Source organism: Ictidomys tridecemlineatus, chromosome 13, assembly GCF_052094955.1.
Source record: "Ictidomys tridecemlineatus isolate mIctTri1 chromosome 13, mIctTri1.hap1, whole genome shotgun sequence".
Classification (NCBI taxonomy): domain Eukaryota; kingdom Metazoa; phylum Chordata; class Mammalia; order Rodentia; family Sciuridae; genus Ictidomys; species Ictidomys tridecemlineatus.
This window is the reverse complement of record NC_135489.1, coordinates 39,381,084-39,491,693: the sequence shown is the minus strand read 5'-3', so window position 1 is coordinate 39,491,693 and position 110,610 is coordinate 39,381,084. Positions and strand designations below refer to the sequence as shown.

Here is a 110,610-nt window from a genome sequence, read left to right as displayed (position 1 = left end):
TTGCCCATGACCTCAGGAATAGCTTCTCAAAGTCTCTTTCAGCCCCAGCCAGTCTTTGGAAACACAAGTGGAATTGGTTTCTCTGAAACACAGGTGAGGAAAGGTAATGCCAACACCAAGGGCCCAACAATCTCTCTGCAACTGTTAAAGGAAAGGGTTGGACAAAGGGGTTGGAGACTTAAAGTAAAGGGCTAAGATGTTAGGAAAAATTGGAACAGAGGCTCTAACTCACCTGAAGAAGACCTTAAGGAAGCAAAGATACCTGAGGTAAGACAGAGAAAGTGGGAGGGGTAAGAGAATGTTCCAGAGAAATGGAAGAGGAGCAGGATGTGAGGAGCCCTGAAGAGACTTATGATCATTTTTTAGATCAAGGATGCAGGAGTCAAAAAAAAAAAAAATCTCATTCTGTCCAAAATGAGACTCCTAACCAACATAGGAGAAACTGGATTTCATTCTGATAGAAATGGAATATAAGTCCTCAGTAGGTAAAAAGAGTTGCTAAGTACTGTCACAGAGTTGATCACTTTCGGTGAGTTTGTACATTATTAATGAACCTGTTTATAACTTAATTTGAATTTCACTTAATATTCATATAGCACATGGTTTTTGATAGAATTTTCTCTATTTAAGTTTTCTTATGACTTCAACAGTATCTTCAAGTTAACTAATCTAACCTGATTAAGACTATCTTCCAAGTGACAAAAACTATAAAATTGCTGTCCTCTGGTGGTTTGGGCTATGCTGTCTGAAAGAGGATGTTGTTAAGCATGCTGATTACATGTCAACTGCTTTGAACTTCCACATGTAGCTTCTACAAAGTAAAAGCTGTAATAATCTATTTTAGAAATACTGTAAGAAAGCTATTAGAGATACTTGTAATTCATATTCCAAATATCCAGGTCCCAGATGACTGTTAAATAACCAAATGTAGTATTAGAAACTATTTTGGAATTGTCTCTTTTGTTAAGGCAATTACTTGTCTGTAATGAATATATTAATCTAAGTTCTATTATAAAGCAATGCATGTTTATTATTTAGAGAAAAATCTTTACACCGTTATAATGACAACCTAAAAATGTGCTAAAGATAAATGAAACTGCTAATATTTTTCCCGTGTAGGTTATAATTTAAGATGAGTTTGTTGAAAACGTATTTAAAATGTGAATTTCAGTTTCAATGAAGTTAAAATTGGAAGCTTTCCATAATAAAATTAATTTCAATCAGCATGAGACATATCTTTATTTTATTATCCTGTCTCCTAAGCAGTACAGCCAGTTATGCTAAATGAATAATGGACCAAAGTGTGAAATTATCTTCCCTTGTTTTGGTTTTAGTTTGAAAGATAAGAGCAGCAATAAACAAAGGATCAAAAACTAGAAGAGATTTTAGGAGAAAAAAAAATATAGCACAAACCAAGGAATCCAAGGGAATTGTAACATTTTTAGCAGGAAAAAAAAAAGCCTAAGATAATAGGAATTTCTGAGCATGGACTTAATCTTCTGACTTGATCTTACAAAGTGAAAACTGGTCCCTGGCCCACTGACCCAGGCAGCCTTGTGCGTTTCAAGGCCAACAGGTCTAACTCACCTCTCCGTCTTTTCATGGTCAGCCATGTGACAAATGTAGGCCACCTGAAATGCTTTATAAAATACTTCCCAGACAACCATATGATGTCAGAAACAAATTTGCTAGCAAGAAAAGTGAAAGCTATGAAAAGAAACTTAAAATCAAGTAAAAGTTCAGTTTGAATAGTTCTTGTGACACAAAGTCTGCCACGGATTGTTAGCTCATAAGCACTTTTGAAATATGATTTAAGATAAAAAGTTATGGTGTGACTAGAAGCCCTCTGCTAGCTCCTCAGAGCACCACTGAAAACAACCTTGACTTTCTGGTCATTTCAAAAGATTGCTGAAGACTTGGGGATAATGGGAAGCCCAAAGTCATTAGTAACCTATAAGTATTATAGTGCTGCCCAGTGCAGGAGCCATCCCAGAATACTTGTCTACCTCAGTCCTATCTTCCCAGGGCAAGCCCACTCTTCCCAGATCAAATTCTACCCAGACAGGAATGTTCCATATCCCAAGGAGAACCTCAATTCTAGACCCAAATGATCCCTGGTGTCCAGGGGGAAGAGAAGTTTCCCCTTCTCCCTACTTGGTGGTGGGTTTCCTCAAGTACTCCCAGGACTAACTTCTCCCCAGGGCACTAACAGCAGGACTATCCTTTTCAGTCCACAAAGGAGTGGCCTTTCACTAAAACCTTGGCAACAATCACGTAAAGTTTGCCGTGGCCAGGTGCCATGGCACACGCCTGTAATCCCAGCAGCTCGGGAGGCCAAAGCAGGAGGATTTCAAGTTCAAAACCAGCCTGAGCAATTTTAGCAAGACCCTAAGCAACTTGGCAAACCCTGGATTTGATACTTGATACCAAAAAGAGAGCGAGAAGAGAGTTAGTTGAATATGTTCATGCACTTTTCTCAAATTCATAATTATCCAATCGCCAGTAACACTGTGGCAGTTAATCCAATCCAGATAGGGCGTGCCAGGTTCAGAAAGGTTCCCTTCCAGTCAGTTAATTAATGAGTCAAGCACTGTTACAATGGTTTTCTTCTTCCTCCACTTCAGTCTTCAGACTCCCTTACAAATATCCTTTTCTACAAGCAGTCCTTTTAGGGAGGGAGGAGCCTTTTCCCAGTGACTTGTCACTGAGCTGGAAGGAATGGTAATTTCCACACAGCAAACAAAGCCCTGATGCTGTGAGTGATAACTGACAGTAACTGAACAAAAGCAATGAAACAAAGCCCCGATAATGAGTGCATTTTTAGTCCCTCTCATTTGGAGTCATCTCATAAGTCTTCACTTGGGTTTCCTTCAGAGAGAAAGTCTCTTCCTACTAGGTAAGAAAGAGACTTCTAGTTTTCCCCAGATTTTCTCATGTCCCCAGGAGCCCATTGTGTACATCTGTCTGTAAAAAAAGACATTGCTCAAGCATGAAGGTTACAGGTGTTGAGTGGGCTGACGGCCGGATCTCATGTGTCATTTATCCTGGAGTCATTCCCTGAATCACTGTCCCATCAGCCATCTCTTTTCCCAGAAGTTTAGGAGGATCATCCCGCAATACCAGCCTGGGGAAGTGCCACATCTTCTAACTCAGGAGTAGAGAAGTAGCTTTTCCTACAAGTTCCTTATGGGTAACACATTTTTTAAAATATTTAATTGATTTTATTATATCATGGCAATGGAATGCATTACAATTTTTATTAAACATATAGAACACAATTTTTCATATCTCTGTATATAAAGTACTTTCGCACTAATTCATGTCTTCATACATGTACTTTGGATAATGATGTCTATCACATTCCACCATCCTTGCTAAACCCCTGCCCCACCCTTCCCCTTTCAACCCTCTGCCCTATTTAGAGTTTGTCTTTTCCTCCCATGTTCACTCTCCCTACCCCATTATAGGTCAGTCACCTTATATCAGAGAAAACATTTGGCATTTGTTTTTTGGGGATTGGCTAACTTCACTTAGCATTATTTTCTCCAATGCCATCCATTTACCTGCAAATGCCATGATTTTATTCTCTTTTATTGCTGAAAAAAATATTCCATTGTGTATATATACCACATTTTAAAAATCCATTCATCTACTGAGGAGTATCTAGGTTGGTTACATAGTTTAGCTATTGTGAATTGTGCTACTAAGTCCTTTGAGTATGAGAAATGCAAATCAAAACTACTCCAAGATATCATCTCACTTCAGTCAGAATGGCAGCCATTATGAAGACAGATAATAATGAGTGTTGGAAAGGATGTGGGGGAAAAAAGCACACCTACATATTGCTGGTGGGACTGCAAATTGGTGTAGCCAATATGGAAAGCAGTATGGAGATTCCTTGGAAAACAGGGAATGGAACCACCATTTGACCCACCTATCTGTCACCTCGATCTATACCCATTGGGTAATATATTATTAAACTCAACATTCATTCATTTCTTATTTTCTTCACTAACAATTATGTATCAATTAATTTTATTTACCTTAAGATATATTCATCTCAATTTGTCTTTTCTTTTCATCCTGCTGTTTGCTAAGCCCTTATATTACTAGATGAGAAGCTTTCCACCAGTCAGCATTGTAGTGTTCACTGAACAGGCCCCACGCCACATTAATTAGTACTTTTCTTACATTGCTTTCAAGAATCACATTAACATCCACCTTTCCATGTTATAAAAAGTGACATACTACCCTAATAGGCAGGCACTAGTCTAAACTTGTAGATGTCTATATAGGGCTATACCAGATTGCTGTTCTTCTAAAAATACCTAATTCAGAGATTCTTCCTGAACATCAAGAAAACTTAAGAGCTAGCAATCTGCCTATTGGGTATGTAGGTATGTACCAAAATGGCTATTTTGTTCCCTCTTTCTAGCAAGATTTCAGTGTTTTTGACATTCAATAAAACTGGCTGTTTCTCCTAGTTTTCAAGTTCTGTTTAGATGTTGATCAAGGAAAATCCTGGACTTAACTATAATGCTTCACTTGTAAAAGGTGATAAATAATTTTGTTTTTAAAATAAATGATTCCAACATCAGAGAGACACCAGCTAAAAGAGCATCCTTATATCCTTCACAAGATAGCATTAAGTGGTTGTTATGGTTTAGATATGAAGTCTCTCCCAAAAACTCACACGTGAGATAATGCAAGAATGTTCAGAGGTGAAATGATCAGATTATGAGAGCTGTAACCTAATCAGTGAATTAATCCACTTGAATGGATTAACTAGGTGGTAATTGTAAGCAGGCGTGGCTGGAGGAAGTAGGTCATGGTGGCGTGTCTTTGGGGTTTGTATTTTGTTCCAGCGAGCTGAGGTCTCTGCTCCCTGGCTGTCATGAAAGTAGCTTCTTTCCTCCACCACACCCTTTCACCATGATGTTGTGCCTTACGTTGGGCCCAGAACTATAAAGTAGGCAACCATGAACCAAACCTCTGAAACCATGAGCCAAAATAAATTTTTTGTCCTCTAAGTTGTTCTTGTTGGGCATATTGCTTAGTGACAGAACACTGACTAAAACAGTAGTGATCAAATATTATCAGGAAAAATTTCTCAATTCTGTAATGATGAATTATCTGACTTCTACTGCTGATGTTTCAAAGGTCTAAGCAAAGATTGGACTCTTCTCTTTGCCCTGTTCTGATATCCTAGTAGACAAAAAGAAATTCCAAACAGTTGAGCACCCTGGTTATGGTCATGACATCTTTTCTCCTTTATGGTACCCTGTCTGTCTATAATATTCCCAAGATGACTGACACCAATGTCAGCTAACCTCAACTTCTCCTTTCTCATTTAGTACAATGAGAATTGTTCTTTCTCTCACATGAAAGATTTTGGAATGTTATAAACATGGAATGTTATAAACAAGTTCTTAGGACATAATGTAAAACAAAGAACACATTTTATGTACATTCCCTTATATACCATATAAGTTATTATAAATAATAAATTTTTCCCCAAGAATAAGGTGGTCTGAGCCTTGCTCTGCTAGGCCCCATTGACAGTTTTCTAAACCCATCTGTCCACAAATTACGGAAGCATTATTTTACTGAAATTGGCCATGAAAATACCATTATGTCTCCCAAGATTATCCAGGGACCTCTGGCCAGGTCCTTGACTCTCCCTTGACGCTCTTAATTTTGAACAAATAAAATAGTGTTATTTAACTCACAGTAAATCTTTGTATGTGGCCATTGTTGAAGAAAAGGAAAGAGACTATTTGGTCAATCACATCCTATTAGTAAAATAAAGAGACCTGCTCTCTAAAGAATAAAATTTCCAGTCTGCCAGTTCTGGATTCTCTAGCCTCATCTGCTTAGAGCCTCTAATGAAGTATTAAATTGTCTGTTAACTTGTTTGGCATTATTGTCTTGGACTAAGTTCATGGTTTTTTAAATCTCTGGCCCTTCCATCTTGTACAAACAGAGAGCTTTGGAAAATATTTTTTTCTTTTCGATTGATCCAATTATGATAATCTATATACCTGAATGGATCCAAAGTTACCTCAGCCTGTTGGTCAAAGACTGATATTCCTGGATTTTAAAACATTCATTATAATTATATGCAGTAAAATTCATAGACCACAAATGTATAGTTCAATGAGTTTTGACAAATTCATACACCTGTGTCACCGTCATTCAAATCAAGATATAAGACATTTCCTTCACCCTAGTCTATTCCAATTCTTTCCTTTAGGCAACCATTTTTATGCTTCCTATCACTCACGAGTAGTTTTGATTTTTCTAGAATTTCACATAAATGAAATCACACACTATTAGTTAGCTATTGCTGTGTCACTTCTTACCTGATAGACAGCACTTACAAAAGTAATTACTAAACAATATAATAACTTAAAACAAAAACTTTCTATCTCACGGTTTCTTTGTAATCCATTCATGGCTGAATTACCTGTCTCTGTCTTGGGGGCAATCATAAAAAGATGCTATTGAAATGTTTAGCAGGAATTTCCCTCATCTCAAGGCTCAACTGGAATATATAAATGCTGTTTTAAGTCCACTTATATGGCCAGTGGCAAGCCTCAGGTACTTGATAATTATCTAACAGAGACATCAAGGGTCTTTTTAGGGCAGGGAACAACATGGCTACCTAGGTTCTTTGAGAATAAGCAAAAAAAAAAAAATCGAATCCTCAAAATGATCATTTGTATCCCAATATCAAAAGTAACTCCCTAGCACCTCTGCTTGAATTCTAGTGGCTCAAAGCAAGCCACTAGGAGCAATATGCAGCTTAGGAAATGATGCCAATACCAGGAGGCAGAAACCATTTGATTCCATCTTAGAAGCTGAGTGAAACATACTATGGATACATTAGTGTCTGGTTTCTTTCATTTAACATGTTTTAGATTCATCTAATATAGTTGAGTGTATCAGTAGCTTGCCCCTCTTAATATCAAATAATATTGTAGCTTATGAGTTTACTAAAAGATATTTAATTCTTCTCTTTTGTATTGTGTTTTAAGATTTTAGCAGTTATAAAGCTGCTGTGAACCTTCATGTAGAGTCTCTTTGTGGGAGTAAGCTTTCCTTTCTTTTGTGTGAATTTCTACTAATAGGTATATTTCTACAGCATAGGTCACTGTTTAGCTTCATTACTACTACCAGATACTGCTTCATCAGCAGTATTTGAATGTTTCAGTTGATTTACAACTTTACAAACACATTTTAGCAAATATTATAGTTGTAACCATTATAAGTATCTCATTGTGACTGAAATTTGCATTTCCCTGAAGAAGTTATAACTCATTTTATTTTACATTTGTTTTTGCCTGATGACTTAATGATTTTTGAGCAATTTTTTAATGTACTTATTTGGCATTATAAGTACAATTGGGTTGTTTATCTTTTAATTAATGTGTTATGATAGCAATGTTTACTGATTATTAACAAATATTTATATATAATATATTATAAAAATATATTTTATTCAAATACTTATTGAAATAAATTTAAATTTTGTACACTTTGAATAGAATTATCTTTTATTTGTTGAAAACCTAATTCAATTCCTTCCTTCACCTCCTCCTTTTCATAGAAATTAAAGTTTTTCTTCCATAGGTTGGATTTATACCTGGAAGATGAAGCAAAGTTATCTTCTCTCGTGCATTTGTGTCTAAATTTATGGAACAAAGGACCCTTTTAACATTTCTTTCTGGCTTTCTTCCTTTTCCTGTAAGTAGCCTGAGGTGATCCATGAACATGGTTCCCTAATCTCTTGACCCAGAAAACCTCGAAGGATCACCCAAATCAGGAGGTTCAAATCTGCACTTATGCTTTAAGAATATCTGTAAAACAGCCCAGGCTATCAAGAGTATGCCTATCTAAAAAGCCACCAAGTATCTGAGAAATGTCATTGTAAAGAAGAAATGTATGTCATTCCAATGTGACAACGGTGGTGTCAATAGATGCACCCAGACCAAACAATGGGGTTAGACACAGGGTCAGTGGCCCAAAAAGAGTACTGAATTTTTGTTTTACCTGCTTAAGCATGCAGAACAATTACAAACTTAAGAGTTTAGAGATAAGTTCTCTGGTCATTGAATATATTCAAGTGAACAAAGCACCCCAAATGTGCCTTTTTACTGACAGAGCTCATGGACAGATTAACCTATGCATGAGCTCCCCCTTCCACAATGAGGTGATCCTCGCTGAGAATACCTCTTAAGCCAGAAGAGCAGGTTGCACAGGAAAAGAAAAGAAACCAAAAATTGTGGAAAAATTCAATAAACAAAAGTTTATGGCAAGGGAGTAAATTCAGCATGCAATAAATACAAATAAATTTTTTTTTAAATATTTTTTTTTGCCTGCCCAGACAAAATTTATAGTCATGAAGAAAAAAGACCAAAGCTCTGCAAATAAATGGGTGACGTTGGAAGTTTCAGCTGCAAATGAGCCAGAATTGACTAGGATCTGAAACTACCACAAGTGAAGCTACACCTGGGCAGTGACACATGCCTGCAGTCTCAGCTACTCAGGACATTGAAGAGGGCAGCCTAGTGAGATCATCTCAAAAACAAGCAAACAAGTTTAGCTATTGTGAATTGAGCTGCTGTAAGCATTGATGTGGCTGCCTCAAGCAAGATAAACCAATCCTAAAAAACCAAAAGCCGAATGTTTCTTCTGATATGTGAAAGCTAATTAACAATGCAGGGGTAGGGTGCTAGGGAAGAATAGAGTTACTTTAGATTAGGTAGAGGGGAATGAAAGGAGGGGAATGGGTATGAGGGTAGGAAAGGTAGTAGAATGAAACAGACATTATTACCCTATGTAAATATATAACTATATGACTGGTGTGATTCTACATCATGTACAATACGAATAATAAGAAATTATACTCCGTTTTATACGATGTATCAAAGTGCATTCTATTGTCATGTATAATTAATTAAAACAAAAAAAATGTTAAAAAGAAAAGAAAAAGAAGTGAAGTTTCGAATTTAGGAGCTTTTTTCACCACGAAAAATAGTTCTTAACTCTGGTGGCCTGTGGGTGTCTCCTGGACAGATTTTAATAAACACTAACACCAAGTGCCACCTCAGACCAAATACATCAGATTCTCTGGTTTAAGGGATCTACTTTCATATTAGGATACTCTAATATGCAGATCAAGGCTAAGATTCTTGTTCTAGGTAAGTGGTTCCTTGATAAGTGGTATAAGTACCACTAGGATCTTGACTGATTTTTGCACATTTGGAAATATAATGAAAGATAGAAAGCTTTTGAAATAATTGGACCCATGTTGGAAGAATTGATCCCTCTGGAGTTTTCAAAAATGCAGGTTCTTAAATAATCCTTTTGAAAAACTAACTTTATTTTGATTTAAAAGCAGCATCTTCATTCCGTATGCCTTAGCCCTCTGCAGCATTTGTAGAATCTGTCTAGTCTGTGTTTTAAAAGAAAGGCTTAGGTCAACCTTTGTGTATTTCATCTGGTCCTTTCATGGTGGGCACAACAAAATATACTGTAATTTATGTCCCTTTTGCTGCCTGCATTGTTGTTTTCTGCACACCATCATTCTCCCTTGACTTCAGTTAATTTTAATAACAATCTGTATTAAAGAGTATTTCTCAGTGGTAAAGCACCCTTGGGTTCAATCCCTGGTACCAAAAAAGTAAATAAAGAAAGAAAGAATGGCTTTCAGATACATGTAAGCATTGATGTGGCTGCCTCAAGCAAGATAAACCAATCCACTGATTCTTCTAAAGTAGAACCTAAAACAAATGTCAGAGAAACTAGTCTACTGAGAGATTAAACCCAGAGGCAAAGGCAGTGAAGAGGAAAATTAAAAGGTCAATAAAAGGTGTGTTGTGGAACTCATGAATGCAATGGACTTAATCCAGTTGATCACCTTCTAAGAAACAATGTAGAATGCACCTTGAAGTTGCATTTAGAAGAGAAGAAGTATTACTAAGTAATTCCAAGAAAAAAAAAAACAGAACTAAAAAGGAAGAAAGAAAAAAGAACTATAAAGAAAAGAAAGAACTTATTAAAACTCTTTATATATTGTGTCACACAATAGATTCATAAGAATCTATTGAAGGGTTTTCATAAGAATCTATTGAAGGGCATGATCAAATGTATACATTTTTTAAAAAATCATTTACAATTAATGCAAGAAAACAGATTGTAGAGGACAATAAATGGCACATTTATTGGATCTGTGATATAACTTGATATTAGGCCTCATATGACTTGATCATAGATTAGTGATAGAATATGAGAGAAAGAGAAAACTCATGGATACTTAACAAGGGCTTTGCACTAACAACAGAGTGAGTGGAATGAATAAATGGGGGAACAGAGGGAGAGGAAGTAGTTTGGGTTAAGACTTAAAAGGATTTTATTGGACCTGTGAAGTTTGAGATGCCTGTTATACATCCAAGTTGAGATTATGATTTAAAATTTATGAACTGAAAGAAAAGATCTAGGAAATGAGTGAAGAAAGAGTGAATGAAGACAGAGTCTTCAGGTACTTCAACTCCAGAAACCATGAGAAAAAGAGGAACGGGCTTCCTCTAGACTAAGATAAGGTGGCCAGCAATTAAGCATGGTATCTCAAAAGCCAGGGAGACTTATTCTCAACCAGAAGAACATACTTAACAGTGGCACAGGATTTTGAGAAATCAAGAAAGATTATAACTAAGAACTGATTATTGATTTGACATGAAAAAGTCAATGGTGACAAAAGAAAAGTAAGATGGATTGAAGTGGCGGGGATGGAAAGAAGGTTTCAGAGAGCCAAAGACAACCAGGTGAGGTGATGAGGAATGAGACAGGCAACAGGTCATGGCTCCCTGTATCTGTCACACTGATTCTTCTAAAGTAGAACCTAAAACAAATATCAGAGAAACTAGTCTACTGAGAGATTAAACCCAGAGGCAAAGGCAGTGAACAGGAAAATGAAAAGGTCAATAAAAGGTGTGTTGTGGAACTCATGAATGCAATGGACTTAATCCAGTTGATCACCTTCTAAGAAACAATGTAGAATGCACCTTGGAGTTGCATTTAGAAGAGAAGAAGTATTACTAAGTAATTCCAAGCTATCATAATAATATGGGCTTAAAATAACACACATTAATACCTACATATCAGAAGTCTGGGCCAGGCCTGACCTGGCCTGGCTGTGTCCTTGTGCTCAAGGCTCATCAGGCTGCCCATCAGAGTCATCTAAAGTCTCAACTGGAAAGGATCCACTTTAGATGATTGCAGTCGGGTACAGTTGGTGGTGAGAAGATGAAGGAGTTTTCTTCTGCTTCTGATTTGTAATTGAAATTGAAATATGACATGAAGGGAGAAAAGTGGATTAGAGATTTAAAGACAGACAAAGTGTAAAATAGAAAATTTACTAGGTCAGTGTTTGGAATTGTTGACTGCAATCCACTATAAGAAATATTTCTGGGGCTGTGAGCTTGTATAGTAGGTAAAAGGCCCTGGGTTCAATCCCCAGCACCACAAACAAAAGACAAATAAATAAAAATGTCCAATTTCATGCATTGGAAATCAATTTATATATATATATATATATAACCTTGAACAATAGTTTCATAAATAGTTACTATTCCTATTTAATATATTTTATTTCTATTCATTATCTTCCAATTCAGTGATAATATAGGTTGACAGCTCTCAAACTAATGTTGTATCCCAGTATTGTCAAATTTTAGTTGCTTCTTTCATATTTGCTTGTTGATATTACAGTTAACATCAAGCTCAGAAGTTTTTTGTGCTGATGGGAGCTCAGAAGATCAGGATGTTGAAAGGACTGTGGACAGTAAAGTCTGAACTCTTGAGGTTTCAGAGGAGAAGTAGGACTCTCCTGGAATTTGGACTAGAGGCTATTCATGTTTTGTTCCAGCTAAGAGGTGCCTACATTTTGCCCGTACAAGAGATCATGATGACATGGTCCAGAAATGGTAGTTTTTCTTAAGTGTGGGGAAGGTTTTAACATACCAAGCCCCCATTTGTTGTTGTTGTTGTTGTTCCAACTACTTTTGAAAAAGGCTTATCAAATCAATAATCTAAAACAGATTAAAATTTTAGGCATCAGTAGAGCATCTGATATGAATTAATTGTTACCACTAAGTTCTGAATTTTACTTTTTACTCCTGGATATTTAGACAAAGTAAATGATTTAGTTTTAGAGTTACATCGCTCTCATAGTTTGATACAAGGGAATATGGAAGTTTATCTCTAGTGTTAAGATTTGTCTTGGCCTTGTATTTGCAGGCTAAGAGGACTAGCATAACACAATAACACAATGAATCTAGTTTTCAATAGGATATTTCATAAGTTTTGGAACAGTGGTGTTGTGTGATGTTCCAATACTGAACATTTTAAATACAGAGGGCTAAGCATCCAATCTCTGTTCTGGGTCAAGCAATATAGCTTCTTAGTGTGGGCTGTCCTTCCCTCCTACAGCATCCCTTAGCACAGAGATCCCCTGGATTACCTCAGGAGGAAGGACCTGCCTGGGAGCCACTTAGTCCCTCATTTCTGGGTAGGGCCAACTTTTTTAAGGCTTGGTTCTTCTTATTCTCTTTAAAGGAAAAAGAGTAAGTTGACTAAATCCCATGGTAAAATATAGCAATTTTCAAGTTCCCATCAAAATGCTAAGAGTTGAGCAAGAAATTTTGTCCAAACTTTAAGAGACTTTAAAAATGCTAAAAATATCATTAGCAGTTTCTAAAGGGACTCAGGCTACCAAAACAAAGGAAACTTCTTAAGCAATTGAGTGCAGGTGACTATCCATATAAACAATACAGTAGAAGCATCAGAAAAGTTCTCCATTCAACACAGAAGCCAATTTGAATGTGTCCCTTAGAGGCCGGTTATCAGGGTCCACTTAGCATCTTCACATGGGTACAGAATTAACCCCAAATCAATCTATAATGTATATGAAGTGTCCTCCTGGTATAGGGTTGAGACCTTCTGGGAAACTGAGGCAGCATGAAGGCCTCCACTTCACCCTATTCATGAAATCATGCCAGAAAGATTTCAGACATATTGGCTGAGTAACTAGCATACGATTATTAGAAGGGAAAGGCAGAAAGGGATCATCCTTCCTGCCTTACAGTTTTATTGGGGATTCCAGGAAGTTTCCTGAATCCTGCCCAAGACCACCTCTTGACTTTTGACTGGAACATCATAGACTACTTCCAAGAGAGGATGGTGTGGTGTTCAGAATTGGTGTTTTTAAGGACATTGAGTCAACTTTTTTTTTCCTAATTTTCTATTGTCCCCATAATGGGTTTTATTATGGTTCAGATATTAGATGTTCCCCAAAAGCTTATATGTGAGACAGTGCAAGAAGGTTTAGAGGAGAAATGATTGGGTTATGTGAGCCTTAACACAAATAGTGAGTTAATCCCATGATAGAATGAACTGAGTGGAAACTAAGGGCAGGTAGGGTATGGCTGGAGGAGGTGGGCCATTCTGGACATGCCTTTGAGGTATATATTTTGTATCTGGCACTTGGAGTCTCTCTTTCTGCTTTCTGGTCATTATGTTAGCCACTTCCCTCTGCTACACTCTTCTACCATCATGTTCTGCCTCACCTTGACCCTAAGAAATGGAGCCAGCCTTCTATGGACTGAGACCTCTGAAACCATGAGCCCCTAAATAAGCTTTTTCTCCTCTAAAATTATTCTTCTCAGTTCTTTTAATCACAGTTATAGAAAAGCTTGACTAAATCAGGTTTGTTATGTGATTTTTGCCTTAATTTCCTGCCTCCTTAAAGCCCCCATCAACTTTTCCTTGTGAAGGTCTTGATGTTTTTGCTTTCAAGGTGATTTGGGGTTGTGACAAAGGAGGGTCCTGAAGGCTTGGGTACAAGACATGGTCTGTAAATGGTAGGTTTTTTTTTTTTTTTTAATTAAGGGTGGGGAAGATTGTAACATACCAAGGCCCCATCTTTTCTGTTTTTTTTTCTTTCCACATCTTTTTATTATAGTTGCACATAATCATGGTATTTGATGTTACATATTCATAAATGCATACAATAAAAAAAACATAATTTGGACAATATCACTTCCCCCTGTTATGGTTTAGATATTAGGTGTCCCCTTAAAGCTCATGAGTGAGATATTTTGTCTCAAGTTCCATCCATATTTTTACAAAGGACATAATTTTATTTTTTCTTTATGGATGAATAAAACTCCATTATATAGATAGACACAGTTTTCTACATCCTTTCATGTGTTGACAGTCGCCTAGGCTGGTTCCATAGTGTGGCTATTGTGAATTGATCTGCCAAACCCCTCTGCTGTATGGTTATCTGTCAGATAAGGGGCCTGTGGTTTTCAGTCACCCTTCATTATCTTTTCCCTGCTCACCAATTCATGTCTATCTACATAGCTGCCCAAAAGCTTATGTTGAGAAAATGGAGAGGATGTTCAAAGGTAAAATAATTAGATCATGAGAGCTTTAACCTAATCTGTGGATTAATTCTTTTGATAAATTAAAAATTTGAATGGATTAATGTGTGGTAACTGCATAGGGTGTTGCTTTTCTTCTTCTTTTTTTTCTACTTAAGTCTGAAAGGTTTGGGCAGGGTTTAAATTATTACTGTTTTTCTTGGAAGAAACAGTGCCTAATTATAGTTGTAGAAAATGAAGCTGTATCTGCAGGTTAAATCCTGTTTTCTAGGAAGCTATCCAAATTCTTTCATCATTCTAGAATTTATTGTTTGGAGCCTTGTGAGGAATCAATGAGCCATATAAAGAGTTTTAGGGATATTTTTCCTACAGAAAACTGTTTTTCTACATGGATTCTCCTAAGATTTTTCTATATGTTATGTAATGAAGAAGAATTCAAATTAACTGATGATTTTGGAAACTGTGTGAGATAAGAGATCCACTACGATAATTTTAAATGATCCTTATTTTTCATTTTCTATCCTTCCCTCTTTTCTGTTCTTTTTCTCTGGTTTTTGGAAAAGAAAACTTTCAACCAGCAAAGTGAGAAAGAGTACAAGATGACCCACACTTCCTCACTAAGAGGCAGTACCTATTGCTTTTGCTCCCTGTTTTCATTCCACACCCATCAAACCTGTGAATGAATGATAATGATACCCTTCGAATAATTTTTCCCTAAAATATTTCCATTTTCTTTCTGTTGCTGGATCACAGAGGGTTTCAGAACATTTTGCAATGAGGGTGGCATAGTAATCCCCCTGTTTCTACGCTCAAGAAGACATCTAGTAAGTATATGTTTTTAACACAGTTAGGCATGGATTTGCAATTTTTAAAAAAAAAAATTATATTAAACTGAGACCAGCCCTTAAACTGGAGTAAGTAGGAGATCCACGCTGGACTCCCTGGCCCAGGACCACCCCTGCCAACCTCTGCCAGAGCCAAGGCCAAAGTTAGCTTCAGGACTGCCCTACCAATGGACAAACCCAAGCTGGAGCCCAAGACTAGCCCACCTCCATCTTAGGACACTGCAGCCATCGCCATAGCCCTCCCCACACAGTAGCCTCCACCTTGGGACAACAGATAGGACCTGGAGACAGCTGCATCTTTAAATAGGAATCTCAACCTTTCAACATCACCTCTGAAAGTGGTTGGAGCCATACTGGGACACCCCATCTGTTATCTTGAGTTATCTCCGCTATTGCCACCACACATCTTTAGTTGCATTAGCATTTATCATGGGATACCAATTGGGGAATAGAAGCCCAACACCAAGGTGAGGTATAGGTAATCTGGAGATATATTACAAGATTATAAGAAACTGTAATACCTCAGATCTGCATTGCAAGAAAGGGAGACACATAGAAAACATGAAAAAAAAGGTGTGGGGGGGGAAGTGCCCCAAACAAACCAAGATACTACAGTAATAGAATCCATAGACTGTACAGTTGATGAAATGTCAGAGAAGGAGTTCAGAATCTACGTAATTAAAATGATCTATGAATTAAAGAATGACCTAAGTGAGAAAATATAGGCAAAAATTGATCACTCCAACAAAGAGATAAGGGAGCAAATACAGGTAACAAAAGATTACTTCAAGAAAGAGATAGAGATTCTGGGGAAAAAAATCAGAAATCCTTGAAATGAAGGAAACAATAAACCAAATTAAAAAAAAAAACTCAATAGAAAGCAGACAAGATCACTTGAAAGACAAAATATTCAATCTTGAAAATAAAGTTGACCATACATTGAAGATGGTAAGATATCATGAACAGAACAAACTAACACCAAAAGTAATAGAAAACAGGAAATATTTTTTTAAAGGGCAGAAATCAATGAAATTGAAACAAAAGAAAAAAATTAACTACACAAAAAATAAATGAAATTGACAAATTTAGCCACCCTAATCAAAAGAAGTAGAGAGAAAACTCAAATTACTAAAATTTGCAATGAAAAAGGAAATACCATGACAGACACTATTGAAATACAGAAGACAATTAGAAATTATTTTGAAAATTTATACTCCAGTAAAATAGGAAATCTTGAAGACACTGACAAATTTTTTTTTTAGTATGTGATCAACCGAAACAGTCAAGAGGACATACACAATTTAAACAGATTAAATTCAAGCAAGGAAATAGAAGACACCATCAAAAGCTTACCAACCAACAAAAATCTGGGACCAGACAGATTTCACAGCTGAGTTCTATAAGACCTACAAAAAAGAATTTATACCAATACTCCTCAAATTATTCCATGAAATAGAAAAGGAGGGAACACTTCAAAACTCATTCTATGAAGCTAGTATCATCGTGATACCAAAACCAGGCAAAGACAGATCAAGAAAAGAAAACTTCAGGCTGATAGATATCCTTGATGAACATCGATGCAAAAAAATTCTCAATAAAATTCTGGCAAATCATATACAATAAGATATTTTTAAAAAACAGTGCATCATGACCAAATGGGGTTCATTCCAGGGATGCAAGATTGGTTCAACATACAGAAATCAATAAATGTAATTCATCACATCAATAGACATAAAGATAAGAATCATATGATTATATCAATTGATGCAGAGAAAGCATTTGGCAAAATACAGCATCCCTTCATGTTCAAAAAAGTAGAAAAACTAGGGATAGTAGGAACATACCTCAACATTGTAAAAGCTATCTATGCGAAATCCAAGGTCAGCATCATTTTAAATGGAGAAAATTGGAAGTATTCCCTCTAAAAACTGGAAAAGGACAGGGATGCCCTCTTACATCACTTCTATTCAACATATCCTTGAAACTCTAGCCAGAGCAATTGTACAGACAAAAGAAATTAAAGGGATACAAATAGGAAAAGAAAAACTGAAACTATCATTATTTGGTGACAACATCATTCTATACTTAGAGGATCCAGAAAACTTCTAGAATTAATTAATGAATTCAGTAAAGTAGCAGGATATAAAAATCAATAGCCATAAATCAAATGCATTTCTATACATCAGTGATGAATCCTCTGAAAGACAAATTAGGAAAACTACCTCATTCCCAATAGCCTAAAAAAAAAAAAAAAAAACCCTTGGGAATAAATTTAACAAAAGAGGTTAAAGGCCTCTACAATGAAAACTATAGAACATTAAATAAAGAAATTAAAGAAGACCTTAGAAGATGGAAAGATCTCCCATGCTCTTTGATAGGAAAAATTAATATTGTCAAAATGCCCATACTACCCAAAGGACTATAAACATTCAATGCAATTCCAATTAAAATCTCATCAGCATTCCTTATAGAGATAGAAAACGCAATCATGAGATTCATCTGGAAAAATAAGAGACCCAGAAGAGCCAAAGAAACCCTTAGCAAGAAGAATGAAGCAGATGCATCACAATACCAGACCTAATCTATACTACAAAGCTATGGTAACAAAAACAGCATGGTATTGGCACCAAAATAGACATGTAGACTAATGGTACTGAATAGAAGACACAAAGACAAACCCACATAAATACAGTTATCTCATACTAGACAAAGAAGCCAAAAACATACATTGGAGAAAAGATAATCTCTTAAACAAATGGTGTCTCGAGAATTGAATGTCCATATGCAGCAAAATGGAACTAAACCCCTATCTCTCACCATACAAAAAAACTCAACTCAGAGTGGATCAAGTAACTAGGTATTAGACCAGAGACTCTGCACCTAATAGAGGTAAAAGTAGGCTTTATCTTTATCACATTGGATTAGGCTCGTACTTCCTTAACAAGACTCCTAAGCACAAGAAATAGAACCAAGAATCAATAAATGGAATGGATTCAAACTAGAAAGCTTCTTTTCACAAAAGAAACAATCAATGAGGTAATGAGAGAGCCTACATTTTGGCAGCAAATTTTTGCCACACCCATGTCAGATAGAGCACTAATCTCCAGGATATATAAAGAACTGAAAAACTGAACATCAAAAAAACAAACAACCCAATGGGCTAAGGAGCTGAATGGACGGACCCTTCTCAGATATACAATTGATCAACAAATATATGAAAAAATGTTCAACAACTCTAATAATTAGGGAAATGCGAATCAAAACTACTCTAAGATTTCATCTCACGGCAGTCAGGATAGCAGTTTTTAAGAATACAAACAACAATAAGTGTTATTGAGGATGTGGGGGGAAAGGTACACGTATACTTTGCTGGTGGGACTGCAAATTGGTGCAACCAATCTGGAAAGCAGTATTAGATTCCTTAGAAAACTTGGTCAAAACACCATTTTGACTCAGCTATTCCACTCCTTGTTCTACACCCAAAGGACTTAAAATCAGCACACTATGGTTACACAGCCACATCAATGTGTATAGCAGCTCAATTCACAATAGCTAAACTGTGGAAGCAACCTAGATGCTCTTCAACAGATGAGTAGATAAAGAAACTGCGATTTATATACATAATGGAATATTGCTCAGCATTAAAAGAGAATAAAATTATGGCATTTGCAGGTAAATGAATGGGGTTGGAAAATATCATGCTAGGCAAAGTAAGCCAATTCCAAATACCAAAAGCCAGATGTTCTTTGATAAGTTGATGCTGATCTCTAACGGGGGATGGGGGTCATGGAAAAAATGCAGGAACTTTGATTGGCAAAAGAGAGGGAGGAGAGGGAAGGGGTTATGGGAGCAGGAAAGATGGTGGAATGAGATAGACATCATTATCCTAAGTACATGTATGACTGCACATATGGTGTGACACTACATCGTGTACAATCAGAGAAATGAAAAGTAGAGCTGCAATTGTATACAATGAAGCAAAAATGCATTTTGCTCTCATATATACCTAATTAAATAAAGAAATTAAAAATAAACAAATAAATAAATATTTTTAAAAACTGGAGTAAGTAGGCTTTTGAATTCCACTGAAGTTCAATTGACAATCCTTTCACCCCAGTTTTATACCATGGAGAGGACCTTTGGATAGAAAAGGAATTATAACAAGAAAAGTTGCCAGCTAACTTCATATGCTATAGTATTATTAAGGTGGTAAAGATAATGACCAGAGATGAATGTCCAGAGGTTCTTCTTCCTGGTTTCCACTTAGCTCTACTGAACTCTAATTTAAATGAAGTAAGCTAAATCACATTCTCTGCAGTAATTCCCAAATTCCCTACATATTCCAGAAAGTCACTTGACATTTTCTTTTTAAGCCCCAGTTCTGCGCTCTTCATCTTCCTTCATTAGCTCAGGTTAGTGGATGGTACATTTTCTCTATGTACTGTTCTCTGTGTTGCATCACCCCAGATGTGAAACATAACCTCTGTTTCCTAATTTCCACATAAAATCCTAAGTGCATGAGGCATCTAGTGAGTTGGATACTTATTAAAGTTTGGGAAGATGAAAAGGAAAGATTGCCCACACTGGACACTCTGGTATTGGCTGCAGAGTTACACTATAGTAAAGGACAGTAAATTATCCAAAGGAAAAATCCTCCCTAAATCTTCCCTAAGAACAAGCTTCAAAGGGAAACAGTTGATTCCATAAAAAACAATCTGCCTCCAGAACCACATTCAGCACTAATAATAATGTGTGAGAGAGTAAAAGATCCCATCCCAAATACATTTTTTGGCACATAAGAGGTGGTTTATTCAGAGGGTCTGTAGACCTCTGTAGGCAGAGGAATCGCCTGAAAAGCTGTCCTTTTGTGAAAGAAATCTGCATGTATCTACACTAGAAGTGGTTTTTCTATCTGATATCTACCTCCACCCTTTTATACCTGGGAAAGAATTTTCCATAGGAAAAAGAGATGGGAATCTGACTTCTGGTCCTGGCAGAGATTATCACAGGTGGGTCTTACTTGAGAGATTCATCTATATAATAACACAATCCTTGCCCACTGTGCACGTCCTTCCCCCAACCTTGGATCAGTAGCCTGTGCCTCCTTTCCTCTCCCCAAAGTATCCAAGCCCCTATCCTTTTTTAAACTTTGTATATTGTTCCATCATTTTAACCCTCTTTGAACTTCATCCTCCTGTGTTTAATAAAATCCATATACTCTTTTACTTGTTATCTATTATTCATTTCTTTTTTAAAAAATGATTTTTATTGGTGGTTTATGATTATACATAATAGTGGTACCCATGGAAGGTCTAGTTGGGGGTCTAGGTTCTTAGCCGCCTGAACAAAGAATTGAGTAAGACACACAAAGCAGAAGCCAGATGATAGATTTACTGAAAGTGAAGGTACACTCCCTAAGGTAGAGTGGTACAGGACTAAGAAGGGTGGCTCCAAGGCCCTGGTGTCTGATCACGTCTTGCCTTATATGCTGAGCTGTGCCTCATTCCCCTTCCTCTGGACCTGATTGAAGAAGACCTTGCTGATTAATGATTCCCATTAGTTACTTTATTTTTGCAAAATTAAAATGTAGAATTTGTGGCAGATATTGCCATTGTAATGTGACTTACCATAAACAGGGACATGATGACTCCTCTCTCCATTGAACTCAGGCATGTATTTTGTACCCTGCCTCCACCATCTTGACATCCTAAACTACTATCTCAATAATGGGGTTCAATATGCCGTGTTTGTACATGCACTTAAATATATACCAGATTCACCACTGTGATCTATTTGTACATGGGTCACAGGAGAAGTGTCTCAGAAGAAGCATTCAAGGAGGAGTTCTCTGATAGAAGGGGAACTTGACCCAGGACCATCAGGGTTCTTGGCATACTTGATAGAAAAGAATTTCAGTACATGACCATCAGAGGCATACACAGAGATTTATTTAGAAAAGTAGATACATGTTCAATGGAGAATGTAGGCCATCTCAAGAGTAAAATATGTGGTTTGGGGGTTATCAGGTCTTCTTGTAAAGAAAACTTCTTTAGAGGTGGTATGGAAAGTATGTAGAAATGGGATCGGTCTGGTGAAATCAAGACCGGTTCTGGTGGTCTGATGAGTCTCTGGCTCCTCAGGGTGATATGGTCTTCATTATCTGATCAATAGCATTGGAAAAATCCCTTAAATTAGAGATTCCTCAAAGCATCATATCTCTATTTGCTCAATCTATTCATTGGGGTCATTAATTAACAGTGAACAAGTAGATTTGCAGTTTTCCCAAGAATTTGGGGAGTATCAGGTCTATAAGAAAGACTGACTTAAGGAGTGATTGCCCTGAAAAATTATAGGAAACTTCAGAATTAAAATATTATTTACTTGTCCTTCCTTCATATTTCCTTTCTACCTATTTCTTATTTTCTTTATGCTACCTCACATGCACACAGCATAATTTGATAGATTTCATTCTCTGATACTTCTGCATGCCCTCCCCTCTTCTGTCCTTCTTGATCCCCTTCCTCTATTGGTCCCTGTCAGTTTATTTAACAGACTAAAATTATCCCTGTCAGTTTATTTAATAGACTAAAATTATCAGAACTTCAGAGAAAAAAAAAGGTAAATTTAAAACTTTCCTACAAATCTGGAAGTCCTAATGTCAGGCATAACTCTGTTTAAAATCTTTTTAAAGATCTTAAACCTAGAAACTATTTCCATAACTCTCTTTCCTGAATGATGGAGAAGCCCACAATATACCTATCTCCCAACTGAGGGAAACTCTTAGTTAATTCCTAAGGAATTTCTTACTGGTTTAAGCTGTGAAGGGATTCCCATTTCCCTTGCGGGGAGGAGGGGGAGTGGGGTGGGGGGGCACAATTGTGTAGGCACGTGCACACACACTTAACATTTGTAAGAACATTCCATTAATTAAGAAGACTTCTGGGGCTGGAGCTGGAGCTCAGTGGCAGAGCACTTGCCCAACATACTTGAGGCAATGGGTTCGATCCTCGGCACCACATAAAAATAAACAAATAAAATAAAGGCATTCTGTCCATCTACAAATTTAAAAAATATATATATATATATTTTTTTTTTAAAAAAAGCCTTCTGTGGAGCCTGGCATTGTGGTGCATGCTTGTAATCCTAGCAGCTCAGGAGCCTGAGGCAGGAGGATCGCAAGTTCAAAGCCAGCCTCATCAATTTAGAGAGAGCAACTTAGCAATACCTCAAAATAAAAAATAAAAAGATTTGGGATGTGGTTCAGTGGTGGTTAAGTGCCCCTGGGTTCATTCTCTGGTTAAAAAAAAAAAACAACAACAACAACAAAAAAAAACTTCTATGGCACTTATTAATAGCACAACTCTGTGAATGTTTTATCAGTTCTTAAGACTACATATTTCTTTAGAGCAGAAGCCTTATCTTAATTATCTTGTATATAGTGGATACTGAATAAATTTTAATGCCCAACATTTACATAAAATTATGTTTCCGCTGCTGTGTTGAGTGTTTTATTTGTATGAACTTCCTTAATCCTCAGTTTTCTCTGAGATAGGAGTTACTCTGTTTGCAGATGACGAGGCCAGAGGCCAAGGAGCTTGAGTTCTCCCAGGTAGTTGGCAACAGAGCCTAGGTTGGACCTTAAGGATCTGACTCCGGGTACTCCAGAGTTCAGGCTCTGGCCCAGATCACCTTGTTATATTGTTTAAGGACTAATGGAGACTGGCGTATTATTCATTGGACAAAGATTTAAAGAAATAATGAGTAGCTTAGCTTGCAACAAAATGAACAATGTAATTGGTTTAAGGTTACATTTATTATGCAGATACTCTTTGAAGTATTTCTTTTGACATTTCTAATAAATTATTGCTGAATCTAAGCTGTTGGTGAAAAGTTAAAGATGCCAAACCCTAAATGTGTTAAAGTAAAATTTTAAGATTAAAAAAAAATGAGTGTACTTGAATATAATGTGAGAGAATGCAATATTTTCTTTTTTTTTTCTTGCTTCAGTTCAATCATTCCCTGTGAATGTGTTTAGTGTAAGCTTCATATACTAATATGGAAGGGTTTTTCTTTACAAATCTGTGAGACTTGAAAAACCTTAAATCCCGAACTTTTTCTTATTCCATATTTCATTTATATTAACCTCTTCCTCAACTTTATAAATAATATATGTTCATTATAAAAATAAAACACAGAAACACATAAAAGATATATTTCCATGACCTCGAGATAATCACTCAATATTTTATTATATTACACATGGCCTTATGTTTATTTAAGTTTGGGATTGCACTGACCCAATAATTTATTCTCTTTTTATTAATACTATGCTTTGACTTTTCCATTCCGTTCAAAATAAAATAACTGCATGCTATTCAATCATCATCATCCTGGTACCAAAAATAATAACTGTGATTTATTAATCTTTTGATAAATCAAACACTAAGCCAGGGTTTTTTATTGTGCATTTGCTTCAAAAGTTTATTCAGTGAGAACAAACTGTGACACTGATCTGTATCTGACTACAAAGTCAGTGGCCATGATAATTATATCCATTGTCCTCAGTTGTGGTCATTGTCTCACAATAACATATTATAAATCATTTAATTATTTCTCTGCCATGGGACATTTAGTTCAATTCTTCACATATTTAATGTCCCTGAGACAAACATCCTTGCAGGTGTGTAGAATCCTTCATTCTTCCCTTACTTCTTGAGATCAGTCTTTTCCCTTGTTTGAATGGTAATTTTGCATCAGAGTTTTGTATATCAAGACCCTCAGACACTTTCAGCTCTGGCTTTCCTAGCCTCTAATTTCCTCAGGTTCTTGATTCCTAGAAATTTTCCAGTTGACCTCTTGCCCATGGAAATATATTTTAAGCAGAAAAGACTTGGTTCTGCCCCTAACCACCTCCCTGTTCATAGGCCCCTCTCTGAGACCTGACTATACAGAAATCATTCAATGGAGATCATTTGTCACCTTATCCCACATGGCCTCCACAGGATGGCATAGCACAACTGAACAGCTGTCACCTCCTGGCCAGTCACCAATTTCATCTGGAGTTGACCTTTCTAGTCCTATTGTCTCCGAAGATTTGATATTCCCACTTGGACTTTGGAATATATGCAACACAATGTGCGTGCATCTTATTGACTAAGAGCAGCAATGTGGTAAAGTTAGTTCCTTTTTATTATGATTATTATGTGGCCTGGTTATGTTCCAAGATTATGCCTCCAGTTCTCTCCCATATGGTAAATAGAAGCCATGAGGGAAAATATACTTTCTGAAATACTTAATTTATTGAGGTTGTGGGATTTTATTAATAAGTGTGTATAAACTCTTACATTTCTAACGTTATGCTTAACGTATCTTATATATGAAGAAGCTTCTAACAGCAAACTTAAAACACTTTCTTTATAAACCCTCAAATAATCACATAAACCAATGGACTAAATCCCTATCAATGGTACTCATGCTTCAGAGTGTGCAAACATGATCTAGAAAATATTAAAAAGTGAAGAATTCCATTCCTCCCCCACCAGTCTGTTGTCTCTGGTTTTGATCCAATATGGAATCTTTATTTTAATAAACGCCTCAAGTGATCCTGATACAGATAATTGTGAACTGCACTCTAAAATAAAATTTAAGCAAAAGCAATTTAAGTTGCTCCTAAGACATAAAGAGGCAGGGAGAGACCTCAGACCCCCAAATCTCAGAAACCCAAACCAGTGGAGAGAAAATTATTAACAGAAATTATTATTGTTATTAAATTGTAATAACAAGAATGCGTAGAAATGATACCCCGCTAAAGGGCAGAAACCAGGCACATAGTTGTCTGCTGTGTATGAAACGGAAAGCTTCCCAGCATTATCTGGACAGGTCTGTCCCTCATGTGGTAAGAGAACAGGAAGGTGGGGCCCATTGAAGCCTTTCTCTCTGGGCACACAGGAGTTCTGAGATGCCCTGCCACAGTGTCCTCCCAGTCTAACTCAGAGGAACCTCTTAAATCTGTTTGCCCCTTCCCTGCTTTCTGGCTTCACAAGACAATTCTTGAGTTGAGGACAGCACCAAAATAATTAATGGCGAGGCTGGGGTTGTAGCTCAGTGGTAGAGCGCTCTCCTATCATGTGTGAGACACTGGGTTCACTCCTCAGCATCACATAAAAATAAATAAAGGTATTTTGTCCATCCACAACTAAAAAAAAATATTTTAAAAAATAATAATTAATATAGCTTTGGCAAAGTCAAGAATCATTTCTTAAATCTCCCATGCTGTGTTCCAAAAGATGACACACAAGATATGGGCCCAATCTTCCTGTTCTTTTACCATATGAGGGACAGTCCTGTCCAGCTAATACTGGGAAGGTTTCTGTTTCATTCTTAAGTTTTTTTTTTTTCTCACAAGTGCTTCTTTAGTTAAAAAAATAAATACATAAAATAATCACTATAGCGTGAGAATATGAAGGAACAGTTGCAAAAGTATTTTCACATTGGCCAATGAGGGGGAAAAAAAGGCAATGTTGAGATCTAATCTTGGTCTGGTACCTAATACATTCATTCACTCATTCATCCAACAAATCTGTGGAGTGTCCACTCCTCTGTGTGCTGGCATACAGTGAAGAAGACAGACAAGAGCGCTTGGTGGTTATATTTTACTGTGGTGCAGCTGGTTACAAGCAGGATTGTGCAATTATTGGTGGTAGGACTCTTTCAGCTGACCCAAACCACAATGCTGGGGCAGTATCTCTGCTGTCTGCCACCCACACTATGCACCAGAGGGAAAGTGTTCCAGAACCTCAGGACTTTGCTTTCTTGTACAAAGTTGTAAATGCAAATCTTCAACTCAGTATCTCTGCATTAGAGAAAGAATTCAATGCAGAATCTTATAAGCATTATGTCTACAATGGAACATTAATGCCAAGGGAAAGTAAGGTAGGAACCACCAAAAATCCTAGTTTTTCATCTTCAATTGTTTTTTTTTCATTGTGAATTGGTCAATCCAATTTTATTTCATCAAAATGTATTAACAGGCCAGGAGCAATGGTGCACACCTGTGAACCCCTAGGGAGGCTGAGGTAGCACACTTTCAAGTTCACAGGCAGGCTCAGCAACTTAGGGAGACCTTCAGCAATTTAGCAAGACCCTGTTTCAAAACAAAAAATAAAAAGAACTGGGGATACCTGGCCCAGTGGTAAAACGCCCTAAGGTTCAATCTCCAATACTTGAAAAAATATTGGTGGGAAAAAAATATTGCCAGATAGCATTGTAAGGATATGCATCTTTATTTTTTTTCAACCTCAGTGAGCTTCCTATATGAGGAAAGACACGCACACACACTTATACATATAAGCTTGTAAGTGAAAACTCTATCAATGAATCTTCTCTAGACATACAAATTCTTTTTACAGGAGATGTATTTGATTGAACTAGATCTTCAAAAAGTCATATTTTTTCAAAGGAAGAAATAAACAATGAGTGAGCTAGAACATTGCAGATGTAGGATCCAACATGAGCAAGATGGAGAGTATGTATGGAGGTGCTAACCACGTATTGTGGTCCAGTTAAGCTACCTGGACTACTGCCTACCCCCTACCACCGGAAACTGTGTGAATGTGCCTGTAACCAGTTGTACCACAGGTAGCTGTGTATGGGGTACAAGGAGATGGGGGTTTGAATGTGATTTTTGTTTCCAATTCATTCTCCAAAGCAAAACTAGCCTGTAGGCAGTAGAACGCCATGATTATGTCTGTTCTTTGGGGGCAGTTGTATGAAGAAAAGAGGGAAGAAATTGAAGGCAGAAAAACCAGAGGAGCTGAGACATGTGGAGGGTTTGGATGGGGTACTGGTGGGAGCATAATGAAGAGAGGAATGGGAAATACATGAGATAGGATACAGGTCATCAATAGGAACACCTGGCTTGGGAAGAGTGGGGCACAAGTTCACACACTACAGTATTAGTTGTTTGGCACCATCTGGAATTTTTTTCACATGTGTTGAATACTTACTATGTGCCAAGCATCATATAACATGTTTTGCAGGCATTGGTCCACTCCTTGCTCAATCCACCATGTCAAGACCTGCATTAGAATATGCGGGTGGAGAGAGAAGCTGATTCATCTTGTGTCATAAAAGCACAGGCTTTATGGTGCATATTAGGAAGAGCATGCATGACTGCACTGGGAAAGCATTAAGTGACTGTCATAGAAATGAATTTTTTAAGGAATAAAATTGTGTTGAAAATTCGCAAAAACATTGTTGCAGTTTTGGACAACAAATCCGATGAGTTATGCAAAGAAGAGATAGAGATCAAAGATTCAAGTCTAAGTAATTAGGAGCACATGATTCAGATGGGAAACTCAGAAGAACCTGATCTGGTGTGTAGAGTAACGTATTTGTTTTTTACTTAATGAGCTTGAAATCCTAGAGGATTAACAAGAACCTCACAGAAGAGCTGAATTAGAGCTGTAAGTCTTCATAGATATCATGTGTCATGTAACTTCTTAGGACTTCTTTTACTGAAAGAGGGTCTAAGCACATAGAAGAAAAAGTATTTTTACACTCAGGATGTCGACCAGAGCAAAATAAGTTGTCCAGACTTCCACCAGTTTTCCAGGAAAAGGGATAGAGATGAAGACTAAGGAGGAAGCCTGTAATCAAAGTCAGATTTTGCATGAGGGAATCAGGATCCAAGTTAAAAAAAACAGTAAGTAAACTTATCTTAAGATAAGGATTTTTTTTTTCCAAAAAAGCAGGAAATAATTATAGGGAGAAACCAAATAGAACTGTATTGATCTAATAACGCTTTCCTCCTGTAAAGAAGCACCACCTATTACTTTGGGGAATCCTAAGATTTGGCCTCCTTGAGGCAAAATAAGGCTGATCAAAAATTGCATCACACTGACTCCTGATTTATGAATAAGATGTAGCTTTCTCAATACCAAGAATGAGAGACCTAGAAGCTATTATGAACCATGAAGTTGCCAAAGGCCATCACAGGTCAAATGCTGGTTGGGCTTCTGGGAAAGGTGAAGCCAAGTGACAAGGCAAGCAAACAGCTGTAAAGCAGAGGGGGTACTAAAGACACATTGACAGCAACTCTGCACCAATTCCTATGAATTAACTCTTTTAATACTGACAGGAATCCATTCAAGTAGTCGTTTCCACCCAGCTCAATACAAGTGAGGAAACTAGGCAAAAAAGGTATAATGACTTCTCAAATTCTATCAAGAGTGTGTTGCAGACTTGTATCAGGGAATCTTACCCTGGAGTCTTTGCCCTTAGGGTTATTATGGCAACCACCAGAGAGACACAGACTTTCAACAAGTGATTGCTAATGTTTAGCAAGACAGCTAGGAAAGCAGCTAAGGAATCTTAAATGTGTAATTTTTTTTTTATAGGGCTCCAGAATTAGCACCCAGTTTAAGAAGAGGTTTTGTTTTCCATCCAAGTTCAACTTTGTAATTTCATAGTATCACAAACTAGGTCATCTTACATGGATGCGTCTCAGCAATCTTTGCAATATATGTTCTGAACAGCTGAGACCCAATCTAAGACCCAGTCATCAAGCGATCATTATGAAGAGACATATTCTTGATTGACATGTTGTAAGATTTAAAAAAAAAAAATCTCCCCACTATCCTATTTTAATTGATTTTTTTGTTAACATGAATTGGTTGTACATTTGACTTATTTAAAATCATTTATCATGTGCCTTTTTAGGTGGACCACTCTATATGACTTTCATGCTTAAAAACCATTTTTTATTCAAGTGTCTTACAACCATCATAGGAAAGGAGTTCTAGTATATTCCCCACTTTAAAATGATAGAAATACACACAAGAAAAAAGTACGCAATTTAATTAGGACCCCAGCTTCACAGTTCTTATAATGGCATGAACATAAATGTGTTGAGACAAATAGAACAGTGCTCCAAAGATCTCTCTGAATCAAACTTGAAGTTCTAAAAATGTATAACAGGAGTCTATAAAAAGGACTCAATTTCTCTATATCAGAAAAGCATGGCCCTTTAAATTCATATCAGACCCAAAGTATTCACACTCATTTTTAAAAACTGCATAACTAGTAATACACAAGATTTTTAAACATAATTTATTAAAAATAATTCTGGGAAATTGTATTTTTGACTGAGTAGTAATGAAACTTTTGAAAAGATAGATGGTTACTGAATAACTATCCAATGCTAATTTTGAAAAATAATTGTTATAAGCCAACCTTGTACATTCAAGGCAGGCACATTATTAACAATATTAAATATTAGAAATATATTTAGAATGTCCATGCATTTGCACACATAAAGAATTCAATGAAGTAAGCCATAAATCTGAAATTTGCTTGGCTATTAAGTTTAATTTTGTCTTATTGTTTTAAAATTTAAGCTATCTGGTTCATTTGTATATTTGCTAAAAACTGTAACTGTGTAATATAAAAAAAAAACCTTTACAAACAGATAGGACTAACCATCTTATCTTTTAAAAAAATGCAAAAATTGTCATCCTAGAGAACTTTCAAGATCCCTGTATTTTGAAGCTTATTTCAAACAATCAACACTATTTGGCATTTATAAACCGTATCCTTGCTTTAAAGATATGAACTATAATTGTGCTACCGCACACTAAATATCCTCATCCCAATCTAATTACACCAGTCCTTTTGTTAACATAGAATGTTGCATCTAAAACATCAAAACATAGTTCTATAGTTTCAATGGCAAAATTCTTTGTTGAGGAGGTAATGAAGCAATCACCAAGATATTCAAAACAATAAAGTTAACACATTGATTTTCAGAAAAAAAAAGAATACATATGCTTACATAAAACAAAAAGAATTCACTTTATACAAAAGGAAAAAGAGAGACAACTTTGCAAAATATCTGGATTCTCTAACCTAAGTAGAAGTTTTTGAAAAAAAATAGAAGAGAGAGAGAGAAAGACAGACAGACAGACACCACTGGGCATTTCAAAGACAAAAAACTGCAAGAGCAAAAACATTCTGAAAGCACTTTTGAAACAAATTTCACTAACAGAGTCAGTAACAGGGAAATTATAGACTCAGTATAAGATTCTACATGGAATAAAATCTAAAAGTGAGCTCCACCAAAATGGAATTGCAATAACAATATCTAGTTAGAAATCTCCCTGCCCATTACGAAGAAAGGTCGTGCTACAAAATAAAGCAAGATAAAGTGTATACACTTTAGAATGTTTAGAAAAACAACAGTTTCCAAGCACCACACAAATAACTAAGTAATTAATTAACCAGAGATAATATTCTCTACATTCTTCTATTAGGTTATATTTCAAGTGGTCTTTAAATACAGATTTGAACTAATTAAATTTTATTGCATTATGAATTGGCTGTTGTCATTATACCCAAATGTAAACAATAATGCAAGTTTCCTGTTTGTAAATAAATGTACTTGGGAGCATGTAATCAAAAACTACATGGAAGTCCAAACAATTGTGTACTTATTTGGTTTCCCGTAAATATGCATTTGGCCGAAGAGATTGTGCAAAATAAACAGAGAAAAGTTCCAAACATAACATCTTCTGTTTTGAAAAATCCTCGTTTGTAACTAAAAGGAAGAGGAACACAAATTAAAAGATGATAAGCCACTGGCTTTGGTTGACTTATGAGACCATGTTCATCTCTTTATGCATGCTTCTGCCAGTGTCCTAAATTTGGGCTCCAAATGATCCAAAAATTCAAGCCCATCTTCATCTTGTCGTTCACTGCAACAGCCCACAGAACCAGCTGACGATCCTTTTCCTTCATAGTTATACGTAAGGACATAGTCTTGAGCGTGCTTGTGACTGTCATCCTGATTACACTGATGCACTTTCTGTCAAGGGGAAAAACACAACACATTTTATTATTAATATTTTAAACACCAAAACGTACTAACATAAAAATAATTGCTTTGATTTACCTTTTATTGTTTAATTTTTAATCAGAGTGTGTCCTCTAATGGATTCCTACATATAAAAAATGCACATGATTGGTCCGTATGATCAAGAATCACACTATCAATTCAGTATATAGCAAGTTTCTATTTGTCACACACAAGGCAGCAAGTAACTAGTGTTCATTTTAGGTAATCAGACATTTCCCCTTTCAAATATGATGGTGAAAAGTGAAAATGCATCTATTAAACTGAACCCACATGGATATGAGCTCAGATATCCACAGACAGGCATAGTGATGAAGCACATGGGTATTGTCTTGTACTACACTTCTGGATTCTAAGACATGAGTTATCAGATGTGAAATGGTAGCACAAATCTTGAGAGAATAATTTAAATATCGTCACATCTGATTTCATGAAGAATAATAAAACCCAAACAACATCTGAGGAAAAGCAAATAACTACTCAAATCGGAACATAACTAAATCAGAATTAAGAAGAAACGACTTCCAATGAGCAGATTCATAATGAAATAAAAACAGAGATAGAAATAAACATAAAATCTTTATCATTATAAAGTTTAAGGGAAATTAAAATAGATTTGTAGAACACCTAGGGAAACTCACATCTCCAAGTCGGGGCTGAGTGAAACTGTGCCACTCGGAGTAAGTGTATCTGCAGTTGTCCACCTCCACGTGTCCTCCCCTGCAGGAATCCAGCGTGTGATGATGCCCAACCCCCCGGCAGGAGTCCAGGGTCTGGTGTCCTTTCACCATTTCGATGGTCTCCTGCCCTCCATTTTTGACTCCGGATCCCACGGTGCCACAAATTCCCTGACCAGAAGCACCCACAGCTTGGGTTGTGAAGCCATTTGTGGAATACTGAAATGAAAACAATTTGCGTTGGGGAAATTACAGAAAAGAATAATAATAACAACAACAACACACACACACACACACACAAAAAAAAAAAGACAAAGAAAAATCAACATCATTACTGAAATTTGCCTTGATTTGTTTTGTGTCCTAGAAAGTAGGAAGCTCTCTGGGGACAGAAACTAAGCCTGTTTTGTCAAACCTGAGCACCTGATTATGACAACCCCAATATTAAATTTAGGGTTTTGTCATAAGAAACAGGTTGCAGCTGTCAGGGGCACCTGGACAAATTGGAAAGCTTGATGTATAATTCCTTCTTTAAAAGCTTCTTATGATATTGCACAACTTCAGTTGTTACCTCCTTCCTGCATCTCACACCCCAAAGCATCACTACGGTCTCATATACATTTGCTTTCATAGTTAAATTATGAAATGTTACTTTCATAGGTAAATCCATTCCCTTTTATCTGACAAGGCAGAAACAGAAATAATAATCAGCTTTTTTGTTCAGCAATTCAGTTCACTTCAACTGAATAACAAGAATAATGTTGCTGTAAGAATCTTAGCTGTAATAATATATTCTTGCAATCCACATAAATGCAAATAATAAACCAAGCAGGGAAGATACCAAGAACATCAAAGCTCTGGCCACTAATGTAATTTAAGTTTTATTTCTTTCAATCCCTCCTTAAATACCTCAGGCTTTTATTTTCCAAATTTTTTCTGCTCTGATCATTAATTATGCTTTTTATAAGGAATTTACTTGCTCCTCTTCCACATATGGGGCTAGAAAAAAGTCAGAGAAATGTTTGTCACTTGCTAGCACTGCTCTTTTGGACATTCAACCTCAGGCTCTTCTCTAACCCACATTACAGCCAGAAAAAAAATCCATTAAACTTCTTCCCACGATGATCAAAGCTTGTAGCGATTTTATTGCTGTTGCCAGAAAAAAAATTTAAAACAATTATCCTGGCGATCTGTGACTAATTAAATGCAACATGTTTACAGCAGAAGCAGCAATTTAAATAGATGCAGAAAACTAGGCCTAACACTGAAACCATGAAACATCTGAAGTAGAAAGTACTAATGACATGCTAAAGGATTTTTACTATAAACTCACACTACATGGCCAAATCAAAATACCATGTGTCCTCAGAGGAATCAGTCACTTTTATCTGTTCCATGAGGGAGATAACATTTTATGGTAAATGACCTGATCTCAAAAGAACTTTGCTCAGAAAAGATCATTCTAGAAAGAATCTACCTTATACACTAATTCATCCTTTGTATTTATTTAAGACAAATGACTTACCACTTTGTCATCTCCAGGAGCTTCAGTGTTCGACACAATGAGGTTCTGCTGGGCTAAATCATCAGGCAGTTCTTTTGGTTGTTTGTTTATCACAGAAGTCCCACAGACTAATGTAAATAGTATACCTAGAGGAAGAAAGAAAGAACTCTATTTAAGTCTATCATAAGATAATGTGAAAGTATGAATTTACAATGATTCATATGCAAAATAAATCATAACTTTCTAGAGCATATAAGTGAGACTGCTTATGTCAAAGCAGTATACAAAAGTTTGCTCTAAATACATGTGGCAAGTGCATGCCACATGCTGTTATGTCTACACTGAAAGTTATGTCTATATTAATTGAGGAGACACCAGAGCTACACATAAGTGCACTTAAAATATGCACTACAAATATTTATGTGTTAAATAGAAACTAAGCTATATGCAAACGATCAGCTATAGGTGAGAGTGCTGGTTATAAGAATGTGTCTTGGAAGTTACCTTAGAGACTGTTATTGAAATTCAAGAAAGGACTTACAAAATAGCAATGCTATGCCCAACAATATTGCCAGGATGGCCCACGTTCCAAGTTTTACTTCTCCGTTGCCAGTCCTTCCACTTGTGCGAAAGGTGCAGTCATTTTCAGTAATGCAGTTACATAAAACAACATTCAGTGAAGTGACTGCAGAGAAGCCAAGTCTATCTGTAACCTGAATTGGTACTACATAGGACCCAAATGGAGGATCGTTCTGATAAGAAAGACTTGCCGCTGTATCTGAGGAAGAAATAAAACCAAACATTATAGAACATCACTGATTTGTCCTGGGCAAAAATAACTATTTATCAGACAGTTATCATATTTCCCTACAAATGGATATTCAATGGGATAGCACAACTGCTAGCAGACTGTAAATGGGAATGGTCTGAATAGTTCTAACCTACAGCCATTGCATATTGCATATAAAAGTTGGTCTTGAAATAAGATATTTTACCTGTTCAAAAACAAATCCTTTTATCATAACTAAGGGGCATAAGAGGTTGGTTTTTATCATATCAGTAAAATATTCAATTAAAACAGTCAGTGTATATTTCTTTTTCACTGACTTTATCAGAAAGGAATGATCTGAAATTCTGGGTATCTCCCTTTATTTTTTCTCATATACTGTGCCGAGTAAACACACACACTTGTGATTTATTATCAGAGACAGATCCTAACAACTTAGAACACACCTGACTTTGAACATATTAGTAGGTCATAGGTCACACTGCAGGAACTGCATCTCCTAAAGGACACGGGGTCCACCTGCACAGATTTTTGTTTTGACCTTTCTTTTCTTTTCTTTTCTTTTTTTTTTTGTTAGATCAAAGGTAGAAAGAGATCTAGACCACAAGCCCAATTTTGGATTCAGAACCAAAGACATGATACTAAATATGGTTGTCACATGCCAAAGGACAATCCCTCTCTCACTTAAATGCCCAATCTGACAATTCTGATTCTTTTTTTTTTTTTTTTTTTGGTGCGGTGTTTGAGGCTCTCCATGTAAATTGGATGTTTAGGTGAGAAAATTATCAAGATTTTAAGATAAACCATGATTAACTTGTCAAGTTTATTATACAAGGAATAATAAAAATAATAAGACAAACAAAACCAAAACTCATGATTCACAGTGTGCTACGGTCTATTTCATTCATGATCTCATTTACTTTCTGAAATAATCCCACTTTACACATGAGTAAATTGATACTCAAACAGAATAAACAATATGTTCAGATTTACAGAACTAATAAATGGTGAGGCCAGCATTTGACCATATGACTTCAAAGTTTTTTCTTGGTGTTTCTTAACTTGTTGTTTCCCTGGTTTGGGATGAACTCACAGACCAGTAACTCTAAAATAATAAAATTTGAGGGCTTGGAGTGTAGCTAAGGGTATAGAACCTGCCCGGCATGTGCAAAGCATTGAGTTCAATACTCTGAACTACAAAACAAAACAAAATCCACAAAGTTTTGCACAAACATACTTCTGCCAATGTATGGAGATGTGTGTGTGTGTGTGTGTGTGTGTGTTTGTGTGTGTGCTCGCGCATAGATAGATTAATGGATCTATCTATCTATCTATCTATGTATCTATATATACATATATACATCACTGATAACCATATATATATATATATATATATATATATATATATATATATATATATTTATTTATTTATTTTGGGGACAGGGTACTGTGGATTGAATCCAGGGGTGTTTTACCACTGCTACATCCCAGCCCTTTCTATTTGTTTATTTTTAGATGATATGCTAAGTTGCTGAAGTTCTCACTAAGTTGCCGAGGCTGGTTTCGAACTTGTGATCCTTCTGCCTCAGCCTCCTGAATCTTTACAATCACCGGTATGCGACACTGCACCCAGCAAGTAGGGATATATATTTTTAAAATCATCATTTCCTATCAACATTATTTAAAACAATGATGTTATGACACCCAATGAGTAGAAAAGTCAAAAATCTAAGAATAAGGTCAATTCTTCTTAGGAAAGAATACACACAAAATGGAATATTGTTTTAAAGCCATCTTGTAGGTTCACAAGACAGGCTTCAAGCCACAGTCAGTAGCTTACTTATTTTTACAAGTCCTTCTTTTCCTTTCCCCATCCCATTCTACTTTACATTTTTCTCACCTTTCTTTTCTAATTTGTCCTAACAGGAATGTGACAGTCAGTCACTGAAAAGGTGGGATTTAACGATGGTCAAGGATATTTTAAAGCAAACTTCACTGAATTTACAGAGGTTCTTGAGTCATAAAAACTGGCAGAGCATGACATTGAAGCCAGAATTAGACAAGCAGATAGGCAAGGGTCAGATCCAGAGAATGGAGGGACTGAACTGTTACTTCCTTCAGAGCTCTTCCTCCACCCTTATCAAGATAACCTGCCCCTGCTCCAACCTGTTGCTAAGGTAACCTCTCCCAGGGATCATCCCTCCTACAGGGAGTAGTTAATGAGTCCCCTTCCTGCCCAGATCACTTCACCTTGGCCCCTCCAGCCCATCTGCTTCTCACCTAGTCACCTAGTCACCTATGCAGGAAGGAGAGAGATAAGGGGAAGGGAGCAGGAGAACAAAGGAAGCCTAGGACATATAAAAAGGCCAAACGCTCTCACTTCTGTGGATACCAGGATACCACCTATGGCCCTGTTCTCCCTCCCAGAAGAAATCTATGTTACCCTTTTTAAAATAAAACCCTCTTTTATATGCTTGCCTTAGCGTGCCTCTCTAATATTATACTTCCACATGTGAGGGAGCAGGACTCGTCCTTGATAACCAGCAGTACCAACATCATGGTCCACAGGCAGGGCAAGCAGGAGATGGGGAATTGCTGATGTAGGGAATGACGGGAAGGTGAAAATGTCACCTTCCCTTTCACCATTCTTGTCACCAAAGACCATTATGGGCTGAAGTCTAAAGGAAAGACTGGGAACCAAGTTGAGGAAGGATCCCAAGAAAAACAACAGACACAAAATGGTCAGGAGTCAACACAGGGGTAGACAGGAGTGATGGCATGGTGGACACTGTCTCGGTACCAGATCCCCATGCAATGAAGGACTGCCATCCGTGTCTTCTGTGAGTATCCCTTTTACTCCAACTCATATCCCTTTGAGCTGCCTCCTCCACTGATGGAGCCATGACAGAGAACGGGGAATCGACATGGAACCAGTGTGAAAGGACCTGAACTCAGACTCCTCATGGGATGAGCTCAGCTGTTACTGGTCTGCGCTGCACCTCCATTTCTCCTTTTCCCAGTCCTTCCTTTCACAGCTGATTTCAAGCAAATTTCTTAACACATAGCCTGCTTGAGTGACTGCCTCAGACTCCACTTCCTAGAGGACGAATATGCAAAAGAGAGGGATTCCCTTATATTGTAGGATATGATTGTCATGTAAAGAATCTATGTGGATGGGTTCTTAGAGTGGGAAATGCAAACTCATGAAACTTTGCCTAAAGAAACTCTGGCATAGAATTACAGGCAGACACTAGAGAGGCCTAGTGCCAGCCCAAACTGAGAACTGCGTTATTCTGTTTCATCAAGAAACATCTAGATGACATTGAAAAGAAAAGGGCAACGTTTCGAAACACATACCATTAATTTTCATCAGTCTCCACATTTTCCGTACTTCTGAATCGGAACTCCTAAAACTAAAATCAAACGGTGGGCCATTTATGGGTTCATCAGGATCAACAGCAACAATCTCCGCTGAGGACATAGTAGGTTTGCAGATTACTACTGTCTGCTTAGGTATGTACGGGCCATTATCATTCACATCTTCAAGTATAATCCCCAGTATCCCTGTACAAGTTCTCCCATCTGGGAAAATCAAAGTAAAAATACATTTTTAATGTTTGAAGTTTTTGCCAAAAAATAATACACTGAAAATTTTTAAATACTTGTTGAGTACCTATAATGTTTAAGTTACTGTCACAAACACAGCCACAAGCTAAGTCCTCAGGGAACGATAAAAGAATACTATGGCCAGGTGTAGTATTACAGGAGGCCTTTAATCCCAGCAGCTTGGGAGGCTAAGGCAGGAGGATCACAAGTTCAAAGTAAACCTCAGCAATTTAGCTTAAGCCCTAAGCAACTTAGCAAGACACTGTCTCTAACTAAAAATATAAAATGGGCTAGGGATCTGGCTCAGTGGTTGAGCCCCCTTAAGTTCAATGCCCGGTACTCAAAAAAAAAAAAAAAAAAAAAAAAAAGGAAGAATAAGAATAAGAATACTATATTCAAGTGGATTGCAGAGAATAACTACTATATTAGGTATATTCACCCAATTCAAGAATTCACTACAATAAATATAGAAATCTTTATAGAGGTGAGTTTTGATTGGTTTTTAAGAGGAGAAAGGAAAAGAGTATGAACAATAGTACTTCTGGGATGTTTGAAAGCATGGGGAAATTCAAGGAGGTTGCAAAGCATGTTGAATACATCCCTGACCTGGAGAAAATAAAGGAAGAAGCAGAGAGCAGGGAGCAGGAAATTGAGAGTGGAGAAAAGGGCTGGGGATCTTTGAAAACCATACTAGAGAGTATAGATTTCAATATCCATTTTTACAAGAAGCGCTTAAGGTTTTCCAAAAAAAGTTAATGATAGAAGATAAATATTTTGGAAAATAAAACAAAAATAGTATATGAAAATGCTCTAAGAATGGAAAATCACTTGCAAACTGAAATAATCACCATGGGTGTAGTTTAAGTAATTAATCTATATATTTGGCAAAAACTTACTGAGTAAGTACTCTGTACAAGGCACTACACCGACAAATCTGGAAGAGTCAAAGACAAAGCAGACAGAAATAAATCTGGGACACAAATTAGTAATGACGTTATTAGGTATGAAGTTGAAGAGCATGGGTCAGGAGTCCTGTCTCTCAATCAGTTATTCCTTCTAATTATTAAAGATGCCTTGAACACTGAGACGAAGAAGAGGAAGAAGAAAACCTGAGGCTCTGTCTCATAGGGAACTATCAACATAGGAAAGCCAGAGGACCAGGCAGATCCCAGAAGTCATAACCAGCGACTGGACCTGCAGTAGTTCCAGTGCCATTGTGGGCCAGGAATACTTGGGACTCCAGATTCAAAACTGGTCATGAACCATGGGCCAGAAAAAAAGCAGGTACAAGCAACTACAAGACTGCTAACTGAGATGGGTTACAGTAGAAGAGGAAAGAAAAAAAATAGAAGCAGAAAGCAAACCAAATACCTCCCATTTAATATGAGCCTGCCAATTAAAATTCCCAAAGGAGCAATGTTAAAATCCAACAAAATCACTGTTAGATTAATTCTATGTAAGACTTCTTTGAAGCAGGTATAGTTAGAATCTTCCAAGATTTAAAGAAAATGCATTAATTATTTAAAAAAGGAAATTACAGCTCAAATTCCAGTAGAAATAAAATAGCAACATTCATCTAATGGGAATTCTAGAAAAAAAAAAAAAGGATAGCAGAAGAACAATATTTAAGGAGACTAGTCACTGAGTATATTCCAGAATTCATTCAGAGAGAATTGGAATATCTAAATCATCTTCCAAAATCATGGCTGAATCCTAATTTTGCAAGTGAGAGCATAATAACGTATTTATTATAGTTAGCATATTTATCTTACAAAAGATCAAAGTTCAAATGTATGTACGGTAAAAGTGTATTTTGTGCACTAAATGAGTCTTATATATAATCACTCTACTCATATTCCTCTCAACTTTATAGGATGCACAGAACATAAATTTACATTTTATATGATTTTATGGATTCATAGTGTTGTCTAATTTTATAACTATATCATTTACTGTGAGGATGATTTATCTTTGTATAATGTGTTTAATCACAATTCTAGCCCCTCAGTATACTGTTAAATTCCTGTAAAAGTTATAATTGCTTTCCAGAAGTGTGCCATGTGGCAATAAGTATGTTCTCCCTGTAATAAACTTTCCCAATAAAATGAAGATTTTAAGGGAAATGAGTAGATAAATTGAAGCTAGTTTTACCAAAGTCATTTTCTCAATTTTTCCTAATTAATATTAATATATTACAGTTTCAAGTATGTCTGTAACTAAATTGCTTTATAATTACATTTAACCCTGGAAATGCTATTAGAAAACAGACATGAGTTAATAAATTATAGCAAATCTCTCAATTACTTTATATGTCATTTTGGGAAAAAATTAAAAGTGTCTAGAGTCACTTTTGAAAATGGAAGTATATTGCCAAAGATGTATGTAGCAGGCTTAAAAACACATTTCTTACTTTGATCTGACGCAAGGATGGTAACGTTATATACACCGCTTGGGATGGCCTCTGCCTCTCTGTCAAGGCTTCGGAAAACTGTGATTATTCCTGAATCTTCATTAATGGTGACCCACCCTTTTGGATCACTTATTTTTCTATACCTATTTAACAACAATGAATTAAAGTCATAAAAAGTATTATAAGTGAAATGACAATAAGTAAATTATAATTCTTTAAAACACAATAAATTTGGAGTGAACAATAGAACAATGATAAATACCTTATTCCAGTGCTACTTTTTGTATCTGGGTCATATGCTTTGTATCCACTGCTTCTTGTCCCCGCTGGTGCATTTTCTTTGATTCGAACAGTCTGGACTGGAGGGTTGCACTCAGGGCCCTCGTCCTGATTTTTCACATTAACAGTAACCGTTGCTGTACTCATGGCGGATTTTGAGCTAGTCTCTCTAGAATATGGAGCTTCATTAACTACTCCAATTTGTAGGGTCACCTGTTGTGTTTCTTCATAATTCAGTGGCTGGCAATTTAAATGTGTTGAAAATCAGATCAAGATATTTAAGAGTTGGCAATGTTGACAAGTACCGATAACTTGTTAAATTTGGAAATATGTAAGTACTATATTGGAAACAGTCATGAGAATACGAAACATTTATCTAAAATCATGGTGGTGGTAAAGAGAGGGGAATTCTTCAGCTCATTCAGATTTGAGTGCAATTGACACAAACTAAACAAAAAACTCTTCCTCAACTACAAATTTAACACTCACAGGCAGTATAACAGGCCTTGGAAATGATTTCAGGAAGAATTTACTAAAATCGATGTTAACAAATAAGAATCCTCCATTAGTGGTTTCATATCATAACAAATGTTCATTTACTATACCATTCCCTTTCTGAGGACAGCTTGTCTTACACTCTTGAGATGAATAAAAATTACTTGGACTTGGTTTGTGTAGAAAAACTGAGCCAAACTTTGTAAAATGTATTTAGGAGGGGAGACACAAGATATAGAAAGTTTAAGAACATGACCCTTTCTTTTTCTATCTTTCTGCCCTCCACCCCCTTTCTTAAAAACTGGAAGTACCAAGTTTGATAGAAGATTTTATTGTATTTGACCTGATTTGTACTTGTAATGAAAATTAATAAAGAATTTTTTTTCAGGTTTTAGACTTCACAAAAATACATTTTCTTAGGAGTAGGGCAAGGGGTGGGTAAGACAGAGACAGGATTCAAAAATATTTTTCTTTGCTGTTTTGAAAAATAGAAGTTAACTCACAAAGCACAGCTAATTTTCATCACTGCAAGGAAAAAAATTGCCCTTTTTGGTCCATACTAATTGAGAATAAGTACAAACAGAAAGTTCTATAGATCCACAAGAGAATCGTGTTCTAGTTATTAAAAATACAGCAGAAATGTGTATGACTTTGCCCAAGGTCAAAATAGCTCAGTTTGTTTTATGTGCTATCTCTGGCTCCTGAATTAGCACTGAGTTCTCTTCAGATATAAAAAATGATATTAGAAAGAAGTCTTAGAATGGTTTGAATGGTTTAGGATTCCCATACTGAAACTGGAAGTTATGAATATATTGTATGCTGGATATATATGAACAAACCTACAGACAGCTTCTCTATGGGTCTGACTAGGAGTAACTCATTTGGAAAGTTTACTAAGTGGTGATTTCTTAATCCAGCTACAAGAAAGAACAGTCTAGAAGAGCTTGACTCTGTTCAATTAGCCTCAAAGCTATGCTAGCTTTTGAATTGTTGAGAGATATTGGTGACAAGACGGATATTATATCAAATTAATTGAATACATATAAATGGTTTTTTTAAACTATGACTTTATAAAGATCACCACAACTCAATATATGTGTGTATGTGTATGTGTGTGTGTGTGTGTGTGTGTGTGTGTGTGTGTAGGCATTTACATTTACCTCTGTATGTATGTTATTCCTGCATCTACATAATTTCTTTGTTCCTATTAAGCCCCAATAAGCTGTTCCATAATATTATAAATTACAAACAACTGATTTACTAATTTATTATTACCTTAACTACACACAGAACTCCTTCATTGGTTTTGGGATCCGTTGCAATTTTAAAATTTCCATTTTCATTGCCCTTTAAAATGGTATAATTAGCTCTCCAATTAGGAGTATTAATTAAATCCTTATCCTCAACTGTAACACGTAAGATTTCCACATCAATTGTATTTTCTTCCACTGATGCCACATACTAAAAATAATAAAAAGAAACAAAATATTTCATTAGTTAGCCCTCAGAAAAATAAACCACCATATGAAGAAAGCTATGTTCTTCCAATTTCTTGAGAGTGTTTTTGGAGGTTCTACCAGAAAGCACAGCAACTCCTATACTCTTGACCCAAGACTGGTCCTCCTCTATCTCCTCTATCAGGAAAGGTCACCCTCTTCAACTAAGTGCACAGCAACTTCAGGAGGGATGCACCTGGTCAGGGAGGAAGGCGACATCTGCCTAAGCAGTCAGATCAGTCAATCAGTGGGTGACAGATGTCATAGGCAGATCACCTTCACATCCTGTTCTTCCAATTTCTAAAGAACTATGTTGACAACACCAAACTAGTATGTCATTGTGGTACTTTATTTGAAATCATGAGGCACAGATGGAGATGTGCATATTTAACAACACTGTTACATATTTTTCTTATATAAATACCATATACTTACAGAAGTACGGGTAAATGTTGGCAAGTTGTCATTCACATCTCCAATATTAATGATACAAGTTGCAGTTGTGTGCAAGCCAAAATATTGACCATCCATGTCTTGTACTTTTATTTTCAACTGGTATTTATCAATTAACTGAAAACAAAGAAAGAACTTAATTACTGGGTGAAAACAGCAACCTTATAAATGAAATCTTTGTTTATACTCTAAAATTTTCTGTTCGTTAATAACCTGAGGTACATTTAAATCTAATGGTACACATGTAATTAAGAAAAACTTGAAGGAACTTCAGTTTGTGTAGTGGGGAGGGAGGGTTGGGGCTGTGGGAATGGGAAATGGTAGAATGAGACAGACATTATTACCCTGTATACATATATGATTACACTACTGGAGTGATGTTGCACCATGTACAGCTAGAGGAATGAGAAGTTGTGTATTATATGTCAAAAATGCATTCTACTGTCAAATATACCTAATTAGAACAAATTAAAAAAGGAATCTTCTTCACTCTAGTAATTTTCAATTTGTGAAAATTGAGTAATCTCATCTACTTTAATAGGAAATAAATTGCTTTTATCATTCTGCAGCAGAAAAAAAGAAGGTCTATAGTTAAAAGTACATTTAAAATTGTTTGGCAATTAATCAAAATCTTGCTCTTCTATCCAAGTAGATTCTTACATTAAAAATATAGAGAGCAGTGACTTTTACAATAGTTCCGCAATAAACAAAATGAAATGTCCTCTTGTGAGAAAAGATAAGATTTTAGGGATTTACTTTACATTTTTTAAAAAAGATCATTCAATGAGTATGAAGGTAAAGGTCTGGGGCAATGTAACACGGAACACAGAATACAGCTTTTAGGGTTTTTCATCAGATGTTACAAAAGGCTCATTTATTTCCTTAAAGATATGTGCTTCTCCTCATAATGGTTCCATTTATCATGAGTAACTGAGATACAGAAGGAATAAAATAGCAAGATTATAATAGCTTCTGCACTGGACTGGACTTGAGGAGACTTGGGTTCCATTCTCAACCCCAAAACACAACATGTGCAATCTTGGGCACTAGGATATATATCTTTGCCTAGTTTTTTACCATAAATTGATTATAATGATTATTTTCCTACCTAATGTATATCTTTTTCCAAGACAAAGTAATTTGTGAAAATCTATCCACCTAAAATGTTCACCCTTCTTTTACAAAGCCACCTTCTTCCCATAATTTGACACATGTAATTTTCTTGATTTACTCCTCCCTCATAAACTATGTATAGACTTAAAAAAATAAAGGCCTATTTCGACTGAAAAGTTTATAAGCCTTGTGCTACTATGCTTTCAAGAAGAATTATATATTTTCTTTGCAGTGAACTTAGAAATGTTGGAAATAATCAATTGGCTGATAAAGAAATGAAGTTTTAGCCAGGTGGGGTGGCACATGCCTGTAACCTAGCAACTCAGGAGATAAAGGCAGGAAGATTTGAATTTAAGGTCAACCTCAGCAACTTGGTGAGACCTTACCTCATAATAAAAAAGAAAAAAGGGCTGAGGATGTAGCTCAGTAACAAAGCACCCTGGGTTCAATCACCAGTGAAAGAAAGAAAGAAAAGAAAGAAAAGAAAGAAAGAAAGAAAGAAAGAAAGAAAGAAAGAAAGAAAGAAAGAAAGAAAGGAAGAAAGGAAGAAAGGAAAGGAAGAAAGGAAGAAAGGAAGAAAGGAAGAAAGGAAGAAAGGAAGAAAGGAAGAAAGGAAGAAAGGAAGAAAGGAAGAAAGAAAGAAAGAAAGAAAGAAAGAAAGAAAGAAAGAGTTTGGTTATCCTAAATACTCGTGATATATTCAGATGGCAGGGAAATTCTGGTGCATTAAAGTTATAGACAACAGATGAAACTGGAATCCTGAAGTCAAAAAGTCATTATAGAGCACTACTGGGTGAACTCAGTGGTAAAAAAAAATGCTTTCAAATGATTCTACAAGAAGCATCTATTTAAGGTAAAAGTACTTGTGTGATTGTTTGACTTGCAAGCTGAACCAGCCATTGTGATTTTTAAAAATTGTTTTGGGATTTTTTTTTCCGCACCGAATATTATTTTTTTCATGTGGTTATTTAGAGTATTTGGAAGATACGTTGTCAAATCACTTAACAAATAATTATTTTTTGTAAAGGATAAATTAGAGTTTTCAAGCAAAAGTAAGATCCTGGGAAAACTTCTATCAACCATTGAGATAATAATGGAAATCAAGAAGTTATTTCTTTAATATTGTTTAATGAAATACATGAACATTTGGAATATCTATATAATTCTAAACCAATGTTTTCCAAATGACCAATGACAGTAAATATTATACAACAGTGAAGTATCCACTCATAGTACGAGACAGATTAATGGACTTTATTGGAACAAAGTAAAAAAGTTCATTGATGAGACTTCAAAGTCTGCATTGCCAAAAATGTTTAGGTAAGAACCATTTATTAAGTTTTGATTTAATACTACAGAACAGACACAATTATCTTCAACTGCTATTGAAATGCTCCTCTTTTCTCACTTCATATAATATCAAATGTTCTTTGTACACTTCTGCTACAACTACCTATTTATTATGACAGAAAGCAGGAGATTGAGAATCCACTTGTTTTATATTAAGCCAAATAGTAAAGATATTTATTGTTTTGGAAAATTTACTTATTTTTATGCAAATTTTACCTGTGTTAATATGTAGTACTTTTGTTGTTATTTTAAGTGAGTAAGTTAACACATATTTTAAACTATCCTTGGCTTTTAATATTAATGGATTAAAAAGCAATAAATACAACCCACATAAATATAAGGTCTTCAGGATCTTCAACAATACTTAAGAATGTAAAGGGGCCATAGACCAAAAATTTTGAAGATTACTGCTCTAATTCACAAGGGGATAAGGAAATGGAGAGGAAATGAATCTATAGGAAGTTTCAAGAATCAAAAAAATACCAGATAATCACATATTACTATGTTTTGAGATTAAGGAATATAAATTAGCACACAAGACAAATTACTATAAAAATTCAGAAGCATAATGTGGTGGAGAAGTAATAGTTGAATAAGTAAATGTATAATTAAAGTAGGGTAGTTACAGTGGAAACTATGAAAGTAAAATAGTCAACATACTTTGGAAAGTGATTTGATTGAGAGGGTACAAGTAGAAATCAAATAGAACTTTGAAAATATGACTCCCAGGTAACAATAGAAAATTATGAATAGGTGATTCATTAATATTATTTTAACTAAAAAATATGGGAAAGCAAGGATGTTTAGAAGATGAGTTAAATTTTAGACACATCAAAGAACATGTGAAACATCAAAATAAGGATATCTAGCAGTCAATTTGACATGGCAACCTAAAGTTAGAGAAATGAAGTTTTCTTTTTCCATCTATGTAAGAAGAAGAACATTGATTAGACCCCTGAAGAGGGCATGAGATAAGAGGAATATCTCTCTCATAGATAACAAATTTCTGCATGTTACCAAACGGTTCACTTTTAATATCTGACACTCCCTATTTTGTTTAATGCTGTAAGTATTTTTTTATTTGAAATTTTGGTTCATGAAACATTAAATTCATAGGATTAAAAATTAAGATTAAAAATTAGCACTCTGGAAGATTAAAACTTATTTTAAATAACAATTTTCCTAAAAGTGGAGGGATAGATCAATGGTAGAGCTCTTTCCTGGCTGCATGAGGCCCTGGCTTCAATTCTAATAATAATAATAATAATAATAATAATAATAATAACAACAACAACAACAACAACAATATTTTTTCTAATTTTTTTTCACATCATGCTTTTAAAAAACACATTTAGGGCTGGGGTTGTGGCTCAGTGGTAGAGCATTCACCTCACACATGTGAGGCACTGGGTTCGATCCTCAGCACCACTAAAAAATAAATAGAAAAAAATAAAATGTATAAAAAAAGAGAATATATCTTTTAAAAAAACCCACACACTTAGAGATGGTATACAGAGATAACCAGATACAGGTAGAATGTCCTTTTCTGAAATAGTTGGGATGAGAAGTGTTTTGTTTTTTAGATTTTTTTAGATTTTTGGAATATCTGCATACACATGATTTGACAACTTGGTGATAGGACCCACATTAACCTAAAATTCATTTGTATTTCATTTATACATAGCTTGTGCCTGTGGGTTTTTGTTTTTTTTTTTTTTTTGGTTGTTGTTGTTTGTTTGCTTTGTTGTTGTTGAGTTTGTATGTTTGAGGGCACTGGGGATTGACCCCAGGGGCATCTACCACAGAGCTACCTCTCCAATCCTTTTTTTTTTTCATTATTTTATTTTTAGACAAAGTCTCATAAGTTGCTGAGCCTGACCTCAAAATTTGAAAGCCTCCTGCCACAGCCTCCCAAATCTCTGGGATTTTAGGTTGTGTGCCACTATAACCTGCTTACTCTGCACATATTACTATGTCTCTGTTTTGATGGTGATCTATCCCATGAGATCAGGTATAGAATTTTCTTTTCTTTTTTTTTTTTTTATTGGTTGTTCAAAACATTCCCACTCATGATCTCATATCATTTCTCAAAACAGTGTGAATATTTCAGATGTCAGATCTTCAGATTAGGGAAAATTAACCTGTACTATGAAATAGCCACATTACAATCAAAGTAGTACTTGTTAATAATTCTGTTACCTCTCTGTCAAGCTGAGATGACAATGTGGTGATCACCCCTGTAGATGGATGCATAGAGAAGAGTGTGGGTGAGGATGGGAGCTGTTCCAGGATGGAGTACCTCAGGCGTGTGTGCAACGTGTCAGGCTCATCTTTGTCAGTTGCAGACACCTGTCCCACGATGGAACCTAATTGTGAATAAAACAACCTATTTAATTGTCAAAGTTTTCATATAATCAAATTCTTACTGACTTCACTCTTCGCATAACTCAAAAAAAATTTGTTTTCTCTGATATGCAAATGCTAATTCACAATAAGAGGGGGTGGCTAGGGAAAAATAGAGGTACTTTGGATTAGGCAGATGGGAGTGAAGCAGGGGAGGGGGTATGGAAGTAGAAAAGATTATAGAATGAATTGGACATTATTACCCTATGTACATGTATGATTGCATGGTCAGTGTGATTCTACAACATGTACAACCAGAAGAATGAGAAGTTATACTCCATTTATGTATGTATATCTAAATGCATTCTACTGTCATGTGTAACTAATTAGAACAAATGTAAAAAAAAAACCAGCATTGCTACATTGTAGAGTTTGGTAATTAAATCTATTGTACTTCACGTATGAATTTATAAGTGTTGATATAACACCTTGCGATCTTTGCATTTCTAAACTAAAATATTCTAATTATGCCCTAGCCTTTTTTTATTTGCAAGCCTATATTCAACCACATGAGCCAGTTTTCTTTGAAAATTGATGGTGCAGTTGGGTCTTTCTAAAGAAAGGCTCATTCTGATTTCCAGATAAAATGGACTGTTATTGCAAGATTGAGAAAACATTTGTATTATTCTCAATGACTTTCATAACCACCCCCAGAATATCATCACTCACTTAACCATTATAGAACACCAGTAGACACCTTTAGGACTATGTCCAATTACTCAATGACTCATTTTTTGGAGTATGCTCTCTTACAAGCATTTATTTGCCCTACTATAAAAAAAAGGCAAAAAAACGTTTATTAACTCCTGTTTCTGAGGCACTGTGATTTCCATTCCATTTATGTTATGCTTCATTTAATCTTCACAGTAATCTGGCATACTGAAACCTCATTTTATAGATCAGGAAATTAAGGCTTGTCAAAACTAGGAAGCTTGAGCAAGGACAAGTAATGAAAGGTAAAGTAAAATCCCACTCAGTGTTCCAACCATCACTATATACTGCTTTCTAGTGGCCATAGTGAAACTCAGTTCATGAGCTGAAATGCATTAAAATTGTCTTCTATCATCAAAGTGGATACTCACCAACTTTGCAGCTTTCAAGAATCATAAAAGTGTATGTTGTTTCTGTAAAAATCGGGGCATTATCATTTTCATCCTCTACTTTGATTATCAGAGGCAATGGATATTCTGGTGTATAACCATCTGGAGTTGTTGCAAAGGCAGTTAGCTGTGAATTGAGTGAAAATAATACATTTTGTGTGTATAGTGCTAGAGATCATATGCATTGCATATGCTAAATGCATGCTTTACCACTGAGCTATACCCTCAGTTCCTCAAATTATTCTCTAAAATAAAGTATGGCTTCAACTTGCTTGGACTTTAATTTGGAGATTGTTCAGAACTGCAATGTTTGTCTCACCACTTGTTACTGATTTTGAATGTGGACATAACTTTAAGGCCAAAAGAGGTTGCTAATTCCTTGGTGAAGTTGAGCACTTGATGCTTAAATTTATCTAATATAGTAACATAGATCATTTTAATTTCCTCACCATTGCTATATGTTGTTCATAAGTATAACTTTCTTGTTATTATTTTCAAAAAAGGCTTGAGGATTTTGTTTTGTTTGAAGGTTTTGGGTGCAAGGATTTTAATACAACTTTCTGGGTCTTTCTTAACTTAGATCATCAGGACTATAAATTCTCCAGGTGGATTTAACTATATATTATCTTATTTTCTACTAATTCAAACCCTATGCATATCAATGTTTATACTTAGATTAGTATTTCCCTAATCATTTTTTAATTTAAAAAGCAAGATTCAGAAACAGAACACATGAATGGCTATAAATTATGTATGGAACATATTCCATTCTTGTGATTCCATAATATGAATTTCAATTCTAATTTTTTTCATAATAGATATCATAGACATAGAGTATCACAAATACTTAGAAGGTCATATCATAGAAATCTTAAACCTAAACACTTAATCCAAAATTTATCTGTCTGGTAGGTTAATTTGATTTTCTGATGAATAGTAATTCATGTTAAATAATAAAAACTGAGTTAAGCAAGAGGACCAGGTCCTATTGGGAAATAAAACAAGCATGAGGTCAAGTTCTCACACGTGAACTCACATTGCACCACAGGAAAGAGATGCAGGGACTGGAGAAGACTGAATGAAGCACATTAAGCACTGGCCACAGTCCTTACTTGATCCCATGGATCCTATTGCAAAGGTTCTCAGGTATATGTCACTTCTGAGCCTCATTTACCTCCCATGTTACCTCTGTACTATAAAGAGGTTCACGAATCTTTTCTACCAACTCAAGACCTGTTCTCAAAATGATACTTATTTTTTTTCTTTTGAAAGAAAAACAACAAAAATCAAAAACAAAGAGTAAAACCATAATCCCGGGAACAATCTTATAGGATTGTCATGAAAATTCTTATGTTTCAAGTCAATGCTGTGCTATCAGATAAAGCCAGAGTATTAATAACAAATTCACAAATCAGAAAAGGGTAAATGAATTAGAGATGTGAGAAACAATGGCCAAGCTTAATAACCATTAATATAACACACAAACTTTAAGTTTTACCTCAAAAGATTCATATTGCTCACGATCTACATCTTTAGTACAATACAGGTTTCCAGTATCCCTGTCCACATAAAATAAATTTAGAGGTTCTTGGTCAACTCCAGGCCCTTTAATGGAATAGTATATGGTGTAGTTTTGGGCTACGTCAGATTGGACCTAGAGAGTAGATATAATTATGAGATAAGTTTTTATTTCAGCACAACTTTTACCTGTATATTTGTACAATCACATTCTCAATTTTATCACAATAAATATTACCCTCTTTAATTTATGATTATACATATAAAAGCCTCATGATTGAGAAATTTTAAGAAAAAGCCAAGAGCAAAATGATGTAGTAGAATCTTGGTTTCCAAGAATAACTAATAAATATATTAATGCTAAATGGTATGTATGTGAATCAACATTTAGAAGTTTTTCCTGTATTAGAAAACAAAATATTCTGAGCATGAAAAGTTACTTGGCTATTTTAAAAAGAAAAATTTATTTTTATTATAAGTGACAAAATAAGAAAGTGGGTTTAAAGTATACTATTTCCTTGCTGAGTTTTAGTATTTGTTATTATCTTCCTTATTATAAGAGCTAAGTGAAAAAAAATATGTGAAGGAGAATAAAAATGGAATAATATCCAGGCAAGGGTAATATTTGGTCCTTGATTCATAAAAAATTTCTTCCAAGCTATTTTCATTTTCTCTTTGAGATCTTGACTGTCATTATCTCAGGATGACTAACACAATTATTTCCTAACAAATTTTTCTCCACTTTAATTTGTTCTCCTCTGAGCTGCATTCAGTTTGTTGGTGGGATATAAAGGAAGAATCTCCCTCACCATTTCAGAAATTAAAGGAAAAGAAAGCCAAGTCATAGATTGAGTGATAGTGGCCACTAATAGTGGAAGAGGGAAGAAGATTGACTGGGGTGTCCACTAAATGTTAAAAAGAAAAAGAGAAAATGTGCATTTGGTGGGATTTAAGAAATGGACTTGATAATGGAAAGGCAGATGTGTCTTCCTCTTTTGTGGCATTTGCAATTTCATTCTTTATTATAGAAGACACCTGGAAATTTTTCTAGGCTGTGCCAAAGATCTGTGATTCCTCTGTTGATTAAAAAAAGAAATCATTAAAGAAATGTGCTTGAAAGTGCTAGATGGGTTTTATAGTTCGAGAGTTAGCCTCTGCATAACTCAAGCCACAAAAAAAGTGTATAACAGTATAAAGAAACACATTTGTATCCATATGCTGAACATGTATACATATCCCCATGCAATCAAATATTCATATGATATCACTTTTTTTCATCATACTTTGAAAACTTTTATTTTAGAAAAATTTTAAGCACATATACAAAAGTAGATTAATGATCTCCAGTACTTCAGTGGTTATCAACTCACAGCTAATCTTGTATTTACAGCCCTGCTCTCCTAATGCTTTAAAGCAAATCACAGGCATTTTGGGGGAGTGGGGGGTAACTAGGGATTGAATCCAGGGGCACTCTACCCCTTAGCTATATCCCCATCCCTTTTTCATTTTTTTATTTGTTAAGGTCTTGCTAAGTTGCCCAGGTTGGCTTAGAACTTGCAATCTTTCTGCTTCAGCCTCCTGGATAGCTGGGATTTCAAGTGTGCACACTGAACTTGGCTAGCATGGGCATTTTTATAACTGCAAATGCTCTTGTAGAGAACTTCAAAAGTTGAGAACTATGTTTTTTAATGATATCACTTTTATATGACTTTTTTTTTTTTTTTGCATAGCTGGGAACTGAACCCAGGGTCTTGTGTATGCTAGGGAAGTGCTCTGCCACAGAGGTACATCCTATACCCTGACACAATTATTTCTAAATAACTGCATGATCAATGTCAAATTTTGATGTTAATATGGAAACAATGGATTTTACAGCAGAGGGAAAATATACTGTACCTGTTGAAGAAAAAGTGGGAAAGGACCCAAGGAATTCTCCATCATGGAACAAGGAATAGGAGCCCATCTTCTCTTGCCACGTCTTAGAACTTTTTCTTTAGAATGTCTTCTCTTTTGTACCTCAATTTAGAAGATAGAAATACATCAACAAATAAAGTCAATGACCACTTTAGTCTCAAACATTAGAAGTCAGACACATCTTCTCTCATGAGATTAGCTGGGGAGGTATAAGACAGTAGTGCTTGAAAACCAAATGGAATATCAACACTGCATAAAGAGAATAAGAAAAAAAAAACAAATAGCTGCATAGCTGTGATGACAATAATCCTTTTTGAGAGAATAACTTGGTGGAAATGTGGAAGAAAGAGAGATGGAATTGGACACCTAGAAGCAAAACTAAAAAGAAAATGACTGTTGCCACATTGCCATGCCAAAACACAGGAGGAGGCATATGCAAAGAAAAGAAGTGAGTATGTGCCCTTCCAAATTTAGCATAAGCATCTTCCACTCACCAGCAACTAAGCAGAGCCAGGGGGCCAACAAAGAGATCTGTGTCAGAATGAGGAGAGAAATATGGTGACACCTCTCAATTACTGCAGTAAGGAACGATCAATGCTGAATCAAAGACACCTTGATTTCTGGTGTCACAAGATAATAAGCATGCATGTGGTCCATCCTCCTAAAACAGCCATCTATTTAAGACTACAAGTTATGCTAAGATGCATGAGAAAAAAAGAAACATTTTTCTTTACTAGAGACAAAATTTCAAATTTTGCTTTTGGAAATCTTTATTATAGAAAAGATCAGCAAATATTTCTTTGTGTCCAATCTCAAATTCTCATGCTGTAGCTTATCCCAATTTCTCCTTTCATGTCCTAAATGAGAAGGAATACAACCTTTAACAAACTGCCTTATACAGCCCTTTTTCACTTACACACTGTTGTTTCATTGTTTTCATTATTCAAACCAAACCATTCCATATCTTTTCTGATTCCACTTCTACCCTGTCAATATTATAAAACCTAAAGACGAGACATCATTATACTTTGTTCATATTATTTTCATATACCTGTGTTTCTTTCTCTAAAAGGACAGATATTTCCTTCTCCTCTTGGCTGTCTGTGTTAAAAAGCAATATGGTAAAACTCCTTGTTTCTGAGGACAGGAGAACAGCATTGGTTGTATAGACTGAACCATCTTCTAAAATTTGGAAATCAGGATCACTTGAGTGAATGATATTTGCAGATTTAAAGCACTCCTCCAGGTTAACTGTATAAAATAAACATAGCAATCATTTTTAAGGTGAAACACAATGATATATAGTTTTAACAGTAATGCATGCTTGTGTAGGAAGCCACTTAAATTACACTCCCACTAGTATATTTAGCATTTTTAAAACGACATATGAGGCTGGGTGCCATGGCATACACCTGTTACCAGTGGCTCAGGAGGCTGAGACAGGAGGATTGCAAGTTCAAAGCCAGCCTCAGTAATAAGCAACTCAGTGAGACACCGTCTCTAAATAAAATACAAAATAGGGCTGTGGATGTGGCTGAGTGGCCCAGTGCCACTGAATTCAATCACTGGTACCTGCCCCCCAAAACAGGATATATGAAACTATGTGGGTTACACTGTGCATAAACACAAACATCACTTCTAATGCTTATTTTATTTATTTATTTATTTATTGGTACTAGGGATTGAACCCAGGGATGCTTAACCAATGAGCCACATCCCCAGCCCTTTGTATATTTTATTTACAGACAGGGTCTCACTGAGTTGCTTAGGGTCTCTCTAAGTTGCTGAGGCTGGCTTTGAACTTGTGATTCTCCCGCCTCAACCTCCAGAGACGCTGAGATTACAGGTGAGTGCCACTGCACCTGGCTTACTTTTTACATTCTTATTTTTAAATGTCTGTCCTGAAAAAATGTTTGAATATTTAAGCCAACAGTGAAAAAAATGTTTTTAATAACTGAAATTAGCTATAGAGGAATACATAAGAGTACCTGAAGTATGTCTAACACAATCTAATTGGTTAAAAGCAGTGGTTCTTAAATTAAAATATCACAGAACTCATATAACATCTATTGTGAAATACTCATCAAATTCTGTGTTCCCACTAGTTTGATCTTTCCTTATATAACTGAGTTATATAAAAAGCTTAAGCAATAAAAAACAGTACATGGAAATAAAATATAATAAGATGTCAAAATATTTTATGATGAAAATCCAAAAACAATATCTTTAAATTCAAGAAATAGTTTCAATATATTTCTCAATTTCTTAGAAGCATATTTAGCCTATACCATATCTTTCATCTAATATTAAAATTATTTTATTACTCAAGCTAAAGCTTTTTTATCTTCAAATAATTACACATTTTTAAAACAAAGACTAATATTCTTTCACTGACATGATACAAGGATTAAAAATGATAAAGGACTATTAGTTTTAACTATTCCCTAATACAGTTATAGTTTTAAAAATTACACTAGCTTTTAACAGATCACACAAATTAGGGTAATTACATACTTTTAGTAGTATCTTACCTCTGCCAACAAATTTTTCAGCATCTAATTTGGAAGGAACATGTAGTATCACCTGTTTGCAGGCGTCACAGGCAAATGATAAGATCTATTAAAAAAAACAAATCCAGATTATGCCTTAAAAAAATCCTTTTAATGAGTGCATTGTTTATATAAATTTTATTTATATTTTAAGTAATATACACTTAAATATATAGATAAAATATTAGATATGTAAATATATGTATTATTGAATAAAATTTATATAATTTTGAATCAGTTTATATAATTAGCAAAATAAAACTAAAAACACGCTAGAGTAACAAATCAGAAGAAAATTTTATCAAACGGGTGAATGAAACAATAAAAGTTTATCTCCCTCCTTCACAAAGCACATAAACTCAAGAGAATTATGTACATTCTTAAGCTTTGTTTCCTATTCTATAAAATTTATTTACTTGTAACAGCACTGAATAACTTAGTGGGTTTAGTAAGGATTCAACAACCTATGTGAGAGAGTACTTAAAACTAAAGCAGTTTTAAAGACAGCACAGGGATATAAATAGGAATGAGGAGTAAAAATGAATTTAATGAGCCAGCAAATTGTTGCAGTAAATTTTTAATGGACTATGAGCTATGATACCAAACCCATTATCTCCAAAATCTCCAATACGAAAATATGGTGCTTTTAAAGAAAACTCCAGGGAGTGATCTGGTGAGTATTTATGTGTAATTACTTCACACAAACAATGCAACTTTTCGATATGGGAACTTACTGTGAAGATGCATTTTCTCATAAGTCAAAGTTAATTTAAGGTTATTTTAGAAAATAGTTTTACTTAATAATTTTTAATGATTTATGATGAACCCATCCCAGTACAACATATATTTGAATATGTAGAAATTTAATTCTGTTCTCTCTGAAACTTGACAATGGCTGCTTCTGAAATATTTACATTCTTTTTTCCTCAGTTTTGCAAAGGCATTTGACCAAAGCCAAAACCAACACAGCTAACTGGCATTTACACTGTGTTATCTACAAAATTCATAAATATAAGCTATTACCATCTAAGTTTGGAAGGAAATTTTTATTTGCAATACATACTAAGGAACCTGTAATCGTGCAATTTACATAACATATAAAGGATCAGATAAGAGATTGTGTTTTACTTGGAAATTAAAGATGGACACAATGAAGAGATTGTATTTGAATTGAAAATTAAAAAATGAGAAGAATTTCCACTGGCAGCAAGTTGAGAGCTAGTAGGAGCAGGATCAGATGATTCCAAGGATTCTAGTTCAAGGTGATTGACAGAACACATGCTTATTCGTTCAACCAACATTTATTGGTTGGTAACTAGGTGTTCAACAGAGTCAAAGGCTATAGGTAGTGAACAAAGCAAAGTTCTTTTCCTCGTAAAGATTATATTGTAATAAGAGGCAAAAAAATAAATATACAAATCTCACATAATCCCAAGGCAAAGAAAGATAAAGGTTATGAGGAAAATAAATCAAAGAAAGAAGATGACAAAGAGAAGACCAGAAGCCTAAATGAAGTGAGGAAACAAATCAGTTCCTACATTGGGGAAGTCTTCCAGGTGGGGCTAAACACCAGAACAAAGGCCTTAGAAGAGGACTTCCCCAGAGCTCATGGTAGCCCTGCAGAGCCAAGAAAAGAATGGGGAAGAATGAGGAGATAAAGCAAATGGACAGTCAGGGTATATCATGTACAGTCTAAAAGGCCAGGGTAAGAAACAGATTTTGTTTTAATGCAAAAAGAAGCCACAGCAGGTTTAGAACATGGGGAGTGGTAAATACATCTGCTAAGTTTGTGGAGAACGGATCATGAATAAGAGAAAGTGGAAGCCAACAGGCCAATTAGGAGGACACAACAGGACTCTAAGAGGGACAACAGTGAAGTGGATGAAGGCAATCATGGTGGAGAAAGTGAAAAAAATGGCTGGATTCAGACAATTTGGGGAGGGAGGTGTAGTGGCATCCTGGCATCCATTCATTCATATGCTCAACAAATATTTATATACATCATTCATGGGATTCCCTGATATGTACTTCCCATGTCAGGGAAGTACAGGACACTGTGAAAAAGCGAGAGAGTTGGGGATAACCTGGGCTGAGAGCCAGATTAAATTACCTGAAAAGTGGCAATAAGTTAGCCAAGGCAAGAGCAGAGCTTAAATTCAAAATACAGAAACAGCATAATATAAAGTCCCAAAGATATGACACAGACCTGAGAAAGAAACCTAGAATGGCTGATATGTATAATACAAAGAGGAAGAGGTTTAAAATGAATTCAGGATTTAGGTGAGGAATAGTTTCTAAATGATGTCAACCAATTATATGAATTTTTCTCCCTAAAGATAATAAGAAATCTGTGAGCTCGATGGCACATGCCTGTAACTGCAGCAGCTTAGGAGGCTGAGACAGGAGAATTCTAAGTTCAAGGCCAGCCTCAGCAATTTAGTGAGGTCCTCAGCCACTTAGTGAGACCCTATCTTAAAAAAAAAAAAAAAAGATTAAGGATGTAGTTCAGTCGTAAAGTGAACCTGGGTTAAATCCCCAATACCAAAAAATAAAAAATAAAATAGAATAATAATGAGAAGAAACCGAAGATTTGTTCAAGCAAATAAATTGCATTTGCGTTTTTATATTTGAATATAAGTCTAAGCAATGTACAAAATGGATGGAGGGAACAACTTTCATTTCTAATGCAGGCAAAGTGAGGCAAAACTCCAAACCAAAACTAACCAGAAATGCTGGATAACATATTTTTAAAAAATAATAAGGAATTGCTAGGCAAAAAACTGAAGATAAAGCTAGAATACAGAGCAATAAGAGGAACCCAGAAACAAATTCCAATCTGCAAAGATTCTATTCTAATTTGCTGACTTCTACAGAGAAGGAATGAAATCAAAGCAGAGAAATCACCAACAATCAAAGAAAAGACCATTGCCACAGTAGTCTGGGCTTCCCAAATACTAACCCCTCATTCTAAAGCTGAGCTGAAAGAAAATTAAACCTTGTGTGGATTTCTGATCCACATTCACAGCACTTGCTTGGTCTAGAATCCTGGAGCCATGAATTGGGCCTGGCATATGGTCACCACCTAGTGACCTAAAGGTACTTGACCAAATTCAATATCATTCTTATCTTTTAAAAAGCCTCAAAATCTAGGAATCAATGAGTACTTCTGCAATGTGATTTTTATATATTATAACCAATGGGAATAGCGCCAGAAGCAACTCTGCTAAACTTACAAGCAAAATAGATTTTCCAAGCTCATCATATATAGTTCACATTACATTGAAGGTATATTAGGCAAGAACATATGAATTGCAAAGGAAGAGGGGAAATGAAATGTCTTCATTTACTATCACTTAACCTGGAAATGAACCAATAAGTTACCATAAAGAATAACAGAATTCAGTCAAGGCAACAGAAATAACTATTAAAATATAGACAACTTTACTCTTCGTACCCATAAATAAAACCAGTTAGATGACATGATAAGACATTTTCAAAAGCAATAAAATGATGTTAGAATGCCAAGTAATGAATTTAACAAGAAACTTGCAAAACCCATTTGAAGAACACCTAAAAAAGTATTTCTTCAGGTCATAAAAGTAGAATTGCACAAAAAGAAAGAAGTATCATTATCTCAGATTGGAAAAATCAACAACATAATACATCAGTTCTCACTAAGTTAAATCATAAATTTTATGATCCAAATAAAACCCAAAGCCTCAACAGAATATTTCCTGAAATTAAAGAAGTTAATTCAAAATGTCATAGGCTTTCCTATTTCTAAAATTAGACAAAAAAAATTATGAAAAAGAGGAGCCACAAAAGAACATTAGCTCAAACATATATTAAGAGATTCTATAAAGTCTCAATAATTAAAATAATGCAGTTATCAGTAGAATAGGCAGATATTAGAGGCATGAATTGAAAAAGATACAACAATCCCTATTTGCATTTGATATGACTGAATACAGTCATTTGAAAAAAAATTTTGATGTCCTGGCCTGGTTCACGTTGATTTTTTCTTCTTTTTTTTTTTTTGGGGGGGGGTGGGCAGTACCAGGTATTGAAGTCAGAGGCACTTAACCACTGGGCCACATCCCAGCCCTATTTTGTATTTTATTTAGAGACAAAGTCTCACTGAGTTGCTTAGTACCTCCCTTTTGCTGATACTGGCTTTGAACTCACGATCCTCATGCCTCCAGTCTCCTAAACTGCTGGGATTACAGGTGTGCAACATACCATCTGGCTAATTTTTTCTTCTTAATTTATACAAACACTTTATACCAGACTAGCCTTTTAAAACATGGTTTGCAAATACTTTGTTCAATTTATCAACTACATTTTAACTTTAAAAAAAAGGTTTATGGTGTTTCTTCTTTGTTTAGTTTGTATTTTTTGCTATGGAAACTGTGTTTATGTGTATGTGTGTGTGTTTTATATAAATGATTTTCCCAATTTTAAAAACAGCTTTTGAAGTAAGTCATAAATGGGCCTACTTGTTTGTTTGTTTACTTATTTATTTCAGGACTGGGGGTTGGATCCTGGAGCATGCTCTCACTAAGCTACATTTGCAACCCTTTTTATTCTCATTTTGAGGCAGGATCTCGCAAAGTGGTTAAGGCTGCTCTTAACTTGGATTCCGGCAGGGGACCCAGGTGGATTATCCTGACACAGCCTCCGAAATAACCAGAATTACAGACATGCACCATCATGTCCAACTTGACTCCAAATTTATAAGAATTCATTGTGTTTGCTTATATAACTCACATGCTATCATATTTTACATTTAAAAAGTTCATCTATTTAGTTTTCTATAGTGTTATGCATAAAGCATGAGTTCTACTTTATCTTTTAGCCAATTTCTAATGAGTTCAGGTGGTGTTGTTCTTATTTAATAACATCATACATATTAGTGACATGCCATGTATTATAAAAAAGCTTTTCATCTAGTCATACACAACTTTATTGTGTATGAACATAGTATCTGCCACAATTATAGAGTAATTTATACTTTTTTTTCCTACCAATTCCATTTTGGTATTCTATTGTTATACTTTCCCACAGTGAAATAACTTACCAGGCTTATTCACTGTGACATTATTTGTAATAGTAAAAACTAGCAGCAGAAGTGATAAATACAAGTAAACAGATCAATGAGATACCTTTGAATGCAGAGTTATCGAGAGGGGAGGAAAGCAGTAAAGAAGAAAAAATAAACAGCTTCCAGTCTTCTACTTGAGGAGAAAGGCATATAGGAGTGCCATACATTGAAACATAGGACACTAAAAGAGAAGCAACATTGTCTGGGAAGACAATGAATGCTGCATCACACCTAGTAGGTAGACATAAAGGCCTATTGTTCAGTGGTGACATTTTAACTAGCAATTTAGGATTTGTTGATATCCTAAATATCATCCTTGTGATATTTTAAGCAACACAAGTGAATGAAATGGTCTAGGTAAGGGTGTCAATTTCAAGGAATAGGACTTAAAATAAGGCCAGAAGAAAAAAATCACCATTTAAGATTGGAGGAAAAAGCAGTCAAACTCATGGAAGCAGAAAATAGGAAGGCGTTTGCCAGGTGCCATGGTGTGGAGAAAATAGGGAGTTGCTTATTAGGTATAAAGTTTCTGTTATATAAGATGAAAAACTTCTAGAGATCTGCTGAACAAGATTGGGCTTATAGTGAAAACTGCACCATTAGCACACTTAAAACATTGCTAAGAGGGTAGATCTCATGTCATGTCTCTTTAAACACACACACACACACACACACACACACACACACTAGTGGAGAAAAAGAAACCAGGTACCCTCAGATTCTGAGTGATCAGAAAGGTCAGAAAAGGGAGGTGGGGGTGAATTTCAAGAATATATATGTAATCTACAAAGTGGCATTGTACAAAGAATGGAAAGTGTCTCTTATTTGGGCCAGGGACATCCCTGATAGCCTGTGAGATCTCTGAGAGGCTTCATTAGGTGTTCAAGTGGTTAAGATATGTAGGAGGTGAATAAATATTAGAAGTGAGGAGAAGCTGATTTATGGAATGGTGAAGGATTACTAGATTGCATGGGAAGGACACAATGCAAAGGGTGCCCCACCCCTTAATGTCATTCTTACTTAATATCTCACACTTAGTCTGCACACATTTCTCACAACCACACCAACCACCTGAGGCTGGCAGGACTTTGAACAGATATGCACTACAACATGGAACAACACTTGAAAGTACAATGAGGAGTTCAGGCAGGGCCAGATTTCTCTTTGCCTCACTCTTGGCCTATCAAACTCTGAAACTAAAGGAGATCTTGGAAGGGAGGGTGGATTCAATTTCAGTTCATTCCCTCAAACTGTGCTTTCTTCTCTAAAGGATCTAAGATGACACACAGAAAGCTTTAAGTGCAGATATCTGCAAAGCAACGCTATTTACTGTGGTACCTGAAGCATACCTTTTCCTTTCCTTTAAATAATAATGACCAGTGGTTTAAAAGGAAATGACAACTTAATTAAGAACCAAACCAAAAATCATCTCTTTGTCATCAGCAATATATTTTGTGACCGTTATTTATTCTTAGTTTCTTCAACTATAAAGTGTTAACTGCTATGTGCTAAATTATTAATAATGCCCTGGGGATTTTGGTTAGGGGTTTAAAGTCCAAAAACGTTCTAATTAATAGTAAAACCTACAATTTAAAAATTTATAAATCCTTTGTGAAATCAGCGTAGTGAAGAGGAGGTTATTCGAATATTTCTGCCCCTCAATTCCACCACTCCCAGAAGGAATCGCTCTTCCGTTGTTCTCTGAGGTCCTCCCCATGTCTTTAAAAGTTGACTTGCGCCCAAGCTGAAGGCTCAACACGAAAGGGCAGTATTGAGCACCTTTTCGCACCTTGCCGAATTAAACTTTTTTTCATTTTCTGGCAGGAAACCCAGGAAAAGCCCCGTCTGGGGCACCTTTGATTCCAAATTTCCTCAAGAGCTCCTTCCCCACTTAGGATTTCTGCGAGTTCAGACTTTCCCGCGAAATCTGGTCTTTTCTGCCTGAGAGGGGGGAACTGTCCTGTCCAAAATAAGGCCATCTGCTTTGACTGCCAGCTCTGGGAAGGAGTGAAGTCGACGTTGTTGTACGTGTGGAGGGAAAAAAAAAAAGTTGGAGCAAGGGAACGATAAGTGGGTGGGATCCAGACGCCTCTGAGAACCAGAGATCAGTACCAGGATGACCTTTTCCCCCAATGATGTGGGGGACGGAAGCCTCCTACGCTAACAATGGAAACTATTCAAAGGGTCACCTAGTGTCCGCCTAGGTGCCTGTCTTCAGGAGCAGAGTGGAACCTCTCCTTTTCCCTAAGATCCCCCACATAGATCTAAACGCACACCAAGATCAATCCCCTCCCCCCCCTCAAAAGACCAGGAGTCCCCCCTTCCACCCAAGGACACTATTTCAGTCGGGTCCGCCCAGCGGCTGCCCTGTCCCTGGCCTGAAGCCGGCACGGAGGCCGAGGGGATGCGCACTCCCCCGACTTGGGAGAGGCGCGGAGAAGCGACCTTGGCGCACCCGGCTCCCCGGCGAGCACCCAGAGGCTACGCTTTTGGAAGGGCGTTCGCAGCTCACGCCTCCCTCTCGATCTGCTCGCGCTGATTACATCTACCCCCGACGCCCTTCCCTCCCCTAGGGATCCGGGCGCCCAGGTCGCGCTCCTCTTCCTGTCTGCCCTCCCCCCACCCCCTACTCCATGTTTAGCAACCACCACTAGGTCCCTTAAATCCAGCTTCGCTGGCCAACCTCAGCTCCCCAAGTTTTCTCCCTTTTCCCCAGGGGATCGAACCGCCCTCCCCGAGCCGGTGGCCTCGGCGGCACTCACAGAGAAGGTCAGCAGGAGCTGCCGACAGAGGGCTCCGATCCTGGAGCGTGTGGGTCCAGCTGCCGCCATGGAGAGGATAGGTCCGGTCGCCGGCCAAGGCACCCGAGGGCCGGGGTAGGAGAGCTCTGCCGGGGGAAGCGGCTGCAGGCTGGGCCCGCGCAGGAGTGCGAGGCGAAGCGGTGCTTTTCTTAGTTTTTCTGAAGCGCCTGCCTCTCTCCCAAGGGGCTTTTCCTGTGGCCGAGGGTGGGGCTACAAAGACACCGATCAGCCCCTCCTTGCTATTTTCTTAAGTCTTCATTTCTTTAAGAACTCAACAGGTGGGAACTCCCTTGGGCCGCCACCCTTTTACCTGTGCTAGGTGTTTCTCACCAGCGGACGCCACCTATATGCCCCATCTCCCCCTCCCCCGCCCGGGTGTCCGCCCGGCTGGATTAGCGCTGGCCCTGCCCAGCAGAAGCCCTGACTGTACAAAGACTCACTCCCCAGCTTGCTGGCCGCTCAGGCCCCGCCCAGCCCACTGCCCTCTCGGATCAACGAGGTCCCTGCCCTGGGGGCAATTAGACCCAAGAAAACTGCCCAGAGCTGGAGAGTTTGCATTATTTGTCACTGCTGCCTATCACCCACCTATTACAGGGTTGACTCCAGGGAGAATTGTGTACTCATTTTTACTGGAATAAAATGCCTATGGACATCTGATTGAGGTTCAGACAGGACTCTATTTGGACACACCATTCTTCAGGGTCTCTTGTTTTAAAAAGTTCCTGGTATGACAGTGATAGGAAAAAATTGCCGTAACTTAGGGACCTAAGTAAGTAAAATTAAGGAATCTGGACTACAGGAAAATAATGAAACCAAAGATGAAATACTATGGGAAACGCATCCGCGGAGATCCTAGACCTGAAGTCCTAGGCGTTAGCTAAATGTAGCCTGCGTATTTCCTCCAAGAATCTCCCCTGTCACAAATAAAGCCAAGCCAAGTCTATCCCACCAAGTTTCAAATTTTCTAATTTCAGAAACCAGAAACTTTTTTATATTGGACTCCTTTCCTATATTGGACTCCTGAACATTGTCTCTCTCTTTACTGCCATCTAAAACTGTTCACTGTGAGAAGTGAAAAAGAATGGGGTAATTGAAATTTTGAATTGAAGTGCACTTAAACTGGATGAATTATTGCAGTGCATAACCAGGAAGATTAAAGTATACACGCTGTGCACTTTCAGCTCCTCAGAAAGCAATGACATGGCATTCTGACTCATCCTCCTGAACCTCTTTTCAATTACTGACTTAAACCAGGTAAGTCTGACCACAAAGGAGAAACTTCTAACATTTTGTTTGGCTTAAATCTCCTCAGGGTTATTTGGAAGAAATTTGTTGGTAAAGCCAATCATGTCACTCACATCATTCCAATTCTTGAACATGATGACCATGGTAACACTATTATGCACAGAGTCAAACATTCTGTACTATTGAGCACACATTCAGATTCAAAATTAATGTCCAACAGTGCCTGGGTTGCCTTGTATGTCTTCTTTCCATGATATGTTTATTAGCCAATGCCACATAATGAACTAGACAATTGTCTCCACATCTATAAAATTGTCATTGAGCCTTTGCTAGTAAAATCAGCCTGGCTCATGAGCATGAGACTGGAATTGCCATCCATCCATTTCCATATTTTTAAATCCTTGTGTTATTGCAGGTATGACTTCATAAATACCCCTCATCCTGTTAATGACTTAATGATGATATCATGGTCTCTAGCGTGAAGCTTTTCAGAAGCAAGAAGCAAACTAGTTTCAGGTTCCAGAAATCTACTCAGACTGTCATCATAGCCTTTGACAATAGGATGTTTCCAAACTCCTGCCTGTCCCTCAGCCTTAAGGATGGCTCATGTTTTTCCTCATTCCAAAGAAGGCAGAGGACAATTTGACAAGAAGTCATCATAGATATTTATTGTCATCTTTCATCCTAGGTAACTGACTGGGCAATTAAAATGGTGGTTTTGTTTGTTTCATGATAAAATTTTTAAAACAAAAGAATGAAATATAAATTACTCTAAATAACAAGCTCTCAACTTATTGACTGTATTTTGATTACACTGTATAGCCACTGAAATGTATTCCTCTATTAAATAGGTTTGAAGCATCTGACATAAGTTTAAAGAGACAATGAAACATGCATAGATGTGATTCTTTTTAGGAATGTCCTTTGGCTATGAATGTAATTCCACTGATATGAACAGGTTTTCCATTGCACTAAAATAAAAGATGCATCAGACCAAACCAAGGAGCAACTTCCTGTATGTCTTGAGCTGCTCCAGTAACCTCTCAGGTTTGATTCATTAAAAGATTTCCAAAATATTCCTAGATGCTATCTGTGGTACTTTCCACATGCAAAAGTAATCTACTGAGAATGCTTATGACAGGTTTATAGAGAAGTTTGGCTGTTTTTATTTCATAGACATCACAGAAAGTCAGAACCGCAGGGTCCTTAAAGAGGTGAAAAGTCTATAGTCCAAAGCGTATGGACCAAGTCTATCCCACCAAGTTTCATAATTTTCTACTTTCAGAAACCAGTAACTTAATATATTAAGGACAACATAAAAATCCCACTTACCACTGATGTACACATATGGGCTGCTCTTACTGAGCCACATGATTTCTGGCAGTCCTTGCCCTCTGCCAGACCCTCTGTAAGAGGGACTCACATGGAAAGATGTGGTCTTTAGAGGAAGTCTGTCTCTGGGGGAACTCAAAAGCAAGAGAGACACAAGTCTAAGGGGGAAAAGAAACAAGATTAAAGGACGTTGTATTTAAAGGTGGAAGTAGAGTTAAAACAGGCACAATTATTCACCTCCAAGAATTGTCACAAGGATTAAATTATATGTTGCATAAAATATACTCAGAACAAAACCTGGAGCATTCTAAGTGCTCTCTAAGTCAATCACTACAGGCGTCTCACTTCCCTGCACTGTGTACTTCCATGCATCTGTGACCCTCCATCACCCACCCTAACTCCTCCTTGTGACCCTGTGTTTTCAGTACCTCTCCACCAGTGGCTCTCTGTCTTGGTCTCCTACTGAACTTTAGTGTTAAGTCATTCATCACTCCCAAGTCCTTCAACTCCCTTCCCTTAACACTGATTCCAGACCTTATGTGGCAAAGTTGACTTAACTACAGATCTCTAAGAAGAGATTTTGCAATTAGTGTCATTTTTTTTATGACACCAGTTGGTTTGTACCAATTCTTAAAAAGGAATCCTTTCCAATGTGAGAAAAATATTTAAATGTTTGCATTTTCCAATAAGTGAAATGTTTTCTAATGCTGTGCATATTTCTTCAAAACTTGATTTTCAAAATTGACCTCAATGAAATATAGCATATGCAGGTCTGACAGTGTTGCTCTGTAATGGAGTGCATGCTTAGCATGAGGAGGCCCTGTATTTAATACCAGCGCAAGAAGAAAAGGAGAAGACGGAGAAAGAAAAGACAGAAACATAGTGTACTAATCAAATGAATTTTTGATCATATTTCAAAGTATATAAAATAAATGAATAGTAAAGTAAGAAATAAACTATAAATCAATCCTTACAATTAATATTTTATTAATTAGATGCTGAGTAAAATCAAACTATTGACAAGTTCAATAAGAGTTATCAAAATCACAGTAAAGAGTAGAGAAATTACTTCTGTTTTTTTTTTCTTTTAGCACAGTAGGGAAATTATTGATTTTATATTTTGGATATGAGTTGTGTCCCCCCAAAACCTCTATGATAATGCAGGAATGTTTGGAGGTCAGTCCGGCCCAGTTTAAATAGAGTGACTGGTTAGTAACTGTAGGCACGTGGGATGTGGCTGGAGAAGGTGGGCTGCTGTGGATGTGCCTTAGAAACATTCATCTCCCTTTTGGCCCCTTTCTCTCTCTCTCTCTCTCTCTCTCTCTCTCTCTCTCTCTCTCTCTCTCTCTCTCTCTCCTTCTTGGCTGCTGTGAATGGAGCAGCACTCCCCCACTATGCTCTTCCACCATGATGTGCTGCCTCACTTTGGGCCCTGAGCAATGGACTCAGTCAACCATGTTCTAAATCTCTGGAATTTGAGCCAAAATAAATTTTGCCTCCTCTAAGTTGTTCTTGTCAAGCATTTTGGTCACAGCTATGCAAAGATGACTAACACAATTGCTTGAAACTTTTCAAACTATCTAGAAAGGAAGAGTATTATTATTCCCAATACCTAACACTGATTTAATGCTTGATGAGAAGGAAACGCTTATTACTCTAATTTGTTTATTTCACATTGTAGATGTAAACTGAGTTATCATAATATACCCCATAAAAATACAAATATTACATCTCAATTTTTTAAGACAATCAATAAATGAATGAATTCTGAGGTAATTGAATTGAATAAGAGTGGAGAAAGTTCACAATGTCTGATCTGCCATGAATAGATGTAGTTGATATGTTCACATGCTGCTTGCCTAGAGTGCTATGAAAGAATATGTCCCTAAAATTATGAAAAGTTCACCGATTTTTACAAATTAACTAGTCTAACAGATATTTATTGAGCATCTATTATGTCTTGGTCTTTGTTCTGGACACTGACAATGATATGGTAAACAAGGCAGAATGGCACCTGACCCAGGGCAGCACTTAAGAATGATAAAATAGCTAGTCAGGACAACAGTATTCTCTACCTGAGATTTAGATCATGTTGATTTCTTTGGGAAAAAGCAATTAATAAACAGCATTCTATAAAGATGAGCAATTACCAATATGAAAAGTTTTTGTTCCTATCTCTTTGTGGATCATGACTTGTTACTCTCTTCTTAAATGGGTTTAAAGATGAGAAACACACTGGACAGGGAACATATTCTAGAACATTTATGTTCTTGGCAATTGAACTGCAACATCTTCCTGTTTTCTTCTTTCCTTGCAGCTGTTTTCTTCTCTGGTTGACTGTGTCATTTTGGCCTCTAGTCCCCTAACTTGCAAATATCTCTGTGTCTCTAATACTGCCACTCACATATGTATTGTTTCACACCCTTGCACTCATGAAGCTCCTTCTCCCATAAGTGCTGTGCATGTACTCTTTCCTCTGCCTAGAATCTTCTTCCACCTCTCTGGCCCAATTCACTCCCATTCACCTTATAAATATCAGTTATTTTCTTCTCTGGTCAAACTCATTAAATGTTTGATTCTCATTTAAAGAACTTGTCACAGGCACAATGTTAAATTTCTTTGTGTAATTACTTGATTAATAGCTTTTTCTTTCTCACCAAATACTACATTTTTCACTACTGTAGTACTCTGTCTTTTGGGGGTCCACCCATGTCTCCCTTGCACTATCCCAGTACACAGCAGACAATAAGTATTTGTTCAAGGAGTATGCAAATGAAAAACGATTACAGGGCTAATGAACAGCCCAGGTAGTAAACATTTTTTGGAATGTCATTCTTTGCTTTTCATTTTCTACTTTCAATGTTTGTTGACATTTTAGAGTGATGCCCAAGGTCACATTTAGCAGGGTAAGAATTCTTTAATCTGATACCAAACATAATAGACATGTAGTAGAATGTATTTGATACAATGGGAGATGGGCCAAATAGAATTTCCATTGTTGTTTTTTGCACACTAATATGATAATACATTTTAACTCATAACTCAAAAAGAAAGAAGAAAGAAACTAGTGCATAAATAGGAATTAATGTCTGATTAAAGTGGTTGCAGATACCACAAAGAAACAGGGAGATGATTACATGGTAGAACTGAAAAGCAGACATTCTCAGAGAAAAATAAAACTGCTTCCTACCTAACACCGAAGTGGCCTCCACATGGGTTAATCTTTACTGTAGTGACAAAGACATACAGTTAACAGAAGACAACATAGGAAAATATCTATATCACCCAGGGGTAGAAAAAGATTTTTGGAATAAAATCCAAGCAGCATATATTATAAAGAAATTTTTAAAAGATGCAGTTGACTATGTTTAAGTCATGCTTTCTATTTAACAAAGGATACCATTTAGCAAAGGCAGATTTTAGATTGAGAGAACATATTTGTTATAACTAAAACAGAGAAGAGAAAATGTTTAAAACATACAAAAAACTGGTACATTGTTTTAGAATTACAAATTTGACCAACTATTCAGGAGATAACGTAGTTGTACTGGTTCAAGATAATACCTTATCATATCCTATAATCCAGCATTTTCTTTCTTTCTTATAAAACCCAAAGAAATTCCTGTTGACATCTACAAAGGGTTGTTTATGGTATAGGGAGGTGGGAGCAACCTGGTGGCCATCTTTGGGGAGTAAATAGATAAAATCTGATGGCAGATCCACCCTATGAGTCACTGGGAACTGATAGCCTACATGTGGCAGTATGAATGAATCTTTAAAACATACAATCTAGTGAAATAATTAAAATAGAATGTACAAATACAAATTTAAATACACAAAAAATTAGTTCCACAAAACAAAAGCATATCTTATAAAAATAAAACTAAAAGGCATATTTTAAACACATCTGACAGATCCTTATTTCTCTTCAAAATAATCTTTAGGATGGGTGCAGTGGCACATGTCTGTAATCCCAGCATCTTGGGAAGTTGAGGCAGAAGGATCAAGAGTTCAAAACCAAACTCAGCAACTTAGTGAGGCCCTAAGTAATTCAGCAAGACCCTATCTTTAAACAAGAAAAAAAATATATATAATAGGGATGGATTATAGGATATGATAAAGTATTATCTTGTTTCAATCCCTGGTACATCTCCCTCAAAAAAAGTAATCCTTCTAGCATATTGTTTTAATTTTCATAACAAAACTGAGCAGAGGAAAAAAAAAAGATGTTTGGAGTATCCCTACAGGAAGAAGTATTCACACTACCAGTCACTTAGTTAAATAAAAGGTGGCTGATGTCCTAAATGAGCTCCCAGTACTGGGAATGAATTACATGAATGCCTAAATAACAAAGGGGGATGCTTTTAATACATTCTTTATTTCCAACTTGTGAAATATCCACAAATATCTCAAGTTCAAAATATTCCAAGCTGAAGTGATTACCTTCCACAGCCAAACTGTTTTGCTTCTCTCCTCATTGTGGTTAGTGGTTTCATGATCCTCTCATGTAATCAAGAAGGAAACTAGGGAGTTATCCCAGGCATCCTCTCCACCTCCCCCTCACATCCTGTTAATCTTCAGATTCCCATCTTGATTGTCTCCCAGCTCCATAACACCTCCAACCAATTCTGCATAAAGTTTGTTTTCAATCAGTGTCTTTAGGATCCCATGTGATTCTTGTTAGCTCGCTTGTTTTGTTCTACTTTAGATTTTTTAGCTTGTTTTCTTTTTATTTTCTTTTTTTTGGGGGGGGGGTACTGGAGATTGAAATCAGGGGCACTCGGACCATTGAGTCACATCGCCAGCCCTATTTTTGTATTTTATTTAGAGAAAGGGTCTCACTGAGTAGCTTGACTGAGGCTGGCTTTGAATTCATGATCCTTCTGCCTCAGCTTTCCGAGCCAAGCCACTGGAATTACAGGTGTGCACTACTACACCCAGCTAGAGTCTTTACTTCTACTTCAACTAGAATACCTACTTCTCCCCTGCATAGGGCATCACTGACTTTTCCATGTTGGAAAAAGCACTCGATTCTTCCATGAACACACACAACTTTGGCATGTACTTCTGTTATCACAGCTGACCAAAGTGTTGCAATTATTTGATTTATAAATCTGTCTCTTCCACAGTACATTAATTTTCTATTTTCATTTGCTTGAATAATTGCAGAATTCCAGATTAATTATATGTTTGGATAATTGGTGGATGATGTCATTGGAAACAATGGTAGGGACAGCAAGAAAATGCTAGTCTGTAAAGGAGTTAAATAATTTAAAAATATTGAGTGGGATTTCTGTGGACAATAAAAATGGAAGTAATCAGTAAGCAATATGAATATGGAATTCAGAAGAAACATTTGATTTGTGCACATACAAATTTGATTGTAAATGTTTTTTTCAGATAACTAATTACAGCAATCTATTTAATTTTAAAATTTTTAATTTTATTTTCAATTGATAAATAATAACTACTTATAGTTATTAAGGTACATGTGATGTTATAATATGTGTATACATTGTGGAATGATTAAATCAGGATATGTATATTGCCTCATATACTTATAATTTCTTTATGGTATTAACTCATTGGTTATATCAGGGAGAGGATTACTCACTGATAGTTTTATATTGAAGGTATAAAATATGTTTTGATATGTATATTTTTAGTGAAATGATTACACAGTCAAGTAAATTAACATATCCATTATCTTCCATTGTTACATTTTTGGTATATGGTGAGAACACCCAAAATCTAATGTATTGGCAAAATTCCAACATACGATACAATATTAAGCATGGCGCTGTAAATTAGATCTCTAGAGTTATTCATCCTGTAGAGCTGTAGGTCGTACCCTTTGACCTTTTCTCTCCTTTACTCGATCCCTGCCCCAGGTATCTTCTACTCTCTGTTTCTATGTGTTCAACTTTTCTTTAGATTCCACATGTAAGTGAGATTTTACACTATTTTTCTTTCTACCTCTAGCTTATTTCACTTAGTAATGTCTTACAAGTTCATACCTACAAATGGCAATATGTCCTCATTTTTAAAGACTGAACAATATTCCATTTTATTTTTTTTTCTATTCATCCATCATTAGCTAACTAGATTATTACCATATTTTGGCTATTCTGAAAAATGCTGCAAATATATGAGCATGCAGATATCTTTCATTTCCTTTGGGTGCTAGGATGCCTAGGGGTTGCTTAGTTGCATGACAGTTCAATTTTTGATTTTCTGACGAACATCACAATTTTGTACAATGACTATAAAATTCTCAGGGAGAGTTTTGTGAATGGAAGAATGATTGTGTTTTGCTTTTCTTCTTCCCGCAGTAATTTGTTAGCTGAAGACCAAATTCACATAGTACAAAGGTATGAATTGTATGAAATATTTAACACAAATTCATAAGAAATGAATTTCAGTTATGATTAAGAAGCTGTAAGCATCTTCTTCTATTGTATTATGGATCTGAGAAGGCCAGTCTCAAGAAATGTTCAGGTGGCAATCATTAGTTAGAATTGTATTTAAATCCTGGCTCAGGGAAAATCTACCAATCTGATTTTAAGGAAATTAGCATCTCTCAGTTTTGGTTGTCTTATTGGTAAATAGGAATAATAAATTAAGACCTAAATTTCAAAGTGGATCATTAACTTTTTAAAAGAGAAAACACTTGGGAAATATTTCTGTAATGCTTTCCCATAATAGCTGCCCTTTCAATTTCTTCAACAAACATACACTAACAAACGTATAGCATGCACTGTCCTGGGCCCTTTTCTCATGAAATTTGCACTCTAAGTCAGAAGGGGAGAGAAAATAATATAAAAAGAACATGATAAAGAAGTGCATTATAGTATATGCCAAATGGCAACATAATTCATTTTATGCTGGAAATTCACATAGTGAGAGTAGTCACCAATATCAGTCCCCTAGGGTCTAGAAAAATAATAAAAATGACAGGCTGGGTGAAAAGAGCAGTTTTTTTCTTTTCTTTTTCTTTCTTTTTTTGGTGTTTTATTTTGTTATGTTTTGTTTTTGTTTCTGTTTTTTGGTTAGTTTTTGTTGTTGTTGTTTGTTTTATGATTGCACTTTTGATAAAGGTGATAATACAGAAAGTATGCCCCCCTTTTAAAATTTCCTTCAGAAAACCATCATACAAATGTCATAATAATGTAGCAAATAGTCCTTTCTCTGTGATATGAATGGCAAGATGCAAAGTCCACTGTCTAAATGGAGGTATTTGTTACCTCCAGTCAATTGGTGTGTCCTTCTGGAATATGGACTGTTACCAGGTCTTCTAATGTTTCAAAAGAAGCCAAAATTTTGCATTTGGGTGAAATGTTCTCATTTTTATTGAACTGATTTCTTCCCGGTTTTTTAAATTGTAAAAGGCCTGCCCCAAGATAATCCTTTAAAAAAACTCAAGCCATATCTGGCCTGGTAGTCAGGTTTTAATTTCTGAAAAATACTGAGATTTTATTTATGTAACTTTCAAATAGGTATTTGTTCTGCTATATTTAATAAAACTTGGCAAGTGAAACATCATGCTTCTCCACTCTAAGTATACAGTCCCTTACCTATTATATAAGGAATGAACATTTTGCAACAAATTATATTGACCTGGGACAGTGTTACATTGGTAAAGAAGATTTGTATCTCTCCCCTTGAATTACCCGATAGCCTTAGTTACAGTGTGGTATACTCATCTGAAAACCCACATTTCTCATTTGGCCTTTGCAGACAGAGCTGAGCAAGTGACTAAGTGCTCCCAAGGATGTTGTTAGACAAGGACGCAAGAAAAGACCACTGACTCCAATTAAAATCAAATTAAAGCAAGCTTATTATTTTGACTGGCCGGGCTGCCTCTCCCAACAAAAACCAAGGGAACAAGACAGCCCCGCATCTTTATTGCAGCCCAACTTTACAGCCCAGAAAATTACACAAAGTGGGGTTACAGATAACAAAAAAAAAAAAAAAAGGCTAGTTTACATTTTAGCTGGCCCCAACATCAGAATTTATGAAGGCATCAGAGTCTCAGAGAAGGTCGTTATCTGGCCAGGGAAGGCCAAGATTTAGGAGGCGTCTCTAAAGTTTCAGAGAGGGCTGCTATCTGGTCAGAGAGCCAGAGTTCAAGGCATGGGCAGGCATTCCAAGCAAGATCAGAATTTGCTGTAATTTATAGTAAAGCCGAAATTATCTTTTCATGGCTTTGTGGTGAGATGGCTCCCAATTTAAAGAGAAAATCAGGCTGGGTCTATCAATGTGTGGCAACCAGAAGTTGTTGTGGGGGAGCTTCTGGAAAAATTCTATAAGAACAAGAGATCCCCTTTCTCTCTCTTTTTGCTTTAGACACACATGTGATGGCAGGAGTTGAATTAATCATTTTGTGACTGTGAAACAACTGGTACAAAAGATATTTGGGCAGAAAAAGAGAAGAATCCTAGGACATTGGATAGCATTAAGAATATCTGCATGAGCCCTAAATGCAACTTGTTTTACATTAGAGAAAAATAAACTTGCATCCTGTCTAAGCCACTGTTATTTCTGTTACCAGCAGCTTCATGGAAGTCCTGGCCAGTTCATTAAAAAATAAAATAAAATGTCTTTTTATATAGCTTCTGATGTGGAGCAGAATTCCAACTTGGTGAGTTAGAGTATGAAATCACCATTTGTCACACAACAAAATCATAAAATGGTATCATTTGTCACAAGCTGAAACTGCCACAATTTCTATTTGTTAAACTCACCTTTACTCATTCTGTTCTATATGAGCAAGCATTAAAAAAAAGTATCAAGTAAAAGAAACAGAGCCTTGGACCATTGGGAACCCAGAAAGCAGTGCCAATTAAAAAATGTATATACTTAATATGTTTTCACTTATACTTTTAGTTTAATGCAACAGTTAAATATTAAATTCCATTTTTATTCACACTCAAAAAACAATAATGCTGGAGCTCAGTAGTAAAGGGTGCGTTCAGCACCCATAGGGTCCTGGGTTAGATCTTGGCATTGCAAGAGAAGAAAAAGAGTACTAAAAACAAAATATAACAAGACCCTGTCAAACGACAGGTATGAGGGAAATTAATACAACATTATCCCTGCATCATCATTAATTATAAGGTTGTGATGGTGCATGCCAATAATCCCAGCTACTTAAAATCTGAGACAGGAGGATCACAGATTTGAGGCCAGCCTCTGCAACTTAGAATGTATCTCAAAATAAAAATTAAAAGATCTGGGAATGTAGTTCAGTGGTAGAGCACTTTCCTAGCATGCACGAGGTCCTTGTTCAATTCCAACCCTCTCCCCCCCACCTCACACATACAACCACAATTTGGTAAACCAACAGATAAAATACTTCTCAGAGTTGAAGGGTCAAAGTAAATGAGATTAAATGACTTAATAAATATCACACAGCAGGTTTGTAAATAAATACGAGTTTCCCAGCTCCTAGATCTGTGACTTCTTACAAAGTAAGGCTTTTCTGACTTTAGAGGATGGAAGAGTACTTCCAAGGGACCCATCATTACACTGTGCGATTTCCATGAAATAATTAATATCCTTTTTTAAATATTTGTATTTTAGTTTTAGGTGGACACAATATCTTTATTTTACATTTATGTGGTGCTGAGGATCCAACCCAGTGCCTCGTGCATGCTAGGCAAGCACTTTACGACTGAGCCACAACCCCAGCCCTTAGTATCTCTTTTTTGCATTGCTTTGAGGCTGTTTAAAAGAACACTGAAAGATATTGACCATATAGTTTTTTTAACTCTTAATTTTTAAAAATTGAGTTTTTACAGCATTTTAGCTTCATTGAATGATGACTTGGGTAAAATTTATCTCGATACGATCTTTGTTTCCTCCCTATGTCAAATTAGACTCAGTTATAAATTATAGAAAACCTGTAATTTTCTGACCTAAACACACAGAAGTTAATTCACTCACATGAGCAAACAAAGGCAGGGAAGTCCTAGGTTTCCAGTGTGAAGATCAGAAAATGACCACCCAGGCACTGAGAATCACATCTGTGTTTCAAATATTATGAAATACAATTGGAGAAGCAGGAAAATTAATCATCAATTTCCTTACAGACTCAGAAGTCTCATCTATAACATTTTCACTTCTTATTGGTCAGAATTTAAAACATGGTCACATTTAGTTCAAGGGGTTGGGAAATAATGGTCTCTCAGCTAGGCACAGAGCCACTCTTAATGAAATAAAATGGATATAAACCTGTCAATCTTTTTTTGCATGATTTCCAGGTCAAAAAAAATAATCTTGATAGAATATATTTGCTTAATATAAATAACTGGTTCTGACAACATCTTAGCCACACCTGTGATATTAGAAGTCAGCTACACCCACAAATTTAAAGTTTTTAGAGCATGCATGGGGATAAATTGGTTTAGTAAGCAAAGATTACATCAAGGCACCTACTTGTCAAAATGATCTCAGGACTTTTTACTCAACTATCAGGGATATTTACATTGGTTTTTAAACATAATTTGGTAAATTTGTTGGATAGGGTTGACCAAAAATAATATGATTTCTTAATTATAGGTTATCAAAATAAATTTACTCTGTAAAGTGGAAATGAATACATGATTTTCTTAAATTTGATTTATTTTTTGTCATTGTAGACCCTCCAATATGTGGTCCCAGTAATTAAGTGTAAATCAGTGTCCAGGGCGGTGAGGATATACAGAGGGAGGAGTTACTGCCTTATGAGAGGTGAGACTCCTCAGGTCCTGAATTTGGGTCTAACTGAACCAGGACAAACTTGCTTCCCTGTAGGTTGGTCATGAACCTGCTGCCGTAGGCTGCCTGCGTTGTTCCTTCTAATTGACTAACTATGATGTTCACCTACTAGTTTTTGGTGCTTTTCATCTCACTTAACTATTCATGCAGTGCTTATCAAAGTTGCCAATGCATGCATACCTCCTGGAGATCATGTTAAAATGCAGATTCTGATCCCACAGGAGGAAGTGGGTCTCAAGAATTCACTACCCTGAGTGCTGCTGGGCTGCATAGCACACTAGAAACCTAAGAGCTAGTGCTAAGGAGAAAGATGTCACAAGGACAGGCATTCTCAGACTTGATCGGACATCAGAAACCCCCTGGGATCTGGTTAAAACAGCCTGGAGCTTCCTCTGCAGTATACATGGGCAAGGGATCCAGGAATTTGAATTTCTAACATACCAACGAAGTGTAGGGAGGATGCTGATCCTATTGGTCCAAGAATCACATCTGGAATCAGTGATTTAGAATTTTAGTATAGGGGTTGAGAGTTTTTGAGGGTTTTTGAGGGTTTTTTTTTTAGAGTTCAGGTTTAGATCAGTGTTGTAGCTCAAGGGTAGAAAGTGAGGTCTGGAATTGAATCCCCAACAGAAATTTAATTTTTTTTCCTTAACTATGGTACTCCTAGAAGAGAAATATGGTAGGTCTAGAATAGCTGCACATCCTTGTAGGATACCTACCATGGATAAAATGTCCTAATGGATTTCCATTATAGAGGAGACTGAAAGTTTATCCCCCCTTTAGTTACCCTTTAATTCCTAATTATATATTTTCAGGAAGGCAAAAGCAAATAAAGGAAATCTTTTCATTTCCACTTTGGATGAGTGTTTGTTATTTTGTTTGTAAATTTTTTCTTGAACTTCACTGGTTGAAATAACTCTCCATCTATCTTAAGTGTGAATTCTAGATAAAAGCTCATGTTTCTAAAATGAAGTCTTAACTTTTCATTTTAGTATTAATAATTGTCATTTAAAAATTCCTAAAACATGGACAAAAAAAATCCACAACTACAGATCTCGATTGCACATTGACAATTATATAAGAGTTTTTTTTTTTAAATCCTGTATATTCTCAGGTAAAATGCAAATCAAAGGAGGGCCACATTTGTTTTTTTGTTTGTTTGGTTGGTTTTTTTTTTTTGGTTTTCCACCAAAGTTAGGGAATAAGCAATATCTAATTCTGTAAATTCATTGATTAAAGGGTATTTTATTTCCATCAATCAAAAGCTTACCTTAAGAAATAAAAACTTTAAAAATCATTTTTTTCATAAAATATACATTTTGAATGTACTTCACACATTTGTTTTCATAGAACTTTTATACTTAGTCTCTGTTTATATATTTGAAAGCAGTTATTATCATATTGTTGGTACTAAAGATTTGAGGTAAGTATAATTTTTTATCTTTTATGCAAACAATATCTATTCCAAGAGTTTTAAAGCCCTATAAAATATTCAAGGGCATTATACCCATCCTTAGTAATGCTATCTCCTGCTATGCTTCTTTTTCCTTTTCCATATCCAAGCAAAAAGACAAAGGCAGTGTACGATTAAATTTATTTGGTCAGACACTTTCAGATTTATTAGCGATAAAAGAGGCTAGATCAATGCAGCAATGTAGTTAAGATTTTCAATGGATAAAAACTTTCATAACCAACACATTTTCAAAAAAGATCAAGAACATCCTCAACTCGAAAACACCTAGTTTGAACATTTTCCCAATAGCACAACATATGGCATTTTCTATAAATAAACATATACATAGGTATCAGGTTTTATGAAATGCTTTTAATAAACTCAGGAGGAATTAAAAGTTCAAAGTTAGGAAGTGTTTAATGAAACTCTAAAAAATTACATGGATCAATTTTCATCTACGTGGGGTTCTCATGGAATTTTTTACATGAAATTGTTTGAAATCTGAATCAAGATGAGAAAATTTGAATTGTTTTTTCCCTTACTATAGACTTAAGTATGACTATTAGCTTGTGAATTAACAATTAGCTGACAACTTATATGAAATATAGCATTTTATTAACAAACTAATTTATTAGCAGTCTGGTGGAGTTTCACAAATTTCACCAATCATACAATTTATACTTACTTTGTGCATAAACAGAAAATGATTTTGAATTGCTGAAATAAATCAAACAACAGTTATAGGTTCTCTGTGATATTATTATTATTATTATTATTATCATTATTATTATTATTATTTTGTACCCAATAATAATAATATTATTATTATTATTTTGTACTTAAACCCAGGGAAACTTTACCACTGAGCTATATCCCTAGTTCTTTTTATTTTTTTATTTTGAAACAGGGTCTCACTAAGTTGCTGAGTCTGGCCTCAAACTTATGATCCTCTTGCCTTAGCCTCCCTAGTCACTGGGATTACAGATATGCACCACTGTACGTGGCTGTGAGACACATTTTAATAATACTTATAAAATCCAAACTACTTAATACAAAATTCATTTCCCACATTTTAAAAATATTTTTATAATACTTCTAAAGTGCCTTTGCTTGCTAACTGAGAAATCTAACTATGGACATTAATTGTACTTTTATGTTGAGTTATAAATTTCATTTTTCATACTTAAACAAGCATAAGAGAAATATGAAGACAAACAAACACATATAAATTTACATTCAGCAAACAATTTATAATTTCTCAGAGTATATTCTATACCTACATCTAATAATATAATTGACAATATTATGATATGTCTAAATTTATAATGCTATACTTAAAATTTTTTAAATGCATGTTATTTTCAGAGTAACATGTACGTAAGTCATGAAATGAAAATTACATTACACCCTCAAATTGTCTTATAATGGTTATAAAAATCACACATTATGGATATCTTATAAAAGCAAATCTAACTTATTAAGACTACATTTTGTTCCAATATCCAATTTTCTATCAAAAAGCACCTTTTCTAAGAAACTGAGAATAAGAGACCATTCACAATATTTAAAACAGTTATCACTCATTTTCAATAGTTAATAAATTTTTTAAAAAAATAGTTTTGTTTGAATGAAAAATTGCCCCATGATATATATTACTATTGTTTATAGATTCAGAATTTGCCACAAATGACTAATAAAATATTATTTAAATATGTAGTTTCCTCTAAATCAATAAAACATGATATTCTATTAATATGTTATGCCTTCAAAATAACTTATTTACTTATGTGTTTGTTCATTTATCTACCACTCAACAAATTTTTTGTCAATGTTGCTCTAATAGATTATGCAAACCAAACACTATTTCTAATTTTCTAGTTTTTAAAATAATTACCAATGCAGAATGAGCATTAAGTTCCAATATGAATGCCAACTCAATTTTTGGCATGTTCAAAGTGCTAAGCCCTGTCAATCAGGGCTACAGCCTAATGCTTTCAGGGCTTGTACAAATAATTGAAGATGTGAGGTGGTTGCTGCAGAGATGGTGGGTCTGTGTCAAACTACATCACAAGTCTTGCCAAGGCATTCGTACAGGTTTTCTTTAAGCCAAGAGTCTATCTGGTGGACAAATGGAACATATTTATGAGTTGAAGTCAACCCATGGGCATTAGGTTAGACAGTCTTTCATAGAAATCCTCTCCTATCCTCCTTGGCAAATCTCTGCAACTCAAGTTGCTGTGAGTTGTCCTGTTCTATGTCTTTCCAACAATCCTAGAATCTGTAGGAACCTTATGACACCTCAGTATGAACTAGATCCAAACCCTAAGCCCTGAAGGCTCCCAAAGAAGCAGTGCTAGAAACACCACCTCTGAGGGGTTGAAAGTATGGAGAAAGGAGCTTTTATACCCAACAGAAGACTGCACCTGAGAACATTTAAAAATCCTTCTTAAACCAGTCAGGTAGAAAGAAAGCAATTCTCTGGCACTAGAGAAAATATTTATAAAAACATAATTCTCCCCAAGATGTTAAAGAAAGTATTTAATTTGTACAGCTAAAAAAAAAAAGTCATTTCTGATTAGCCTCCACAATACCCAACTTTCCCACATAGTCTTTCATAGCACACAAAGTAGCCTAAGTTTTCAAATACCATGGAAGATGCCAGAATGCACACCGTGCAGTCCCAAAGGGGCCGTATATACATGCATGTAAAAGAAAATAAACAATGAAAACTTTATGTCTAGAGGATATGAAAATTCTATCAGACAAGGAGAATTTAGGGGAGCCTCATAGTTACAGTACCTTTGTCTATGAGACTTGAAGTTTGTCTCCAATAAACAAAATAATTAGCAGATGCTGCTATCAGTTTACATTCAATAAACTCTTACAAATGTATCAGTAGATGTTACTCCATAAAAAAAAAAAACCATTTATTTCTGTACACACGTCTTTGCCAATGTCCTAAATTTGGGTTCCAGGTGATCTAGAAACTCCAGCCCTTCTTCTTCCAGCCGATCGCTGCAGCACCCTACCGAGCCAGCCATAGAGCCTTTGCCTTCATAATTGTAAGAACGAACGTAATCTTCAGAATGTTTGTGTTCCTCATCTTGTCCGCACAGGTACACCTTCTGTTTTGAGAAAGAGCACATTTTATTATTATTTTTTTAAAAACACCTAAACATATTAGCAGAAAAATGATGTCTTTGATTTACCTTTTACTGTTTAATTTTTAATCAGAGTGTGTCCTCTAATGGATTCCTACATATAAAAAATGCACATGATTGGTCTGTATTCTATTCATTTTTAAAATATAGCAAATAAATAAATGCTCCCAGTGAACACATTTGTAAAATTAAGGCTTTATATACATCACATGACTTAAAATTTCCTATTTGAAAATAAATGCGTGTAGTAGACATTTACCTCTGTAGCCTTTTCACATATATGAGGAAAACCAATATAGGCTAGGATTCTTAGAATACACTATTGTAGTATAATAATGTCATATATTGTACTGGCTAATATCAACCTGTACTGACTAATCTGAACACAAAACAATCAAAGTAATGAAATAAAACCCAGAATACAAGTTCAAAAATCTACCCAGTTTATTTTGATAGCCAGGACTTCATAACTACATGCAGAACTCAAATACACTGACAATTATTGATAACTCATGATCTGTTGTTTATAACACATATTTTACTCCAGATTTTTTTTCTGGTACTTTTTAGGAAAGAAGGTTTCAGTCTTAAATATATCTACGTATGTCACTCCTAGATAAAGTCTTGTAAACTGTATTTTTAAAATTTTCAGAACTTTTTGCTTTGAGGTTTGGACCTGACATCCATCTATATGACAATTCCTTCAACATTAGGAAAGTGATATGTTGCAGGTGTATGAGGAGTAAAATTGGGGGGAAATACTGGGTCATAAATGATGTCTAACTTTCATGTCACGTGAACTTGAAGACACTGGGACTTACTTCGCCAAGACGAGGTTGGGTGAAACTCTGCCAGTCCGTGTACGCATATCTGCCGGTGTCTACACCTCCCTGCCCTACTCCCTTGCTGGACTCCAAGGTGTGATGGCCTTTGTTGGAATCCAAAGTGTAGCCTCCTTTGACCATCTCAAAACTTTGCTGTGTTTTGATTCCCTGGCCACCAAGAGTACCAACAGACATGCTTGTGTCACAAATGTTGGATGTCTGTGTGGGGATCCTAATATTCGCTTCCTAAAAAATAAAAATGAGAGTTATAAGATGAATCCAACTGAAACTCACAGTTCACTTTCATTTCGAATTTTTCACCACAGACATAGCTCTTACTTTCTGTGCCCCAGTGGTCCCAAATCAGGATTACAGCAATAGCCACATCATAGGTGTTAGGGTGTAAATGGAGTCCCTAAAACCTCACATGGAGAGGTCCTTACCTCCAGGACCTAGAATGTGACCTTAGATAGAAATAGAGTCATTGTAGATGCAATTGCTTAAGTTAAGATGAAGTTATACCAGATTAGGTGAGTCCTTAATCTGATATGGCCAATGTCCTTAGAAAAAGGGAGGTTTGGGTATAGGCACATGTCCAGGGAGAATGTCATGTTAACATTTGTGCTGCCATAAGCCAAGGAATTATAAGAAGCTAGACAGATAGCTGAACAGGTCCTTCCCTAGGGCCTTGAGACGGAACATGGCCCTACCAACACCTGTGTCTCTGATTTGTAGCCTCCAAAACAGTGAGACAAGTTTCTATTGTTTAAGTCACTCAATTTGCTATGCAGTCCTTTGAAACTAATTCAACAGACTTTTGAAGTTTAAATGAATGAAAACACGGCACTTGGAACTCTGCTTGGCATCGTGCTCCATGAACATTACTGGTTATTATTGTTGCCATTATTACGAATCATCACACTGCGTCACTGGGTCACCACACAATTCAAAGGGAAGTTAAATCTGATTTACCGTCACTTCTTCTCCAGGTCCTTCAGTATTTGATACAATTAAATTTTGCTGTGCTACATCTTCTGGAAAACATTTCTTTACTGTCCTCTTGGTAGTAACACAGAAACATGCAAACATAATACCTAAAAAAAAAAGGAAAAGATTGAAGTAAAATAGTATTTTTTTTTCAATTTGGTATACACTAAATAATTTGATGATCAGACTGCTTTGAAGTTTATTTGCACAACTTTTAAAAATGTATTCCACAAATTGAGGTCACTTCTGGTCATAAAATTTAAAGCAGAATATTTGTAAAATGCACTCACCTATAACAATCTCTGTCTTAGAGTAATAATATCTCTTTTCCTAGGTCCAAAATTATGTATCTCTTACATTCTCTATATTTTAAAAAATGACTTCATTTGAGCTTTAAGATAGTATTATTGGTCTTTGAAGTGATAGAGAACACATTTAACAGACTTAGAACAACAAAACAAAAAATTTAGACATAAATATAAACAAGACAATAACATAAAACCAGTGTCTGGTTTTGAAAGTGTATATTAACTAATCTAGTGTTATGAGGAACATCCAGTTTATCCTGAAACTCAAATTCAAATGAATTAGGACACAGTAAAGGCTATGGGATAAGTTTGTAGATGCAATTGTTCTTTGTAGTTGAGAGACAGAAGCTGAAGTCTGAGAAAGGTTGCCATTAGTTTTGTGTCTTCAAACAATTATTTGTAATGGTTAGACCTGTGGTTCAGTGGCAGAGCACTTGGTTAGCATGCATGAGGCCCTGGGTTCATTCTCCAGTACTTAAAAAAAAAAAATTGTAGAATGCAAAATCTAAGTTTCCTTTGCTTGCATTATGTCCCCTTAGTGATTCAACATATAATCATTTTTTTCACTCATTGGGAACTTCTTATGATATGTACTAAATCACTTTATTACTAGGATGAAACACAAATATCTAGAATTTTAGAACTACCTTATCTTCTTGTATTTATGTATTCTCTATGTAAACGTGACTACTGCTTGGAAGACTATATTTTATATGGGAGGGAATCTTAGTAATTTTATCCAACTTCTACATTTTACATATGAAAAAAATGAGTTCAAAGAAGAAGAAACGTGAAACATTATTGAAGAACTGAGGCTCCTGCCTTTGGAATTTACTTTAAAAATTTCAATCTACTCTTATTGATATGTTTTTCTTTTGACTTAGAGCACATGTATCAAAGGTTATACAGGTAATTAATTTGAAGAATGGTCATATTATTTTTTTCTAAATGACCATGATCTGGATTAAGTATCCTCCTCCAAAGGCTGTGCATTAAATTCTTGGCCCTCCAGCTCATAGAGCCATTAGGAGATTGGAATCTTTAAGATGTGGGGCCCAGAGGGAGGAAATCCAATAATTGGGAGTGACCTTGAAGGGGATATGAGGACTCTGGCCTCTTCCTGTCTTCTTTACTTCGTGGCTACCACTAGGCAAGCAGCTTTGTTCCAGCACATGTTCCACAGCACAGGCCCCAAAGCAACAGAGCCCGTTGACCATGGACTAAAACCTCTGAAACTATGAGCCAAAATAAACCTTTCTTCATTATAAATTGTTACCTTTGGTGATTTTGTTATAGTAATGGAAAATCAACAGAAACATTAGGTAAAACATGGATTAACAAATTCTATATGATAATACTTACACAATAATAATGCAGAACCCAACACCATGGCAAGAATAGCCCATTTTCCAAGTATAACATTTCCTGGTTTAATATCTCTCTCATCTTTAACAGCCATTCTACAGTCAGATGGAGTTGTGCAGTCACATATTCTCACTGACAACACATGTTTTGCAGACAAACCATGTCTGTCTTGGATTTGGATAGGCACAGAATAATAGTTGTAATCAAGATTTTGCTTTGCACGAAGAACACCTTGTTTACCTAGGGAGGAAAAGGTAGAAATAATATATATTGATATGACCTTTCCATAGCAATATTATTCCTACTTGGTATCCTTGGGAATGGAGGTGGGTATATTTGAAATAAAACTCTAATGTTTCTTCCTTATCTGTTTATTTTTTAAATGGTGTATTATCATTATATATAAAAGTAGAATTTACTGTGATATGTTCATAGATACACATGATATAGTTTGGCTAATTTCATTCTGCTCTCCTCCTCTTTCTCAAGCTTTCTCCCTCCCCCTCATTCTTCAGCTTCTCCACTGTTCTTAATTGTGCATTTTTCTTTCTTAAAAATTATTTTGATTTTACAGTAAACCAGGAAATCAAATTTCATTTTATTTTGTGCTCATATTAGATTAACCCAAACTTAATATGTTATTCAAGTAATCATTTAAAATGTATTCATAAATTTTCTTAGGAGATTTACAATAAGAACTTAAGCATAACATAAATATATATATATATTTAAAGCAAAGTATTCTCCTTTTTTAGGATCTACAAGATAATCTCCTAAAATTAACATGTTTATTATGAGAAACTAAAGTGAAAATCAAGACGACCTGCCATCTCAAACCACTACTGGGTACAAAATTTAGCACAATTCTTTACCATTCTTTGATTCTATAGTCCAAAGTTTGTTGGCAGAATTATCCAGAAAGAATTGAAAAGGTGGACCATTGTCAGGCCCATCGTCATCTTGCGGTTCCAGAAGAGCATAATCTTTATCATGCTTACAAATTGTCACATCTTTTTCAATTTTTGGTGGATGATCATTAAAATCTTCCAAAAGAACTACAAGTGTTCCAGTGCAAGATCGGCCAACTAGGAGAGATTTTAAAAATAAGTTATGAAAACTTAAGAAATATATTTATTTTCAACAATTTATGTCATATACAGTTGACATCTGCTTTCATTTATCTTCCCAAATCTCAGACACTATTAATGTAAACTAGTGACACTCTTCTTAGAAGACCGGTGGCTGGATCAGATGATCTTTTCAGGTGCTTTTTTAAAACTAAAAGGTGTGAGATTCCAATGTCATTACAGAAACACCTGTTGAAAATAAAATTGATTTCGTACATTGTTTTATAAAAAAAATATATATATATTCACCCTTAGAATACAAATACTTTACATTTTGTCATAAATTACCTTCTCAGCATCTTCTCCTTTTCTACATTTATTCTTTGCTCAAAATTTATAAAACTTCACATTAAAACCTCTAGGTGCTTTATTTCCTCTCTGCTTTGGTACTTTCTGAGGCTTCTACCAGGAGTATTTTTCTCCTCTTCCTGGTAAACCCTATTATGGTTATTAGTATTATTGTCTGTGCTGGGGCTTTGAACCCAGGGCTTCATGCACACAAAGCATGTGCTACCTTTGAGCTATATCTGCAGTCCAACCCAGTTATCTTTAAGAATCTACTAAAATGTCACTGCTTCATGAAACCTGTGACTTCTACAGACAACGATGTCACAACCCCCTGTTTTTCTCAGAACACTTTGCTCCTGCCTTGAATGACACACTAAATATTAATCATGTAACACAGTGAGTCACCTTATCTTGAGAGCCCAGTATTTCTTGGCTCACTGTAGCTTGAATGTTACCACATCAGACATAGTTTTTTATTTATTTATTTATTTTTATTTTTTATTGTTGGTCGTTCAAAACATTACATAGTTCTTAATATATCATAGTTTTTATACTTTGAAAAAAAATTAATTGAATAATTCAGAAAAATGAGTGTGTACTTTCACCCTAATTCAATCAATAATATTGTTAATAGAAACTCTCACTCAACTGCTGATTACCACCATTACTGTCCTAGTGTTTCACACATAAATCTTAAGAAATATGTCTAATTAAAATATTTTCTATACTGGGTGCTTTGGCACATGCCTGTAATCCCAGTGGCTTGGGAGGCTAAAGCAGGAGGATCATGAATTTAAAGCCAGCCTCAGCAACTTAGCAAGGCCCTAAACAACTTAGCAAGACTGTGTCTCAAAATAAAAAGTAAAAAGGGCTGGGGATTGTGGTTTAGGAGTTCAATCCTTAGTACAAGAAAAAAAAATATATACACACACACACACACACACACACACACATATACACACACATATATTCTGGAAGCTCACTGCATATATAAATATAATTTGAGTTTGAAAGACAGTAAAGTTTAAAAACATGCTCAAATTCTATCATTTGTGAAAAGATTACAAACTTCCATAAATAGTATGAGTTTGGAATTAAAACAAAAAATTATCAAATTTCTCATACTTTTTACATTGAATGCTGGTCTAAATATTGAAACATGTTGAATTTGCTATAAGTATAAAGTCTACCATAAATCATATCAAATATAATCCATTTTTTTCTTAGTTTGAAATGACATTTAAGTTATATCATGTTGTATATTTCAAGGAAATCTTTTTTTCTGTTAAATAATGACAAAATTTATTTAGTCAATGACTTTAAACTTATAAAAGCTACAAAATAACTACTATATATATCATATACTATATGTATAAATATATATTAAACTAATCTTGCTGAAACAAGTTTCAAAATATCCAAAAATAAAAGAGAGATATACTATTAGGGAAAAATACCTACAATGGCATATAAATATTTTAAGGCTACCAGAAAATTATAAATAAATCTGAATATGAGTAAGAACTTCAAAATCAGCAAACTAACCAAAAAAAAAAAATGAGTATTGTAAAAAAGGAGCTTTTCTAAAGTTAAAGAAATGTAGAAACAGACATTGCACATGAGTTGATGTGTACTGATTTACCTTTTACACTTAATAAAACAGCCTTTCTCTTTATGGAGAAATAAAGAGCACAGTTTAAAAAGCTAATAAAAATATGGCAAACCATAGGAAAACAAATCAAGATTCACTTAATCCTGTATTCAAGTAACATTTATTACATGACATCATTTGCTATCATGGTCTGTTTTAAACATGCTGGTGAAAACAGAATAAAAGATGCTTGGAATTGTTTAAATGGATGTCTACAAAAGTCAAAAACAAAGCAATCAAAGTGCCTTATCCCTAGGAAATAGACCAAAAGTAAGTAACTGACAATTGTCAAATATCATGAAAAGGTAAATAACTACATTTGTCTAGCTTGAAAGGACAGAATTAAATGACAACTATCAGTGAGAAGGGAACATCACAGAGTCAGAGCTGCTAAGTACATGTGGACTAGGTAAAATTCAAACTGATAATGCTTCAATAAGAAGGTCTCTGGAAGCCATAGTTCTCCAGTGCTACTTAAATGTTTTCAGTAACTGGAAGCTCACTGCATCATGAGCCAGCCTGGGAAGCATATATAGAGTGTTTTAATTAATTGTTAGAAAGATTTCAGGTTCTTCCTTCTTAATCTATCACCCCAGATGTGGACAACTATAAAAATTATACATAATCCCATTAAATGATAATATAATATAGAATGGTAATGTGACAATTATAATATAATTATATTGTTAATTCATATAATATATATGAGCTCTAGATGATTTCCAACCTATTTTAATAGGTTGTGTCAAGTTCATTGAAATATTTACAGAATTGAAGCTACAACATGCCTCCTATTAATTTCCACATCACAACCCCTCTACATTTTCTATTTTAAGAAAATTATCTTTACAGAATCCCAAAATGCATTGTAAATTTTTGAACTCAATTTCCTATATTGGAACCAGTTGGTGTACCAAATGCAAAAAATGCCCCTGAAATTGTGTAGCTTTTGGTATTGAACTTCATAATGTAGTCCTGGAGATTCAAAGGGCTCTCAAACAATGAGCAATGAGACATTTTGGTATCTGCTTTGAATAACCTATGCCATATTCTATGCTAGATGCTAGATGAAAGAATGTTTATAAAAAGGGCGGTGGAGAAGTCTTTATTAATAATGGAGCTCATCATTATTATAATTTAGAGAAAGAATATACATGGAAACAATGAAAGTACCTTGTTCAGAGTAAAGACACATCATATGTGATAATTAGCATATTAGTCTCACTGCAGGAATGTGAAAAGGTATTAAGAACAGACCAAATATTAGTGGGCATGATCATAGAAGTTGTTATTGCCATTCACTTTAAGACTTTAATAGACCTGAATTTAAAGTAGGAGGGCAACAGTATTCTAGGTGGAAAGAATATAAAACAGTGTTTTCTAGATTGATAAGCAGGGAAATCAGCCTAACAAAGAGGATGCACACAAGAAATACAAGAACATGAACTTGATTCTAAGAAAGCTATAAGAATAACTAAGTTATCATCCAGAAATATTTGCGAGCTTCAAAACAAAATCCTTGCTATATATATAAGCATATGTTTATATATTATATTTATATAATACATATCTTATATAATGTTTATATGTTCATATGTAAATATAGATAGATAGACAGATAGGTTAAAGTTCAAAGGAGCAAAATCCTTCATAGTGCCACATGATTTTTCTATTACCTAGGTTAACTATGACCCTGGGAGGTAGATTAATGTAAACTTTTAATTTCCTTGTACAATGTTCAGTGTGGTTATAAACCATACTTTTTAGCTCTAAAGAGCAAAGTTAATTTTTTATACTTTATTCTGCATAATTTTTTCCTATGATTCCTACTTTCCATGGCAACTTGACTGGTACTTAGAACCTGATAGAAGAACAAGTGAGTAAATAGGACTCCCTATTTGTCATTATTGTGTTCCTGAACCACTTAGATTTCATTTTTACTCACAAAAGAAGAGTAAATAATCCAAAATTATAGAGTAATAGTAAATTAACAACATTTATTAGGGAATATTTTCCCCATTCTTCAGCAGGTCTTTTCCCCAAAAAATTGCATTTAAAAATTATATTAAGAATATGTGTATTATTCCATCTCACTCCAGTGAGAATGTCAATCATCAATAATCAACAATAAATGTTGGAGAAGATATGAGGGTTCACTCATACATTGCTGGTGGGACTGCAAATTGGTGCAACTACTCTAGAAAGCAGTATGGAGATTCCTCAGAAAACTTGGAATGGAACCACTATTTGACCCAGTTATCCCATTCCTAGATTTATACCCAAAGGACTTAGAGTCAGCATACTACAGTGATGCAGCCACATCAGTGTTTTATAGCAGCTCAATTCACAATAGCTAAACTATAGAACCAACCTAGGTGCCCTTCAACAGTTGAATGGATAAAGAAATTGTGGTATATACACACTATGGAATATTACTCAGTCTTAAAAAGGAATGAAATTATGGTATTTGCCAGTAAATGAATGGAACTGGAGAACATCATGCTAAGCAAAATAAGCCAATTCTAAAGAATCAAAGGCTGAATGTTTTCTTCAATATGCAAATACTAATTCACAATGAGCAGGCAGGGCTAGGGAAGAACAGAGGTACTTTAGATTAGAAAGATGGGAGTGAAGGGCGTGGGGGGTATGGGGGTAGGAATGATAATATAATGAATTAGACATTATTACTTTATGTGTATATATGATTAAACAATAAGTGTAACTCTACTTCATGTGTAACCAGAAGAATAATAAGCCACACTCCATTTATGTATGATGTGTCAAAATGCACTCTGCTGTCATGTATAACTAATTAGAAAAAATTTAAAACATAAAAAATTCAAAAAGAGTATGTGAATGAGAAGTATCAAGAGGAAAGAAAGATCATATGTAGGTGATTCATTCATCATATTCACATTTAGGGTTTCTTTCAAAGGCAATTTCAGATTTTTGAAGCCCAAATGTTTTAGCTCACAAAAATTGTTCTTTAGCTTGGTCAGTGCACTAATTAGAGTGTGCAACGTGGTATTTCTACACCAAGGGTCAAAGGACTGAAATAAGGATAGATGGGGCAGATTTATGTCTGAGTCAGCTCCCCTTCTCCATATAAACTGCAAGCACCTAGCATCCCTGTTAGTTTAAACCTTTTATGTCTCTCTTAGTAGATACGGCTTTTGTTTTATGTCAACAAGAAAAAAAAAGTAGGGTATAATAGCTGAGAAAACAGCATATTTTATGTGGAAACCTTCTTGGGTCAGGAAGATAGTCAAAAGAATTGGCTATGTTAGAAAAGCTGAAGTTCATTATTATTTGTGAAATTTTTTCCTCTAATGAGTAAATATATAATTGCCATGATGAAGTAAATTAGCATAACTTCTATTTATATTTTTGGCACTTTTAATATTTATTTTGTGTATTTCTATGATATATACAATATATTAGCATAGTAGTATATGTATACAAATAAAACATTAGCAAACACTTTGCAACATATTTACAAACATAATGAAATTGATTTATTGGTATAAGTTCAAAAAGGGTTAAAGATCATTACAGTATTTGAAGGATGCTCTTTACAGACTAGCTCTTAGAATTAACCTTAGAGATTACAAACCATAGCTTTTTATCCCTTCTTTAGGAAAGAGGATAAATGATTTGTTCTCCATTAAGAAAAAGCTCAGAACAAACCTATCTGGAACTTAACTGTTGTTTTAGGAGGGTTGAAACTATTTAGCATGTTCAAATCATAATAATCTAAACCTGCATTTCTGGAAAAAAAAAATAGAGTTCCTTGAATAGGCCACTGTTTCCTCAGAACTTAGACTGATCATTTATTCCCTTGTAGCTCTGCATAACTGATGCTTGGGAGCCTGAACTGGGTAGACTCCAATCATAACACAAACATTGCTTTTTTTTGCAGTATGCCTATGATTACATTAATGCAAACATGGCTTGCATTAACTTTCGATCCAGAAATGAACAGATTCCACCCAAAGTTTACTTAGAAACATACCCTACTTTTATATTTATTTCTAGAAAATGGCACTCACCTGCATCTCTTGCCACCACTGAAACATTGTACTGGTTGTTTTTTACAAATTTCGATTCTCTATCTAGGACTTTCACAGTCCTCAAATCTCCAGTGTTTTCATTGATTTCAAACCAGTTATCTTCATCTCCCAACTTCTGATACCTAATTTTCAGAAATCAATATATAAAGGATGATACTCAATAGCAGACACAATCTTACAGTTTGTCATTTTGAAAAATACATAGAACTTTCCTAAATTTGCAATCCATTTACATCCCACCAGACTAGCACCATGGTGCATTCCTGTCATCCCTACAACTCAGGAGACTGACACAAGGAAGATCCCAAGTTCCAGGCCAGCCAAGGCAAATTAGACTGTGTCTCAAAATAAAATAAAAACGGCTGGAGATGTAGCTCAGCAGCACAGTGCCCGTGGGTTCCATCCCCCAGTACCAGAAAAGAATTTTAGATTTCAATGAAAATGAAGGAGCTTTTTGAAAGGTACCTTACCTTAAGCCTTCACCACTGCGTGTTTCTGGGTCCAGTGCTTTGTATCCAAGGAGTTTCTTACCAGCTGGAAGGCCATCTTTACTCTGTATAATTTTCACTGGTGGCTCGCATTCAGGGCCCTCATCACTGTCTTTGATTTTCACAGTCACAGTGGTAGTACACATTGAGGGAGGAGTTTGCGAGTTTGCCGCTTTAGTGAATTCTGCTTCATTAAGTACACCGATTTGCAAAACCACTTGGCGATTGAGTTCATAGTTCAATGGCTGTTCAATAAACATAACTTTAATCAGTCAGTATATACATAAAGTGGACTTATGATTTTGATTCCAAGTTTTAACATAAAGAGAATAATCATTTTCACATTTAAAATGTTACCAAAAGTTGTTGCTAATACAAAAACTAATAATTAGCTTTGCAAAATAATAAATGCTGTCCAACACAAAATTGTTGTTTTTGACTCAACCAATGTTTCTTCTTACTTTTCTTTTAGAAGACCCTACCTGAAATATGACTAGAAATGCAGAAGAAATGTTTGAAAAAAATCAGATTATGTCATTACCTATCATATGAAATAATAATGATACATGAAATTCTTCCAGGCTAATGTATAAAATAATTTGATGAGATTTGGCTACCATGCAGCTGCATCTAGGTCAAAAGATGTCATTGTATTACTTAGCAGCATCTTTTTAAACTACATGAAATTTAGGTCTGTTTAGATTATAATCAAAGTGCTCAATTCTAACCTAAAGAATCAGAAACACTCTTGAAATAAAAGTTAAATGATAAAAAAAAAGAAAAAGAGAAATCTAGAAGAACCAAAAAAAAGAGAAAGAAAATGTAATATAATAATTAAAGGCCATTTTGTGGGAATCTTATCAGGAAAACAATTTCTACATAAAGATTCTGGGAATATCTGTTGTCTTTTAGAAATTTATGATGGAAAATAATTATGCAAGAGGTTGGTGAGGCTATGGATAGAAGGGCTCAGAAAGGAACCAGATGAGTAACTAAGATTACTTCTAAGGCAAATATCTGATACAATATCCAATATTTCTCTGCCTTGATTTTCCTCATAGGTAGAGCAATGAGTTTTATGCCTGACATGACTTTCCTCTAAGAAAATAAATAAGGGTAAAATAATAATAGGAAAGATTTCAGTACCACACTGCAATATTCGAGTCATATACATAAGGAAATATTAATTATTTTTATCAGCACACAAGCTTAAGTTTGAATGCCTTAAAATATGGTTATTTTATTAATTTACCTTGACAACACACAAGATTCCCTCATTTGTATTTGGATCTGTGCTAATTTTGAAGTTTCCATTCTCATTTCCCTGTAGGATTGTGTACACAGCCTTTGAGTGAGGCGTGTTGGCCAAATCTAGGTCATGTACTTTCATCCGTAAAACCACCACGTCGATTCTATTTTCTTCTACTTCTGTAAAATACTGAAAAGCAAGCCTTTTTAAATTAGAAATCTATAGCTTTTACAATATGGTCTTATACTCTAAAATTCATATTTAAAGAAAAAGAGATATGGAATGTATACCCATATGTTGGGAAATAACTTACAAGTTTAATTCATAGCTTACTTATTTTCTCCTACATATCAGATATGCATATATCTGTTATATTTATGCATAAATATCATCTATATCTGTTTTTATATTTATGTCTATATATCTTACATTGTTTACTGGGAAAGTTTGCTCAAAAGTGATAGTCTGTGTTAAGTAGTGAGTCCAGCAGAAGAGATAAAGCTAAACCATTTTTCATCTTAGAACTTGAAATGTAAAGACTCTTCTATTTCTTCACCTTATAAAAAATTTAAATCCAAGCAATCTGATCCTGGAGCTTAGCAACCAAGAAAATGTTGAACACATGAGCCACTTCAAGGGTGGAAAAGCTCTTGGGTAGCCACAAGCATGGTTATTTCCATAGCCTTCAGAAATGACTGGTACTTCAATTGTTTTACAAAAATCATATTTTTCTCTCTATTATTTGTAAGTGGAAACTATTTAAGTAAAAAATGCATTATCTCCCAGAGCTATCAAGTTCCATATTTGTCATTTTTTTGAAAACGTAAATGCATCCAGATAAATGAATACAGAGATACACTCACAGAAGTTTCCGTGAAATATGGTGGATTGTCATTTTGATCCTCAAGTGAAATGGTAATTGTTCCTGTATTAAATAAACCAAAAGGTTGACCTCCCATGTCTCGCACTTCCATTACTAACTTGTAAGTATCACATTTCTGAAAAAAAAAAAAAGGAAAATGGTACATTGATGAACACTTCTATTTCCTCTAATTTATAATTGTCAGAACTACTCTTTCTGCTGTGATTATTTTACAAATATTTTGCAAATATTCATGTTCAAATTATACACTCTCACACACTTATTTATTTATTTTGATACTAATAATTGAACCCAGGACCTTGCACATACTAAGCATGTGTTTTACCATTGAGGTATTACCTTAACCTCTAATACAGTTTTTAAAAGGACACCATAATATAAATACAGAACAAGAGACTGGCCAATTCATACAATGGGAAGCTGATGTTTCTAATATAACATTGCAAAATCTAAAGATACTTTATTCATAATTGCCAAAACGTCAGAGAAACTAAGATGCCCTTTAGTGGGTAAATGGATAAGTAAACATATATTCAGACAATGGAATATTATTAAGTGCTAAAAGATCTGGGTTATCAAGTCATGAAAAGATATGGAAGAAACTTGTATGCAAATTATCAGGAAAGTGAAGCCAATCTGAAAAGGCCAAATACTGTATGACTCCAACTATATGACATTCTGCAAAAGGAAAAATTATGGATTCAGTAAAAAGGATCAGTAGATTTCAAGAGAGAGGAAAAGGAAAAGAGGAACAGGAGGAGTACAAAAGGGCAGTGAGATCACGCTATATGATGAATGCCTGTCCCTACAGATTGTCCCAACCCATAGAATGTACAGCACCAAGAGTGAATCTAATGGAAATAATGTATTTTAGGTAATAATGATGTGCTGGTCTAGGTTCATTGATTATAACAATGTATCTCTGTGGTGCAAGATGTTAATAGGGCAGAAGGCTATGTGTCAGGGCAGGGGATACCTGGGAACCATTTGTATTTCTATTTAATTTGCCTGTGAATCTAAAGCTGCTTTAACAAATCAAGTTTTTTAAACTTTTAAAAACTACATCTATTGGAAGTCAAATGAAATTACTTTTCGTAAAACCAAAATAGAATAAACAAAACAATTTTAGCACCACCGCATCACATTAGGTAAATAAAAGCAAGTGAGACCTTGTCTAACACCTTGTGCTTTCCCATTGTCTTTGTAGAGCAAAGGGAAGTCTCCAGAGAAGCCCTAACCCTAGTCCACAGAAGAAAACTAAAGAAGGGGCCACAAGGGCCATATTGCAAATTGTCTTGGGAGTTAATTGTCAGTTTACATGTAGTTTAGTGATGGAAAAGTTGATCAATTTCTTACCTCTCTATCCAGCAGAGGTGTAGTTGTAGTGATGACACCTGTATCTGGATGTATGGAGAAATGCTTTGGATGATCAGGGATTTGTTGTAGAATTTTGAATTTCAGACGAGTATGAAGGGTTCCAGGTTCATCATTGTCTATGGCAGTCACTTGTCCCACTGAAGTTCCTGTTAGATAAATCAGAAAAGTTAAACCCTTTTGTTTATAATATAATCAAATTATAAACAAAAGGATTTTTTAAACAAAAATAAAATTATAAAAAAAACACAAGGCATTGCTATAGTAAACTGTCTAGGAAAGAAATAAAAGCACAAAATGATGAGTTTTACAGATAATGTGAGGAATGTATACATGTTCTACAAGACTTCTCCAAGCCCCATATCTTGAACTCCAATTAAGTGGCTACTGTGATTAACAGGATTTGTATTCTACATATACCAGAACAGGTCCTACCCTACCTTTGGTCACGGAGCTTACACTTGGTAACCATAGTTCTAAAATTCTTTCTAACAAATTATCCCAGTTCATGGACTATTTTTGAACAAGACCTTCTTTGAATACTCTGTTTTATATCCCTATTTAATAATGCTAATGAAAGAAAAAGTACAACTTTGCATGTAACAAATGTTTTTATATTTTAATAAACAGAGTTTCTGAGTTATTAATATATGCAAGTGATTATTAATATAAGAAAGAAATAAACATTATGCATTAGTCTGAGTAACTTTTAGACAAACTTCACAGCCCAGACATGGCTATGAAATGCTGTTTCAGCAAGCCACTGATTGTGAAAGACTAATATACATACATATGTGCCTGGTCACAGAATGGAGGAGGCCATAAGAAATCAGCATTTCTTGCTGATTCTTAAAATAAACTAGACTATGTTATTATGTTCTTTGGAAGGCTAGGTTATAATCTTGGCTTCATATAACATGAAACAAATTACTTTTTTTTTTCAATTTGGAAAATATGCCAAGAAAAGCAACACATATGTTGTTATAAATCTGGGATTTGAAAATCATAGGATTTTTATGCTATGATATATTTTTGGGTCCTTGAAAATATGTTGAAACTCTATAGAGCTTCCACTTATATATTGTTTTATAAAACACTTGTGATCACATATACATGGCAAAAACTGAGAATATAAATATTTGTCTGTTGCACATTCAGATCCAAGATAGAAACTTCACATATTATTTAGCAGTCTTCTAAATGTGCATAGCAAAGTGAACCTCACAAGGTTTGCCTTTGAAAACTGTGTGATCTTATAAAACTAGAAAGTTGTACATCGTTTATTCTTGAAAGTCAAGTGTTTTTTAGTATTCTATCATTTTTAAAACATTAGTAAGAAATTCAATTGAAGTTGAAGTCTAGTGTTTTCCTAGAATTTCCATCCTACTAGGCACAGGTTACAAGTTTAGGATGAAATAAAGGTTAATATCCAACAGTTAATTAATAAAGAAAATCAACACTGAACTGCAACGTTTCAATAAAATGTGGTATATATAATGTGTAAAAGTCTACCTCTTTGTATTTCAAATATCAGTTAAAAAATATTCCTTGGCACCATAAAATGGAGTTTTGTTATATATGTTTTGTTATGTCACTTTACTTTGTTACTCTTCCTGAATTGGAAAGGAAAGTTGAATTTTTCCTACATCCAGCCTTTCAAATATCCTCAGGTGAATCATAATTTAAAAAACAAACAATGAATCTATAAAATAATAACTTCTCATTTTGCTGGAAGACAAGTGGTTTGGGGCCCATTCTTAACTTCTGTTTCATAGTCAGGATGGATTCCTAGCTAGTCCCTTAGGAAACTAAGCCACCTCTCTCCACAACAGAATTTCTAAGCATACATATCTAGACCAGACTCCATTTCAACCACAGCCAACCCTACAAAGAACTGAGTCAAGAAAATATTGTCAGAATTATAAAGTCATGATATAAAAGGGAATGCATATGGAATAAAAGGGAACGCATATGGAATTCTATTTACAAACTTGCTCAGAACAGTTTGAGCTTTAATAGGGATGTCATATAACATTAATATCCAAGGAAGAATACGTATAGTCAAAAACACAAAAGAACCTCTAAATGTAATGATAAAATCAAACATTTTATCTTATAATACCAAATGTCAATTAATCTCCTTATACCCTTATAAAATATGAACTTACCAGATCGGCAATTTTCAGGCACGCTAAAAACTGTCATTTTGGTTTCAAAATATGGGGCATTATCATTATCATCTTCAACTTTGAATAACAAGGGGAGCGGATAATCTGGTGCATAGCCATCTGCAGTTGTTGCATAGCCATATACCTAAAAGGAAGAAGAACGCCTCTGGCTTGTTCTCAAATGACAACATGAAAGTAAGCCTAGCAGTAGGGCAAAATATGTCATTCAAAAAATAATCCACAAGGGTTTCTCTAACTAATAAATGATTCAATGGAAAGATAACACCCAGGCACGGTGCATGCCTGCCATATGGCTTCAATCCCTTTTAGGTGTGTGTGGGTTTTTTTTTTTTTCTCCTTTTCTCATTAGTCTCCCACCAAGTACTATGCGTGCCAAGCACCATGGGTTCTACAGGTGTTCTCTGAAATAAAGGCATGCTGTTCTATTTGTTAGAATGTATGTAGATTTCTTATTCAGATATTCTAATAACAAGTATTTTTTTAAGTTTATAAACTTTCAAAGTAAAAAAAGTTAGAGAGAGAGAGAGAGAGAGAGAGAGAGAGAGAGAGAGAAAATCACAACTATCTCTGGGTGATATCTCTACCGGTTGTCATTTTTCTATCATAAACGTGCATTTTTCCTAATAAAAATGCTAATAAATGCATACATGTATCACAAACTCCATCTCAAAGTGATATATCTTGACCTCAACCGTGAGGATTTAATGTTTTTTTTCACATTCAAATTATTTTTTGCAGTTTTCCTATGTGATTTGTGTGAAGTAAGCATTCAATAAATCATAGTTGTATTAAACAGATTTCCTTCACTGACAGGACCAGCTAAAGCTGCCCCAAAGTCAACCATATTAACGTCAATTCTTTACTACAGTGTTTCTTGATTTTCTTACTGTAAACATTTATAAAATGAACTAGGATTCAAATCCAAGATATCAAACTCTTCTTTTTCTCAAATTAGTTTTATTAATCAGTCATCAAGTTCTCGAGAGTGTTGCATTTTGTGCCTCTATCATCCATCTTCTCTTTTAAAATGATTCCATAGCAGAATAGATAATTAAATGTATATTGCAACATACAGAATAGATAGCTCTTTATTTCTTTACAGACTGGCTTCTAATGCCATATCTTCACTTCTTATGAATATGCTATAAAGTTAGCATGGAATTAATATGTTCTTTATCAATTATTTATTTTGCTGATGGAAATAAAAATCAAAATGGTTGTTAATGGAGTTGGGGATATAGCTTAATGGTAGAGCCCAAAGCCCTGAGTTCAATCTTCTGTACCAAAAACTAAAAATAAAAAATGAATTAGAAAAGAGCTTAGATAAATACTTTTTAATCAATTGTTTTATATTATTAGGAGTAAAATGTGTTTAATCTAGGAAATTTGGGAGGCAACATAAAATTATAAAGAAATTATATCACTGTACTTAATTATGAAATACACTAAATGAAATTTATATTGTTTTAAAATGTGCAATACCTTATAGAATGCTTTAGTGGACATTCTAGGATAGGGTCCAGTCTCCTTTGTGTGAATTACAAGGTCTTTAACTCTCCTATGGTCTGAGCTCTCCAACTTTGCATTTCACATTCTTCCCTAGTGACAAACTCCAACCAGAGTTTGTTGTATTGTTGATTTCTTCCTAACCAGTAAATCTTTCTATGGGGTTGTAGCTTCCTGGAACATTTAGTTCTCCACTCCCCCTCCCTATATTGTTACCTTCTTTCAGAGTTGCCTATTTGTGACCACCAACTCTCAGTAGTCTGCTAAGATCTCACTCTCTGGACTACCCACGTATGAGGTAAGTTTCTTTTACATAATGTCATTTAGCAAAAAACTTCTTTATACTCTCTTACAATTCAAGATAATAAGAGGTAAATCAAAATCATTCATCATCCTCTCAAAATACCACTGGGGATGTCTGCTATACATCAGATTAGGCATCAGAATGCTGAAGAGACGTGTAAATTTGAAGTTAAAAAAAAAAGGATTAAATTTTCAGAAGAGATAGAATTTTTTTGGATAGGATGAGATAGAAGACTGGTAAAGTTTTTCATGGCTTACTAAGGAAATAAAATGGTACCCAAAGATTTTTCATTACTGAAAAACAGTGAGAGAGAGAAAAGAAAAGATGCACAATGCTATGCCATGGTTTGAGGCAGCAAATGGAGTTAAAATGTATTTAAGATCACCTTGACTCCAGCCCAGGACAATTAAGTTAGAATTTCTGGGCATGAACCCAAGCATCATTTTTTTTTTCTTTTAAAAAAAATTCTTATGTGATTTACTGCTTACAACAATAATTGAGAATAATTAAGGTATTTTGTTGTATGGAAATTTGAACTCAATACAATTTGTTGTCACTTCTCTAGAATTCTACAGAACCAAGTCTGTCCTTTAAAATGCTATCATTATATTTTCTGTACCTTCCCTCGCCTTTATGTCTCTTATCTACTGACTCACTTTAGCAATGGCACTAATAAAAATTTGAAGTTTATGTTGAACATTAGTAACATTGCAAATATTAAATTAAGTATTTGATTTTTTTTAATTTGTAAAAATGCAACACCAAGAATATAACTCAACCAAAACTAAAGATATAGTTCTGAATAAATATTTCAGTAATCCTACCAAAAACTGATCATACTGCTCACGGTCAATGCTTCGAGTACAATAGATATCCCCAGTATCTTTCTCTATGTAGAACAAATTGAAGGGCTCTTTGTCCACTCCTGGTCCACTTATTGAGTAAAAGATGGTGTAATTCTGGGCAGCATCAGATTGGATCTATAACAACAAGTGACAATTTAGGAACAGATCAAATATATTGTGATGAATACCTTCAACCTAACTTATGAGTTTATTTTGTATCACTCTCTTGCTTACTCACCTATTATTATTACTTTTATTATCTACTAACCATTTCCCATGTTTTTCAACTTCTCATTTGCATTCTGAAATGTGCAAAGCCACAGATTCTGTCACTTATTTCACATTAAATTATTTTAATATATGCAGAGCAACAAAATTTATGGAGTAATATGCCTTTGTAATTCCTATGCACTTGTTCTTATTTCTTTATAAAATATAGTACAGAGATTTTGAATTATTTGGAATTGAAAATTACATGATTAAAAATATTGTCAAAGTAATTCAACTTTGCACAATTAATTATTTAAAAACCTCAAAATTCCAAAACTGTCTATCCTTGCATCTCAGCTATGTGGAAGTGAGACAACTTTACTTAGTAAACAGAAAGTAATGATGTTTTGGAGGATAAGTGTTCAAGCAAAAGTTGAATTATGCAAACTCTCTAGGCATATCCTCTATACATAAGCACTAAAGTACTAGATGAATTTAGATGCAAAATATGGACATAATAAATTCAAAATGTAAAACCTGATTCTCACTATTTAAATACAATTTCTGGAAGAAAGTAATAAAATATATTGGGTCACTTCTATGTGATCCTAGTTCTGATGAACAGATGATTCTATTGCTATCAATAGTTTAAAAGTTCTGACTCAATATACCGGGAAACATTCAAATGGAAAGTTTTAACAACAAAAAATCGTTTATACATATGAAACCAAATAAGATGAAACATACCTGCTGAACGTGTTGTGGAAATGGACCTAATGAGTTCTCCATCAGCGAACAAGGAATAGGAGCCCATCTCCTCTTACTGCGCTTGAGAACTCTGTCTTTGGTATGTCTTTTCTTAGATACCTATGTTTAATGAGAAACAAAGAAGTACAGCATTGTTTCTCATTCTTAGGAATACAATTTTCATATATACATTGGCATGGAGAAAATAAGTAAGGTCTATACCTTATGATGGATAATAACAATTAACAATATGATGGATAATCTCCAAAGAATTTTTGTTTTTCAATAATAACACACACACACACACACACACACACACACACACAAACCTTAGACTCAGCATAGTCTCTCATTCCACCTGTTTCCTGATTTAACCAGTCAACAACCAGAAATTTATAGGCATACCCTTTATACATAAATGCTAAAATCTAACACAGTATTTTGGATGAATAAGAAATTTATAGTGCATTGGGAAAATGTCACCTTGAGATACTGTAGACATCCCTAAAAATAGATGATCCTTTAACAAATAAAAAGAATTGATTTTAGTTCATGAAGAATGGTAAAACCCAAATTTGATCTTTTTTTTTTTTGTACCAGGGATTGAATTTAGGAGTACAGACCACTTAGCCACATCCCCAGCCCTATTTCCTATTTTGTATTTTATTTGAGTTGCTTAGCACCTCGTTTTTGCTGAGGCTGGCTTTGAACTTGCAATCCTCCTGCCTCAGCCTCTTGAGCTGCTGGAATTACAGGCATGCACCAACACACCGGGCTCCAAATTTTACCAATCTTACAATGTGAACATTTTTATACCTACATAGAGATATACAACAGTGTTTGCTCAAAGTACATTTTATTTTATGTAATGTCGTGATTCTTTGCAATTTAGATTAAAAAATATTCGTAAGGCTTGATCATATTTTAAACTCAGTGAAGAGAAGCTCTTGTAATTAAAATGAATTTAGCTGGGAAATACTCTTTTAAATTGATCACTTCTTTTTCTTTTTCTTTTTTTTTAGGTCACTTATTAATGAATGATTTTATAAGACCAAAATCGTTGTGTTGAGTTGGCTAAAATGAGATGTGAATTTCCACAGCTTTCTCCATCCTCACTCCCAGACTAATCACTTCTCTTCACTGCAAGAAAATGAGGCTCCATCCAAGACACTCATACCAATCTTCTGGCCTGATCACACCTCCAACTCCCTGAAGAAAGGAACCCTGTGGGATTGTCCACTAAGATGGGTGTAAGTTTGAGACCATCTCTTTTCCTCTTGCAAGAGACAAATATCCAACCCACAGTTGGTTGGGAAGGAGCCACACAGAGTGAGTGCCTCATCTCCAGGCTGCTTCACCCCACCTCCAGCTTGAGATGGGCCCCTCCTTTGTCCTTGTTCTTCAGGTGGATATCTCTTAGAGCCACACCTCAAAGCACTCACGAAAACCTTTGATCCCCTGACTTTGCTACAGATTCATTCATTGCTATACACCTGTGTAAACAGCTGTAGAACTCCTTAACAGTCTAGTCTTTGTAGATATTAATTATAAATGGAAAAAGAAAAAAATAATTACTCAAGGAAAGTAATTTTAATCTGAAAGGAAGTGTAGGAAACGAAGGACTCTCCTAAGGACCTTAGTATATGAAGCTATTTAAATCCTTATCTAGTATACCTTTTCTTCTCTTGCCAACAGTACGACTTCTATCTCCTTTTGTTCCTGCTTCTGACTGTCTGAGAGTAAAATGGAAAATGTCTTCCCTTCAGAAGACAAAAGGAGGTCATGTGTTGTGTATATTGAGCCATCTTCCAGAATTCTAAAGGCAGGGTCACTGGACAGGATTTGGCTAGACGACTTGAGACACTCCTCCAGATTCACTGCAGAGAAGAAATTTCACAGCAATTTGTCAGGTGAAGCAGGAATAGAACAAGTTTTACAGGAATGACAACTGAGAGTTAATGCATGAGAATCAGAAAGGGTGGTGACAGGCAAGCACCTGCTATTCTAAAATGGAGGAGCCAAAAGAATTAAATAATTAAACTAGTGGAAGCAGATTTCCCATTACTTTTCCTCATGAATTAAAAGGGGAACAATTTTCCTGGTGACATTGAATCTGGTCTATTTCTTCCACTTTACCTCCTACTGACACGTTTGTACATACATGTGGAGATGGCCCTTGACTTTATAAAGGTGCAATAGCAATACACCTTTAATGGAAACTGTACTTGAATTGTGAATTTTAATTTCTTTTGTTTTCTCAGCTAGCCATATGGGGTAGCACCTTCTCTCGTGATGCTGGGCAGGTGTTCTGAGCAATAGCTCTTAGTGATCCATGTGAGCAGGAAAATCAATGGCTGATCTACAGCAGATATTGCTAAGATATAATGTTTGGCAGTTTAAGTGTATTAAATGCATTTTCCAGTTCTGAAATTTTCCGTTTACAATAGGGCTATGATCCCATTTTAAGTCAAGCAGCTGTGGATGATAGACAATAGATATAGATAGATCTAGTGCATACACATTCACAAATTTGTTATCTTATATCACAGATATTATAACTATGTGATGTCAGTAGATTTTGCAATAAGTCTTTGACAGTTAAAACTATCTTGCAACAAGTTTATTGTTAAGCAATATTTCTCACTAATATTGCCAATAATCTTTTTATAATACCTTTTTGAGATTAAAGAAACTCAGCACTTAATATGTATTGATGACTACAGTGGTAAGATCCCCTGAAATTTTGTTTGACTTTCACAAGCTAGTTTGTGAAGTAGGTCATATATATTCTTGGTAGATACTTGTTCATTGTTATCAACCTCAAGTCCAAATTTTATTTTTTCAACATTTAAATTAGGAAGTATTCATTTCATGTCTAATCACTTGGCATTGACAGCAGATTAGCTGATATGAATTAAAATGTGCTTCTGGTTTTGGTGTCTTGATTTGTTTGGAGTAATAAACTCTCTGATGTTTGCTAATTTTTTTGGCAAGAAAAACATACCAGTAACTGTTATTTTAATTATTTTTAACCACTACAAAAAAACAAGTAGTCTATCTTTTATTGTATGGCCAATTTTAATGCCAAGTAGCTACTATGTGGCTTTTATCCCAAACTTCATAAAAACAGCCTGAAGCGAAATGTAGCAAGTTACAACTGTTAAATTCTCAGTATGGTTTTCTTACCTTTGCCTACAAGTGTTTCAGCCTGAAGATGAGAAGGAACTTGAAGAGAAATTTTCTGACAAGCATCACAAAATAATATCAGAACCTCAAAAGAAAGAAAGAAAACCTAAGAATTGCATTTTGAAATACATTTGTACATTGCAGTTTTGTCTTATAAAAATATTTTCAATTTTGAAAGCAAATTAACCTTCTAATCCCTTCTTTTTTCATAATCATTTTAAAAATAACCAACAAAGAATGACTTTAGAGTCATCATAGTCATTGAATATCAATGGAAAATTAAGTGAACAGTTCATCTGATTCATATTGTATAAATGCAAGAAAATGTGTTATAATCCATTGACCTTGTATGGAGTTTGTTGCCAATAACACCATACCTAAATGTTCTGATTATCTAGCCTGAATAACTTATTTAACTCTAGAATTCAGTAATTACATTATCTATACTGACTCTCAAATCATCATTTCCACTATTTGAGGGTATATTTTCTGTTTTCAAACTTTTTCAGACTATCGTGGCAAAAACTTCCAAGACTAAATGATCTCAAGTCATACAACTAGTCTAAAAAGGACTATCTTTCAAAATATAAAGACTTCCCTGCAACTGGGTAAAGATTTCAAATTAAATTCAAGACACAGTTATTGTTTTAAAATCTAGGTATTTCAAATAAGACATATTATCTGAAAAATAAAAGTTATCCCTTTGAAGGTTTCAATAAGTCCAAAATATATTTTTCTTCTTTTCTTGGCACTTTAATTTTTCTTCTATCAAAATGATTGTATTTTGATTATTTAAATAGACAGTAGATCAGTTAGATTTACCAGAACCATATAGGTCATTTATATGATGAGATTTTCTCCAAAGACGTATTTCTAGAGTTAATGGACACATTATTTGTGTAGATGAAAGAATAGAGAGATTAATATTAAAAGATATGCATTTCCTTTCCAACTCAACTCAAGTCTATGGAATATATTGCAGCAGCCTATTCAAAATAGACTGTAATTTTACAAATCTTTTTTTTAGCCAGACAATATGAAAAGCTGGAATTTTAAAAGCCATACATGTTTAAATTTGTATAACCACTTATTTAAAAAGGAGAAATTTTTACCTATTTGACTTTTTTATGTAAAGTAATGTGCTAAATTCTATCCAAAGAACTTTCCAAAGTTAAGGCCTTGTATTAGTAGTAATCTAAAAGTGGTCTAAATATATAAGGTGAAAAGAGCATAATTTACATGCATATATACATACATAGATATACATATATATACACATAACTGCATATACTTGTACATATACTATAAATCTGTGTGTGTCTGTGTCTGTCATACGATGCATCCCATTATTTTTCCCATCCTTATCTTCTTTACTTCCGGTCCTAATGCCCCACCTCAGTTATTTCCCCTCTGCAGGTAGAGTCAACAGAGGTTTCCCATCATTAGTGGTCTTCTAGCCTTCGAGTTGAGTCAGTGACTAAGTAATTTGGAGGAGTTGTGGTCAGATACCTTTTTTGTCATCATGGGAATCAAAGATAAATGGGCACAGAATAAATCAAAAGATAAGAAGCAGGAAACAGGCCAAAAACCAAAAGCCAAAAGAAAAGTGTGTGAAATCCCTTGGAAATACATCACTACATTTTAGTTAATACTAACTTAAGATGGCCTCTGAGTCTCCCCGAGCCATTACAGGATAGGAAGTTCACCATCAACCCTGCATCATATATAATTTATATGCAAAAATATTTGTCCCCATACAGCAAAACCTTCAAATTCTGAAAATATAAATGAAAATAAAATGTCTCCAAAATAATGAAAAAGAAAATTCTCAGTTCAGAAATTCTGGATAAGAGATATAGAAAAACTCCTCCCTTCCCATCCAAAAAAAAAAAAAATAGAATCCCCTGCAATTGCAAACTATGAAAAATTCAAGCAGAAAGAAGGCTAATGGTATTTTTAATAACTGTCACATTTTGCTTTTTATGTTTCCTAATTAAACTGCCTGTTAACTATGAGTTCTGCCTTTCTCTTCGCTCTTCCTGTGTAAAGTAAGAAAGACCTGGAAAATTCATACCTTCACCCCAAATCCTTTTCCCATTCTTGCAACTCAGTAGAAGGAAGCATGTTAAATACATGAGATTATTTAAGGACAAAAGTAAAACTCAGAAACTTCTGGGCCAAATGCCTAAGGATTGAATGTATTCCACTACTTCTTAGGAAAATATCACAACAAGACAGAACAAGAGATTCCCTTGAAAAACTTTAATATCCTGGCAGCAGGCACTGGAACCGTAAGCTAAACACACCCCATCCTGGACCACAAGTCTCTCCACTCTTCTCTGAATTTTTCTTCACTCTACTTTTGTTTGCCCAGTCTGTCTTCCCTGCCTTCCATCCCCACCTCTCCTCTCTTTCAAGCCCAAACTAGAGGCAGGAAGCGGGTAGTGACATGCTTGAGTCCCTAATCCTCGGGTTGTTACTCACCAGAAGAGAGAAAAGGAGCTGCTTACAGAAGATGCTCCCTGGGGCAGCGGAGGCCACAGCCATCAGAAGTGGTCCCAATGGCCAGGGACGGTGACCAGACAATGGAGTAGCCTGAGATGCACAGGGCAGCTAAGCAGATGCTGGCACTTGTCAAGATGTTCTGCAGCCACCTTGACAGTGCTAAGCTGGAGTTGGAAGAGAGACAGGAGGCAAGTGATAGATGTCAGGAGAAGCCGCAGGAGAATTGTTTTCCCCCTGTCCTCTGGTCAGTCTTCCTCCTTCCAAGCCAATGACCTCTGAATGTAAAGAGGTTTTCCTACAAGTGGGGAGAGTAAGGTACAAACACCCCAAACCTAGTCACTAGCTCCTCCTCATAGCAGCTTTCAAAATTTCTCCTGCCACTTAACACATAGGCAGAAGCAAGAGGGAACACCCTGCATCCTCAGCCCTCCTCCCTTTACCCCCAGGTTGATGCTGTGAAGTCCTCCCCAGTTATTACCCACTCCCACGGGCTCCCCTCCTTCTTGGCCTTATTAACCTGCCTTGCCCTTGGGTAAAAACGTAAATTGTGCACAAACTCCGTGCACAGAAGTGATGCCTCCTCGGCTGGCTATTGGCAAATCAGAGGGCATGAGCATGTGCAATCACATTCATCTGGTCTTATCTCGCCATCGAAGCATTTAGGTGTAGTCTGTCACATAGAGCACTGTGGCTGTGCAAGAGATCTGGCATTCCAGTCTACAGCAGCAGCTTCGCAGGTACACTGTCTGCTCCCTATTATTTTCTGTCTACGGGGGTTTACTCCTCTAGACATCACAAGGAACTCCCCCAGAGTGTCTCAACCTCATAAAAGTAAAATAATAAAGAAGTAGCTAGGATATGATTTTCTTATTGTTTGCTTTTTGTTACACACGAAGCCATATTTTTTGTTCTTATCTTTTTTCTTCTAGGATAACTACAATTGGTGAGAGCAAATCTCATTAGAATCACTCCGTTCACCTCTAATTACTTGTGCATTACAAGTTGTATCCCAGATCTCCTAGCCTAATGGTACAAGAATGCCATCATGTTTAGATTTTTCTGAACACCAATGACTTGTAATGACTTTAACATCACTTTTTTTTTTCTGTCACAGTTCAGTGAGCTCAATCATATCAGTGGTACTCAAGGGCAGAAATGGAGTTAAGGGAGGAGGTTAAATATTTTCAAATGTTAATGGATAACTTTTAGCTATAGAGAGAAAACTAAAATCTGTATTTACTGAACTACTGATATGAATCGGGAGCCATAGCAGGCATTTCAGTGAATCTTCCCAACAGTCCAGGGAGGGCTCCTTTTAGGAGATGATGGAACTATAGGATTGCAAAACATGTCCTTTGTCCATGAGCATAAAGTGGAGAAGTGGACATCTGAACCTAAATCTCAGTCACTGAATTGCTACTATTATTTTTGTCAGTATGTTTACTTGTAGACACTATTTAAAGATATGCAAAGATGTTTATTCATTGAACAAATACTTAAGGGTCTCTATACTAGGCTCTGTCCTTTGCTAGAGGAACACCATGCTCAGATCAAAAAGGAGGTTGGAAAGCTTCTGATGTTAAAAAACAGTGCACTTTCTCAAGGGGGATGTGAAAAAGATCTTATAGCAAATGTTAAATATCCTAGCAATTAAGAGGAAAATTAATGGTAATTAAAGTCTTAAAGACTCAAGTAGAAGAGTTTATTTTAATATATGAATATTGCACAGTATGTTTTCCACCACAGACTTATGGCCATGAAAAAGAAAGATGTAAATATAAAGAGCCACATGACACTTGTATTTCTTTAATGGTTAGCTTAAAGTTGATCAAGAAAGCATACCTTTCTATGGATTTTATGTGTTTTTTAGGAGATAGTAGCAAATTTCATAAGAATTGTTTTTGCATGGCCAACTTATAGAAAGGGCTGGTTATAAATAAATTCAAGACTTTAAAACAATCATTTGCAGGTAGGAGTATCGTCTGTCAGGTGACCCAATTTATTCTAAAAGACTAGACTGGTCAGAATGCTGCACTTTATAAATAAAGCCGCAACAAGGCACTTTGAATTCAATACACATGACCAAAGATAATAGAAACTACAGGGGTGAAAACAGAGGTGCAATCTTAGTATTGAGAAGAGTGATGAACAATGGAAAAAAGTCTTAGCTGTGACAAAAACTTCTTAGGTCCCATGAGCTTCCTGCAGCAGAAAGTCCCTTCAATTCCAAGGAACTCATAGACTTTATCTGGGTAAAGGCTTATTGAAAATTAGAAGTAAAGTATGAGCCTTGATAATTACTATAAATTATTTCTTGAGGCTGTTTGCATAGAATACTGATTAATTTTGCATAAAAGGACCACTCCCAAGTATTATCAAAACTGCTGGAAACCCTATGAAAAGAAAAGTTAGCACATATTGCAAGGAATTTAGAACTCTCTCTAATCAGCACATATACTCAATTCAAACTGGCTTTAAGAGAAACAAAGCAAAATTGCTTAGGTTGAAGAGATCTGTTGAGTCATGTAGCTGGAAAGTCCAGGGATATCCAAGACTCAGGAACAGGCTCTTCCCATCGCTTCACTCTGCTCCTCTTTGTGTTGTTTCATTGTCACTGATTTTCCAGTGTATAGGCAAAGACGGCCACCAGGCACTCCAAGGTTGCATCCTATTTGTTTACCGATTCGTTGTTGAAAGAGCATGGCTCGTTCCCAATAATTTGAGCAGAGCTTCTGAATCTTAAGGATCAGCTTAAAGGTCAGAGGTGATTCAGACCACAGGGGTCAAAGTGGCAGAGAAGCCATTACTCAAGGATGACAATGGGTTACAGACAGAAAAAAGTAGAAATAGTGGCTAGACAGGAAGTTCTATAGATTTCCATTAAATCAACCTTTCCTTTATTGTAATTTTAATAATACCAGTCAATAATCCATTCATGCTTTATTAACACCTTTTCTACTCCAACCACTATCCATGGTGCTGGTGACACAAAGTTGAAGACATCATCTCTGCCCGCATGGAACTTATAATCTGTTATAAAATTTGAATATTAGCTCAAGTAATTCATAGTATGGCTGGGATTAAAATTCTGATGAAGAGAATATAACAAATGTTTTATACTTATATTCACTTCTTGTTAATTCCTCAAATTATTTTTTTTTCTTTGTTGAACTCCAAAATCAAATGTTGGTAGTTAAAGTCCATCAATTTTTTTTTAAATCCATCATTCAACTTTGGAGGTCAACGAAGAAAATAAATAGCTGGATTTGTGGGCTAGACTGAAAGACAAGTGTTGTCATTCCCATAACAAACCATACTCAAAAGAATCATTTTCAATTTCTTTGCCATTGAACTAAAAGTAAACCCCATTTCTCAAGCTTTCTGCAGCTGGTTTGGGATGTGACAGAAATAAATAGCTATTGATCAGCTTCTGAATGGTGTTTCATGAAATACTTCTAAGAATTTGATCTTATCTGGTGATAAATGAACAAACAGGTTGTAATCTCAATGGTCCTGGTATTGCTTTGCGGGTCTGCGAGTAAAGATGAAGAGTTAGACAACCAGTATTCCCAATGGTTACTATGAACTACCACTATTTCTTATGTACAGAAAAATGAGAAACTGCAACTTCTCTGCACAATCAAATAAAACGGTCTTTACTTTGTGGATAGAGAATATGGCAGATTGTATAAATGTTTGGTAAAATTTTCTCCTCCTTTATGAGTTTGAACTAGAGTTTCTGAGACTTTTTGTCTGAACTTTGGCTATGAGTGTGAATGCTTACTAGTCTTTTTCCTAAG

General features: G+C 35.4%; 2 protein-coding genes across 4 annotated transcripts; both read right to left on the bottom strand.

The window, feature by feature from the left end:
* Nucleotides 1-29,030: 29,030 nt before the first annotated feature.
* Dsc2 (desmocollin 2) lies at nt 29,031-63,185 on the bottom strand. Of its 2 annotated transcripts, XM_013363843.4 has the most exons (17): nt 62,717-63,184; nt 54,836-54,920; nt 53,356-53,555; nt 52,287-52,406; nt 50,371-50,526; nt 48,855-48,999; nt 47,569-47,735; nt 42,889-43,023; nt 42,233-42,418; nt 40,446-40,702; nt 40,184-40,326; nt 37,525-37,749; nt 33,922-34,158; nt 33,402-33,526; nt 31,841-32,095; nt 31,239-31,284; nt 30,961-31,151 (listed from the first exon to the last, which is right to left on the bottom strand). In XM_013363843.4, exons 1-16 carry the CDS (start codon nt 62,783-62,785, stop codon nt 31,249-31,251), a joined length of 2,541 nt encoding a protein of 846 aa, XP_013219297.2. In that variant the 5' UTR covers nt 62,786-63,184; the 3' UTR covers nt 30,961-31,151; nt 31,239-31,248. The 2 variants fall into 2 exon arrangements, with proteins under 2 accessions (XP_005337524.2, XP_013219297.2); XM_005337467.5 differs by lacking the exon at nt 31,239-31,284 and having other exon boundaries at nt 29,031-31,151; nt 62,717-63,185.
* A 16,880-nt stretch (nt 63,186-80,065) lies between these two features.
* On the bottom strand, nt 80,066-107,274 carry Dsc1 (desmocollin 1). 2 transcript variants are annotated; one of them, XM_005337465.3, is made up of 16 exons: nt 106,790-107,274; nt 104,306-104,390; nt 102,794-102,996; nt 101,120-101,239; nt 100,142-100,297; nt 97,487-97,631; nt 95,301-95,467; nt 93,925-94,059; nt 93,065-93,250; nt 91,795-92,057; nt 91,304-91,446; nt 85,061-85,273; nt 84,186-84,428; nt 82,501-82,622; nt 81,526-81,774; nt 80,066-80,668 (listed from the first exon to the last, which is right to left on the bottom strand). In XM_005337465.3, the coding sequence occupies exons 1-16, from the start codon at nt 106,850-106,852 to the stop codon at nt 80,471-80,473; spliced, it is 2,691 nt and encodes an 896-aa protein (XP_005337522.2). In that variant the 5' UTR covers nt 106,853-107,274; the 3' UTR covers nt 80,066-80,470. The 2 variants fall into 2 exon arrangements, with proteins under 2 accessions (XP_005337522.2, XP_040130052.2); XM_040274118.2 differs by lacking the exon at nt 80,066-80,668 and adding an exon at nt 80,759-80,798.
* Between the last annotated feature and the right edge of the window lie 3,336 nt (nt 107,275-110,610).

Bases quoted from the DNA above. Each gene is read 5' to 3' on its own strand.
- Dsc1 (XM_005337465.3), bottom strand. From the start codon at position 106,852: ATGGCTGTGGCCTCCGCTGCCCCAGGGAGCATCTTCTGTAAGCAGCTC. The intron at 91,447-91,794 runs GTAAGGTACCTT...TCTGAAAATTAG, and splicing joins CGCAGTGGTGAAGGCTTAAG to GTATCAGAAGTTGGGAGATG. The intron at 81,775-82,500 runs GTAAATCAGATT...TTTATTTTTTAG, and splicing joins GACCTGGAGAAGAAGTGACG to GAAGCGAATATTAGGATCCC.
- Dsc2 (XM_005337467.5), bottom strand. From the start codon at position 62,785: ATGGCGGCAGCTGGACCCACACGCTCCAGGATCGGAGCCCTCTGTCGG. The intron at 43,024-47,568 runs GTAACAGAATTA...CTTTGTTTTCAG, and splicing joins CATCTCAGCTTGACAGAGAG to TTAATTGATAAATACCAGTT. The intron at 34,159-37,524 runs GTATGTGTTTCG...TTTCTTCCTCAG, and splicing joins GAGACTGATGAAAATTAATG to ATACAGCGGCAAGTCTTTCT.